The sequence below is a fragment of the Centruroides vittatus genome, unplaced genomic scaffold (assembly GCF_030686945.1).
Source record: "Centruroides vittatus isolate TY-2023 unplaced genomic scaffold, ASM3068694v2 scaffold_769, whole genome shotgun sequence".
Taxonomy (NCBI): domain Eukaryota; kingdom Metazoa; phylum Arthropoda; class Arachnida; order Scorpiones; family Buthidae; genus Centruroides; species Centruroides vittatus.
This window is the reverse complement of record NW_027122717.1, coordinates 2,387,950-2,527,554: the sequence shown is the minus strand read 5'-3', so window position 1 is coordinate 2,527,554 and position 139,605 is coordinate 2,387,950. Positions and strand designations below refer to the sequence as shown.

The 139,605-nt window shown below is 29.9% G+C and overlaps 3 protein-coding genes across 6 annotated transcripts; 2 read left to right on the top strand and 1 right to left on the bottom strand.

Annotated features, from left to right (window-relative positions):
• The first annotated feature begins 20,937 nt into the window (after window positions 1-20,937).
• On the top strand, window positions 20,938-44,710 carry LOC136989827 (putative protein kinase C delta type homolog). 2 transcript variants are annotated; one of them, XM_067288112.1, is made up of 18 exons: window positions 20,938-21,360; window positions 23,004-23,136; window positions 27,488-27,568; window positions 27,681-27,796; window positions 27,861-27,921; window positions 30,865-31,018; window positions 31,113-31,144; window positions 31,224-31,309; window positions 31,380-31,509; window positions 33,456-33,557; window positions 33,639-33,859; window positions 35,474-35,647; window positions 35,713-35,804; window positions 35,871-35,933; window positions 36,588-36,726; window positions 40,797-40,985; window positions 41,064-41,204; window positions 44,175-44,710. In XM_067288112.1, the coding sequence occupies exons 2-18, from the start codon at window positions 23,007-23,009 to the stop codon at window positions 44,319-44,321; spliced, it is 2,058 nt and encodes a 685-aa protein (XP_067144213.1). In that variant the 5' UTR covers window positions 20,938-21,360; window positions 23,004-23,006; the 3' UTR covers window positions 44,322-44,710. The 2 variants fall into 2 exon arrangements, with proteins under 2 accessions (XP_067144213.1, XP_067144212.1); XM_067288111.1 differs by lacking the exon at window positions 36,588-36,726 and adding an exon at window positions 36,305-36,446.
• An 11-nt stretch (window positions 44,711-44,721) lies between these two features.
• LOC136989828 (F-actin-capping protein subunit alpha-like) lies at window positions 44,722-92,963 on the bottom strand. The gene is made up of 9 exons (XM_067288113.1): window positions 92,702-92,963; window positions 87,233-87,296; window positions 74,720-74,771; window positions 74,582-74,645; window positions 74,226-74,512; window positions 74,074-74,158; window positions 51,733-51,804; window positions 47,182-47,244; window positions 44,722-47,042 (listed from the first exon to the last, which is right to left on the bottom strand). Exons 1-9 carry the CDS (start codon window positions 92,747-92,749, stop codon window positions 46,902-46,904), a joined length of 876 nt encoding a protein of 291 aa, XP_067144214.1. The 5' UTR covers window positions 92,750-92,963; the 3' UTR covers window positions 44,722-46,901.
• A 9,658-nt stretch (window positions 92,964-102,621) lies between these two features.
• Window positions 102,622-134,870, top strand: LOC136989775 (uncharacterized). Of its 3 annotated transcripts, XM_067288039.1 has the most exons (3): window positions 102,622-102,643; window positions 109,494-109,603; window positions 134,201-134,870. In XM_067288039.1, the coding sequence occupies exons 1-3, from the start codon at window positions 102,637-102,639 to the stop codon at window positions 134,858-134,860; spliced, it is 777 nt and encodes a 258-aa protein (XP_067144140.1). In that variant the 5' UTR covers window positions 102,622-102,636; the 3' UTR covers window positions 134,861-134,870. The 3 variants fall into 3 exon arrangements, 1 of the variants encoding a protein (XP_067144140.1); XR_010882956.1 differs by lacking the exons at window positions 102,622-102,643; window positions 109,494-109,603 and adding an exon at window positions 116,350-116,581 and having other exon boundaries at window positions 134,201-134,747; XR_010882957.1 differs by lacking the exons at window positions 102,622-102,643; window positions 109,494-109,603 and adding an exon at window positions 127,194-127,708 and having other exon boundaries at window positions 134,201-134,747.
• The last annotated feature ends 4,735 nt before the right edge of the window (window positions 134,871-139,605 follow it).

Sequence of the window (139,605 nt, the reverse complement as noted above, 5' to 3'; positions counted from 1 at the left end):
ACTTCTCCTGCTTGGATTTCTGATAATATTTATTTTATATTATACCTATAAAACATTACAGCTCGCTTCAACCCCTTTTAAGAGACGGAATGATGTAGTTTCCAACCTCGTTGAGTGTATTGAAATACGAACATTAAACATATAGCTCACGACCTACAGGTTGGAAAACAACTTTTAAATGTCTTATTCTTAAATTATATTAAATTCTGTACTAAATTAATCGTAATCCATCATTTAATTACGCAATACTGTTATGGGGTACCCCGCAGTGGGTACCCCATAATAGTAGATTGCCACTTTAACCACTCGGCCATTTGGTTTCACATTTATGGGGGCCTCTTTTGCATGGCTCTTTCCGTTTAATGAATACTAAGAAGACTTTTTTCATACCCATAGTGATTTCGGTCAGGCCCACAATGGGAAACGACCGGTGGTGAGGGATATTTGACGGGCCGTCAGTGGAAAATTTCTGGAAAATTCCGATCGTTGGACGGAAGTAATTATAATTATATAATTTAATTATATTAATTATATAATTCCGATTGTTGGAGCGGAAGTAATTATAATTATATAATTTAAAAATTAAGTACGCGTTGCCAAAGGAGTAGCTTAAAAAAGGTAAAACTGATTTTACATATCTTTGAACAACGGCCATTTTTTGTTTCCGTCGTATTGGCGATGTTTGATAGTTTTTTTTCGTATGCATTCTTATTTAAAAAGAGAAAGCTTTATGAGAAAATGGCCGCTGCGAGATAACCCTGTAATGGGATTATTTCGTGCGCGTTTTTGTTCAAAAAATAAAAAGAAATGTGAGAAAAAGGCCGTTGTTTGGAGGTAACTTGTACACAAAATAAATTTTAATTTATTGTTTATTAAAAAGTGTTAGAAAAGATTAACGCCATCGATTTTTTTAGATTTAATATATTAATATTTTGAATTCATAGTTCAAACAACGCATTGAGACAGAACTAAACAGTTTCTCCAGAGACTTGAACTTTGCATTATCGCTTCTTTTGTCAAGATTTATTGAACGAGTTCAAGATTTTCTTGAATTATCCTTTTTCTAAAAAAAAAATACTACAACTTATAGAAATTTTTGAAATTTACAAAATGAATAAAGTGTACTGTACGTATTTATATAACTTAATTGACAAAAATAAATGCTCATAAAATGTAATTCTGTATTTAAGAGTAATAAAGTTAATTTAAATTATAGGATGGTGCGTAAGTCAGTCAACCACGATATAAGAAAGTCGGTTAGTTCAGTTAACTAACTTTTGATCCGTCCTTAAATTTATGGACTGATTTATTAGAATACGAACGTGCATGTTACGATTTATCAGAATATGAACGTGGTAGTTGCAATAAAAATAAAATATATACTACGTATAATTTCATCGTTCAATGGGATAATAATAATAAATAAAATATTAGACCTTCGTTCTTTCTCTGTCAATTGTACAAATTTATAGCAAAAGATGCCGATGAGTCTTAAGGGCTCCTCAAAAAAAAATCTTCCTTGCTCAAGGGCTCCACTTTACCGAGAAGTTTGGGAAACGATAGTGTAAACTAGTGTGTAAAGCAACGCATGTTTTTTTAATTATTTATTTCTATTTTTTTAAGAAAAACTAAGACTTTTATTAGTCTCCGCTCTAAATTCAAATTAATTAAATTATTTCTCTGTTATAATGCACTAATTATTGCATTCCTCAAAGCGGAAGCGATACGCAATGACGGTACTTTGAATGAGTAATCAGATTATTACACACATCAAATCAATTAATCTCTGAAAGTGAATATCGAAAAATAAGTAAACAGACACGAGAGAAAAGCTAAGTAATTCCAGACTTGTTAGTTATACAGAATAATAGATATTTGCAAAATTAATTAACAAATTTCACAGATTGATTTAGGAACTTACAACAATAAGAAACAATAAGCTCTGATTGGTAATAACGAAAAATATTACTGTCGAACTTGCAATAACATCATCTCCCAACAACAACCAGCTGTAAATAGCGGCCACTCTTTGTTCCAATCAGTGGCCATTGTTCAGAGGTCTGACTGTAGTTAGTTTAATTAAGGGAAACAAAAGTAAGTTTGATTTGGTTCGAAGGGATAATGCAACACATTGATGATCTAATAAGGGATCCACCTTATCTATCACCATCCCACTATTCCTATCTACATAATAGAAATATAGTTTATGGATTGTTCGATTAAGGCTAACCATTATAAAAATATTCTATATTAACCCCAACTAAACAATCCATATTTATATTGTAATCGTCATCCTCCAACACACTATTTCTTCAACTCCATCTAAACTCCTTCCCAAAGCCTCTTGAACTTCCTTTATCATGTTTCGATCTAGGAAACCCTACGTCAAAAAAGGGGAAAAAGCTAAATTTAAATAGAAGAATTTAACTAGATAGCGATGAATTTAAATTATAGAATAAAATTACTGAGCTATAGTAAATAACAGAAACTATTAATAAAGGCTGCTGCTGCGCGATCAATCAATAAATTACTCGAGACATTTTCTAACACGCATCTAATATAATGAGTTTGCAAGACAGATGTTTACGATATTTGAATTTTCTCCCTATTCATTTTAATAAATATTCGTTGATAAAACAAAAATTAAATATTTAATTATTGAATCTTTCTTCCTTATTATAATTAGCAATTTTAGACGTTGGCAACCTAAACTTTTGTCTAGGTCCTCTCGTTTTTTGATTCTCCTCGGTGTATCACTTCTAATCCAGTATCATTTGGAATCGGGCATTATCACAGGAGGATCGTAGAGCCATTTGTAACAGGCCTTACATTTACGAAGGCCTCTTTCGTTTGGCTGTTTTCGGCCCGACACTGAAAGAAGGTAAGTTGACCAGACGGGACAGACCACTTAAAAGCGGTGGTCTGTCCTATCGTTCCGCTTTTTACTTTTAACATCTGGTCGCTTTATAAGACAGTATTTTAAGGAAACTCATTATGGATTCGGCAAGGCCCATAACGGAGCGGCCGGATGGTAAGGCCGACATAACCGAAAACACCCCTCAAGAACTTCCTGGGGTTTTTCGATTCGATCCTGGGTGCCCCATAACAGTAGATTGCCACTTTAACCACTCGGCCATTCGGTTTCACATTTATGGGGGCCTCTTTTGCGTGGCTCTTTCCGTTTCATGAATACTAAGAGGACTTTTTTCATACCCATAGTGATTTCGGCCAGGCCCACAATGGGAAACGACCGGTGGTGAGGGATATTTGACGGGCCGTCAGTGGAAAATTTCTGGAAAATTCCGATCGTTGGACTCCGATCCTCCAGGGCGTTAGGCAGAGCGTCTTATGAGATCTCAAAAACATGTAAATAATTCATTTCGTTGAATTTCTTATATACAGTACTAAGAAAAACCTTATATCTTTCTGTCAAATTTTATTATTTAAAAACTAATACAATTTTTTAAATACTGCTTTGTTTCGAATATACAGGAAGCCCAAAAAAGTAAGTGGTCCGAGACTCTTTTGATTTCTGAGGCTCTCGATTAAGATTTTAGATCGTATTCAATATCAAGTATTGTAGGACACTGGCTTTACATTATACATTATAAACTTCTATAAAAGGGGCCTCACAAGTTCAAACTGCTAGGGCCTTACACAATATAAAACCAATATAATGTAATAAACACAATATAAAAGAAGTTTTTGGAAATGATCCGTCTCCGATATGTCAAGCTCTGCCTATTAACATCAGGCACCCCTCAACGGGCCTACGGGGCAAAAAGAATAAAAAGTTATCGTACGTTTAAGTTATTATAATTTTAGAAACATATAGTCATATAATTTAATATTTAAATTACTTATATTATTTTAACTTTATTATATTATTTTAACTTACTTATTCGGAAATCTGTTACTGTTTCGTTGACACAAACGATTAAATTTTATCGTAGGAGCAAATATTTGTATAATATTCAGTAAATTAGGAGAATTATATTAGGATTATCCTTGCCTTATTAGCGTTTTAATGCACGAAATTATGTAATTGTACGAATTAATTGCATATAATTGTTAAAATGAATGAATGAATCCAGTGGATAGAACCAGTAAACAGTGATAGTCGCGGGTTCGCGCCTCACCAACGAACCGCGTGAAATCTCCCGGGTTTTCTTCGCGTATCTAACACTTAAATGGGGGCCAGTTTCCCATAAAAAGTCCTCCTGAGAAGCATCCCTACTTTGCAGATCGTCGTTGCCATATAATATATAATTTATTCAATATATGCAGCTCGACAACCCGACGTACTCCTTCGTAACTGCCTTTATTGTACCCTTCAAAAGTAATGAATAATATAAGAGAAATATCGACAGATATAATCCCAAATATACATAACAATTAGAATATAACTTCCATGAAGATGATATAATTATTCATTTATTTTAATATGAATAATTATAATAATTTATTGAATATTTCGGATGATCAATTTATAACTTAATTCACTAAAATATTATTAAAGTGTAAGAATTTATTAATTCTAATTAAGAAACTTATTAAAGTTTCAAATTTATAGTGTCATGCAGTAATGAATAAAGCAGAATATATATATTCTGCTAGTTAAATTGTCTCTCCTCTCTAGTGAATTTAATTTTGAAATGTTAATTATTAATTTGTATAATGTTTAGTTGTTAAATATAGATTAAATGCAGGTTAATAATGAACATTTTAATTATTATAATTTTTGGGTACTGGAAACTGTTGTAAAGTGAACCGTCCTAATACAGGCTGATCGTAATTTAAAGAATACTCTATGTTTTTAGAAAAACTATTGGCCAAATCTCAACCAAATTTGGTATAAATACTGCGCTAGGTATAGGGTTTCGATTTTAGGAAAAAAATTTACTTCAAAATTCGCCCGCAAGGGCAAAATTGGCGCCGCTGTTTCCTTAGTATGCATAATATGTACATTTTCTAACGAATTTCGGGTATAAAAGAAATCGCGAAACGTTCTTCACAATTCTGCCACGTGGTGCTCACTTTGATATTTATTACTTGTTAAACTATTCTATCAAGGAAACAATGATGCAAACCCGGTACGTAAGGAAATTCGGACGTTTTGAGACTCCTCTCCTAACCGAAATTTGTTAGAAAACATATGTAATATGCACATTAAGTAAAAACAGCGTCCAAGCAGCTAAAACTTGAAGTAAAATTTATTCCCAAAAATCGAAACCTCATAATCGGGACAATATTTATACCAAATTTGGTTGAGATTTGCCCAATAGTTTTTTTCCCTACAGTGAGCTCTAAACACCTCTTTAATTATGATCAGCATATACAATAAGCTCATATCAAAAACAGAGATTATGTTTATGCACATTTTGAGTGTATAAAGGTAAACAGAAGTTGACAATAATACGGTGTAACAGGGACAGTAGGGATATGGAAGTGTAATAGGGCTTCCAAAATCAAGTCTTTTGTGTAAAAACCATGAGAGTTTACACTGCCACTTTTATTAAATTCATTCATACATTTTAATGATTTTCGTAGAGGGATAAAGCCCATCCATATTTGTGGTCGTTTCAGTCTCCTGAAACAATCCCAGCTAAGGCCTGAAGGGGCCTCAAATTATCCCAAATATGTTTCAACATTTACGATAAATCGAAGATCGTAAAATTCTCGATTTATCACGAATCTGCTGTATTTTTAAAAGAAAAATAATGAGACTAAATTTTCAGTTTCAATCAATAAAATAGCAAAAATATAATAATTTATTTAATTTCTCTATTAAACAAACAAACAAACAGAGTGAACAAAATGTGGCACGATTTTGTTCACTCTGTTTGAAGCTTAATAACTCCCGTGCTTTTTGTCGAAAACTTCTGAAATTTTGCAGGAAGGTTTATTTATTAGGGGGATTGATGCTATTATATTTTATTGATTAAAGGTCGAGGGGGTGGGGAGATAATATGGTCGTGTGTATCTCTAGTAGGACCGGTTTTAATGACGATTTTACTCATTAGCATTTACAATTTTTTTATAAAACCCATCTCTACTCTAAAAGTATTTTGCTATTTTATAATAATTAAAAATATAAAAAAGTTTTTAATAATAAAATATCATAAGAGATGGCGCCACACGCAGTTTTACTTATTGCCGGGAAAGTTAAGCAACTCGTTACTGGATTTTTTTTATTACATTTCTCGACGTTTCAAGTTTCCCTAAGGCAAAAAATGCAAAAATTACGAGGAAGTATTGTTTGACCGATCGCCATGGTTTATATATGACAGCCGGGAAAGTAATAGCTAATTATTATTTTTGACTTTTTTTTCATAAGTATTTTTAATCGTATTTTCTGAATAATAACGATTAATAATTTAAATATTTAAATGAAATAATTATTAACACAATTAAATATTATTGTTAAAAGAATTTAATTGTATCTTATTAACTCAACAAACATAATAAAGAATATCCCATTAAAACAATATATAAATGATGATAATCTCTAAAATAACTTTGTAAAAACAAGTTAATAATTAATTACGTGTTCAGCAGTATTATTTTTTGAATGATGTATTTAAATTTTAATAATTCTTATATGAAAATTCACAATGATGAAGACGGTAATAAACTTCAGAAAGGCTACTATATTAATTTTTAATTAATACAATTTAATTGTAACTATTTTAAATGTAAATTTGTGATGATAACGATGAACTGCACGTGTAAAATCAATAAAAATTAAAGGTTATACTGTACTAAAAATTGATCAGAATCGTTCGATTAAATTTTTACATACGTCTTAATTTGTATCAATTAAAAATATAAAATCGAATCGGCTAAACTTTGAAGCTAATGTAAATGAATTAAATGTAATTAAATCGATATCTGAAACAAATCGTATTCTTTATTTTCCTAATTAACCTTAAACAATATGAGAATTTAATGCTTTAAAATTCTCTTCTGTATATTTACCTTGAAACTAATTAAGTAGAATAAGCATCTTCAAGTGATTTTTAACATTCTTGTTAAAATAAATAATTAATAATGATAAAAATATAAATAGTCGAATTTCTAAACAATGAACAATGGCCGCTCTAAACGGTAGCCATATTTTTGTTTTTTTTCGGGAATGATTGTTTTTAAATGCATACAAAATTACCTCCAAACAGTGACCACCTTCAAATGACAGCCATTTTTATGTTTCAGTCAGTGGCCGTTGTTTACAGGTTTTAATATATCGAGTAAATAAACGTGTTTATTATTAATTTAATAAGAAATTTATATCACATGAAGCTATAAATATTACAAAAGTACAGTGGAACCTGGTTAATTCGAACCGGGATAACTGGAAGTCATTTTCTTTTACCGATTGTTTAACTTAGGGATTTACACGTTAAATCAAACAGGTTAATTCGAATTTGTCGAACCGTTTAACTCGAATGGGGTTTTGATACAGTATTTCCGTAAACTCTCCGGAATTTTAATTTAAATAAAATAATTAACGTTCATCTATGGAATAAACTAATCAGAAACTTTCTATAATCGCAGGAATCACGTACGACTAAAAATAAACACCGTATCATGTGATGGAGGTGGGTGGCGGCTTCCAGACAGCGTGTGTGACCTGGATACCATAACTGCCATTCGAACCTCTCTTTTTTTTTAAACATTTTTTTGTTGTTGTTTTCTTTGATTGCCGATAAATTCCTCCGACTAGCTAACGTAATAAGTAAATGGGCTTTCATTGACATGACGATTCTACGTAATAAGACACAGAGAAATATTGTGTGGATAGTTTATTATGGGTCACCGATGAGCCGATGCACAAAATCTTGATATTCAGCCGAACCTCCGTAACTTGAAACTCTTTAACGCGAAGTCCGAATTTTTTTTTCCTCCGACCGATTCGAGTTAACCAGTTCCACTGTACTTTATTTAATTTAATTTATTTTTTCTAATGCGTATAACACGCAATACAAGCCTTATTATAGTATATTTGTGTCTAGGTTCTTACTGCCTGTAAGCATAGATGTGAATGGATAGTCCGAATATATCAATAGACAAGATTATCCATAAACATCGCGGCATCCATCTATGGCTTACAATTTCATGTCATGATGCCATATGTAGATTGATATAGGTGTAGATGAATGAATATGAATGCTAGGATGGCGTAGGCATTTTGATATTCATCTAAAATGGCTAATAATCTTAATAAATAGCAGCTATGGTATGTTATCCAAATGGCGGACAGCAGGCCTCACGGATCGAGATTTTGAGACTCGCAAATGAATAATAAAGCAAATTACATTTTTGAATTCATTTCTTTATTTTGTTATTTATAGAAGGCCTCTTAATCTGGGTACACGTATCTCAGGAGTGCGAGACGTCTTTTCTATGCAAGACACTTTTTGTAGAGGATAAAATTATTTTCTTATTTTTATTAAACATTTTTAGATCGTTTTCAAACTTTTTCATTTGCATAGGTTAATGCTGTCCAATTTTATAAAAGTTGGATAGAACTAACCTGGGCCTTGTCGAACCCGCGATGGGAATAGGAAAAAAAAACAAAAAAACATCTTAGAAAGCCTCTAATAGTTAGGAAAGACAACGCGACACACGGACGATCTGCCAAAGGGATGCCTTCCGGGAGGACTTTTCACGAAACTAGCCCCTAGGTGTTAGGTACTAAACTTAGGTGTTACATAATGTGAGCTACTTAGTGAATAAAACTCCACATGGCCAACCCCTGTTGGCCACGCCGGCTGACTAGGACCAGCAAGTAGGCTGGCCAGTATTCAACTAAGCCAGCGAAGCCAGCATCTAAACACTAGTAGTTGGTCGCAAACCAACGATCAATTACTAGTATTCAAGAGCTCTCGACCATTGGTTGCCTCCAACAGGACAGAAAAAGCAAAAAAAAAATGAAAAATTTAGCATTTAAAAAAATCTTCAATAGCTTTTTAGACATTAAAGAGACAGAACCCACCCCGAAGCATGATCTAAACTTGGATTCAGATTTCATTTTTATCAGAAATATCCTGAAATATTAACAGTAATTATTAAAAATTACCCTATATTCTGCAATATTAAAGATATCCTATAATAAAATGAATATACTGTAAATAGAAGTCGAAACAGATCATTATAATGATATAAAATAACATTACTGTCTAGTAGACAAGTTAACTAGGCCTATTATGCTTAGGAAAAAATATTTAATTAAACTAACTTCAATTAAAAAGAAACATTTTAAATTCAAGTTCATAAAAGAAATTCTCGTTTGTAAATTTAAAATTTAATTAACCTCATATTATATTTAATGTGGCAAGTTCACAATTTTAATATAAAGAAGAGCCATAGAAAAAGAAAAAGGTTTGGCTCGAAATGGTTTTTATGTTTAAAGAAAGATTAGAAACTATAATTAGTGGTAAAATTAATGTATGAAAGTAAGATATAATAGGAATTAGAAAAGTATGTAATAAAAATAGAGTTGTTTCTTGGGCCTACGTAAAGTTTAAGACAAGTTCTGGAAACTATTCAAGTTCAAGTTGTCACTCGAATGATAAATGCACTCATTTTAATTTTCTCTTTTTGCTTTATAAGCTATATTGTGTTACTGAATATTGTGATATAATTTATTTTATATGTTAGAGTGATACTGTGTAAAATGTAGGCAGTTTACAATGATTAGCGGTTCTAGATCATGAAGGGTCCTAAGCACAAATTATTTTTTAATAGGAATTTCGCTATTAGAAACATTTAAGATCGTCGCTTTCGTTTTTTACAATAGGCCCACCTACCAATTACCGGGTAGATAAAACTACTGAATACTAGATTCATTCTATACCAACGGGCTGGCTAAGTAGAGTTTCTCGGGTTTCCTTCGCGTATCTAACACTTAAATAGAGTTTCCTATAGTTTGTTTGTTTCTTTTTTTTTGTTTAGGTACGGCAACGCAACACTTCGGCGATCTGCCTAGGGGATGCCCTTCCGTGAGGTCTTTTTAAGGGTAACTGACCCCTATTCAGGCGTTACAGACGTGGAGAAAACCCGGAAAACTCCACGTCCTGGCGAGGTGCGAACCCACGACCAAACTCCGTGTTCAGGAGCCGCTTGGCCACTGGTGGGCCCACTTTCTTATAGAAAGTTCTCCCTCTTGGCAGCTCCTCCATATGTTGCATTGCCTTATTCCATCAACAAAATCTAATCATTTCACTATAGTCATTATTGACTAGGAAAAATTTATTCCTTCATTAAATAATAGAATAATCATTGCCCACTAAACACATAAGGCATCATGCCTGGGAGGCCCTGGATCTCGGGGAACCCCAAAGATTGGAAAAAATAAAGTAATTTTATCGTACAATTATATATTAATTTATAAAAAACAGTCTTATGGCTACAGTTAAATGTTTTTAGTTTATGGTGTAAAATTACGTAGAGGACTCTCGATCTTCTGAGCCTAGGGACCGCGGAAAGTCTTAAATCCACCACTAATGATAACATAATTTATGTATTGTATAAAGTTATAAAAATTATGTATAGTGAACAGGAAATGTAAATATTTGGCTGTCGTAAAAATCCTAAAATTAACTGATCCATAACAGGAAAGAGTTTATTTATTCTTGTGAAATAACTGTGTGATGTTCTGATAATGAACAAACATTATTTGGCTATACAAAGAAAGCAAGAAATAATCACCTCTACTGCCAAAATACAATTTTTCAGTATGAGTTCATCAAAAAATAGAAAAATTGCATTTTGGCAATGGGTTAGTCCCATCCGGGTTCAATAACACTTTTATCCTTTGCTTGTTAAATTCTTGCATTATGTACATTAAACAAAGACATTGAACAGATATTAAAATTGTGTCAGTAAAAATAAAGTTATTTGGATACTCCACAAATATATTTAAGCAAAAATGAAGAAATTAAGCAGGATTAAGTATGATTTAATCCTGTTTGTCTTGATTTCTTTCTTAAGAAACACTAGTTTATGTACTACGCGGCCCATCAATGACCAAGTGGATAACACCATTGAACATTTGTAGTCGCCTACTGACGGGTAACCTCGTGGAGTTTTTCTGTTTTTTTTTTTTTTTTTTTTTTTTTTCGTGTTTATAACACCTAAATAGGGGCCAATTTCTGAAAGAAAGCCTCTCGGAAGGCATCATGTTGACAGATCGTCCATGTGTTGCGTTGCCATATCCCACCAAACTAAGACAATCATTTTGAATATGACTAATTTATTATCAAAGTTTTCATAAATATTATAAGGAATTTTCACCGTAATTCACGGAAATATAGTGAAATTTTTCTACTATATTTCTGTTTTCATAAAAATAGCACATAGACAGTTTAGCGATGCAGTGTTCCCATACGTCTAGAAAAAACCGGAACATTTATCTCTTTAAGGTCCTTAGGTATTTGAAGTCTGACTGTAACAAATATGTTTGATGCCGTATAAACGTGAGGCTTGATCTAAAGGAATATAAGGCAACACAAGACATGGGAGATCTGCCTCTCGGGAGACTTTCTATGGAAAACTGACTGCTATTTAAGTGTTAGAAACGTGAAGAAAATCCAGAAAACTCCACGTGACTAACTCATTGGTAAGGGCAAACTCGATCTATTCAGTGTTCAGTGTTTTATCTATTTAGCCATTGGGAGTTATCCCCCCAAAAAATACGTGAATAAAACAACAAAACAAACCAAAAAACAATTTTTATCATTTATCTAATTAAAGAAACTTGAATTTATATAGACTTTTGTATCATGTTGTTTTTTTAATAAATAAGACTAAACTTTGGAGCCTCTCTGTGCGCGGGACTTGAGCCAAACTGCTTTGCTGGCCCTTCTATTTACACCTGTATGTTCGTGTACATAAATAATTAAAAATCCTGGATTTTTAACATTTTCATACACGCGTTATTAAAATAATTAAAGGATTAAATTATCGTTTAAAACAAAATAACTCTAAAAGTGAAACTTAAATTTTAATCCAATTAGTCATCTCTTCTAAGTTTATTTTTATAAATTGTAATTTATCTGATGAAAACAATCATCTTAAAATAGTTCTAGTTAACAGAAAGAAAGCAAGAGCAGTCTCTTTCACCTGCATAAATTCACATGCAAGCTAATTAAATTTTTAATAATTTAATATAGAATTAGGAGCTTAAAAAATATATTTTTGCAATTTGTTTTAAATTATAAATTTAAATTGATATAATAAATCATTATGATCATCAGATTAGATTAGGTTCATAATCATGATCATCATCAAACAGGGATACATTGGAAGCTTATAAGTGTCAAGCAGGGCCATCCAGAGGGGGAAGCTATAGAATTTTCCTTGTGCTTAAAGAATACTTAATAGTTCCTACACCCTATAAATTAATGTTATTTTTACTAACAGAAAATAAAATCTTTAAGACTGTTTTTTATTAATAAAAAACATTCCATGTATTTCATTTGTTTAAAAATAATAACAAAAGGGATCTATCTATCTACTCTACCCCAAGCCCCATAAAATCTCTCGGCGGCCTGATGACAATCAGCTAACTAAGCAACCAATTTTTGAACTTATTGGAGATATTTTTAAAAATAAAGAATTGTTTAGTATAAGTTTAAAATAGGAATGTTACTCGTTAGTGCTGTAGGAGAAAAATGCTATAGTAGAAGTTCGTTAATCCGACACTTGACGGATCACAGTATTGCCGGATTATCGAAAATGCCGGTCTTATTTTAAGAAATTAGTCATTTTTAAATCATAAATGCTTTTATTTGTGTTCTCTTTCCGCCTATGAGCATTGAGAGGGCCTTTTCTCAAGTCTGCGTAGGTTTGGCCAGGCCCACGGTGGATGATGACTCGACAGGAGATTGTAGAAATCCATCACTCCGTCCAATCATACCGGTACAATTCTCCTTTTATCTAGGGCCTCGCGTTTTTAGGGGCCTCAAATATGAACAAATATACGCTTAGTGTTCTATATCTTGTACTGTACATTAAGTATTGTGTGATATGAATGTTATATATGGTGAACCAAAAGTAGGTGGACAGTAAGTGGAATAGGGTTTGTGTTAGAGTTATTCTATAACAATGGTGTATATTTAACTTGGTTATGGTTATGATTGAAAAATTACATCAAAGATGCATTTCAAGAAATTAATACAGAAAGATACTTGTACAATAAAATTGATAAAATTGTATTGTATTGTATTAGTATATATAATTGTATATGTAATCTCAATAAATGTTATCATTTACTGTCAACCTACTTTTGATTCACCCTGTATTATACAAACTTGTCCAAAATAGAGCGGATAAGTTCGTACATACTTAGGGTCTTGCGCTTTCAGGGATCTCAGACACTACAAATTCAGTACCACCTTGCAATAGCGGATTCATAAATGTTTAAAGGGGTTTAGAAATGCTCAGAAGGAAATGCAGCTGATAGAGTGAGACGAGAAAGACCATTTGGATACAAAAGGACTCTTAAAATTTAATATTTTATGTAAAAGAGCATAATACGAGAGTCTTACTCCTTTATATACAATAATATGGATAGATCCAGATTTTCAGACATGAAACCTCAATTTAGATTGGACGATGAAAGAGGGCAACGCAACACTTGGGAAATCTGTCAGAGAGGAACGCCTCCTGGGACTTTCTATGAGAAACTGTTTCCTATTTAGTTGTTGGATACGTGAAGAAAACTCCACAAGGTTAGCCCGTTGGACGGACTGACCGTGTGGAGTTTAATGGTATTATCCACACTTATGGTGGATAATACCATTAAACTCCAAACCTTTGCGAAATCAAATAGCGACTTATGATTTTATCATTTATTCTACTTGAAATTTTGTTGAACTGCAATTTGAAAAAATTGAAGACCTATAAATTTCCACTGTAGTCTGTCTGTAGAATCTCGAGAACGGAGTTAGTAGATACACGAAAGACGAGACAAAATATAAAAACTTACGGAGCAGGAGGCCCCAATTAACTGATACAAATTTCCTATATAAAACGAGAGTCACGTGATTTCAATTCAAAGATTTTCCTTTGAAAAATGTTAGATAGAAGACCCGTTTTTTAAACAATAGACACGACTCTACTGTTAAAAGAAAAGTATGATGTACAGGAGCAAGCCACTAATAATTTGAGATGAAAAGCATATATTTTAAGTTAAATTAAATAAATTAAAAATATAATGAAAAATTGCAACCTGGCATTGTGACTATGTCATAATAAATAATTGCTCGTGTTTTATTCTTAATTAAATTAGATTACTATGTTACTTTAAAGTAAAACCTGTCTAAAACGGACTCCGCATAAAACTTAAATCTACCTAAATGAAAAATAAATCTTGAAATGAAACAACTGGCTATGAAAAATACCCATCTGAAACGGAACCAAATGCATAGTATAACAGGCAAGAGAACGGCTGTCAGTGACCCCACCCTTTGCCTATGGTCACCGTTTAGTACCCTGCCGCCCCCTAGATTTACCGCTCACGGGGGCGGCAGCACCCACTTTGAAAACCACTGTTCTAAGTCATAATTAATGCTGTAACATTTTGGCTCGGATTATTACCGATTTGTCAGTGATAACAATTGCAATCTATTTTTTTTTTTTTTCTGTTAAGATAACGCTACCATTGTCTGGAAAGTCATTTCGACAACACAATACAGTTGTTTCTTTCCAGCTCTTCTAGAGAGTAAGTTAACATCCTTACAAATATAATCTTCTACAAAAACGATGGAATCATCTGCCAAAACTGAAAATTCTGGCCGTAGCGTCGTGTTCTGTTTTAAACAGGTTACTGTATTTTATTTAATAGAAGCACAGACAAACGGTGTCGTTCCAGTCACGAATATAAAGCACTATCGCTCTGAAAACCATAAAAATGCAAAAAAAAAAAGCACGAATAAAATCAATATAATAAATAAAAGCAAGTTTTAAATCATTTTTCTTAAATAAAAAAAAAACTTTAATTTTTATTTGTTTGTATAGGTCTACTGCAATAACTTAGGTTACCTGAAGAAATCTCGGAATACGTTACATGGCGAGATGCGAACCCATGACCAACTACTAGTGTTCAATGGTTTTATCTACTTGATCGCTGATGAATCTTTTAATTTAGATTACTTTTATATCATGTTTTTATATAAATGGCTACATTTTGGGACACTGTTGTCTGGGGCCCACGCCAAATTAATCATGTAGCTCCTTCTATCTTCGTTTAACTGTAGGAGATACAAAAAAATCTGAAAAATATTTTTGGTATTGAATTGTTCAACTTTAAATATACATTAGTTAATAACAGACATGCTGCAGATGATTCTTCAAAATTTACTAAAATTGTATATAGAACACGGATAAACGTGTATATAAATCAAAATTTCGACATAAATTTTTCACAAAAAGTAATACCTCTTCATTAATATTATATATTATAGCCAATAAGAAGAATTAAATCTCCCACCACCCAGCATTTTTATGTTGTGCATCATATAAATAGAGTAAAAAATATGAATTTTTAAATTCACATAAATAAATAAAATATAATCAAAACTCTGAACAACGGCCACTGACAGCAGCATAAAAATGGCCATTGTTCGGAGGTGTCCTTTGGCAGAGGTTATACTGTAATGATTAATCGCATTACATTATTGCGATAATCTGGAATTTAAGTAAAACCTGTCTAAAGCAGAACGCGATGGCATGAGACAGAACTTTTCGTTCTGAAAGATCTCAGTTTTTTTAGAAGATCCTTTTTAGACAGATTTTATAAGCATAACCTGCATAAAACTTGTTTAATTTTAATTAAAATGATTTATTTCAAAGACAAAAATCACTTAAAAACTTATAAAAACAATAAAATTAATTAATGAAAACGTTTTTAAATTTATTAAAATTCAAATTCATTTCATAAAAATATTACTGAATTTTCTAATTTTATTATGCAAATAACTTTATTTTCTTAGATAAATAATAATAATTACTAATTATCATAATAACTAATTACATTATAATAATATCCAAAATAATTAATCTTTAACATTTTGTCCAGATCTCCCTTACTAGGATTCTACACGAATCTTTATATTATATTATACGAAAGTAGACATTAAGACTATCTATAATGGCGTACAAAATATGATGAGATATCGAAAAAGCTACAGATTATTTTCGCTTTTCAAACGATTTAATTTTTAAAAAAAGGCCTAGAAATTTACTTAGAAATGCCATCAAATCAAAATCTATTAAGAGCTATACCAGACTGCTTGTCTGAAGCTCTTAATAGATAATTTGGAACTCAATATTAGCCAAGATACTAGATCTTGTATAATCAGGCCTTTACGTTATATAAACTTATATAAAAGGGCCCTCGCACAATCAAAAATCCACACTAGTTAAGGGACAAATCATTCTATACGCCTGTCTCTGGATTTTGAAGAATAATGAATGAAGTTTATGGGCTTACAAAAGGTTAAAAGAAAAGAACCGTTACTACGTCCATTATTAATTGCTAGAGACACTGCCCGACTTTGACGTAAGGCGATAGAACTGAAGTGGAGCGTTGAGTTTTTGTAATTAAATTTTTTAAAATTAACAATATAGTCCGCGCAGCGAAAAAGTAGACATGAGTCAGCCTGAGCTGGAAGAGTCTATGACAAATAAAAGGGATGGAAGCAGACATGTGGCCACCTCCTTGAGAGTTTACACATCTCTTTCAGCTGTTTTGTTTTTTTTTATTTTTTACATATCTAAAACGTTTTTATATAATTTTTATCATAAATAATTCTATTGTTTTATTTTTTTTACAAATTTTATTACTTTTTCTTAATTCTAAAGTTACTCTCTCTTCAAATTCAGACTGATTCGTGTCTACTCTTTCGCTGCGCAAACTATAGTACATATAAATCATCTTTCATTCCATCTAATCCAAGTATCAACTGACACATGCTTGAATGTGTACGTAAGAGCGTGCGTGTGTTCATAGATGTGTATGCGAGAGTAAGAGAAAAAGAGAGAGTGTATATAGGTGATCAGAAGAAAACGGTTGCTAGACACACGAGAAGATAATCCACTTGCTACAATTCTGATTCCTTATCAGAATCAGTAAACGAATGCGCGAATTTCCTTATCATTTTATGATTCATTAACAATGACTATCGATGCAATCAATTTAATCATAAAAGGAAGGGCTGAAATTATTCATATATTTCTTAAGAATTTAACTTATTTGTTAGATTAAAAAAAAGCATATGTATATAAAGCAGAGTCCCGATTATCCGGTCTTCGAATATCCGTCTTCTAAGTTCCCTTTTAGGCTTAATAATAGTAGTAAACAGTAGATACAAGTATAAGATATATTTCTAAAATTAATTTCATTTTTAGCATACAGTATTTAATTATTAAGTTAAACACGTAAAATGCGGTTTAAAAGTAAATTAACCGTGTCTTTTTTTAAAGAAATGAGTAATTTGTGAGTGTGTTAAAGTGTTATTAATTTGGGCATTAAACAAAAAAACGAACAATTCTGTACAATTTTTGCAGAGAAATAAAGCAGTTAAATAAATAGGCTAACCGCGTGCAGTTTTCCGGGTTTTCTTCACGTGTCTAACCTAAATTGAGACCCGTTTCTCGTAGACAGCCCTCCCGGGAGGTAGCCCTTGGCACAGTCCATCTGTCGCATTGCCTCATTCCATCAAACCGAACTAAATCAATGCTTCGATCCCTCTCTCCTCATCGTGTATAATGATGTATTTTTTGTCTCCCCTTTAAACCGTATACGTATTTATGCAATTTATTAATAAATTGTATATTGTTGTCTTAGAGGCATCATCATTAACAGGTATACAGATTTAACATCATTTATTAAATAAACAATCGTTATTTACATCTTTTACTTGTCCGTAACTTGTTATAATTTACTGTATTTCCTATACATGGATACAGGATACATACGCAACATTACGCAATGTAAAATTCTTTTATTATCATGTTACAGTATATATACAGAATTAATGAATTAAAAATGCATTATTTGTGGCTTAACTCGATATAAGAATTCATTTTATTTAAAACATTTTATAGATTATAGTAAATATTTTATATTGTCTTTATGAAATATTTCGTTGAACATCATACTTATTAATTTTTTAACGTTTTATTCAACATGATACACGTTAGAAGTTATATCGTAAGCGAAAGTGATATGTTACTTTCGCTTACGATAATGTACTGTACGTGATGCATATCCCTGCAATCTAAGCATTTCTTTGATTCTTCTCTCTAATTTCTGAAGTATTTCTTTTATGTTTTTATAAATTCCTTAATTAAGTTTTAAATTAGACACATTGTAAATCTCGTGAATTGTTTCCATAACTCAATTTTAAGTTAAATGATATAAGAATTTAATCTTAAAACCTTAGAAATAGAAATAAAATCAATATTAGAATTTAATTTCTATTTTCATAAAGTTTCATTTTTATAATAAAATAATATATAATATATAAAACTTTGTATATTATAACTACACAGTGGACTGCACATAATGCTATTAATTGATGCAAACTCGAGCAACATTACACGAAATGTATTGATATTTTCTATGTAAATTGGATAATCGATGTTAAAAGTTCACATATTTAAGCAATAAAAACAATTAAAAAAATAATAATACGAGATTTATAAATAAGTCTCTAATTGAAATATAAATTACCCCCAGAAAAAATTCTGTTTAGGAATTCTTAGCCCCTAAAACCCTAAATTTAGGATAAAAATTCATAACTTGTGTGTAATCGCGTAAAGCATTATGTTACACAAACCAATATTTTCTTATTTAGGAATAACGTTACGCGAAAATAACGAAAGTGTCGCGTTACGCAGAAGTCCATTGTATTATTTTAGAGATTTAAATTAATAAATAAATAAGTAGAAATTATGTTAAAGTTTAGATTTATGTTTAGTCAAAAAAATATATATATAAACCCTCAAGATAATGGGACCTGAAGCAAAATACATATTAGGGCCTTATAGCAGATTAAATTATTATATTAAAATAAGGGAAGCAGACAATAAAACATTAAGTAAGGCCCCTAATTCCGCGCACTCCAGGACAATTAGCGCCTTTAGCCCCTCTGAGTTTCCTGAAAACCCTTAATAATAAATTTTAAAAAAATGATAAATAATTTATAGTGAAATTTGAAGAAATTATTCTTTAGCAATTCGTGAAGAATAACCAATCGCATATAATTTATTATTAGAAAAATATAGTAACAAGAAGTAAGAAAGGAAATGAATCAATGTGCATTTAATGTAATTGACCTGAATTTCATCTCTAGATATTTTTATTAATTATAAAAATAAATACGGGTTGCATTTACTATTATAATAACTTTCTAGAAAATTTAACAAGCATTTTTCTAATTAGAATCGTTATAGTTCACATACAGGGAATAAACCAGTCACAAATGAACTGGGCTTCACTCCTCTCTGAACACCATAAAAATTATATGAATAAAATCAATACAAACTGTTATTTTCGCCATTTATAAATAGAAGTTTTAATTTATATTACAGTCAAACTTCCAATAACGATCGTCTCCCAACAACGGCTACTTTTCCAGAAGCGTTTGTTTTTGAATTCCTTACTAAATATCTTCCGAACAACAGCCATTTTTTAATGTTCTTGTCAATGACCGTAATTCAGAGGTTTGACTGTACGTTTGTATAATTTTTTTACGTAAAATGGACGTTGAGGATCCACCTCAACATCTAGAGGTTGGAGCAGGCATAAATATGATGCCGACTTTTCTCAAAGGCCATCAAAATATATACATAAAATCAATAAAAACAGATGTTTTTCATCAAAACAAACTAATTTATATCATTTTTATGGGGTTTTTTTTTGTCATAAAAGACTAAATTTTGAGGCCTCTACGTGTCTAAAGTATCTCGAGCCTGAATATGCATACAAACCTCTGAGCAAGGCCACTGACAAGAATGTAAAAAAAATGGACGTTGTTCGGAAGTGACTGTTATTGAAGATTTGACTGTATATAGGCTACACGTTACAGGTATATAATTAAACAATTTAAAATATTATAAATACAATCAAATCTCTATCAACGGCCCCTCTAAACGGCGGCCATTTTTCCAGGACATTGAACAAAAATGCATACAAAATAACCTCCAAACATTAGCCACTCCCAACAATGGCCATATTTTATGTTTCCGTCGGTGGCCGTCGTTTGCAGGTTTGACGACATCATTTTAAATAGGTAAAATTTAAATTTTGGAGTAATTTTTGTTCGATTTTTATGTCTAAATCCAAAAATATTCGACCTCTTAACTGAAAAATAAATTATTAAGAAACATTTTCTAATAAATTATTTTATAAAATATTTAAATTATATTTTATTTTAATTGCAGGGACTTAAAACTGAGAAGAAAATTGAAGATAATCCGTTAATTCGAAGGTACTGTACGAGTTTCAAATCGAGATTGGCGCGTGGTATTCTTCCATTGTCTTAATTCGAAAAGAATGAAAATCAGAAAATGTATTATGCATTTATTTATTAGTGTTATTATAAATTATTTATTTATTTTAAATAAAAACCCATTTAAAATTCAGTAAAATTAAATTATTACAAAGATTATTGTTTAAAATTCACTTTATTCTTATTTTCTTTTAAGTTTTAAATAAGCCCTCTGGTGAAGAAATCGATTTAAATTTAATTGTTAATTAGAAGTTTTACACAATTATTTTAAATACGATTCGTGATTTAGAGATAAAATTATTAATTAAAAATTATTTAATTAAGTTTATCAAATTTAAAAATTTTCAGATGATTTATTTTTGAAATATAAAACGAAATTTCATTGGTCAATTTAAAATGAGAATAACGGTAATTCGACATTTATTTATTCAAGAAAAAACTAAGTTAATTTTTAAAAATTCATCGAATTTAATACATTTGAATATGTCGTAAGAAATAAATAAATTTCTAATTTTTCATTTCAACGAGCCGCTAAAGCGAAATCTCCGAGAATTATCGATATCAAAAAGCAGCAGACGATTATCTCGGAAAATTGAAAAGATCGAAAAAAGCGACCAATCGGACGCTAACAAAGCATCACGTGACGCGAGGCGAAGGTCTTCTTCCGGTAAAAGGTTGGCGTATACGAGTTACAACAAGCGGCTGCTTTACAGGTGAATTATACAGATGGATAGAAGAGTCATTTTATAATCTATCGATAAGCAAAAGTTTTTAAAAATAAATCTTAACAGTTTTATAATCGAAATCAGTAAAAAGGAAACGGAAACAAGTAACCAATGAGGTGAGTATTCAGATGTAAAAATCCGTGTTGTTGTTGACTATGAGTGCATTTATCATAAAAGAACTTATTCATTAATAACTAAATTATCAGTAAATATTGATGATCAGTAAATACAGAATGTATTTTATATTTTCTCCTTATCTTTATATACAAAATAAAATGGAATCTTTCTATTCTATTTTGTATAAATACTTGAAGATGTCATACCGACATCATCATACGAAATTTTGTTTTGATGATGATGATGATGATGAGAAGTAGGAGGAGGAGGGATCGTCTATATACAATATCATCATTAATACTTTGTAAAATATCAATTTTTCTGCATTTTAAATATATAAAACTGAATTGTTCTCCTAAAATATTGCAACAATATTTTTTAAATTACGACATCGACATTAAAATGTTATTTTGATGATGACGATCGGTGCGGGATTATGCACGTGAAGCACATGGTTAAGCAATCCGGAATTCGGAGGCCCAAAAACTGAAAAAATTAAACAATTTTACCGCTGCAATTGCCAATTATAATTTATAAATATTTGTAGTTTATGAGGGTAGCCAATCTTCTAAGTCTTAATCCAAGATGATGTAATGTCGATCCCGCTTCTCATTAAACTTGATTATAGGCCTATATAAGATTATGTGAATATAAAAAACATTTATATGAATAATCTATAATAATTATTTAATATATAAAATAGAAGTATTATTCTAAAATAACTCGATAATAATTTTAATTACCGATGAGAATATTTTGTAGATTTTTCGAGTTATAATTAATGAGAAAGATTAATGAGAACATTCATTAAGTGAATTTAATAAATTGGTGAAAGATCCGATTTAAATGGGTGTAGAATTGTGATTCTTATAGGCCGGCGTGTGTGATACTCTTATAAATTTTAACTAAATTTTTATTCTGATATTAAATAATTCCATAAAAATAATAGGATTACGTAAAATTCTGCATTTTTTAAATTATATTTCTGTAAGTTTATGTAACAGATAGATGTGTGATTACTGTATATATACTCACACACCGATCTGACATATTTAAATTTCATATAAAACAATAAAGGTTATATTTATGTAACCTATATTGCTGTATATAAAAGTATATGTGCATATATATATATGTATGTGCAAAACATTGAAATATAAACAGACAGATAAATTTATTTTTGCATCAAATTTGTTATATGTTATATAATAAGACTACTGTAAACTATAAAATACGTATATATTTTTTGCTGTTGCGTTAAAGTAAGTTGCCAAATATCTGTATTTTGAAATTATAAATAATATCACAAGCAGAATTGCTTTCAAAAGTTAAACTGATTAAATTTCTACGAAGATGAAATCAATGAAATTTGATTGTTAATACTTTTTCATTATAAAAATAAGCGGGCTTGGTTTTCCTATATACAGTTGTGCAAACAAAAGCAGATGCAGTGGATATCTTCCATATGGAGGAGATTGCTTTCCTTTTTCTACAAATGTATTTTAATGTATATTTCTCTGTTCAGCCCTTCTTATACGTTGACTTTAGTCATGGAAGCTGTATAAACATTGTCAACCTATGCGTGCTTAATCTCTGGGGATTTTAGTCTTGTATTATATTGACTCAGTTTCATTTTGTTCAGGATATGTCGAAGGGATTCGTAAGAATCAAGTTCTGTCGGTTGGAGTTAGGAAATGAAGTAGCAAATGGCAGATTGGCTGAAGTGATCGAACCTTACTGTGTAGTCAGATTGAAAGAAGCAATCGATGTACCAGGTAAGTTTCATTTAAGTCTACAAATTATATGAAAATTGACTTTGGCGTTCCCACTTCTTACTTACGTTTCACGACAATGATTTAGCACTAAATTTTACAACTGTAAGGCAACACTTTCCTCGAAAGTAAATTTAAAATCCTATCCGCTTAATCTCCAGCAAAATAATGGTATCATGTAAATTTGAAACATTATAGGTTTAGTTTATGAATGTATGATTCATACCTAGAAAAAACTTACGTAGAGATTCTCGGAGGCTTTACTTCAAATCTTATTAATTAAGTTATATATTTTAACTAAATGATATCTAGTGAAACTAATAAAGATTAATAATTGCAAAGTTAAGTGGTTCAAATTATTTGAATTAGCAGGTATATGCATACCCATAATTCTATCGTTCTATACCTTACAATAGAGAAAACTACTATTACTTATAATTACTTTCTATTATCAATATAAAATTAAACTACTAGTAACTTATAATATCTTAATGAGTAAACTTATTCGTATATTGCACATTATCAGACAAACATAATTTAAGAATGAGTATATATTATTGGCATTTTATGGCACTTAAAAGAATTTAGTTCGAACTTATGATTTTTAATAGGCCGGCATGTATGATACCCTTATAAATTTTAATTAAAGTTTTGTTCTGACATTAAATTACCCCATAAAAATAATAGGATAACGTAAAATTCTGCATTTTCTATTGTATTTCTGTAAGCTTATGTAACAGAAAGATGTGAGAATACTGTATATACATTCATACACCGCATAATCCCAAATTATACTACAGAATTTAACTTAATGAAGACATAGCTAACCATATTATACTTATATTATACCTATTTGAAATAATCAATTTAAATTAATATAAGATTATATAAATGTAACGCATAATAAGTAATAAATTTCTATCTTGAGGAAACCGTGTTTTGTATTTTCGTTTCTTTTCTTTTCTTTCGAAGACACAATGTAGTGACGTAAACTTAAACACTGGGCGAATTTTTCATCCTTTTTATTCGGTTGGAACGCTTTTTTATTACATAACGCGTTTCGGGCCGATGCCCCTCTTCAGCCAACTAAACATTAAAAAGTGAGAGATGACTTCTAAATCCTGGTAAGAGCTTGTATACCGTTAAAAGCTGGTCCGTACCTCATTCGGTAGTTTAGACGGATGTAATAGTCCAAGGGTACGAATCTGAGATTCGTCTTCCGGTGTGTTGTCTAACACTGAAAAATTCGCCCAGTGTTTAAGTTTACGTCACTACATTGTGTCTTCGAAAGAAAAGAAAAGAAGTAATAAATTTATTTTAAGTGTAAAAATAATGTGCTTATCACAGAAACCGTTTTTACTATATTTTGTTTTTTAGATTAATTTATTGAAAATTACTTTATAATCTTAATTTTATTTTTATTTTAAAACATTTTTAAAAAAATATGCTTTAAATATAAATGCCCTCAATAAAATGATTTAAGGTAGAAAAATTATTAATTTATTTTAGTAAATAAAATATTACTACTTTTAGTGAGTCGGACTTTCTGGAAGTTCGCTACTGTAAAAAAATTAATTAATTAATTATATATTTGGCAACAATATCAAGGTGTCTAAACAAAATAATTTATAAAATAATACTTTACAAAGGGATGTAAAGTTGAGATTTTTTAGTCTTGTCTTCTTTCAGCCTAGTTTTTATTAAAAGGATTATTATAATTTTTATTTTATTCCCTAAATTTTAATAAGAAACTTTATTATATTTTGAAAATAAATAAAAGTTAGATATAATTAAGTTTTATTTTTTTTAAATCATTTATATTCTATGTCTCAACAGTCAATTGGAATTTGAACTGTGCATTGAAAGTTATACTTCTAGGAGAAGCAATTCTTTTTATTTATTTTTGTGTTGTTTACTCGAGAAGATTGCGGATTTATGAACCGGAATTGATTCAAATCTTAAAATTTTTCTTTAGTTTTTATTAATAATTTAATTTTTTTTAAATATAAATAAATTTAAATAACAATGCTGCTCTCTCGCCAAAATTATTTTATGTTCTAATACGACCGGGAGGCCTTTTTCTTAAAGAATTTCAAATATATTCTGTTAAAAATCGAAAAAAAAATAATTTTTGTGAATTATAAAAATATGAAAAGTATAGAACATAGAATATAGATTAAATAAACACATTAATTAATTAATTAACACATTAATTTATAGCTTAAATATCAACTTTAAAACTAATTAATCATCATTTTTGTAGACTTAATAACTAATCTTTTTTAGTTTTAAGTAAAACATTTCCTTAAAATTATTTTTAAAAAAAATTTTAAACTGCATTTTTAACATTTTCCATTATCTTTTTTAGTAGCTTGCATTTATTCAGTTGTTTATTTTTAATTTTTAAGTAAATAATCAAAAATATATGCGAATTAAAATGTTAATTGTTATATTTCATTACTGTAGTTTTGAATGTTTATATAAATACACTTCCTAAATAAAAATAAATATTTTTATCCGAACAATACCGTATTTAAAACGCACTTTATTGGAGATAAAGCGTTTTTTTTAATAACGAAAAAATTAAATTATAAACTATATACAAATACGTAAACAACTGATAAACGTTTAAAATGTCATATAAACATACTTTTCTTATATAGCCTAATATTACGACAAAACGATAGCAAATTTAATAACTTTGAATTAGATTTAAGCGATTAATTATTCAAATTTAAAGTTTCATAAATAATTTGTATTTAATTCGTAACAAGGAGGATTATAACTTACACAATAATTAATATTTTTACATTACAATTACTTGTTAACACGTAATAACTTATAAATAAGTGATGATAAGTGTTTCTGATGCAATGATTTTACAAATTCTCTCCAACAAAATACTGAATTTTTAACATTTAAAATCAGTTTATTTTTTAAATAATACCCTTTTTAACGTCAGCAATATTTCTGTATTGCTATATACAGCGTTTATTAAAGTAAATTACCCATTACAAAAGCCTCATATTTAATGTCAATCATTTTACTTTATCTTAAATTTAGTTTTTTATGTCAAGGTTGGCCATTAATATGGGAAAATAGAATCAGAAAATTGCTGCAGTCTTCCTAATAGAATATGTAGAACAAAACACTTCTTGTTTTTTTTTTATTAAATAATCAAATTTATTTTAACAATTTAAGCCATTCTGCAAACATCAATTGACATAAAATTGCAATAACAAATGCTATTAAATATCTTTAAATCACATTTATGGATTATTTTCTTACAGAAAATACTTTAAAATTATTTGACTTTCGCCAACGTTTCCAAAACTGTGTTAAGGTATAAATTATTTATATTTTAATGTAAATGAGTGTCCTTTCCACCTAATTATCTCGTTTTAACGAACCCAAAGGAACACATAATAAAATGGTTGCTAATTTTAGACAGGTAATTCTATGCAGAAATAAAAATATTCTTGCAATTTTTTTCAAAGGACTGCTGAACATATAATGAGACTTTTACGTCACGTATTTGGTCATTGGCCTTTACGGTCCTGTGATCAGCGTAATGATATAACAAGAATTATAAAACAACCCACTTCCAAAAGTTACACAAACAATTTGTAAATTTTTTTAAAACAGTATATTTGAGTATTTAATTAGCCTTCAATTAAACTACATTATACTTAATAATAATGTAATCTGTTGCCGCATATTTACAGGTAATCAGAATTATTTACTTATACGTCCTTATTTACCATTGTCTGAAGAAGATTAAACAGATTCGATTTGGTCAGCGTTACATACATTACTAGTTAATACGATTAATGACGATGACATAAAATGTGTCACTCTTAATGTTTTCCCTTTCTTCTCATTTATACCGTTTAATGTTACAAATAATAAAATCGCGATGTATATCCATCGATGCATAATGAAAACTTGAGAATAATGCTGTAACAGTTGCTAGGTTGAGTCACGTTTCTGACAGAAGATCGATAGTTTCTGCACTGTCGACCATCTTAAACAACAGGAGCTTCACCCGAACAATTTCCAATGATAGAAGGATGTTTCTCCACATTATCATTCGTTTAATTATTTATACAAATATTTTGTCTCACGTGAATCGTTTCCCATAAAAATTATCATCGATACGATCAGAGAAAATTAAGTTTTTTCGGTACAAAATTTAATTCTGAAGACTTTCATTAGAAGAAAACAATACATTCTTTCTTTCATGTGCGCTTTATTAAAAGAACGCGTAATAAAGCACTGTTTTAATCACTCGTATTCAAAATAAATATTCTTATTAGAAAATTATAAAAATTCACATATTCTCGATTGGTTTCAGGTAAAGGAGTGGAGATTGTGCAAAGGAAACGAAGTCAATATTTGGAATGGGATTCTTGCTTCGACGTCCAGATCTCAAGAGGTTTGTGAGAAAAGCTTTCTTAATAAGGAACGTCTTTTCCATTATAGCACTTCTTCAAAGAAGTAAAGGCTATTTTTTCCCCAGCATATTATTTTTAAAATTAACTTTCCAGGTTATTTGCTGCACGTAGTAGTAATGGACAGACCCGACCGTCTCTTAGCCGATTTGCTAATTAGCGCTCAAGTTTTGGCAGATAAGTGTGCAGACGAAGAGAATAGACCTATTTGGGTGAGTTAAAATTCGATAATCCTTCGTTACGATTCTGCAAATAATTATATTCTTTTCTTTTCAGCTTAAACTCAGGCCGAGTGGGAGGATTCTCACTCAAGTCAAACATTTCAAGGATGGTGAAGGTCAGTAAAATAATATAAACTAACGACACGAATCGTACGATGGCTTTAAAAGGAAAGGAATATAAAAGAATTCATAATAAAACGATTAATATTTATCGAATAAATATTAACATAAAATAAATTGAATTTTTAAAAGTTTAAATAGCATTTACCGATAAAACGATTATCGATTATTTTAAGAAATAATTAAATTATATAAAAATTTCTAATCAAAATTTAATCATTTTTTAATGAATACATAAGGGACCGTCCATTAGTTACGTGTACAGTTTTTGAGCTACTTCTACTTTTAACCCCCTTTAATTACGGGTACAATTACTCATGGACCCCTAACTTAAAAGAAATGACTTTAAAAAGTTTTTCAAATATTTTCTTATTGATAATTTATTCACATGACTAGTAAGTGGGCTTATAAGAACAAATTCATAGGTCATTAATAGCCAGTTGTGTAACCAAAGGTTAAAATTTAATATGAATTACTACATATTTTCATACTATATAATGAATTATAAAGTACATTATATAAATTACTAGGTTAGTAGTTAATTCTACAGTTAAATTATTTTTCCTACAGTTAACATTTTTATTAACTTTCTCATATTGCGAAGAAAGGCTCGCTCGGGTCTCTCCCTGGTTATGCCAGTGCTAATACTACTAAAGAAGTCCACTTAGACAATGCCTAGATCTACTCCCTCCCATAGTATACACTGATGCACTTTTTGCTACCCCTTCTTTCTTAAACTGAACACGTAATTAATAGTCGGCTCCTAATGTAATATTTTTATTTTTAATAGTTAATATCAGATAACGTTTCGGGTTGATATGAATTAACAAATTCATTATCAACAAAAATTACGTTTCAATATTATAAGTTAATTACATTATTTTAATTATTTTTATACAATTTTTAAACACAGTATAAATAAAATATACAAGCCAATAACTTTTATTAGATTTACATTATTACTAATAGATAAAATTCCGTAAGAAAAAAAATAACCTGAATTTATCACTGTTAAAAATGAATTTACGCAAAAATGTTTAAATTTTATACTTATGTGAATTGAAATATTTATTACAGAACCTATTAAATGTGTAACAAAATTGATAGCAAAAACGTAAAATATTTTATGCGTGATATATAAAGTTAATACATAAAGTGCCTTTGTTTTCGTACATCATTTATGAAAATTTACATATACGATGCTTATTATAAAAAGACTAATAATCTAATTCTTGTAAGCGAACTTTCGATAATTGCTAAAATAATTAGAATAGATCTATAAATAAGTACGTATCTTCGTACTTCCTTTACTAAGATCTAGTTTAATACAATTAAATACACTGTCAGACCTAGGTCAGGTTGACAGATTTCTATGATTGGATTAAAGGACACTTAAAAAATGATTAATGCTACCATCCCTAACTTTCACTCCACCCCATTCCATCCCAAAATAAACCAGCAATGAGTTACTCAACTTTCCCGGCAACATTTAAAATTTTTGTGGCGCCATTGTTATCATATTTTCTTTTTTAAAACTTTTTTATATTTTTACTATTATAAAATGACAAAAAGCTTAATTTTCAGGAGAGGGGTGGGTTTTACAAATAAAAAAAATTGTAAATATTGATAACGAGTAAAATCGTCATTAAGTCCGACCCTACTGGAGATACACATGACCCTCATTATCAACCCACCCCTTCGATCTTTAATCACCAAAATTTAATAGCATCGATCCATCTAATACACAAACTTCCCTGCAAAATTTCAGAAATTTTCGACAAAAAGCACAGGCGTTATTAAGCTTCAAACAGGGTGAACAAAATCGTGCCCCCCCACACACTCACTAACATCCATATGAATAGAAATTACCCCGAATTTTTTGCATTTCTCGACGTTTCAAGGTGTCCTAAGTCCAAAAATGTAAAAAAATTTTTGGGGGGTCATTTTTTGACCGATCGCCATACTTTTCCTCTTACATAAATAACAGCCGGGAAAGTAAAATTCTGACATTTTTACATTTATAATTTAATTTAAAAATTATAGTTTTTATATTGCTTGTAAATATTTGCAAATTTAAAATATTTAATGGTAAACTATAGCTTTTATGGGGAATGATATGGCTTGATACATAAAGATAGACAATACATCCCTGCCAATAAATCCGCCACTGCACGAAACACAGACATTAAAGAACGAAAATAAAGGCCTCTTGCGTCCTTTCTTGTTTGAATAAAGGGCAAGAACAGTTTAGCTAAAATAAAGGATTGTCCTTTGAAATAAATGACTTCTGACAACCATAGACTTAGCACCCTTCTTCGATAAATACAATCAGTCAAGTAGGAATCAAACTCTCGAACTATGAACGCGCAAGAAACAACGTGTTTAACATGCTTAAGTGTGATTATTTTCAAAATAAAATTAAGACAAATTTCGAAATTAATATAACAATATTTTTATAACAATCTTATTAAATGTTTAAAAACTAGTATCATAAGTAATCCAGTGCTATGAAATGTAATAGTGCCCTTCGAATAGTTTCATCCATTTAGCTAGAATTCATGTAGTTTATTTGGATTTAATATAGTGTTTATTAATTTTTTAAAACTTTAAACACGTTTTGAAGCTGTTGGGTCAAAATAATTGATTGCCAAAATATTGCGATATTAATTATAGACTTCTGTAATAAATAAATAATACTAGAATAGAACTATATATATTTTACTTAATTGTATTACAATTGGTATTTAAAGGAATTTAGATGACCGAAAAAGAGAAGCCAACTTAACAGGCCTATTGAAAGAAGTGCAATTATTTTCTTTACCCCAATAACAGGAATTAGAACAAATTACACTAAAAAAATCAAATTAGTATCAAATTTCATTTTATTTAGCATTATATAAGGACTGAAACTGAGAGAATTCTTATTGTTTTTGCTTCAGCAACGCCCTGGTTTGACGAACACAATGGTTTGGGAAAAATTGGCAGAAGAGGAGCAATAAAACATCAACGAGTACACGAAATTAAAGGACATAAATTCATTGCAAAATTTTTTCGTCAACCTACTTTCTGTGCATTTTGTAAAGACTTTCTCTGGTGATGATCGTAAAATTTATTACAAAAGAATACAATTTAAGTTTTAATACTGCTTTTACATACAAGCTTAACAGCCAATCTCATTTCATTATAGGGGATTTGGTAAGCAAGGTTATCAATGTCAACGTGAGTATATACGGCATTTTCTGATATAGATTTGACAACTTTATGTAAAAGAGTGAAATGAAACCTCGACAATTTTCAGTATGTCAAGTAGCTGTTCACAAGAAATGTCATGATAAAATCCTCGGAAAATGTCCAGAATCAGGGAAAGAATCTCAAGTTACTCTGGTTAGAATCTTTTACATTTATTTATTTTCAAATAATTTGATGAATATTCTCAATTTTCTATATTCTTTAGTATCTTCGTGAGCGATTCAAAATCGACGTACCTCACAGATTCCGAATCCACAATTACATGAGTCCAACTTTTTGTGATCATTGTGGATCTCTTCTGTACGGGATTTTTCGACAGGGCCTTCGATGCGAACGTAAGTATTGACTTTTTCTAATTATGTTATAAACTACGCAGTCATTAAGGTCTCAGTTGAAAATTGATATGCATAAAACAAAAATCACACATTCTTGAAAGTGGCTCCACCTGTTAGCAATATTTCATGACTTATCTCGGTTTATTGCCCATTAACGTCACTCAGTATGTAATGCTATATCACTTACAGTACGTGGTATTACCTTTTAAATATGACGTGTGCTTCTTATTTAAGCGTTTTATTAAACTAAATACTGGAAAATTGACAAAGTAGGCTACATTATAAATTTAGATAAGGTCTTCTTATCATTAATTTTTTAGAAAAATTTATAACTACAGTTTTAAAAAAGTCTCTTATAAATCTCTTAGTTTATTTTGAGAATTTGTTTTTGTAAAATTCGCCGAATTGAATTCAGCTTTTAAAATGCTTACATATGAAACACAATATTATTTCAACATATTACTCTTCGGTGGATCGTTGCCTAGCTAAGATTTTTTGCATTCTTCGACTAGAAATATTTTTACTATTTTTTTTTTTTTTTTTTTTTACCCGACTTTATTTTCATCACAATGACGAACTTTTCTGATAAACGGATAAATAGAACGATAATTAAATGAGTACTAGTATAATTGGATCCGATCCTAATGACGTTAAAATGTCCTCACAAATTATTATTTCCAGAGTATAATTATATACTCAATTCTAATTAAACTTCTAATTAAAAAATGGATAATTTCTAAACGTTTATTATAAGAGTATTAAAACAATATAACGCATTTTATGCTCTTTCTAAATCAATTTTTTTCATCTATACTTTTGTTTCCCACGGAAATCATATTTCTAAATTGATACATGTGAGTTAGTTCTTGTGTCTAAATTTATAACTATAGATTTACTAATGTAAGTAAAGAAAAATTTAAAAAACAAACTGGCAGTGGATTAGATAGAGAGAGAGAGAGACATATTGGCTCCGTTTGTTTTTATCTCTCTTTGTATCTGTGTCTTATCACATTCGTGACACGTAAGAAGCTAACTTAAACTATTTTTGCCTTCACCTGATTTGCCACATGCTTCTTCCACGCGCAACGTGCGGTCTGTTTTTAGAAGTGATCGACTCTCCCGTTTTGTATTTGTTGATAAAAATATGAATCCCTCCGTCACCTTCTAAACATAAAATCACGTGATAAACTGCATACAACGCAAGTGCGGTGACATCGAGGTATAAATGGAGGAAATTCGCAGTACCACCATAGCAAATACGCATCTCATTGTGAAAACATGTATCGAAGGAGAGCACCTATTTACTTAGATGAAGGTAACTTTTACACGAGACCACCAAGTAAACCAATGGTTATCCCGTTTCTTGCTAAACTTAGAGACACTCCTTGTTATCGTTCGGATCCCGGTGGTCTTCATCTGTTGTCTTCGCCGCAACCATTCTCGATTTTTGATCATCAAAGCTTTATCAGTCCTTCTTCCTCGCCAAGGAATCATAGCTATAGGTTTGGTTCACCACACAGAAGTCCTCTAACCACTTCGCCTGTATCCAAAAGACCACCTTGTACGACATTTGAATATCGTCGACCAATTATAAGAGAAAGACCTATCTTAACTACGTTTCGACCTCGACCTAAGAATCTAATTCCTGTAGATTTAGGTATCCATAGAAATCGTCAAGTGATCAAGTTTCGTGAGCAACCTATCACTAGGCAGACAAAACCAATAAATTGGAAAATATCTAATTGTACTAGCCCGGCAATAAGACGCCGAAATGTTAATTTAGATCAATATAATTCAGATTCACTGAGATCTTTAGATTCTGGAATAGAATCTCCTCGATCACCATCTTTACCACCACAGACACAGAAATTACAAGGCATGTTTTTATTCTCCTTCTCCTGCTTCTATTTATTATTTTGCTTATGATAATTGTGCTTTATCTTTAGAGTGTAAAGTGAATTGCCACAAAAAATGCGAAAGCTTGATGCCAAATTTATGTGGAGTAAACCAAAAATTACTATCGGAAGTGCTAGAAACAGTCAAGAAAGGTGAGAAATTTTGTTAATTAATATTTTGTTAAAGGCATATTATATAGTAACATTCTTCTAATATTAACATTGTTCAATTAGAAAAAGGATCTTTGACGTCTAAATCCCCTAACTCTTCTGTGAGACCCTCAATATCAAGTAGCAGTTTGAGTAGTAGCGATTCCGATGATAGTTCTGAACTCAACACTGATAATAACGAAGAATCTTCTAATAAAGACACAACTACTCGTCTTCGTTTCAAGAAATATACTATAGATGATTTTAATTTCATAAAAATGCTAGGAAAAGGGAGTTTTGGAAAGGTAATGCTATTTTATTACTAATACATTCTTTTAGTCAGGATGTAAAAAAGAAATTTTACTATACACTCGCTATATATGCTTGTAACGAAAGTCCTTGGCACAAGAACAATGAAGGAAAGAAAGTACGAAAAAAATACAGATAAAATGACGTAAATTAGCATACATAAAAAAATTTTTAAGTGAAAAAAGTTGAACTTGATGCGCAAGCATGTTATTTATACAGGGTGCTTCAAAAATATTAACACTAATATGGAAGTAACTTATTATGCTGGATTTGTATTTTTAGTGTCCTCTGTGTGGTTCTCATGAATCGTCGTGTGCAAAAAGTTTTGTGGTTGTTTAAAAAAACAATAAGTAAATAAAAAATACGGGCCCACTAGTGCACCTTCTCCATTTAACTATTGACATTTTTTGAAGTACCCTGTATATAAGACATGCTGTAAAAACATAAACATCATTAAATATTTAAAGCAATAAGACAACATTTTAATCTCGTATCATCATGATATGGAAAGAAAATCAGAAATAAGAAATCTTGCTTTTTAAAATATTATTTACTTTACAATAGTAGTAGAAATAGTTCGCTTATTTCACACAAATTATTGTAAACTTCATTTTTTATGTTTAATATATTCAGTCTATAACTTAGTTTATAATAAAGACATTTTTCTTCTTAACACGTACTTTGATTCATACAATAAATGTGTTTTCTGTTTCATTTATGTTATGAAAATGCAATTAGAAAATAATAATGTTCGATTTTTATTTTGTTAACTTTATATTAATGACATTATATCCATCTTGATTGCGTTTTACGGACTTTTTAGTTTCGAATTTCTTAGAATGTTGACTTGATTTTTGTTTGTATAACTTCATAACTACGATCATATCTGAATCGATAAGCGCACAAAATTTACAGTATATAAATTTAAAATGGAAAACAGACGTAAACAGTTTTCTCTATTAGACTGAATTAACGATTATTTCCTTAATTGAAAGAATCTAATTTAAATGACCGAATCATTTACATTAGGAATTATTAAAATACACATTAATTAACTATTTGATATGACAATTTAATATTTGAAATATGACAGACGACAGTTCCTTCGCTACTCTGTTTTTCTTATTAAAATGTATAAGATTTTATTAATATTTTTCCAAACATAAGGTTTAATACTAATTATTCAACGTAAAACATTAATAAATTTACAATAGATACACCTAATGTTCGATTAAAAAATCCTTTAAAAACTATGACGTTAGTTATTTGCTTATTTAAATATAAACATTAAAAATTATCTAGAATAAACGTTTATGAACCATCCCACTTACGTAGGTTATATGTCATGTTTTAATTAATATCTCATTAAATAGGATTGTCGTGACCTTGACATTTCTGGACTGTTTTTTTCTTACTTTTTTGTTTGGTTCGCTCACCGACTTTATTCTAGTCCTCTAATCTATTTCTGTGCTACTCGACATCTTAATCGAGTGTTGGCATCTTAAGCTAAGCCACTAAATCTGTGCCGTCCTCTATTTTTAGAAATAATAATGGTTCTCCTGTTCCCTTATTTCCTCTTTTGTTGTGATATTTTAAACTTTATTTGATAGGTGATGTTGGCCGAAATGAAAGGACAAAATCGCTACTTTGCTGTTAAATGTTTAAAGAAAGATGTAGTTTTGGAAGATAATGATATCGAATGCACAATGATCGAGAGGAAAGTATTAGCCTTAGGTAGTAATCATCCTTATTTATGCAAACTTTACTGCACCTTTCAGAATGAGGTAAGCACCAAATATCATTTAATATATTTTACATATTTCTAATGATTTTTTAAAAAATTTATTAGAGTCATTTATTCTTCGTTATGGAATATTTAAGCGGAGGAGATCTAATGTTTCATATTCAACAAATTGGCAGATTTGATCAAGATAGAGCAAGGTATTTCTTTACATTTTACCTTTGTGTTGTAATATTTCTATTGCTTAACATTATTAATTTTCTTAGATTCTACAGTGCAGAAATCGTGTGCGCACTCAAATTCCTCCATCGTAAAGGAATTGTTTACAGGTAAGCGTATACAGGTATAAATAATCAGACTATCTCAGATTTCAGAATCCTTCAAAAGTGACAAAACTCTGGCGAGCATGACTCCTTAAAGATGTCAAGCTTACTGCCTTGACATCAAACGTTGACAGGAGCGCCAACTAGCACGTAATGCTCATGAAATATTCGTGCTAGTTTCCCACCAATAATTTTGGCAAGAAAATTTAATGGTCCAATTATCCTTAAAGAGATTAATGAAGACCTAAAATAAGACTCAAACTGGGTTAACTTAAAACTGTTTAATCCCACATTAGATAAATAAATTTACCTACATGAAAATATTTTTATAAAAAGATGAATCTGTTGACGAGAATTTTTGTTTTTATTTGGACCAGAGACCTGAAATTGGATAATTTGGTCCTAGATATAGAAGGACACGTTCGATTAGTCGACTTCGGCATGTGCCAAATGAGGATTTATCGTGAAGAATGTCTTCCATCTAATTTCTGCGGCACACCACACTATATTGCACCAGAAGTACGTTTTTTAATGCACTTTCAGATTCACTAACACACCCGAAATACTCACAGCATGTTAACATTGATTGTTTACCCAAGAGGAATTAATAATATTATAGTAATCCGTAGTTTCTACTAATAAGCTTGCATGAATTTGCAGAGATCTAAAACTGGATAACATTTTACTGGATAACAGCGGTCATGTCAAAATATCCGATTTTGGCATGTGTAAAACAGGTATAAAGAACGATAGAAGAGCTAATACCTTTTGTGGTACGCCCGAGTATATAGCTCCCGAGGTAGGTGAAAGTTCACGTTTGTTCTAACAAAAAATATTAATTTTGTTATTAATTTAAACTAAATTCAAAGTATTTGAGTCTAGATATAATCGAAACTTGAGCAAAATTCTTTTAACGTTATGTCATTTTCGTATGATTACAAAATGAAAAACATTATTGATTAATGAATGATTAATTCATTAATCAATAATGTTTTTCGTGTTAAGCACATTTGCTAGTTGAAAGCCACATATAAATGAAACGACCCGTTTTAAACATTAAAAATCCTTAGGAAAAAACGATATAATTGCACATCACTGCTTTCCCAAGCCTTGACGATTGGAAGGCAAAAATAAAAGAGAATGAATCACAATAGACTTTAAAAGAGATCATCCTAAATTACAGTCGTATCCAGATCCTTGACATTGACTAGCTTTGATTCGGTTTGATACGGCAATGCAATACTTGGGAGCTATGCCAAGGAGGTGTGCCTCCCGGGAAGGCTTTCTATTAGAAACTGGTTCCTATTTAGATGCTAGAAACGTGAAGAAAACCCGGAAAACTCCACGTGGCCAGCCCGTTGGTGTGGCATGAACCGACGACCCAGAGATCAATAGTTTTATCTACTCGGCCAGTGGTAGTGACATTGTCTAGCGTACCCAAAAAAGAAAAAGTGAATTCAACATTAAAACAGATTCACGGTCTAGGATTATTTCTAGATTAAAAGTTTACAGTATTTTTCCCTATATTTTCTGTTAAATCAGCATCGTATCATCTAACTAGCAAACTAATCTGAATTGTAACTAGTGAAACTAATCTGAATTTTAAGACACCAAAACTTCCAGACGTTACAGTTTACAGAGTGATTGGCTAATACTTTAAAACTTAATAATTATTTCAATCGTTTCTTCTAACTTACTGCTGATTTTGTACTTTAATTATTATTTTTCCTAGCATTATCAAATTAGGCAGGGTATATAAGTAATTCACACTCAAAGTCCTGATGCGCAGAACTAAATTTATTTTGCTTCAGCTTCATTTCTATTTTTAAAAACTAAAGTTTTCTATCATCATCTGGTTCCGAGATGTAAACAGTACCTTTTTTAATGATGATTCGACGCATAATTGTTACGTGTAATTATTAAAAATTGCAAAAGAACATAATTAGTTAGAGTCGAAACTTCTATAACGGTCACTTCTAAACTTTTTTCCCAGAAACTTTTTTTAACCAAAATGATACAAAATAATCTCCAAACAACCGCATAACAATGCGCTTACGAGTCAGGAAAGCAACAAGAACTACTACCTTCCAAAATTCAGGTAAAGCAAGAACCAAAAGAAAGGAAAAAAACAGACATGGCAAAAAAGTTAACAAATTATCAGTAATAGCAAATTAAAAATTGCACTTGTGTTTTTATTTGTCCGATTTACTTTCGGAAAAAATCAACTCCTCTGCCCCTTCAACTAAAATGTTTCCTTACGCTCGTGCGTGCATAATGGCCATTGTTTTTTTTGTTCCCATCAGTCACCGTTATTCAGAGCAATGTGGTCTACCAGTGTAAGCAACTTGTAAATAACCATAAAAACAGTTTACACTGCAAAATCAGATAACCGTTAAAAATAAATGATACCAAATAACTCAGCAAGTAATATGCAAAATGTAATATATATTTACCATAGTAACAGTTTCAATTATCTTTTATCATCGTTACAAAATAGATAGTGATTAACATCTAAAACACACTTTCTAACGGTAACATGGCTAAATTATAATAAAAAAAATCGATAAATGAAGCATATATAAACATAAAATTAGTGTTTAGATTAAGAAAATTTGCAGCATACTTTAGAAAAAGTAAACACATGCGACAAAATAGACTAATTAGATCTATTAACAAACATCTAGTAACAAGATAAACATGTATACACAACATCTTTTGGCTGTCTGCCGGTAGCATCCTTTTGACAAGAATTTATGTAATTTAATCCTTAAGGATCGAGGATTATATACATTATGATTTAATGTTTCTCGAGTAAAATAATATTTCCTTTGGATAATTTGGGAAGCGGTTCTTACACACAGCATATTATATTTTTTGAGATTGCATAAGATGTATTTACAGATGTATTTACAGAAATCTCAAAATTTCATCATTTTATCATCTAAAATTTCTATTTTAGCTGAGGTCTTTCCTCCTCCACCAATTAATAATGGATAATACATACGAGTATTGGGTCTAATTTTCTTTTTAATGAAGCGCGGTCCTAAGTTATATCTTGCTTAGCTTAAGTATAAATTCCTATATCCTGTGTTTATAAAAATTGCTGTCTTTCGGAAAATTTTATGGAAAAATTCGCAAATACCTAGGAAAATAATATAATTTAATAATTACTTACGCCCTATCTTTAAAACTTCTTAAAGATCGCATCCTTTTGAAAATAATCCAATACTATATATAGAAGTATCCCTATTTAACGCTATCTAGAGAATGATTTAGCAGTTGAAATGCAACAAAATCTGATTTGGTGACATTTCAGGAGATAAAGAAGATATTTCCATAAAAAGAATTAGTACCTTACTAAAACTCACCACTATGGCACTTTTGGCGCTAAAAGCAATAAACATTTTAGTCGTATTAAACAGTGTTGAATAAAGGCATTTTAATTAAGTACCAGATATTTAATTTTAATTAAATATCTGGTACAGAAAACTCTCGATTTCACGACTATGTCATTTCATAAAAGTACATCAGTCGTAAAAGCGAGGGTTGCAAAACAAACGTAAACGGTCGTAAAGCGCGGTTTTATGATATTTCATACAAAATTTAAAAACTATCGAGAGAAAAATATACTGTACACTGTTTTAAATATAGAATTAAGTCTAGAACTTAAATTTGATATCTTAGTCGAATTTAAATTCAAGTCGTTTTTTTTATTTAGTTATAGTAATCTTTCCAGAGTACACAACTCATTTAAGAAGCTAATTATTCATTATTCGTGAGTAAATTGTAGATCCCTTGCTATAATTGAACGGAAACAAATATGTAAAATCCTCTAGACCTGGTCTGAAACTACAACATGGACAATTTGATTTCCCCCGTTTTATTTCTACCAAATACATTTTTGTTATTTCGTAATCTGCAAGTTATTTCTTATTCAACATGTTGCGAAATCCTTAGTCATGTCTTGTGACTGACATTCAACTTTAGTTCGCTACTTCTCCATATTGGCTAGATATTAGTTTCCATTTTGATCTTAATCCTTACTTTATCTACGCTCTCATTTCTCAGATAAAATTAAATCTATGTGATAAATAAACCTTATCCGAAGACCATTTCATTTGCGCTTGTATTATTAGGAAGATACTCTCGTTCTGTACGGAAATTCATAAAAATTCAAGGATTTTTTCCTTAAATTTTTAATCCGAAACGTTCATAAATGTGAGGTCTCGTCACCTTCCGTGATGAAAAATCCATATATATCCTCCTTGTCCGAAAACGGACAGAATCGTAAAGTTGATCTTACATATAAAGATCAACTTTACGATTTAGTTCTCTTTATTCGAGACCATCTCCGAACATAAAAGCCTCCTCTCTTCGAGCGTACAAAAGTCTTATTTCGCTTTTAATTCCATAAAATCTAAACGTAACGGTGCTAAGTTGATATCATAATAAGCATTTTAGAGTAATTTGTTAGAGATTCACACGATTCAAAATTTATGCACTTGTAAATAATAAACGACTTGCAGAGTTAATTGTTGTACAAGTGTACAACAATTAATTGTCGTTTTATTCGCGTGCAGCTGCGCTTCCGACATTTATATTTTACTTGGCTACGAGAAACAATTCAGTCTCGCGTGATTAGTCCGGTTTTAAAATAACGAAACTTTGAAAAAATTTATCTAGACTCAAACTTTTCAAATGACTCAGAAACTAATCAGTTCAATGTTGTTATCATAGCAATTTTAAGAATAAAATTCTTACTATTACTTTCCCCCTCGACTTTCTTTTTTTTAAACTAAACAATGGTTCTAAATTAAGCAATTCTAGAATATATTATGACGTAATAAAATTTCTTTTTATCTGATACAGATCATTAAAGGCCAGACCTACAATCAGTCAGTAGATTGGTGGTCTTTCGGTGTTTTACTGTACGAAATGCTAATTGGTCAATCGCCATTTAATGGTACGGACGAAGACGAGTTATTTTGGTCCGTTTGTAATGAAGAAGCTTCTTTCCCGCGTTTTATAAGCAAAGAAGCAAAACATATTATATCGTTGGTAAGTTTATAGCATCCGCTTACGCAAACGATAAAGAATTACGCTAATTATATTAGTAATATAATTATATATTTCTAGTTTCTGATTAAAAATCCGGAAAGGAGATTAGGAATGCCGGAATGTGCTGCTGGAGATGTATGCAGTCAACCGTTTTTCCAAGTGATTAATTGGGACAGATTAGAGAGGAAAGAAATTTTACCTCCTTTCAGGCCTCGTGTGGTAAGTATAAATTTAAATCAGTATGGTCTAACCGAAGATTTACAGGCTTCGTGTAACTCGTCTTTTTTTGGCACTCTTTAGTCAAATTTTGCCAATGGAGCATTGTTTTTAGAAGATTAAATATTGATACTGAAAAAATTGAGATAAGGAGCCATTCCATTAATTACGTGCACAGTATTTGGGCCACTTTTGATCCTTTCTCTCCCTGTAAATATTTTCTAATATTTACACTAGTAAGTAGGTTTATAAGAACATATTCTTACGCCACTAATACTATAAAAAATGTCCACGTAGACATTGCTTCAACCTCCTCCTCCCATCCGTATACCATATACTGTACTAAGGGTCACATAACTATGTACAGGTGTGAGACTTTTAAACTGTACGTGTTTAAGGGTCAATCGTCTGGTTAATCAATATAATTACACCAATTTATGACAGATTCCCCAAATTTTTGTGATGGAATTTATGCCCACGAATGACCTAGTGAATAAAACCACTGAGCATTGGTCGCAGGTTCGCACTCGACCAATGGGCTGGGCGCGTATTTTTAAGGTTTTCTTCACGTGTCTAATTGTTCTAAGGTCAGTTTATCATAGGAGACAGGATCCTATCCTCTAGGACAGGGGTGGCCAACAAGTCGATCGCGATGCCAATTTTGGTCGATCGCTCGCGATGTCGTGACTTAATGTGTTAGGCCAGGAACACATATGCGTAAAATTCGGCGTAAAATCTAGCATAAAACAGAAAGCGTAAAAATTTTTCTGAAATTTTGGCTGAAACAGAACTGAAAAAAGAGTAGAGCATGTCTCTACTTTTTACGCCGTAAAATTTTTACGCCAAAATTCCTCCAATAAAGAGAAGTCTTTTCTGTGACGTCAAAGTAGACACGTGCTTTTTATTCTAACAATGGCGGCAATGAGGGTTAAGCCTACAATTGTGAAGATCTCGAAAAAACAAAAAATAAATGAAATAGAAGTTATGTAATCCGTTCGACCACATCAGTGTCATATATAAACACACTGTATTTAAACAACGTTTATGGATGGCTATAGGTGCAAAATTTCAAATAACAGGTAGGTCTAGTAGAATCGATATATAGGGCTAGTATTTGGATCACACGTTCTTTATTTGAATTCGGAATATAAGTCTATTAATTTAAATTTTCTATATTATAGCAGAGGCAGCGGAGAAAAAATGGAAGGTACAAAAGGATAGATATATGAGAGGAAAAAATTAATAAAATGTAGCAGTGTTAGTGGCAGTGGTGTTTCCTATTCGGCCAGAATTTTTACGTGTCTGTGTTCTGGCATAAAAGCATAAGACAGAAACTGAACTGAAAGCTGATTTCTGATTCAGTTTTCTGCCAAACAATTTTACGCATATGTGTTCCAGGCCTTACACTTGTAACTGAACGCAACGCGTGAACGTAACGCGCAAAAGCAACAATACGCATGCAGTTATGACTGGACTCGTAGAAAACACAGCCATTTAGCTTGAATATTTGATACTGTCATGCGGTAGCTTCTTTTCTTTAGTATTAACATTATTATTATTATTAATCAATATTATTTATCCACGGTGACAACGTTGAGTTTCAATTTTTCATTTGTTTAAAATGTAAGTACCTGTTCTTTATGTTTTAAATTAAATTATGGCTTTTCTTACCTATCTATTTACTTGATAAGTGAGCGTTTTCGGCAACAGACCTCTATATTTTTGGATTTTTGGAAATACGTCAATTGAGAAAAATATCCCAGTATCACCAAATGTAGCGAATATATTTATTCCTGTTTCGGAACTACATACCTGTGTGAATCGGCATTTTCATACGTAAAGTTAACGAAGACTAAACAACATTCTGTCCTGACTGATTCCCATACTGAAGAATCATTATCATTATCTTTGTCAGGATATACACCTAATTATGTTTTCTTGGTAAGAGACGTAAACTCAGCCCTCCCATTAATGTAACGTAATAAAATAAATTCTAAATCTGTCTTTATCAGTAGCTAATTTGAATTAATAAATATTGTTAATAATTACTCATGTTGTTTTAATTCCCCCGGACGTGAGTATTTTGGCCCGTTAAATAATTACGTTGTTTTTTACGTAGGTAGATATACAAGGTGTTTTAGTACAAAGAGCACTCCCGCGAGCTATTGATAGATTAGCAAAAAATAAGTCTAAAAATCTTATATCATTCTTCCGTGATAAATTTTCCTCGCCAAAAAAAAAAAAAAAAAATTGCGAAAGTAAAATCTTATAATCAAATTATCAGCCGTACTGTGCAGTTTTATAACAACTTTTTCAAGTTTACGAACAAATAGTACCATAATTTATACATTGTAATTGATTCAAAAATTATATTATATTTTAAGGTAATAAAAATCTATCTCGAAAGTGTCGAAAAATCGAATTTTTTTAAGGTGCCGCCTGTACGGAATGAACTCGTAACTGCAAATATCAAAAGTTGGGTCTGGAAATTTATTTTCTTTATGAGCCTATATCTTGAAAACTTATTGACTTAAAAAATAAAAAATAGTTTTGAACATATATTTTCCTTATCTACCCATAGCTCGCGGGAGTGCACCTCGTACTGAAGCACAGTGTATAAATATAGTATGTATTTCACACCCCCCTCGAGACTTAGACTATGCCTACGACAACAAGTCGATCGCGACACATTTTTACGATAAAAAGTAGATCTTATGTACACAAAAGTTGGCCACCCCTGCTCTAGGACACCTCCCAGGAGACACTCTCTTTCAGAGCTCCCATACGTTACGTTGCCTTATTCCATCAATCCAATCCAATCCACAATAAAATTTCATTTAAGTAGCCCAAAACAGTCATTACATCAAGATACGAACGGCACTATAAGCCATAGAATGTTAGACCATCCTGAAACCAAATAATTACGAAAATTTTAATTGTATTTAACCATAATTAAATTAAAATTTATTTCAGAAAGGACCATATGACGTCAGTAACTTTGACTGTAATTTTACTTTGGAGAAGCCCGTTCTTTCCCCAATCGATCAAGAGATCCTGGACTCCATGGATCAAGAACAGTTTCGAGGATTTAGTTACACAAACCCTAAAATGATTCCTTGAAAAGTTCGCCCGTTAATCAAAAAAATAAGAAAAAATACCGGTTTCAAGTAGAAGTTAGAATTTAATTTTGCTTCATTCCATTTTGCAATGTGGTTTGCACAAGTTGTGATATAAGATGGTAGAATATGGACAAAATTGGGTAACAGACTTGTATATGGAAGACGGTTTTGTGCAATTTTAAGAAAACACGCAACACGTCCCAGTTTGGTTTATATATATATAATTTGATGTAACATATATTTGTTAATGTATATTATATATATATAGAATATTGTTTTCAAAGCGGTAATATTTATATTATAAATGGTATATTCAATGTATTTGGTAGAGGGCCATTAAGGGCCCTGTAATTGTTTCAAAGCTTCCAGGCAATTTCTACTTATATCAATGTAAAAATTAATTAAAAAAACGACAGAACTTTAATTAACAATGAAGTAAATGCATTCTTTCAATTACAAAAGTTTTGAACAATTGGCAGAAACAGATTTATTATTAACAAATACTTTTCAACACACAAGATTCTCTAATTAATTAAAAAATAAAAAAATGAAAATCTGCAATAAAAAATTAACAAATTGAAAATACAAATTTTCCGTTTTCTTTTTTTAAATTTTAAGTTCTTTAGAATCACAACAAATGAATGGAATGTACATTTGGGTTATTATATACAGCAGATAAATACTATGAATATTTTTAAAATACATATAGAATATTAACATTTCTAATTTTTCTTTTTTCATGTTGGAATATGTAGGAATGAACACATACATAGTTTTTTTTCTTTTTTTGCATTGGAGGTTAGGTTTGGTGTCACACCATCTATAAAATCATTGCTCTGCAAAAGCGTCTCTCCCAGAAATTTCAAAAGTTTGAGACAAGATTCTCTCTCTTTTGGATGTCATTGGTGCAACAACAGTTTTGTAGGCTTTTTTTTTTATTCTGCTCAAAACTGAGAATGAAAGCCTATGAAAAAACTCTTTGAAAGATGTTCCGTTCTGAAATTTTCATTACAACTCTTCTTATTTGGTCAGATACATTCTAAATAAGCTTTTTTCCCCGCCACTTCTTTTTTAAAGGTATCTCTCAACTATTCACTAGGAGAAACTTTCAAATCTATATATTGTATATATTTGAAGGATTTGGATGTAAAAAGTAGTGACCCATGTAAACATAGTGAGTTGGGAAAAAAACAAATATAGATTCTTTTATTGTTTCTACTTTAAAAAGCAAGATTGGGACCTCTGACTTCACCTTCCCTCAGCATAAATTGACACTTCCGATCATTTCACCAGATGGACATTATATAAAGCAACCTATTGGTATGGATAATTTAAAAATTTTGTGGATTACTGCCATTTACATCCGAATCCTTCATTTAGTGAAAAATCCTTTAATTTTGTTATGGTGTAGCATATGGAGTTGACTAAATATATATCAGCAAATCATCTCGTAAAGAGGAAAACACTTGTTTTAAACTCTATTTTAGGATATGCTCTGAACTTTATTTCAAATTGTTCGACATTGCAAGAAGTGTGTTTTGATAGACCACCTTTCGTAAAAAGTCATTTGCAGATCTACAATTCTTCTCAGTTCTTTGCTTGTACAGTATAAAGCCTACAATACTAGGAGAGCACCACATGGTATCTGAGAGAGAGAAAATCTTACCAAATTTACATTTGTTGGTCTAAAAACAATTATTAGTTTATTTCAAAAATGACAGTTAAAAGTGAATAATAATTTTTCTGGAAATGTTTCTTGAGTTCTTACATATAAAGTGGAATTCTGTCACTAAATTAAATTTATAAAAAATATTTTACTTATATTTACAAAAAACAGAATAAAAAAATTAATTATAAATTTCAGATGGAAAAGAATGGTTGTTTTGTTTTATTTATTAAAAACTACCAAACTTTTAGTAGTTTAGTCAATTTTTTAACTGTTATAAATAATAAGATTTTTGCAAGAATTTCATGTCTTAGTATTGTTTTCTCTTTAATTTCAATAGTTAAAAGCCAATCATCATCATCAATTTGCTAACAACTCAACAGATTCTATTGAATCGCAGTCTATTAAAGTTTTAGAATTCCTTCTATATTAAGCAAGTCTTTATAACTCCTAATTGTAATCTTTCCTTATGAAGAATGTAAATTGACGGTAACAATTTTTCTAATTAAAAAATTTACTTTTTCCTGTTTTTCAAATGTTTCATTTGATTGTGTACAGTAATTTATTCTAATGTATCTTTACTTGATAATTATTAGAATTAATAAAGCATGAAGATAAACATACTGAATTTAAAAACTAGAATCGGATTCTAAAGAATGACTTGAACCAATTGTTATTTTATAACAAACGACAATAATATAGAAGCATTTTCAGTTATTGTTCTCGATAAATCAATTACAGTATATGAAGATGAAACTATGTAAATTATGAATAATTAAATATTTTGAATAATAACTTATACGAAGAATATTTTCTTATTATGTAACACGACTGCCGTTTTGTGGAATGACAATATTTGGGAAATGTGACAGTGAATATTTGACGGCAAAAATAAATGAGGCACGGCGTGAACATTTAATGATGTTTCAGTTCTGATCCGATCCGATAACTTAGCATTTTGTTCCAGTCGATTTTAGCGTGAGTGACCGGTAGCTGTCGACGGAGGGCTTTGAAAGTGGCGTCCGACATGGTCTGGTAGTTTTCAGAAACAGATATCTGAATTTCAAAACGAAATGAACATATATTTAGCATTTGTCACTTTTGTTTCAAAAGATGAAACAATTAAGTGAATATTTAAATTACATGCTAAACCAAAGCAATTAAGACATTAAATATTTCCATTATTTATAATTACCTGATATTCATTTTCTGCATCTTTTACAAATTGTACAAATTCTTTGGCCATTTGTATTTCGTTCTGTTAAAATAAAAAAATTCACACATTAATTTTCATTTGAAATTTATTTAGGAAAAAAAAGTTGTATTTAAGAAATATTGTTATCTACTAAAAGTTATTAAACAATTTTCTATTATAAAATTTTATAGAATTTTTCTATTGACTTTTGATTTAATACTGATATGTTGTTGATTAAATTGTATGTAAAGCTAGGTTCACATTGGTATACGAATTGCTATGAAGTAGATATAAACTGTTAGTTTGTCACTTTTCTGCAACTGTTTCACCAATTAACTTTTTCCATAAAACTGATGACTGTAAAAGAAAAATGAAACCCTTTCAAATATCAGATGAATAGCAGGATTCCTTTATTGGATTATTAAGGCTAAATAATTACTAAGTAATCTGACAGGAGGCAAGTGCCAGACTGCCATCTCATGCCAAACTGCTTAGTAATTATTTAGCTTTAATTGCCCAATAAAGGAATCTGGCTATTTGTTTGATAATTCAAACCTTTTCCACCAATTATGATGTTCTAATGCAGTCTGTATCATAATACAATGAGATCATCATCTTGCTTTGGTTAATGTTTGTTTCATTTATAGTGATTCGTAAGACAGTGAACCTAGCATTACATTTAAATGCCTTGTACAGTACATCAAAAAAGTTAATTGGATAAGCCTCACAAATTATAGCAATTATCTGGCTTCCAGAAATCTGGAATTACCAGAAAACATCTAGTTTTGAATTTAGTGGGTTGTAGCATAGCTATAGTTTGCCAGGCAGCCTGCTTTGCTTTGGTTTTCATGGCATATGCGTCACTGTTCCGTTATATACTTTACACTTCTCCATTTAATTTTCATTCTAAATATTACACTATACATAGAGTATTTATTAATTTTATCTATTAATTATTAATAATTATATAACAATATTAAATTTATATAATCTATATATATAATTTTACTACTCAGACACCTTATACCTTTGAGAAATTATTAATTTAATAATGCAATTAATAATTTCTCAGAGGTATAAGGTGTCTGAGTAGTAAAATTTTAAAACTCTGAGCATTTATTCAACTATATATATAATTGAGATGAGTTGATAATGATAATAATAATCAGTGCAGAGCCCAAACGGTAAGGAGTTGAAAGTTGAAATTTGGTACACAGTTAGGGTACGTCACGAGGACGCACGCTAAAAGGGATTTTTCGAAATTCCTCTCCACGAGGGAGAGGGACAGGATTAAGTCTTAACACTTCCATTGTTCATGGAAGTGTTACGTAACAATGGAAGTGTTAAGAGAAAGCGACGTGCAAGACGCAGATGCAGTTTTCTTTTTTTCGTTTTTGCGGGAAATCGAACATATTTTTAGACCTATCTAAAAATTCTGTAATCAGTCTGGAAACAGGGAGGACCCAATTCTTGCATTCTGTGAAAACGGGTAAGGTTGACTATAACGTAATAATCTTAATATTCGCTAAAACGGTTAGGAGTTGAAAGTTGAAATTTGGTACACAGTTAGGGTACCAGATTTAAGTACCAAAGTGTTAAGTAACAATGAGAGTGTTAAGTAACAATGGAAGTGTCAAGTAATAATGGAAGTGTGAATTAACAATGAAATTGTTAAGAGAAAGCAACGTGCAAGACGCAGATGCAGTTTTTTTAGTTTTTGCAAGAAATCGAACATATTTTTAGACCCATCTAACAATTCTCTAATTAGTCTAGAAACAGGGGGGACCCAATTCTTGCATTCTGTGAAAATGGGTAAGGTTAACTATAATGTAATAATCTTAATCTTTGCTATCGTTACTTTTGCCCGAGCAACATCGGGCCTACCTGCTAGTTATCTATAATTTAAGAGGATTAATAATAATCAAACAGACCCTGTTTTAGAAGTATATTAATTTATATCTGCTAATTACAGTTTCCATTGTTTATTTTATAATTTGAGTATAATTTTGAGAATTTTGAGTATTTAGCTCATGTTCCAAAAAACTGTAGAGTTCAGAAATCTGCTTCCAAAAAATTGTTCCTTTACTGTAGAGTCTAATGGATTCTAATGAAGATACTAAACAAGAAAATATCACAATTTTTAATACGAAATTAGATGAACTATCAGTTGAAGTTTAGAAAATAAGTTTTTATACTCTTTTTTATTAGCAATAAATGCACTTTTGCGATCTCATTTATATTACAAATGTTTTTGGTAAAATAAATCAATACCTCAATTTTCTGACAATTTGTTTTTTTTTAATAAATGAACCAACATTTTTGGTGCCATTCTTGGACTCTCTTTGAATAGAATGCCACATTTTGGAATGAAAAACGACTGAATGTTTAGACTAAGGGTTCTTTTTTTTGTTCTAAATAGAAGCTTCTATTCAGAGATTGTCTAAGGATGGGCACTGAAAATGTTCAAAAACGTTAGTATGCATTTTACTAAAAAGAATTATGTTAAATAATTAAGTGTTGATATATTTTGAAGCAAAATCCAGTTTGACACTCACTTAATTTTTGATAAATATTACATTTCATTCTTCACTAGAATTATATAACTATCTATTACATTTACTATTATTTATCAATTTTCATTGATAATAGTTAATTATTTGCATATTAATAATACTCTGATAAAAACAATTATAATTCAGCAAAAATATTGTAACATTAATAAAACTAATAAATAGCCAAGGTGATATTGCATTTAAAATTTACAAGAAAATTTTGAAAAAAAAAAAATAAATAAATAAATATTCACATAAAGTTAACAGAAGTAAACACAGGTTTCTTCATCTTTTTTCACCTTTCTTCATCCTACATCCTTTTCACACTTCAGGAACAAACAGTACATGTTTTAGATATTAAGATGGATAAGAGCCTACATAAAAAGTTTGACTCCACTGTAAAACTGTTCCTGAGATATGAAAAGGATGAGGAAAAATGACAAAGCCCTGTGTTTTCTTCTGTTAACTTCATGTAAAAGATTTTTTAAAGAATTTTCTCATAAATTTTAAAAATATTGTAGTAGGGCAAGACTGTAGAGCAATGTAGTGCTGTTACCTTGTGACAAGAGCTAGAATCCATCACAAAATGTGTATTTTAATTTATGACTAGCATATAAAACAATTTATAAGAATTTATATTATCCTCCAGTATGTTTCTTCAATAGTAAAAAAAGTTTGAAATACATCTCTAAATTGAAAGCTTACCTTTTCCTCTATTCTCCTTCACAAAAATATATTACTGTAATATGGCTACTACTTTTTGCTACCTTATTGTCATTTTTATCTAAAGGAAAAATCTAGCTTGATCCTATGAATTAAATGATCAGTCCTTGTATAATACAATTTTATGTTTAACACACAATATATAAATCAGAATCTGTGGACTAATTTAAATACATCATATTTATATTTGCAATGTACCATACATATAATAAATGGCAATGCATTTTAAAGAGATTTACTAATCTGTGATAAAAATCAAGCACAAAAAAAATGCAGTCATAATGTACAAAATACCAATTAATTTATGTAATAATATAACCAATGTGTCAAATCTCAAAAATGAATGGGAGCATAAATGAAGAAAGATATCAAGATCTATTCATGATGACGTTAATGTTTGTTAACTAATCATAAAGATAGCCAAAATGGCTGAGTTAGTAAAGGCATCGACCTGCTGCTCACATTGGTGAGGTTTAAGTTTAGATCTGACTCTCAGAAATCTAGATCGCTATATTCGTCTTATTAACTGTCCTTAAATTACATATTGCAAATATGTATGGGTGGGTATGAGGGTAATTATTACAATGCATTACAGGAGGGTAAGGCATTTACAAAAATGTTAAGTAATGCTAGGGTCTCAACCCTTGTGTAACAAAATGATTCATTTTTGTTACTGAAGTTGTTGCATAGAAAATCATACCATTTATGTCACACCTTAGTATGTTATATGTTTAATCAAAGAAGACACAGTCTGTCCAAAATGTTTTTGAAACCCGCTTTATTAAAATATTTTGGACGGACTGTGTCTTCTTTGATTAAATAAAAATTTCCTAAAGACGAAACTCAACAATTATGTTATATGTGTAATTAATAATGTAATGTTTGGTACTCTCTCTGCCATTTGTTATCCCTTAGTACAATTAGAGAATCAATCAAGGATACGCATTACATACCGTATTTTACGACTATAAGACGCACCTAAATTTTGGAGGCAATTTTTCGAAGAAAAAAGTGCGCCTTTTAGTCCGTAAAACACGATAATTTTGAGGAAAAAGGTATGTGTGATGGCACTACAGAGCATGTGGCAGTGGGAAGGTAGTGGAAAAATACAAAAATAGCATATGCAATTTATGAATGAACTCTAATAAAAACCAAGCAATTAATCCAATTCCAAAACAGGCAGAAAACTACCATGAAAAAAATCAGAAATATTATCAACATAATTATATTTAATTTAATCTGGATATACTTTTACATATTTACTATTAATACTTACAGATATTGTTATTGTATCCTTAATTTCTTTGGAACTCACCAACTGTACATTTCCGTCTTCATAATAATGTACCTATTAAAAAAATAATATAAATTAAAACATTTTTATTTAAAAATTTAATAGGTAAAAGCTTCTCTTTATTTACAGGGATTAACTGGAAAATCATCACAAAAATTCAATATAAACATTTTACATAATTCTAATCTATTAAATAAGTTGAGAATGGTCAGATATTTGATTGAAAACATTTAAAGTACTAGTTTTATGTAATGTTAAAAAGCTCAAATTTTTATGTTCTTGAACATTTCCAAAACAAAGATGCACATTTAAAATTTTGCTAACAGTTTACCCAAACACAAAGCAAGCAACTTAGGAAGAAAACTGACAATCTGGAGATAAGCTGATGAGGATGATGTATCTAGACATGAAAATTCCCTTAAAGACTTGTAAAAATCTTTATTAATTATTATTTTACTAGCAGGTAGGCCCGGCGTTGCTCGGGCAAAAGTAACGATAGCGAAGATTAAGATTATTACGTTATAGTCACAAAAGAAAGAGTAATTTCATCAACAAACTAAGTATTTCTAAAGAAAGATTGAATTTGAAAATCGAATATTGTAATATTGTTCGATTTTCACGACGTGTTCTCATTATATCGTTCGATTTTCATCGAATGTTCTAAAGAAGAAAAGTCGAGAAAAACCGAACTAATCTGTTTAAATTTGAAAATAGAATATGTTCTAACATATTACTCTTTTTCTTTTTTTTTCTCCATCTGCGTCTTGCACGTCGCTTTCTCTTAACACTTTTATTGTTACGTAACACTTTCATTGTTGATGGAAGTGTTAAGCATTAATCCTGACTCTCTCCCCGTGGGGAGGAATTTCGAAAAATCTCTTCGTAGTGTGCGTTCTCGTGACGTAACCTAACTATGTACCAAATTTCAACTTTCAACTCTTAACCGTTTGGGCTCTTAAAATTTCCATTGTTACGTAACACCTCAATTGTTGACACTTCCATTGTTGCTTCACACTTCCATTGTTACTTAACACTTCCATTGTTGATGGAAGTGTTAAGACTTAATCCTGTCCCTCTCCCCGTGCGGAGGAATTTCGAAAAATCCCTTCTTAGTGTGCATTTTCGTGACGTACCCTAACTGTGTACCAAATTTCAACTTTCAACTCCTAACCGTTTGGGCTCTGCGCTGATTATTATTATTATTATTATGTTGGGTTAAGTGAGATATACTCGGTTAACACCAGTGGCTGTGTACTATGCCGGACCAAAGTCAAGGCATAGTAACCAAAACAGAAATTAAAGAAGTGTATCAGTGTGTGTGTCTGTATTCAAGAATTTTCTCACAATGTGACATGTATTCAATATAGTGGCCTTCTGTAGTGTGATGTATGTGTTTCTATTCAATTGTAATGTGCCCAGGCTTTTGTGTAGTGTGTGTGATATGACACCTGTAGCAGAGAGAACAACAGGTACAATAAGCACCCTATCCATCCTCCACAGATGCCTTATTTCCTGGGCGAGTTCTGTGTACTTGCTAATTTTTTCAGCACATGCGTTTTGTATATTGTGAGTGTTTGGAATGGATATGTCTATAATGTATGTGATTTTATTGTGTTTGTCAATGAGTGTGATGTCTGGTCTGTTGTGGTAAATTGTTTTATCTGTGATTATGGCTCTGTCGTAGTACATTTTGTGCGTGTTGTTTTCCAATACTGTCTGTGGAATGTATTTGTAGTATGGCTTCGTGGATGTCTACTAATTTGTGTTTCTTTACAAGCTCTTGGTGTATTATATTTGCTACTTGATTATGTCTGTGTAGATAATCTGTCTGTGCCAAGAGCTTGCAACCAGAAGTGATGTGTTGTATAGTTTCTGGCATGACATGACATTTTCTGCATGTGTCATTTGTGAGTGTTGTATCTTTGAGTATGTGTTTTCTGTAGTTTTTAGTATTTATGACCTGATCCTGTATGGCGATCATGAATCCTTCTGTCTCCCCAAAGAGGCATCCCCGTGTTAACCAGCTGTTTGACGCAGTTTTGTCAACAAAATCCTGGGCCAGGTCGTAAGGATGCCTGCCATGGAGTGCCTTTTGAGCCCACGATTGCTTAATGGTGTCTGTGCTTTTTATATGTTGCGTTGTGTCCATATGATGTGAGTGTAAGTTTAATGGTGTGTTATTTGAGTCTGCTAGAGTTACTGCTTTATGTAATTGTGATGTTTCTTGTTTTTTGTAGAAAAACTCTCGCAGTGACTGTATTTGTTTGTAGTGAAGGTTAACTATGTCAATCAGGCCACGTCCGCCATCTTTACGTGGAAGGGTTAATCTTTCTGTGGCGGATTTAGGATGATGTTGTTTATGCTTAGTAAGTGTAGTTCTTGTTTTCCTTTGGAGTTGCTCAAGATCTGTGTGAGTCCAATGTATAACTCCAAAAGAATATGTAAGTACTGGAATGACATATGTGTTTATTGCTTTGACTGTATGTTTTGCATTTAACTGTGTTCTGAGAATAGCATTTAACCTACTTTGGTATTCTTTAATTAATCTTTGCTTTATTTGTGCATGTTCTGTTAGTTTGGCCTGTTGGAATCCTAAATACTTGTAGAACTTGCCCTCTTCCATGGATTCAATAATGTCTCCATTTCCGAGCGCAAAATCTTCTTTCTTCAGGATTCCTTTTTCTATGTGAAGTGTTTTGCATTTATCTAGGCCAAATTCCATTTGTATGTCCTTGGTGTATGAATGTGTGATTTGTAGGAGTTGATAAAGTTGTTTTTGTGTGGATGCATAAAGTTTTATGTCATCCATGTACATGAGATGTGACAGTGTAAACTGTGTTGTTTTTTCATGTCTGATATTGTAACCATATTGCGTGTTGTTTAACATCTTGGATAATGGGTTCAGGGCTAAGCAGAACCAGAGAGGACTCAAGGAATCTCCTTGAAAAATTCCTCGCCTAATAAAAATTTGGTTTGTTTGTATGGAAGTGTTACTAACCCTGAGATGTAGTGTTGTTCTCCAGTGCTGCATAGTGTTTTGAAAGAATGTAATGAGTGATGGATGTATTTTGTACATGTGTAGAATATGTAGCAGCCAACTGTGTGGAACGCTGTCGAATGCTTTTCTGTAGTCTATATATACCATGTATATGTTTCTGTGTTGTTTGTGTGCTTGCCGTAGAATGACTGAATCTATGAGTAACTGTTCTTTGCATCCCCTGTGATTTCTACGGCAACCTTTTTGCTGTTCCGTTAGAATGTCGTGTTCTTCAATATGTTTGTATATTTTGTTTGCGATACAGGATGTCAATAATTTGTAGAGTGTTGGAAGACATGTAATTGGTCTGTATTGTGTGGGGTCTGTGGTATTGTTGTTTTTAGGTTTCATGTAGGTGATGCCCTGAGTAAGAAAATTTGGCATGTCTTGTGGATTGATGATGGTGTGTGTTAGATGTTTAGCTAGTTCCTGGTGCAGTGATGTAAACTTTTTGTACCAGAAATTGTGAATGTTGTCTACACCAGGTGTCTTCCAGTTGTGTGCTCTGTTAACAGTGTATTGGAAATCATGTATGTTTATTTCAGCACAGGGCATAGTTTGTATGTTGTGCAAGTTTCTGTTCTCCTCCTCGATCCAGCCTGCATCAGCATTGTGCGTGACAGCACTGGACCAAAGAGAAGACCAATATGTTGTGAGTTCTTCTTCTGTTGGTGTGCCACTGTGCTGTGTATCAGTGTTTGCTTTGTTATTAATTTGTCTGTAAAAGAGTTTTTCATTGTTTGTAAATAATTTATTTTGTTGTTTTCGTAGTGTACATGTTTTGTATCGTTTGAGTCTACGTGCTTTGGCAGCAAGTTTTTGTTTTAGTGTATCAATGTATTCTGTAATGTGTGTGTTGTGATGTTCATGTTTTGTGTGTGTTTTTATTTTCTTGAAAATGTTTTTGAGCTGTTTCCTTAATTTGGGTGTTATGTTGCTTTTAGCATATTGTGTCAGCCTGCCTAATTGCTGTCTAATGTCATTTATTTGTATTTGTATTCTTCTCTGCCAGGCAGGCTTGTGATAGAATTTTGTTTTCTGTGTGTTTGTCTGTGATTGTACTTTCAGTCCATGGTGTGTCACTACTGTGACTGCCCCAGCGTAAACTAATGTATGAATGTCTGCGAGTGTAGAAATTGAATTAATGTAGTGTGGTATTAAGTGAGTGTTTACGTAATTTAGTGTTTTTCCTACTTCCTTTGACGTGTTGATTTTTGGTATTTGTGGTCGTTGTGTGGGATCTGTGCCTGTATATTTAGTGAGTGTTTCCTGAAATATATGTGAGAGCGTATTAACTAAATCCATGTCTATGTTATCAGTGATTGACGAGGAAGTGTCTGTAGTATCATTAGTGGTAATTGTTGTATGTGTGTTATTATCAATGCTTGTTGCTGGATTATCCTGACAGGTTACGTAATTTTCATTAATGTTAGATGTTTCTGTCTGTTGATGTATTTGATCAGCAACCTGTTGTTTGATAAGTTCAAGTGTTGTTTGTGGAATAAGGTTGTTGTGTATAATTGTTCTTTTTTGATCAACAACCCTTTGTTCGGTGACAGTGAGATGAGGATACTGTTGTGTGAATCTATGGTGTAGTTGTTGTCTGTATGCTGTCATGTTTGTTTCGAGTTTTGTGATTGTGTAGTAAGTACGGATGATAAACTCGTTCATTTCTACTGTCCATTTCATCCGTTGGCGTGGTTTTCCAGCCTTTGTGGTCTGCGGATGCATTGCCACAGAAACACCAAGGCTGGGTTGGTTCCTCACATCTGTTGAGGGCATTGCAGTAGCCATGCTTGGGCCGGTGCTGCTTTTGCCACCGGTAACCAAGGGAGACTGTGGCCTATTTTTCGAACGTGAGCCTCTGCCTAACCCACGAACGCGGACCTTGATAACCCGGGCAACGTCCGAGCCGGAATCACATTTAGATCTAGTTATTACCATAATAAATATCTCCACAGAATGTGGGTGTGGTCACTCTTAGCTTCATTCCTCTCCATAGACCTTACTGGCATGGGTGTCCCTACCAGGAGCTTGTGCTCCAGCCTGCATTGCCCTGTGGATCAGAAAAATTACTGGGCTCTCCCACCACGACCAGGTGGTGACCATGGGAGAGTTTATTATTATTATGTTGGGTTAAGTGAGATATACTCGGTTAACACCGGTGGCTGTGTACTATGCCGGACCAAAGTCAAGGCATAGTAACCAAAACAGAAATTAAAGAAGTGTATCAGTGTGTGTGTCTGTATTCAGGAATTTTCTCACAATATGACATGTATTCAATATAGTGGCCTTCTGTAGTGTGATATATGTGTTTCTATTCAATTCTAATATGCCCAGGCTTTTGTGTAGTGTGTGTGGTATGACACCTGTAGAAGAGAGAACAACAGGTACAATAAGCACCCTATCCATCCTCCACAGATGCCCGGTGTTGCTTGGGCAAAAGTAACGATAGCAAAGACTAAGATTATTACGTTATAGTCACAGAAGAAAAAGAGTAATTTTATCAACAAACTAAATATTTTTAAATAAAGGTCGAATTTGAAAATCAAATATTCTAATATTGTTCGATTTTCACGACGTGTTCTGATTATATCGTTCGATTTTCATCGAATGTTCTAAAGAAGAAAAGTCGAGAAAAACCGAATTAATCTGTTTAAATTTGAAAATCGAATATGTTCTAATATATTACTTTTTTTTTTCCCCTCCAGCGCCCGTAAATCTTGCACGTCACCTTCTCTTGTTCTCCATTGTTACTTAACACTTCTATTGATACTTAACACTTCCATTGTTGATGGAAGTGTTAAGCCTTAATCCTGTCCCTCTCCCCGTGGGGAGAAATTTCGAAAAATCCCTTCTTAGTGTGCGTTTTTGTGACGTACCGTAACTGCGTACCAAATTTCAACTTTCTACTCTTAACCGTTTAGGCTCTTAACATTTCCATTGTTACGTAACACTTCCATTGTTGACACTTCCATTATTACTTCATACTTCCATTGTTGCTTCACACTTCCATTGTTACTTAACACTTCCATTGTTGATGGAAGTGTTCAGACTTAATCCTGTCCCTCTCCCCCGTGGGAGGAATTTTGAAAAATCCCTTCTTAGTGTGCGTTTTTGTGACGTACCGTAACTGCGTACCAAATTTCAACTTTCAACTCCTAACCGTTTAGGCACGTCTCGATAATGTATATAGAAGCTTTAATCCTGTCCCTCTCCCCCGTGGAGAAGAATTTCGAAAAATCCCTTCTTAGTGTGCGTTTTTGTGATGTACCCTAACTGTGTACCAAATTTCAACTTTCAACTCCTAACCGTTTGGGCTCTGCGCTGATTATTATTATTATTATTATTATTATTATTATTATCAACTCGTCTCGATTATATATATAGATTAAGCTTAAATGTTCTTATGATCAGTACCAACATGTAATAAAATGAGAAAAAAGTTTCTAGAGTATATTGACTCGTAACATCAGAAGAAACACATACACACACACACTGGGAAGATTATAGGAGCCAGTAATTTTTAATTTATTTGGTTTTTTTTTAGCACTTCTCCCCACCTTCACAGATCCTCAAAGTTTGAATCTTAACTTCAAATAAAAACATCTATATATTTACATTAAGCACTCTGAAAAAAATTAGAGATCTTGATGTAAACATATGAATGTTCTTATTAAAACTTAATATTTGAACTTTGTGAGGGGGGCGTGTTCTTCCGTCGAGGCTGCTGGCGTTTTTTCTTGTGCTCCTGTTCGCTCATACTAAGCCTAAGAAACAAACGTTTTTGACTTTTTATTTCGTTAAAAGTTTAAATTTGTGGTTTACTAACATAAAGTACTTCAATAATAACATTATTAATAAATATGCAACGTTCTCCACCTAAGAGAGGAAGACCTCCACTAAATCGTGCCAAATCGGATACCAAGAAGAACCAACCTCATTTGTCAAACCCTAGGACGATAATGGACTTTAATTTCAATTCTGGAAAAAACCTTCATGAAGAACTTAGTGATGAAACGAATCCCAACTTAAATCCATCGCAGATAAGTGCAAACAGCATTTCAGGTGAGTCAACTAAGTCTGACCAACATTTTCCTACTAAATCTGACAACCTTCCAGACACCTCTACTTCAGAGTTATGGAATAAAATCTCGGACTTGATTAATACTGCTAATGACAAACTTTTTAGACAAATGGTTACGATAAAACAAGATCTAGAAATTATTCACGAAAACATCCGGGAAACGAGGGATCACCAGGTAAAAATGGAGGAACAAATAATTGACTTAAAACAACAAGTAGAAAAGTTACAAACTGACAAGGATTGCATTCAATTCAAATTGGACTCGTTAATTAATGAACATCGCTATAATAATATTATCATGTATAATTATCCAAATCAAAAAACCACCTCAAGAGCAGAAATACATAATTTTGTTACTTCTCTTTTAAATCTACAAAATATAGCTCAAGAGGATATACTAGAGATAGTACAACTGTCTAAAACGCCTAATATAACAATAAGAATCACTCTCAGTAATAAACAAATTAGAGATCGAATTTTTACTACTATTATACGGAAAAAACAACAAAATTTGTTAGAAGAATGGAATAATTTACAAATTTCTCCGGATTTAACTACCAATTCAAGAGCTAGACGGAAATTCTTACTACCAACTTTTTACGAACTACGTAAACAATATCCTCAGGTTAAACTGCGTAACGATATCTTAATAATCAACCACGAAAAGCTAACCTATAGTTTAACCACTGGAAAACTGGTACAAGCAGACACCTTTCTTCCTTCGTCAAGAACAGATATAACTAAATGACAAACTAACAAACATGACGATTTTCAAGTCCGTAAATCTTTTTCTAATAACCAATGCCTTATTGTTATTAATTGGAATAGTCAGGGCCTCAAATATAAAATTCCTCAACTTGATGTCTTTACTAAATATGAACCAGATATCTTGGCTATCACTGAAACCTGGATAACTTCAGAACTGGTTTACAAGTCGAATTTTTTCGAGAAATTTATAATCGAATCAGTAATGGCAAACAAACAAACTGGCCCAGGCCGTCCAAGTGGAGGCCTTTGCTTATTATTAAAAAAAGGTGTCGGTAAAATACTACAAACAAAAAAATCTAAGAATTTCATTTTGCTTCTCATCCAAATCAATAAACCTATTCTTGCAAATATCAAAAATAATCTAATAACTTTAATACTTGCTTATATTCCACCAGATGATATATCAACTTTGAATGAAATATCTAAACACATCGAGACTTGGCATTATATGACTCCTTACTCCATAATACTGGGCGACTTTAATGCAAGAATAGCCAATAGAATGGACTCCAAATATAAAGGTACTAACCCTTTAATACAAAATATTCGCTACTCGAAAGATAAATGCCTAAACAAACTGGGGCAAAAATTAATAGAAATAATAACGAATCTTAAAATGTATATAATCAACGGTCGCATTGAAACTGATACACCAGCAGAATTCACCTGTTTAACACACACAGGAAAATCAACTATTGACCTCACGATCTGTTCTGAATTATTACTAGATTGCTGCATGGACTTTAACGTTATCGACTTTGATATTTCTGATCATTTCCCCACAATGGTAAAATTTCTATTATTCTCGACAAAAAACTCTGACAAATTAACAGTCAAAAAACAACGAGCACAATATAAATCTCACAGATATTCCAAAGAAATTGAAAACCGTTTTGGCGACATCCCGATTGCAAAAGAGAACAATAGCGAAGAAATATACAGGTTAATGATTGATATAATGAATGATTATATTGTTCTAAATAATGGTAAAAGAAAATCTAATAACGGATTTGGACAAGGCTGGTTCGACTTTGACTGCTATAAAAAGAAAATGGAAAAAAAGACTAAATTAAAAATATTCAGATTAAACTCTAATGACATCAACTTCAACAACTATAAAGACGTTAAACGAACTTATAATAACTTAATTAAGACAAAAAAGAAAAATTACTTCAAGAAGCTTGAATTAAACTTAATTAAATATAATAAGGACAACAAATTATTTTGGAATACAGTAAGAAGATACCGATTCAAACCTAGCATAAGCGAAAATTCACTAATCATCGACTTCGATACTTGGAAAAACTTCTACCAACGCTTCTCAATAATTCATCTGGACTCACCAACAATATTAAATACACAGGCATACAACGAACACCTGGATGTTGACTTTTCACTTGATGATCTAAATGAAGCAATTCAAAAAATAAAAATCAATTCAACCCCAGGTCATGATAACATTCCCAATAAATTCCTAAAAATGCTACCTAATAGTTCCAGATTAAAACTACTTAATATCTTTAATATTATGTATAAAGCAACCTCCTTTCCTGACTCTTGGAACACTGTTATTCTCACTATGATATACAAAAGGGGCGACAAGTCTTCCCCTAACAACTATAGACCTATAGCACTGCTATCTACAATAAGAAAATGCTTTACTTCAATGTTAACAACCAAATTTCAACAATGGACCAAAGTCAACGACTTAGAAGCCAAATTCCAATACGCCTTCTCTAAAAATAAAGGTACTGAATCTGCTATTTTCATTCTACTAATGATAATTCAGCTTTATCTTACAAAAAAACACAGGAAAGTTTATGCTGCATTCATCGATATAAAAAAGGCCTTCGACTCAGTCTATACTCCATTACTAATAAATAACTTAAAAGCTTGTGGTGCTAGCAATAAATTTACAGCTACCATAAATAAGCTTTACTCAAATTACTCTGTTAAAATTAAACAAGGCAATACGATTTCTCCTCCATTGATTCTTTCCCGTGGAGTGCTCCAGGGTGACCCCTTGTCACCCTACCTATTCAATTTTTATTTATTGGGCATTGACCATCTTTTTAATAATTCTTCCGAAGGCATTGATATAAATAATCGAATATTTCATTATATCCTCTTCGCCGACGATCTAGTCATATTAGCCCCAAATAAAATATCACTTCAACGCAAGATTAATCAACTCAACTGTTATCTTAACTCAATCTACTTGGAAATAAACCCAACTAAAACTAATATAGTAATTTTTCGTAAGAACAATAAATTATCTAATAAAGAGACACAAATTTATCATGAAAATACTCCACTGCAAATAGTCAACGAAGTTACTTACCTAGGAGTCGTATTTAACTGGAACCTGACTTTCAAAACTCAAATTTCAAAATTAAGCATCAAAGTTAAACATGCAATTGATAATCTATTATTTCTATGTGCAACAATGAAAACATCAAATTTGAATATCCATCTCAAACTCTACAACACCATTGTAAATCCTATCATTTATTACGCAAGCCCAATATGGGGACTGGATTATCTATATAACCTTGAAACTCTACATATCTACTTCCTTCGAAAGTTATTTCATCTTGAAAACACAATACCTGGATATGCCATCCGACACGAGACTAGTCGTACTTGGGTTTTTCCCCATATATTAAAACGAATTATAAAATTTTACTACAGACTTAAATACAAAAGTGATGACAATACCGATTTTTTATATCAAGAAATGATAAAGCAGAGCAATAACGAGAAAAACAACCACCTTTGGCAGTATAAATTTCGAAGATTATTAAACTCTTTTGGTATATCAGAATTACTGTTCACCGACACGATTCAAGACTGGAAATTCGCCTATACTCTCCTACTAAATTCGGCTGTATCCCAATCAATTAATAAAGACCAGCTCTCCTTAAATCAAAGCAACTACCATCCTTGGTATATTAACATACTCAATATTCCCTCTTTTCAACCCTATATGTGGCAACCAATTGACCTAAACGTAAAACGTCTAATAATGCAGCTACGTCTCAATAAATACTCTCTTTTTGTTAATAGAACATATATAAATTTTTCGACCAATTACTGCCAATTATGCCAATCTGATGGCTTTTCTATGATCCACCTACTCCAAAACTGTAAAGCACTAACTAAATTGCGTGAACAATATGACATAATAAGAATATGCAACGTTGGATCACTTCTTGACTTTAAAATTAACCTAAACTTCATCAGCAGAAATGACGCCTATAAAATTTATAACTACTTTGCAAAAATCACTGAAAAAATTCCCGATAATAACTAATTATTTGTTGTTGTTTATTTAGGCAAATTCTTTATAACAATACAACCCAAAGGTAAAAACAGTGCCTTGTAATAAATTATGTTAATTAATAATTGTTACAAAAGTATGTTTTATGTAATTTTATCATGTAAATTAATTCTTTGTGTAATACTTGTATTTGTACCACCCCCTTAGAGGGAAATTTTCCCTTTGCAAATAAATGATGATGATATTTGAACTTTGTTGGTCTATTGATGGGACAGAAAAGTCCTGAAAAAACTAACTTAGTAAAAAGCACTGACTCTTATAATCTTAGTGTTTGTGTTTCTCCTTAGGGAAAAAACCATGTTGAAACTTTCTCATTTTTAGGCATTTGTTAAGTTAAAGTAACCATAGCTCTTAGTTTTCATAGTAAGATACAGTTTCTTGCAAGTTTCTACTAACACTCATAGTAACTCAAAGTTTCTACAGAAAAACACATTCCTCATATTGTATTAATTAAAATTTGATAAAGAATGAACTTCACACTTTTTAATTATTCACATAAATATTGAGTTATAACAACACACTTTGAAACTGAATCCTATTCGGTTATTTGAATAAATGTACAAAATTAAACAAAATACTTTGTAAATATTAATCTAGATAGAAAATATAAGACAAATTAACAAATGCATAACAACAATATTCAAATACTAAAATTTACACCTTCCTCTCACTTTCCAGCATTCATTGATTAAAAATGAATGTTTTAGACTACCTTTAGTGGCCTGCATCAGGTTAAACAGAATTCTATAGCAAAATCTATAGCGGGTTCAAAGTTTAGAATAATTCTGTTTTTATTTGACATAATTGTCTTTCAACAGTATTCATCACTAACTTTAGTTTTATATCATTCAATATACAGTCAAACCTGTTTTTATGCGCTCTTTTTATGTGCGATTTTTATTTGTGCGATTTTTTTAATGCAAATTTTTAATTTGTGCGGTATAGTTGGCGACTAGTCTCATGCGATTCGTCGTGTCTCACGTTGACTTATTATAGCTAAATAAACTTATTATAGCATAAATGCACTTATTATAGTAATATTATTGCATGAATATGCGAAAAATGAAATAATTTACTTTTTAAGTCAACAAAACTCCACCTGGACAAAAATATGTAAAACAGACGATAGACGAGACGATGCAGTCAAGTGCTGACATCTGTTGTCAATAAATTCTATTTCGTACGGTTTTGAGTTATTTTCTATGTGAGACTTTTTTTTATGCGGTCCCTGTTGACCGCATAAAAAAATATTTTTTTAATTGTGTTGCGAAAACTATTATTTACAGCCATTCGTGAAGTTTCGTGAGATTTTTTTTAATGCGTTTTTTTTAATGCGGTCCCTATCCCCCGCATAAAAACAGGTTTGACTGTAATTTTATTTCATATGCAAAAACATGAAAAAAACTTAACATTCTCCTCACAAGCTTCTCACATTTACAGCATGTTTCTTTTTGAAAACACAAGTGTGAGAATTTTTGGATCATTATTCATGCATGTGACATGTTATCTCATTAAAAAATAAAATTTTGATTGATTTTGTTCTTATTTTTTAATGAGATAACATGTCACATGCATGAATAATGATCCAAAATTCTCATACTTGTGTGATGAAAAAAGTTTTTATTTATCTTTATATATATATATATATATATATATAATATTTTTTAAAGAGAGATAACTGTATGATACATAATTGATAATTATAATTATTTCAATGTATACTACTTGAAAAATCATATCTTCAAAGATTGAAAGGTTTTATTTTATATTTGTACCTACAGTAGGTGAAAGTACTGAAAACAAAATAATTTAGATTGAAGGTTTTAGAATTAAATTATTAAATTTCTATTAAATTCTAATATCTTAATATTTTAAAATTAATATAATAATTAATAATATACAATTAGACTGCCATCATATACTATCTTTAGTCTAAATTTCATTGTTTTCAATGGTTAAAGTCTTGCATAATAACAGCCCAAAAGAAATCCAGCATCTAGATATTGGTTTCAGTAGATCTAATACACCTTTATACTACTACTAACCAATTCAAATTCCTTTTGACAATTTAAAGTGATTTAATTAACAGTCCATTGAAGATTTAAGCATCTTTTTGGAATCAAATTGCATTTTACAGTTGAATGTAAATTTAAATATACAGTTTGTATACTTGAAACTAAGAGGGGCATTCAAACAAACAAAAAAAAAAAATAATAAGTTTTTCTTCGATGCATGCAACAGTCAGGAAAACTGCTTCAACAGTTATAAACCTCAAGATATGTGAAACTAATTCTGGTCAACTGGTACCATGCATACCATGCAACAATTAGTAATCAGGATGGAGGAAACAATAGTTCATTAAAGTGTAAATCAATGTATAGTTTATTTATAGCTTTTGAAAATAATGCTCTCAAGCAAAAAAATGTAAATATGTTTTCATGTAAAAAGAATCTGAAGATGTAATAGTTTGAAACTAGCAGTTTTCAATGAAAAAGTGACTAGAAGTTGACGATAACAAAACTGTAGACTAGAAGCTCTCAACAAACATACTCATTGGCTTGTCTTCTTCAAAACTTCAGGTCTAGTTTGTAGTGAAAAACTATCTATGGGTACGTTCCAGTATGCATCTGTCTCAGCCAAAACCAACGCACCAGTGAACAGTTTAATAAGCTTTTATTGGAATGTCTGGCAATCTAACAAACAAGATGGCAGAAGCAGACAGTACAATATTGTTATATGCAGACTTATTTTGTCAAAATAACTTCCAGTTATTACAGATGAGTAGTAAAAATAGTGTTAATAATATATAACCTCAGAGGTGGGAGGTAGCCAAATTGATTCATCAGAGCTCACCATATCCACAGCCTAATGAGTGCAATGTGCATCATTTGCTATACAGGTACTCCTCACTTTACGACCTATCTGCTTAACGACCACTCGCACTTACAACCAATCAAATTTTGACCTGCAATTCAGGGAATCTCCTTTCTCAGCTTGAGCTTAAGCATACTACAATAGGCTTGCGTGTACTATAATAGGCTAATAGCATACTACAGTAGTCTTTTTATGAATAAATTTTAAGTTTGTTGCATAATTTGTATAATTTTACAACAATCCTATATTCCCGGCACAAGCTCCTCGCTTATTGACCAATTCGCTTAACGACGTAGTCATCGGAACGGAACTCAGTGTAAAGTGAGTAGTACCTGTACTGATGAACTCATGAATTCATTGGTGAATATTAGAACATATTTTAGTACATCATGGTTCATTGATGCACAGTTTGATGCATACTGGAATGTACCCTATGTAGGAATGTGATCTGAATGGACAACTGAGCCGAGTCAAACTGGTCAGAAAAACATATTCTGCATCCCTATTTTTTCAGAAATATTGTAATTCAGAGACTGATACACTTCTTTAATCAAAAACTTCTGTAGTTGTATTTCCTTCTACTAATGGTAGCAATATCAAGGAGCATCTTACAGATGTAGAAGAAGATGCAGTCCAGTCAGTTTTTGGGTAAATCTGACCTGAACAAAATACATAAATATACTGTATAATATTCACGCTCTAATATTTACAGAATTTTCAATCTAAGAAAAATATGTTGAAGGTATACATACTACATAAAGAATTACTGTTAAAGCTTACAATCAAATTAGCATTTAATTAGAGATGTCAATGATTTTATTTTTCTTAAGACAATGTTACAAAATATACTATTACTACATTTAAAATATTTAAATTGCATATAAATTTTTTTTACTTTCCCAATTCTGTTATATACAAGAGAGAAGATATGGCAATTGGTCAAAAAATAACCCCCAAAGATTTTTACATTTTTGGACCTTGAAACATCGAGAAATGCAAAAATATTTGGAGTTTCTTTCTGTATTATGGATGTTAGTGTGTGAGTGTGGGGCATGATTTTGTTCACCCTGTTTGTAGCTTAATAAATCCTGTGCTTTTGTTGAAATTTTCTGAAATTTTGCAGGGAAATTTGTGTATTAGGAGGATTGACACTATTAAATTTTGGCAGTTAAAGATCAGTGGGATGGGAGATAAAGGGGGTCATGTGTCACATCTCAAGTAGGGTTGGACTTAATGACAATTTCAGTCGTTATTAGCATTTACAATTTTTTATAACATTCATCTCTACTCTCAAAATTAACATATTTTTGCCATTTTATAATAATTAAAAATATAAAAATGTTTAATAATAAAATATCATAACAGATAATGCCATACATGCAGTTTTAAATGCTGCCAAGAAAGTTAAGCAATTCATTGTTGGATTTTTAATATACAGAGTGATTACAAAAGAATACACCTACTTTGAAAGACTATATCTCTGCAACCAAAGAACTTACATTGCCATTCCACAAATCATTGTGTAGGAAATGTTCTAATATCTCATTTGTTTGTGGAGAGATGTCACTATAAGTGCCCTTAATCAATCTACGAGTGTGTTGTCAGTTTGCACCAAAATGGCAACCACACAACAGAAGGCATTTTGTTATTAATTTTGCTAAAAGTGAATTGGTTATGACTGCTCAACATGAGTTTCGTCATAAATACGGAATTAAATCTCCTGATATGTAGAGTATCCTACCTGGTTTTGTCAGTGAAAAAGGATGCATTTGCAAAAGCAAAAATTTGGACAGCTGACTGTGTCTGAAGAGAATATGCAATGGATTCAGCAAGCATTTGCTCGCAATCCAAGAAAATCAACTCTACGAGCTAGCCGGAAACTGCAAATTCCTCAAACAATGGTGTTGAAAGTGTTGAGAAAGTAATTGCGTTTCAAACCATACAGATTACAGCTGTTACAGGCTCTTATTGAAGGTGATAAAGAAAAGAGAATTGCTTTTTGTGAGTTTGTTCTTAATCAGATTGAGGAAGATAATTTCTTTTTGTCTATTCTTGTTTTTAGCAATGAAGCAACTTCTCATACCAACATTCAAGTTAACTGTCACAATGGATTTGAGTCTAGAGAATTCTTTTGAAATCATCAAATATGAGCATGATTCTCCCAAGGTTAATGTGTTTTGTGCTGTATCCAAAGACAAAGTTTTTGCCCATTCTTTTTTCATGAGGCTAGTGAAATTTCTCACATGAGTATGCTCATCAATTGGTTGTTCCTACAGCTATAAAAAACTGCGGATTTCATTTTTCAACATGACAAGGCATCACCCCATTGGCATTTACCTCTTCACAGATACTTGAATGAAACATTACTGCAATGATGGATTAGTCACAGAGCAGTTTGTGACCAGGCTTTTCATCACTGGGTCCCAAGAAGCCCTGATGTAACCCCTAATTTTTTTTATTAAGTTACATAAAGAATCAAGTGTTTGTTCCTCCACTGCCGGCTAACATTGGTAAACTCAACAAGAATAACTGCAGCCATCCAAACCATAACACCAAACATACTGCAAACAGTGTAGAATAAGTTTCATTACTGATTAGATATTGTTCATGTTTCTAAAGTGGCCACATTGAACATTTATGAAGTTATGGTAACTAAATAAAACTTTACAATGTGATGTTTGAAGTGATTGGTCAACCAAATGTGTAAGTTTTGTCAGTTTGTAAATATAGACTTTCAGAGTTGGGGTATTCTTTTGTAATCATCCTGTATATTTGAGAAGTTTAGATAAGTAGAATTAGTGATAAACAAATTAGTATTGTTTAGAAATTATGAATATACATGATTTTATGTTATATTCCAAACTGAATAACCTACTTATTTTCTTATGCTTTAAATTAGAAATTTTTGGAAAAACTACAATTAACGAAAACTGTATATGTCCATTAAATTAATGTGATTAAGTTTTGTTCTTATATTAACATTCCAGACTTACATAAATTATCATTATTGGCAAAGATTATATTGTATATTTTTAGCTTTAAAAATTCTTTTATTCCAAATTACCAATTAGTGACTGTAAGTTTCCAAAAAAAAATGAATGTATTCCCTGACTTTACACCAATTATGAGTTTTGAATCACATATGGTGATGTAGATTTCCTCACTTGTGGTTAAATTATGCAGGAGTACTACCATGGTTTTATAATTATTTACCATTTGGCAGTAATTCTCCATGTCCTTGAAATAAATTTATTAAAAATTCTTTCAATATCTATCCAGTTATGATATGTAATTGTGTAATCATATATATATGTATAGTACATATACAGTAAAGCCTCATTTATGTAGCCATCTTCAGCATATACAATTTCTGGCCAGATAAGCAAGATCACCTAGGTGGAAGTATGAAAAAATTGACATATAGAACTGCAATTAGAGAACTGTACCAAATCCTGCTATAAGTTTGATGCAATTATAAAAGCAAAAATAAATAATTCCCATATTATTATAAGATTCGAAACATTATCCAACAATCATCTTGAATACCCTCCTCTAATAACAACATCATAAAGTATTTCCTTTTATCCAATTTGTTTACCTTTGGAATTTTGAATAACTTTGAAATAATTATTGTCAAGAAGAGGTATACAGTGTCAAATTCATAACAATAGGGTCCCAAGATCAACAAACATCTCTGATTAGGATCAAATTCAGCATTTAATTCTTAATTCAATGTTAAACCTTTCTTGTGATTGAGACAATCTCTAATTACACTTAGAACAAGTGAAGGTTCAATCGGATCAGGAAGAAGATTAATCAAGATCAACTAGAATGTTCAATCAAAAGACCAAATCTATAAAAATCTGTGTTTAAGGACACAGGGTGCTTTTTTCATCACTGTTAATGAAAGCTGTGTGTGTTTCTGAGCAGTTCTACCTGACTTGCTGTGTGTCTGTGTATTTTCCATTCTATTGTGTTCATTACAACTACCTACTCCTTTTGCAACTACCAACTTCTATCATGAATGATAAATCAGCCTTCAACCTGAGCTCATGCACCCACATTCATGACCTTTCTGCTCATGCCATCCAGCTACAGCTTCTTACAGCCTGAAATTTAAATTAAATATATTTTGTTTCAATATCAGGCTGTGATCAGAAGTCTCATGACCTCACATTCTTTGCAAATCAGAAATACAAACTCTCAAATAGCATAATGTGTTAACATTAAATAAAAGAGTATTGAAATACATGATACATGTACAGTATAGTGAAATCAGGCAACAAGATTCATTTAAGTGCAGTTTAGTATCCATAGACAGAATCAATGTTTACAAAATGGTAGTAAATGTTTTGATTTAAATACTACCTCTGTGATCAAAAAGTATCAGAAATGGTTCAATAAAATCCAAGATTTGAATTTATTCATCAAAATTTATTTCATCCCAATCAAAGTAATCTCCTCCCACTGCAATGCACTTACACCAACATTTTCTGATCCTCGAAACATGCTTTAATGATGTTTTTGTGAAAACCCTTCATTACTTGCAGCAAATTTTGTTTTATGGCATCAATCAACTCAAAACAGTGAACACAAAGAGGAAATTTTAGTCGATTAGTGACCACATGGTGCTATATCAGGTGAATACGAAGCTTGCAGAGCTGTATTTTTTGGTCAAAATTTCACAAACAACAAGAGCATTGTAATCAGGTGCATTATTGTGGTGTAAAATCCACAAATTTTCTCACCACAAATCAAATCATTTTCTACAAATTCCTTCAAACAAATGACACAAAATGCTCAAATAATAATGTTTCTTGATAGTTTAGTCAGATGGAAGGAATTCATCATGCACAATACTATGACAATCGAAAACAATCAACATGATCTTGATGTTTGACTGACTTTGAGTGATCTTTTTGGTCTTGTTTAACCTTTTGAGTGCCATTCACTTGATTGTTGAGCTGTTTTGACATGAAAAGCGTAGATCCATGTTTCATTATTCTTAATGTATTTTAAGAATGATTTTCCTTGAGAAAGCATTTAAACAACAATCATTGAGTACCAAATTTCTGACTTGAGTAGCATGTTGTTCATCAGTTGAAGTGGCTAGTCTACCAGAGCATGGTTAATATTCAACATGTTCTCTGCCTTCCTTGAACACCTTGTACCACTTGAAAACTCTTGTTTTTTATACTCTATCACATCAAAGGCTTTTCTCAACATTTCCAACAATATTTTTGTAGCAGTAATTCCATTGCAAAAACAAAATTTAATATATGTTCTTTGCTCAATTACATTTGACATTTTGAAAAATCACCAGCACAAAAATTTTTTACTCACAAAACAAATGTTTATTTGCAAACAAAAACAACAAACAACGACATATGGATTGCTGTTAGATGTCAATGAAAGTCATATCAAAACCATGAAAAAGCAATGACGATGCCGTTTTGCACATGCATAGTGTGCAAAAGGGTGTTGCACAAAATGCATGTGGCATAGTTTGCACATAGTGTTAGTGAATAGCAATTAGCTATTAGTAAGTTAATTTTGAGTCTGTAAACACTCAAAAATTTTTCCAATATAAATTAATGATAATCACTTCTTTACTTTATGCCAATTTGGCTTACAAAAGGTTTTACAGGAACAGTCTTTAGAACTTAAAAGGTTTCACATCTATTTATGTGATTATGTGAGTATGTACTGTACATATCCTAGTTCTATTGACAATTAAAAACATTTGTTCTGAAAGAAAATCCAAGAATTTAAGATACAATGCTGTTCTAACTTAGCAAAAGTTAAAAGATGTTTTAATTTTCTAAGTTTATGTTTTGATATTAACAGTTATATTATAAGTGCAATCCTAGAAATGACTGTGATCTTAAATTATTATTACAAGGACAGATAATTAGAAAATAGAGTGGTACCTCATACTTAAAACAACTCTAACTTCGAATGCTAAATTCAATAAAAATTTGTCTCAGTTTGAACTGCATAGGCAGTGGGAAAATGAGCTTGAAGCATAAACACAATCTGTTATACACTCAGTTGTCTCTTGCTCTCACTCTTACATTACACTTGTAAGTTTTCAGTGCTTGATTACTGTGTGTTGTTAATTGATTTTTAACAATTTCTTCCTCTTCTTTTTCTCCTCCAATTTCTTTGTTGACAGCTTTTGAGCACCTCCTATGTTTTGCATTTTTTAGTTCAAAATTTCTCATATTTAGTTCAGAACGGAACTTTTTAAAACACATTTGACATGTTCAAAGTCTAGAAGCATGTTTCCCATATACATTACAATTTTTGTTTTATTACTGTTTGTATAGCATTATATCATTTCTAAAACTCAGAAAGCATATGTCTGATATGCTTTTTATCCCACAAGATTACAACTTAATTTTATTCAAACAAAATGTGAAAAAAAACTTTAAAATAAGCTTCTAAACAAAGAATACAATCTCACATTAGCAATAATGTCTTAAATTTCACATCTATATTAAGTAATCAGCTGTCAAAAATATGCAGAAACTGCCTGTTCAACCCAATATAACCTTTATTTATTAACCATGGCATTGTGAAATTGTGTGGAGGCAACAAAGTCAAAGAGGAAGATTGTAATATTGATAATTGAGGTGATAAAAGTTGTACACTTGTGGCAGATCTGGCAACTATTTTAAGATGCTGAAGTTAACACCGTGCGACCAGTTAATGCAATTTTCATTTTATTATACAGTATTTAAATATATTATTTATTGTTTTCATGTTTTAACTTAGTATTAGGGCATTTGATTGTGTGTTTGCAGTTTTAAGTTTATTGAAATGGGTATTGTTTAGAGTGTAGTAATGGATTAATTAGCTTTCTATTATTTCTAATAGAAAAAATTGATTTGGACTTCAAATTATTTGGAGTTCGAATGGCCTCCTGGAATGAATTAAATTTGAAGTATGAGGTATTTTTCAAATCTCGGCCAAATAGTTGATAATCAATATACATTATAAAAGTAAGTGTACAATGTGCGTGCCGCTAAAACTCAAAAACGAGTCCCAGTACGATCAAGGGTTATATGGTGGTACCCCTCTATCCCCCATCCATGAAGAAGGTTCCCGTTTTTACCTGAAGGGTGTGCTGTTGAAGATATAAGGGCTAGAAATTTTGCCCTCTAGAAATTTCTGAAGGGCGAAACTTCCAGCAGATGGTGCCACATACAATTTCATTTATAATCTTATAATATAATCGAGATGGGTTGATGATGATGATGACGATGATAATAATAATAATAAGCGCAGAGCACAAACGGTTAGAAGTAAGAAGTTGAAATTTGGTACACAATTAGGGTACATACACTAAGAAAGGGTTTTCCGAAATTACCCTTGCGGAAGAGAGGGACAGGATTTAGGCTTACCGTGAAGAACTCAGCTTCCTATTATACTATTTTAGATGCAATTTTTTATTTTTAACTGCGGTTTAGTAGGGTACCACATTTTTTGATTCCTATACAAGGAGATGGTAATTGCCTGTTTTTGAGCATAGTGTACGTTGAATACAGTCTCAGATCATATAAGAGTAAGGAATAGGATCGTTTCGTATGTGACTGATGAGTGGCAGGAATTTGGAACATTTACAGCAGCATCTAACAAGTAATCCTTACAAAACTGTGGAGGAGTATAAAAATGAGATGGGACGATTGAACACTTATGGTCCACTGTTGAATTATATGCACGTCGGAATTATTTGTGTGTAAATTTGAAATTTACATAGTACATAAATTAGATAGCTGTTTTGGAAAGGAAACTTCAAAGGTGGTCAGACTAAGATTTAATGGATATAATGGTCATTTTGAAGTATTACTACCTGAACAGGAAGTGGATGTGGGGATGAAATAAGTGTATTCCTTAACAATGAAAGTGTTACCAATGGGACTGTTAAGAGAAAGTGACATGCAAGATTTACAGGTGCAGATGCGGTTTATTGTGTTTTTGTGGGAAATCAAACATATTTTTAGATCCACCTAAAATTCTCTAATTAGTCTGGAAACAGGTGGAACCTAATTCTTGCATTCTGTAAAAATGGGTAAGATTGGCTATAATGTAATAATCTTCGCTATTGTTACTTTTTGCCCGAGCAACGCTGGGCTTATCTGCTAGTTCAAAATAACTTCTGAAAATTTAAATTTTACTATAATTTGATAATATATAACTATAAATATAACAAACCTGCACTCTTACTAATCCATTAATATCTGCTACTCCTAATCCAGAAGGAATTGTTATAGTCCAAATGGATCGCCAACGTCCATTCCTGTAATTTGACAGAAATGAAATAAAACAAACAAAACATTTATATTTTAAAATAGTAATTCATTTACCAAAAATTCTTTGGTTGAAACTGATGATCTTCAATACATGCAATGAGAACAATATCTCCGTGTTGAATGGTACCAAACACAGAACAAGTGCCATGTTTATAATGATCTTGGGTATATGTTATCCATAAAGATTCTAATGCTGAACGCCATGGTTCTATATACATATCACTCTCCATAGGATGGACATCAGACACTTCTTTTCGCAAATGATCATATTTAAATGCTTTTCCACTCCTTGGATCATAAAAATAACCTTTATCTAATTCATTATATTCAGTAAGCAATACCTATACAATACACAGAAATTTTAAATAAAAAATTTACAAATGTAATATTTAATTTGAATTTATAAATACTTTGTGTTGTAGGCCTTCGATTCTAATAGGAATTAGTTGCTCTTTGTTATATTTTCCACAGGCTCTACAAGAGAAAATTTAACATTAGATTTGTTTAAGACATCAATTAGCAGAAAAGGTATATTATAGTACACTTACTCAATAGCTTCTTCCTTTAATAACATATCATTATTGAGCAGGACCCGAATATCTAAATATAAGAAACAATTTTTGTACACATTTTACCAAAAATCAATATATAGTAATGCTTGTATTTTACATAAAGACAAATCCATCTCAAGTCAAGTGATTTTCTATATGAAAATCAATAGCTTTAGAATAAGATATTACTTTTAACATAAGTTTAGTATATCAGTTCTACACAAAAAATTTTAAACAAATGGACAAGCATAGTCTAAAAGAAGTAAAATAGTCAGAGGTAAATGCTTTAATATAAATAAGTTTAAAAAAATTTTTTAATTTAGTAAATAAAATTATTAATATAGAAATTTTAATTATAAATATCTTTGGTTTGAAAATTGTTTTTATATGTTGAAATTGCATCCTGTCACATATTATTAAAAATGTAATCAATAGAGGAAAAGATTGAAATTCCTGACCTAAATCTCAAAGCAAATATGCACTGTTCATAAATTCTCAGTACATCTGAAAATCAATAACTTCAGAGATTTTTTTTTATAGAAAAGTTCAACATAAATGATAATGCAATAGTTATTTATAAACTAGCTCTCTACATAATAGAATCTGTGTGAATTTCAGAAGATTCAAAAATTAACATCTTGATAAATTAAACTTGCAATATATATATATATATATATATATTTTGCAAGTTTAATTTATCAAGATGTTAATTTTTGAATATATATATTAAAATATTTTAATATAATATGTATACATTCAGGATTATACCAAGAACTCTGATTCTGTTTCATCACTTTTAACCTGCAAGGCATGATAAATCTATACAATTAGCAGTTATGAAATTTAACACATTATTGCTAATATGAGATTGTATTCTTTGTTTAGATGTTTATTTTAAATTTTTTTCTTCATATTTGTTTGAATAAAATCAAGATGAAATGTTTTCAATAATGAAGGAAATAATTATCTTCTCATACCAAATTCTTATTAGATAAAATTTTAGCAGCACCGTCTATTGGAATTAATAAAGTTTTAATGAGTAAAACACAAAAATAAATATAACATATCTTGCTAGTGCAATTATTCTTCAGGCAAAATGAAAACAAATTTTAGAACATTGATATAAGTTTTAACATTAACATTAATATGTTCTAATTAGAATGAATGTGTTTGATTTAAATAGTGTACTATCAAATTATTATTTAATCAATAGTCAAAACTAAAATTTAAAAATATTGATGGCTAAGATTTAATTTTTTAAATTATTAAATAGTGAAACCTATATTTCTGGAAGCTCTAGAGTGGGCCTATAATACTGCTCCAATAAAAAAAGGATTAAATATGTAAAAATTGTCAAAATAAATACATTATGATTCTGAAATTTTTTTTATTCATTTTTATACCAAGAACATTAGGTATGGCTCCTGATACTTTCAGGTAGGTAACTAGGGCTCTTATAGAAAACAGTCTGAGCACCCTTGCTCTATTATATGGCTTTGCAATTTTCTAGTTGTGGCCTAATATCATTTTATCATCATTGTTTTGGTGTTGTAAGGAAATTAAGTAAATGCCTGATTTTTCTATCATAGTAAATTTGTCTGTTGTTACATAGTATTCTGTGTAAAGTCGGCTGTGGTTTTATTGGAAGATTAAATCTTAATTTTTGAAATCTTTCGGTGATGTGCGAGGACACAGTCTCAAGATATGGGATGAAAAGGCTTATATAAATATGATCCTTTTTTTTTATTATGCATGAATAGAACCTGTCTTACACATTTTTGTCAAATTTAGCATGTGAAACTGTGAAGTGCTTGACATTAGAGTCATTCAAAGTATAAGGTATCATTGTATTTAGCCCCTTTGTTTTTTCTTCACTGTTTTTACCATCTTTTTGAATCAAACAGTCTATTGCAATTGATTCGTTGACCAGACCAGCTAAAAGTAAAAAAAAAAAAAAAAATAGAAATTTTGGTCCCATACATGCACTTTCACATTTTATTTTGCCTTTCATTTAAAAAGATTGGATTACTCCTGGTCTATACCCATGATAGTCAAAGTGCAGTTCTTACAAATCATTATTATAACGCCTGCATACTTACACAATTTCTTTTTATAAACTTGGTACATACTACTTATACATATGTAATATTTTTCGAAGTTTTCTTACTGGTTATAAAGTACAAGTAAAGTAACAGTGATAATTAGAGTATTTTAGTATATATTAGATTGGGGAAAAAGAAATCCATTATTTTGTTGCTAGATGGCTGTAGTGATATATATCTTGTAAAGTATTGATCAAACAAGTTCAAACTTGTGCTCATTGGAAAAGTGACATTCCGTAATAAAAAAAATTCTGTTACAGTTTTTTGATTGGTCGATTTAGTTGTTAGTTATAGGGTGTAAAAGATAGAAGTTACCAAAGAGAAAATTTGGTATGTTTCACAATTTTGCTTTGATAAAGGTGAAAATGCAAGCCAGGCGGCTGAAATTGTGAATGATGTTTATGGTCCTGATACTGTCACAGCCAATTATGCACAATTTTGGTTTCGTCAATTCTATTCTGGTAATTTCAATGTTAAAGATGCACCTCGTATAGGTAGGCCCATCATCAAAAATGTCGATAAAATCATGGAAATGATTGAAATGGGCCAGCATGTTAGCAGTTGTAGCATCGCCCAGGAGCTAAAGATTGACCACAAAACAGTTTTAAACTATCTGCATAAAGCTGGATTCAAAAAGAAGCTTGATGTTTGGTTGCCACATGAATTGACACAAAAAACATGATGGATCGAATTTCCATCTGCGAAGCCTTGGCCAAATGGAACGAAATCGACCCATTTCTTAAATGGATGGTGACTGGGGATGAGAAATGGGTCACATATGACAATATTGTGCGAAAACGAGCATGGTCAAAGCACAGTGAAGCGGCTCAAATGGTGGCCAAACCAGGAATAATGGCCAGGAAGGTTTTGTTGTGCATTTGGTGGGACTGTAAAGGAATCATCTACTATGAGCTGCTTCCATATGGTCAAACATTAAATTCGGACCTCTACTGTCAACAATTAAACCTTTGGAAGCTAGCGATTAACCAGAAGTGGCCAGAATTGGCCAACAGGAGAGGTGTTGTTTTACATCAGGACAACACCAGGCCACACACGTCTATAGTGACTCGCCAGAAACTCCGGGAGTTTGGTAGGGAAGTTTTGATGCATCCACCTTATAGTCTGGACCTGGCACCAAGCAATTACCATGTTTTTTATCATTGCAAAACTTCCTTAGTGATAAAAAATTGGCATCAAGAGAAGATTGTAAAAATCGCCTAGTTGAGTTTTTTGCCAATAGGGACCAGGGCTTCTATGAGAGGGGCATTCTGAAGTTACCTTTAAAATGGCAACAAATTATAAAACAAAACAGTGCATATTTGACCTAAATCGGACAATCCAAACCACATTAAATAAAGTCTTGAAATAAATGTAAAAATAATGGATTTCTTTTTCCCCAACCCAATATATATATATATATAATATAAATAACTGTTCTAAAAGAATAAGGGCTCTTGCATAATTTTGATTTTGTGACAAGGTTTGACCATACCTGGTATAAAGTGAAAACCTCTGAAGTCATTGATTTTTGGTCTTTTCCATAATAATTTTGGGTTTAAACCCAAACTATTTTATTGTTCTTTTTTTCTTTCCTTGAAATATTATAAATTTGGCATTGCAAGTTTTTAAGCCAAACAATCACTGGATTACATTGGGTTATTTTCCTGCAATTATAATTAATTAATTACTAAGTAATTTATTACTACAAGAAGGTATTAGGAACCATCTCTTATTAAATTTAATAATTAAAATTAAATTAATATTTATTAAATAAATAAGTAATCTGGTGGTTGTTTGGCTTTACAAATTTATCGGGTTTTGTGATGTTTGTTTATGCAGGTTTTTAGGTCTAGACCATTTGTTATTTAAAATTATTGAAGCATTGTTTGTTTCAAAGTGCAGACAATAAACAGCAACATATAAAACTATAGCAAATGCACTGTACAGTATACACCAGGGCTGGCTAAACCTTGTCATGACAGAAGTCATATATCACGTATCAAAAATATAAGGGCCTCATTCTTTATCACATTCTGTATTTTATATAAGTTATATACATACTGCATATAACTTATACAGGAGTTGTAATAAACGTCTAGAACTGCATGCAGCTTGTGTGCTGTAAATTGGTCACTGTAGCTACATACTGAAAATCTTTTGTAAAAAGTTTTGTATTCTTACTTGTCTACAGGGACTGACCTATCATCTTGGGCAAGGCAGTTACTTGCTGTCTCTTAAATATAGGCATGGTGTAATTTTAATCGAAAGATCTGATTTACTCTGTATATGAAGTAACATCATCCAAAAAACACAAACACAATAAATTTAAAAAAATTATTTATTTAGTAAAATAAACAATTGCTTATCAAAAATGTAAAAATAAAAAAAATGCAAACAATATAAAATACAGGTATCCCTTGTATAACATGGTAGTTATGTTCCAAAAAAGTGCCATGTTATGTGAATCTGTGCTATACGAACAAAGGACTAATGCAAAACGTAGGATTACATTCCAGATGTTAGCAAACGTATAACATATAAACATCTTCCGAAACCCAATTCATAGCAAAAGTATACTATTCTTTTTTGTAACTAAGAGGAAATATGTGTATTAAATTTAAAAGCAATCAATAATTAATTAACAATCATAATTAAAAGTACAGTATTATACATTAATATTAATTTTAGTTAAAAAAGGACATTGTCTTTTTACAAAATATTGTTGTCATTTCAGCTTTTTTGTTAATCTTGATCAGAAGTATCACCAACATTTTCATAGTTTCCATTTTTATCATAAAATATTTTTACGGATGATAAAATAAAAATAAAATGTTATTCATCGAAAATTTGTTCTATCGTGTCGCACTTGTTTGGTTGAGTACCAAGTGACTTTTTTCTTGAATTTGTGTTCAAATACCGAATTGTTCGAGTATCAAGATACTGCCGTATCTTGTTTGTCATTTTATGAATAATTGCTTACCTGTAGTTAAAAAACAAATTTGATAAACTTACTTAAAAATGTTTGAATAAACTTTACTAAATATGAAGATTAACCTATGAAAATAAAACACAGTGATAGTTTTAAGGGCTAAAGTTTGAAAGCAATGACAATGACACCAGGTTGATAGAAAGGTTAGTACAATTTTTTCTTCCTTGTCCTATTAGTTTTCATTAAAGTAAACCTGAGGAAAAGGTTTAATAACTTGAAAATTTCAATATTTTAAAATCCATGGGCAAATTTGAGACAAAAGCATGTGCTTACTTGAATAAAAAATATCAAATAACAAAGTTCACATTTAAAATTATGAAATTTTGTACGGAAGATTTCCAAAATCATGTTAGAATATACAACACAACTTCTAGTTACAAGATAAATTATAATTTTATATAATATGATAAATCTATAATAAACTTACAAAAATCCAAAACTGGAAGTCAAGTCGTATGAGGAATTTCCCCAATTTTCAAATTGGATTGGAATGAAACCATGTTGTAGAAGTACTGTGTTGTACGAGGGATACCTGTAGTTGTAATTTACTGTTGTAATTCTAAAATCATTATTTTCATAACAAAAATATTTTGGAATCTCGTAAATGAATTATGGATGTATATGCAAAAAAACAAAAATCAAATATTTTATTTATTTATTCATGTTGTTACTTTTATTACTGTGAATAAACTTAAATTTTTAAAAAATCTTTTCCTTTTATTGATAAAACATATGTATTAACATCAGCCATTCATTACATTTAAAAAAATAAAAGATTTGTACAAAATATTTACAATCTGTAACACTTCTTATCTTACTGAATCACAAAATTCACAGCTGTTTTTATCAAATTGTATATTTTTGTCTTCCTGATTGCAATGTTGACTACATATAATTGATTACGTAGCCAAATGTATTTTCAACTTCAATGTGCATATGCATACAAGGTTTATCTTGATCTCAAAAGCCATTAAGACACTTACAACGTGCCAAGATCAAATTAGATAAACCAAGTAAATGAAACATTGTTTTGTTCTAATGCTAAAACAGTTGACACTTTATTTAAGAAGATATTTTTCAATCTAATAACAACGGATATTTGTTAATTGTTTAAAATAAAAAAAAAATATACATGATAAATTAAGAGACAAAACATTGTTTATATATATATTTTTGATATGTAAATTAATAATATTCTACATATCATTTGTTTTATTTTTGTATTTTCAGATTTAAAAAAAAAATTAATATAAAAACAATTTTAAGTACAAAGTATAACAATTATTTTTATAAACTATATTCAAAATTATAATGCTTGTTGTTGCAAGTATTGTAAAAAATATAATTCATAATTGTCATTAGGGTAGATGTACCAGTTTTGGCCAGTGTACCAGTTCTGGCCAGAAAACAAATTTAACTTAAAAATATAATCACCACATATTCAAATCTGTCCAATGAAACAAACTTTTATTGTTAACTGTTCACACAGTTAACAATAAAAGTTTGTTTCATTTGTGATTATATTTTTAAGTTAAATTTGTTTTCTGGCCAGAACTGGTACTACACTGGCCAAAACTGGTACATCTACCCTATTACATAGTACAATTAAATTTTACATCAAAATCAATACTATTACATCAAGATAATCACATTAGCAAAATAATTTTAATGGAAAAAATTGTTGTAAAAAAACAATGTATACATGAATGAAAACAGCAAAAAAATGCTATATTTAATATTAAAAATCCTGTATAATAATTGGATAAAAATAACAAATTGGATATTGTTTTATGTTATTCCTTCCAGTTTATTTCATTCTCTTTATCTTTTTTTAGGTACATAATTAATATATAGCATATAATAGTAACCATAATAATATGAATAAATGTCAAGTAATATAAAAACTGCTCTTTGCTTTAGGCAAAAATCTGTTATCATCATCAGTAGAAGGAAGTTGTTTTGTAAGGTGTTAAAAATTATCAAATACATTACTAATTCCAGAATTGTTTTAATTATCCACTGAAATAATAGTGAATTTGTGCATTGGTATTTTTCTATTATACTTACTAGTTTATAAGTAGTAAGCATAACAGTATTAACATAACAGCTTGTATTTGCATAAAAACTTTACATTTTAAAAATGAAGCTATTGGCAGCTGATGGTCATAACTTGAAAGGAAGAAAGTAACAAAATAAAACTGTTGACTAACAAATATTATAATGATCAATATGAATGTCATACAAATTTTGGATATCTTTCATCCAGAAGAATTGGAAAATTGTTTTCTGTATAAATCTATGCAGAAGGTCTGCTAAGAAACAGCAATGTTTATATTAAACTCAAACTAACAATATGCACTAATGCCAAAGGCTTTTTTCACACATATATATATGCATGCATGTACTGTACATATTTATATAGGCACAGGTACAAGTATACTTTCATACATAATTTGCTATAAGTATGTTTATGGTAAATGTATTACATACTTAAGTGTGTATCACATATACAGTCAAACCTGTTTTTATGCGCTCTTTTTATGTGCGATTTTTATTTGTGCGATTTTTTTAATGCAAATTTTTAATTTGTGCGGTATAGTTGGCGACTAGTCTCGTGCGATTCGTCATGTCTTACGTTGACTTATTATAGCTAAATAAACTTATTATAGCATAAATGCACTTATTATAGTAATATTATTGCATGAATATGCGAAAAATGAAATAATTTACTTTTTAAGTCAACAAAACACCACCTGGACAAAAATATGTAAAACAGACGATAGACCAGACGATGCAGTCAAGTGCTGACATCTGTTGTCAATAAATTCTATTTCGTATGGTTTTGAGTTATTTTCTATGTGAGACTTTTTTTATGCGGTCCCTGTTGACCGCATAAAAAAATGTTTTTTAATTGTGTCGCGAAAACTATTATTTACAGCCATTCGTGAAGTTTCGTGAGATTTTTTTTTAATGCGTTTTTTTTAATGCGGTCCCTATCCCCCGCATAAAAACAGGTTTGACTGTACAGTTGAACCTGTCTATCTCATACATGTTTATTTCAAAATTTTCCCTACATTTTCAGTATAAATTGAATAATTTTCCATGTTTACCTCATATAATTTTCTCTCAAAACCTCTATAACTCAAATTATGGACTGAAGTGTCAATTACAATTTCAAAGCTCAGCAACTACATTTTAATAGTATAAATTGAGTTGAGAAACATCTCTTGCAGTATAATATAGTTGCAATTACCATTGCTTTTCTCTGATTGGCTACATGTTTGGCTTGCATCTTGTTGGTTTAACAAAGTCAGTCATAAGAAAATTATTGACAATATATTTCTGTTATAGTATGTCAAAAACATTTAATTTATACCTAATCCAGGTATGTACTTGTTATTATATTAATAAAATACCACACCTCTAATCAAACCAACTACTGTCTGTTATGTAAAAACCTTTATCTCTGAACACACAATATATGTTTTCAGATGTTATTGATGTTTGGCACATTGCTGACTTTTTGCCTGTTTGTCTTGTTTGGCAAAGAATTTGATTCTTCTCATGCTGATTCAGTTCACATGATTCATGGGCACTCTTTTTCAAGCGTTACTATGCCAAGGCTTGATTACAATAGAAAAGTAACTGTGTGGAACATATCATTACATTTTGAAACAAGAGATTTAGGGCTTGACAACACATGCTTGAATTATACTGTTATTGCATTTGGATGCAAATAACTCAAAAATTATTTCTTTTTTGACTGTGTCCCTATGTAGACTTTTGATCAGATCCACTAGAACAAAATATCAAAGATTAAGCTAAATCAACCAGGACCCACTTCCCATAAGGTTGGCATGGAATCCTTTATATAATTATTTTGAAAGAAGAGCTAAATTTCAATTTTCTGTAAAATAATTATACAGTGTGTCCCAAAAGTTTCCATACATATAAAGTTGAAATGTAACTTTATTCACAAAACATTAAAATGTCAGCATTAAGACTTGTGTCAGTGGATTGATGGAGTAAGGCAACTGAACACATGGGTGATCTGCCAATGGGGTAACTTCGAGCAGGACTTCCTATGTAAAAACTGGATTCTGTTTAGGTGTTAGACACATGAAGAAAACCCAGAACACTGCATGGTGGTCAGCCCATTGGTCAGGTATTGAACCAATGACCAACTACCAGTGTTCAATGGTTTTATTTATTCAGCACTGGTAAGCTTGATTTGCATCACTGTATGGAGACTTTGGGACACCCTGTATATTTAACTATTCCTTAAAATAAAGCTATTATTAGACAAGAGGTATTTCAACACAAATGGTACAAAAACAAATTAAAAACTATATTTAAAATATTTTATGTAATTTATTGAATATTTCTGTAAAATGTTATGTTAAAACAAATATATATATGCATTTTTTATACATACATATCATGCATATATATATAAAATAATTGTAAAGTTAAAGTTTGTGTATGAAAGATATGATTTACATTTTGCCAAATAATAACTCTTCTCTAGCTGCACTTAAAATTCAACAAACAACAAAAACCATTTAAGATGCAGTTTTTTTTATTTAAACATAAAGAAGTTTAAAATAAAATCCATTTAAGATGCATCTTAAAGAATTTTTGTTATTTGTCAAATAATAATTGTAATTAAATGAAAGTCAGAATGCATGAGAAAATTAAACAATTTATTAAAACTTAAGAATTTAAGTTTTAATAAATAGTTTGATCTGTATCTATTGCTCTCATTCTCTCTCAAAGCATAAATGACATTTTACTGTATATCTCGGCAAATAAGATGATAGTTGAATCATAAAGACTCCCAAAATCCGAGGTCGTCTTATAGGACAGATACAAAATAAATTAGACTGAAATTTATATAAATTAAAACCATTATAAAAAACAGACAACTGTAATTATTTACTAGTAGAGAGTAGGGTATGTGCATAAAATAGGATAGCCCATACGATGTTTTTGTGAATAGTCACGGTCATTACCCGAATACCGAATCAGTGTGAATGTTGGCAACAATCACAAGGCAGTGCTGCCAGATGCAAGAAAATAAAATTTGTTCATTCAAAAAATTACAAATAGGACATAATTCCGTATACACTATACAGTATTATAATTCAGATGATGATCGCTGATCTAAACTACATTCATAGGCCATTGATAGTTTGGGGGTCGTCTTATAGGACAGATATATGCTAAAACTATAAAACTTTGACGAAAATTTATACCTTGTCTTATCTGAAGGTCATCTTATATGCCGAGATATACGGTAGTTACTTTCTATATTAAAAAGCTCATGCTGTATGTAATAAAATTTATAAATTCAACCTTCTTCCAAAATACCATGAATTATTAATAATATTGATATATTCATATAAGGATATGGGATCACATATATAATACAGATTCCAAAAGATTATAATGGCACTGAAAAATTTGTAGCTGATTGTATCTTTCCTATGTTTATATACATAAGTACTCATTATTATTTTATAAAGACTAATTTTTGGCTGGAACAAACTGGCAGATAGCATTAAAACATGTCAGTAGCCAGTAAAGCAGTTGATCAGTAAAAATAATTCTATAAGTCCAGTCACAATATAGGTGTTACAACAGTAATTTTTCTTAGAAAAAAAGCACTGCATATGATTTTATGTCTCCTATGAGACATAAAACCACATAGTTTTCTCTATGTACACTCTATGACATTCATTTGATAATCAATGTACAGTATTTCTCAGAATGTATCCTTGTCATTATGCAGCATACACCTGTATTAATAACATAATACTATATATTGGGTTGTTCGAAAAGTTCGTAGCGATTTTTAAGAGAAATAAAAGAAATTGTTTTAATACTAAAAATATACTTTTATTCCATTATGTATGCACCATTGTTTTTAATGACGTGTTGCCATCTATGGGGCAGCTTCATGATACCCTCTTCGTAGAACTTTCCAGTTTTTTCCGCGAAAAACTGATCCACGTGGTTTTTGCAAGCTTCCAAAGTATCAAAGTTTTTATCATAAAGGGAATTTTGTAGAGAACGGAACAAATGGTAGTTCGACAGGGCAAGGTCGGGTGAGTAAGGGGGGTGGGGTAAAACATCCCAGCCTAGTTCCAATAATTTTTGGCATATTCGTAAAGACATGTGAGGTCTGGCATTATCTTGGTGAAACACAATGCCTTTTCTATTGGCCAGTTCCGGACGTTTTTCTTTAATTGCCATGTTCAGCTTATCCAATTGGGAACAATACTTATCAGAATCAATTGTTTGATTCTGTGGAAGCAGCTCATAGTACAGGATTCCTTTCCAATCCCACCAGACAGTGAGCATGACCTTCTTTGGATGAAGACCGGCCTTTGGAGTTTTTAATGGTGATTCATTTTTCTTACCCCACGATCGTTTTCGGCTGATGTTGTTATAAATGATCCACTTTTCATCACCTGTCACTAAACGCTTCAGAAAAGGGTCATTTTCATTTCGTCTTTCAAGAGAATCACAAATGGAGATGCGATCCAGTAAGTTTTTTTCCGTTAAGTCGTGAGGTATCCAAATGTCATAACGATTCACGTATCCGAGCTTCTTTAGATGTTGAAATACAGTACTGTTTGATGACTTCACTATGTCTGCAATCTCTCGACTTGTGTAATGAGGGTTTTCATCCAATAATGCTTTGATCTGGTCCTCTTCAATAACAGGTCTTCCTGAGCGAGGAGCATCTTCAAGGCTGAAATTACCCGTTTTAAATTTTGCAAACCACTTTCGAACAGTTGATTCTGATACAGCACTCCCACCATAAACATCACATATCTTTTTTGCTGTTTGTACAGCATTTTTGCGTTTACGAAAAAAGAAAAGAAACAAGTGTCGATAATGCACGTTGTTCGCATCCATTTTTGCAATGAGCCAAATTAAACGCTATTTGAATAATCTTAACGGTTTTTTTGTAACGGACGCGTCTCAAGGTCATTTATCGTAATATTCATTGGTTTGTACAATTCTAATCATTTTTGCGTCAATCGGTGTCTCAACTGTCGGCAATCAAAAATCGCTACGAACTTTCCGAACAACCCAATAAAATGATTTAATAATATTTTAATTATTTCATAAGATTTTATTTTTAAATAAACAATTTATTTTGTATTAATATTTCATTTATATTTTCATTAAATAAATGTTGTTTAATGAAAATATAAATGAAATATTAATACAAAATAAATTGTTTATTTTACTGCAAGATAGATTTTTTTTTGTATGTACAGTACACACATACACACACACACACACAGAAAATTTATTATAGACAGACATTTTAAAAATTATAAGTAAAAAAAAGTAATAATAAATTTAGATAAATTAAAAATATTTAAATTCACCATCTATCCATACCATTAAACACTTCATTGAATTCTCCTGGTGGAGCCCGCAACATAAATTCCGTTACTATTCGTATCTAATGAAAGTTTTAAAATATAATATCAGTATCTTTAAAATTCAAAGAATTATAACAAAATTCATTCACATCATAGAGAACACATTAAATTTAAATTATGAACTAAATTAAGAATAATTTTTAAAAATTTTATTTTACTTCTTCAAAGTGTTCATTCTAATTAATGTAAATTTTAAGCTTGTTTTTTTTTTATACAAATATTTTTATGATAATTAAAATATTCATGATTAAACTTTCATAGCAAGATCAATACAATATTTGAAGCATGCAATGCCATAATGTTATAAATGCCAAAAAACAAACTTTTCAGGAGAGGTAAAAAAAATTTTTTAGTGAATGAATTCATTTCAATTCTACAATATAGTAAAAAAACTCACCAGATTACAAATTCTCCGGAATATTAAAATGATGTAAATAGATACTGTAAAGTTTTAAGTGACAAAAGTCACATGACTTGCACTTTGGCACTTTAAAAACATTAAGACTTCATATAAATTCAACTTCAAAATACAGCCACTTACAGTGTCAATATCACCACAATATTTTTTTGCATCAGAAAACATTGTTTAGAATTCAATTCTTCAATAAAACATATTTAGAGAAAAATGGAATTTATAACATTATGGCATTGCATGTTTCATTTATCATTAAAATGCCATAAACTGTATATGAATTCTTACGTATTTCAGTTCTAGGTTTAAAATGTCATTTCTTAACCTAAAAAACTAGATTAAATTTTTTCAGAATAGTTCAGTTAAAAATTCAGGTTACATTAATGCTGATTTACTAGTTTTATCAAAAATTCTTGCAGGTCAAACCTGTAATTAATGTAAAATTTTTCTCTAAAGAATAATTTTTTATCATCATGCATCTTTTAAACAATTATCACTTTTAAACCATTTTATAAATATCTGAATTATATTAATATATTAATCAAACTAAAACATGATAGATTTATAAATAAAATATATTTACATAACAATTATTTTTTAACAATGTAGTTATATAAGACAAAATTATAGTAAATCATCCAATGACAACTGTTATTAAGCTTTTATATGCAATTTTACTTACGTACAACTGCTGCAATTTATCTTGTTATTACTGACATAACTTGTATTTTCTACAATTTTGATAACATATTATTATTCGTTACATGCAGAACATACTGAATTTCATCACCAAAAATAGAAAACTGATGAAAGGAAACTTTGGTTGGAATAAGCGAGAACTCTAAAAAAATTTTTGTTATGTATCTAAAAATGCTTTATATTATATACTATATATTATTTTTAATATATTCTTTTTTGAAAATAAAAAACATTTTCAAAGTCAAACAAACAAAAAAAGAAAAAATGATTTACATTTCACAAATGTCTTTTAATCAAAGGATAACATCAAAATAAAAATAACTTTTTCAAGCATAAGTAATTGACACATCATGTTTATATAATAGAAATTTTATCTGATAAAGTATTGTTTTCAGATGTTAAAGATAATTAATCAAAAAAAAAAAAAAGATTCATCTAAAAAGACATTATTTTGTACACTCATTCCTTACCGACATCCTCAAAAATTTTGTTCAAATTAAACTTCTTTCTAACATAAGTTATTAAAAATAAAATTAATAAAAGAGTTAAAATAAAATGCCTTTTGAAAAAAAATGTTTACTCTAAATCAACTTTTAAATGCTAAAAACTGGTAATGTAAACCTTCTATTAGATAACATCAAAATACAGTCTTTATAATCTCAATAAAATAAGACAAGATGACATTTGCTTTGCCACATTTTATATGTATCCTATCATTTATAATACATACAACACAAAAGTTTGCCACATAATGCATTAAAACACAGTTAATAAAAAGTAATAGGAGAAAACCTAACCTTGTGCTACTACAAATGTACTACTGATAGTATGTCTGCATGCTCTGAATTAATATAAAACTAGTTTAAGTTGTTCTGATCACTAGAAATTCAAATTACTAAAGCTGTTCTGCAGCTATTGCTGAATTCTTAATGAATCTAATTTTTATATAAAAACTTAATTTTGCTAGAATTTTTATTTTTTGTAAATTCAAGAAAAGACAATTTTCAAAAATTGCTTTAACAGATTTAGTTTTATTTAAATAAGATAATGCAATAATTTTCATATCACAATAATGCATTGTTTATATATCATTTAATATAATTATTTATCAAATATGCATTTGTCATATATATTAATATTTAAAAAATCATTTTAAAGAATATATGATACTAATAAATGCAGAAAAATGCTTTAAGTTTGAAAGCAGTTACCATATTATATATTTTCTTTGCTTATTTTACGTAACTGTCAATTTGATTACAATTAAACTTATTTTTAATATATATTTTAATTCAAACTAAATATTGGAATTTTATAATTATAATACTACTGAATGGTATAAAAAAAATTCTTATTTTTACAAAATATTTATAGTATTGATTTAAACTTATAATTGTAATCTAGTGCTAGATTTATATGAATAGCAAACAGCATTAATCAATATAACAAAATGTAATATACCATAATGACTAACAAAATGACTAACAAATGTGTACCATAATGACTAACGAAAATACCATTTAAGTGAAGATTTCACACTTAATCATAACAATAAAATTTATTTAATTCCAATTAATTTATTTATATCATAAGGTCTCTTTCCTTTTTATCAATGACACAACTTTTTCCCTTCTGATCTCATTTATCTTGATTAGATTAGATGAACTTCTATCAGCAGTAATTTATGAGTCTATTATCACAAGTGACCAGTGCATTCTCTTACATGTTAAAAGGACCAGAAGCACTTCTCACAGACTTTTGTTGAATATCATTAGGTTCTTATACACTAATCTATATAAAATAATTCAAAATATCCTTTAAATATTTTAAAATTATATATATATATATATATATATATATATATAAAATGTAAGAATCTGACAATATTTTTAAAAAGCCAAATGTACTTGTTATTATGAGTTTTGTGCTGGCTAACATTTGTATATTAAATTAGCATTGTTATGCAATTAATTTTATGCAAAAGTTTTGTGAGGAGGAAACTACTTTGTTTCTGTTTATTCATTTATTATTTTGTTTGTTTTTTTAATTTTAAGAAGCAAAGTAGAATTCCTCATCATACTCTAGGCTGATTTTAATTTTATAAATCACAGTATTGCATATTTTATAAAAATATTCTATTTAATATTTTTAATTTAAAATATAAAATTTAGAAAAAATTAACTTATTAGAGGATAAACAAATATAAAATACACATTGTCTGATATATATAAAATTTTATCAGCATATTTAATTATTTTCATGTTCTATTTTATGGTAACTGAGGAAGATCGGTTAAAAATGATCAAAAAGGTTTTTATTTTAATAAATTTTATTTGCCAGATTGTTAAAGGTGTGTTTTTTATCCTATTAATCCAGTAAGTACAATATATGAGTATGAATATATACAATAATACAAAATTCCTTATTTAGATAGATTGTAACATTTATTAATCAGATTAAATACTAAAACTGCTTTATGGTTAAATACTATATTTAATTGATTGTTTCTTTTATTTAAAGAAATTTCATTATAGCAACTGTTAATATAAAGTTAATAACCATTCATTTTCTCTAAAGATTAGAATCTTACATTGAAAGAATTTGTAATTAAAATTAAATATGTTCCTGTTTTCAAGAGCTATTATAATTTATATTTAAACATGTTATTTTTAAAATTTGACATAAAATTGTCAATATTTCATAAATTTTCTTCAAAATGACAAAAGTTACAAAATCAAATATTTGAGATTTTATTTATGTTTTAGATTCATAATAAAATTTTTCTAGTATGCATTTCTAATACTCTCTTTCCTCACATAAATTTTAAATACTTTACACAATATATAAGAAGTAGCTTAAATATATTATTTGTTTTATATTTAATCCAGAATGTTTTAAAAGTTTATGAATTTTCTATGTACAATGTTAATTTTTCCAAATAAACCCCTTAAATTAAATGTTTAATTCTGAATTTTATAAATATCACATTCTGTATATATTGAGTGATCCAGAAGTCCTTTTGTCATAGCAGCCATTTGCAGTGCCAAGAACAAAATTTTCTTAATTTTTTTTAATACAACATCAAACTAGGTTTTACACGTTAATTTAGTAAGAAACTTTTTAAAATTTTGGTCTTTGCTTAAGCATGAATGTACCAATATTTATTACTAATATGCATTTATTTACAAACACTTGCTACATCGAAAGACTTTAAGATCACCCACTACACATTATATAAAACACTTACAATTTACCACTATATTGCTCTCTACAATCAATAAGTAATAACAAATCTAAGTCAAACCAATAGCTAAAGAAGGAATAATTTGTGTAAATTAAATATTAATTAATTATAACTAATCTTACCAAGAGTTGAATTTAACAACACACTTGGAACCAATTATGGTGTGGTAATGAAACAACAAAAAAATAAATGTTCGTTTTTTCATTACCACACTGTAATTGGTTTCAAGTGCGGCATTATCATTAATCCAGCGTGGTGAGTGTTATTTACTCTTTAGCAATGCTGGCTAAAATATAAGTTGAATTTATTTAATAGAAACAAACCATGCTCTATTTTCTTGCAGATGATATCTATAATCTTCTTAAAATTACTACTCAATTTTTTATAAATCAAATAGAGAACATTATTACAAATATAATTTTTTGGAAGCTATATAAATCTACTATTCGTCTAAACATTAATCAAATGTAAATTATATCGCCGAGCACACGGTACAATCGGGTCGCCACGGCGGTCAAGAGGGGAAAGTCGGAAAATTTTTCCCACACCGTAGTACTTCCTACCCCCACCCATATACATTAATGTTATTTTTACTAATAAAATCCTTAAGACTGCATTTTATTAATAAACAGACATTTTGCATGTTTCATTTATTCAAGGAAAAAAAAGCAAAAGGAGCATATTAAGGAGCAAAAAAGACCTCAAGCTCCCCACAAGTTTTTGACAGCCACACAGTTCACCAGTCTTTTATTAAATGAATTATATGATTAAATTCATTTAAAAATTTACTCATTTTCAAATACATATTGCTTTAATGTCTTAAAATATATAGAATATTGTATGCATATGTATATAGAGAATATTTGGTAGGAGTTACCTTTAGGTCATTCATTAATGTATTTATATATGTACACATGCACTTAAAGTACTTAAAGTTAATTCCAACCAATGTTTAGAGTGATATAAATAATTGAATCAATACTTTTAGATGTAATAAAAGGATAAATGTAATTACTTTTATTTTTTAATTAAATACATAATTAAGGAAATTAAATATAAGTAGCATTTACCTTTTCCTTATTACTAATAGGCTCCACAAACTCATCTTCTGTAGCCATCTTATATATATTCTTTCCCTGAGCAATACTTGGGGAAATAATGATAAGATTAAACAATTCAGCGTCACATAAAAATAATTAATAATTTGAGAAAAATCCTTTCGATAAATACAAATTATTTATTATTTTTCTTTTATTTAATTGACAGAACTGATTTCAACAGGAACACAACTATACAGATAAGCATAAGCACCACTGTAACTTACCGTCCTCTAGCGACGAACGACAAAACTAAAACGGATACATTTAAAAAAACAATTACAGAAAATAATCTTATAATCAAAGTTTTATATTACAAATATATTATTTTTTATTTTGATTTCTGAATTATTTATAAGTTTACATTTTCTAAAAAGGGTTACGATCGATTTGTATTTATAGTGACTTTTCTCATCGACATCGATTTAAAATGTCTCGAATGAGCTATATTGTGTAATTAATGTTTTTAAGACAAAAATTAATACATAAATACTTATAACTTTGATAAATATATATTAAAATAACTTTCGAATCGACACTATAAATACCCGAAATTTTCATATTCTTTTGGATTAAATCACTAAAATTGTTTTAATACAGTCAAATCTCTGAACAACAGACACTGACGGAAACAATAAAATAATGGCCGATGTTCGGAGATTATTTTGTATGATTTTTAAAAAGAAACGTTCCTGAAAAAAAGATCGCCGTTTAGAGGTGGCAGTTTGTTCGGTCGTTATTGGAGGATCGACTGTATTATCATTTATTAAAGTCAAAATTATGATTTTTAACACTCGTCCATTTTATATTGCGGAATTTAATGAAATGATGATATACATATATACGACAAACACGAAAAATACCCGAAAATTTCATATAAAGCGACATTCGACAGAACCAAAACAACCCAAATTTTCATTTAAATAAGCTTAATTATTTAAAAAACTTTAGATTATTTAGTTTTAAGTTATTACTATATTTTAATATACAACTATCTTATCTTCTTTATTACAGAAATTCGAAGTAAAAAAGGTCTATATCAGAACATTCCGAGATATTTGTTATGGCACTAAGTTATAACCTATAATAGACCTTTCTTTTACACCAGATAATGACACATATAAAAAAAAAATATGATTCCTTAGCTGCAGCTTATTGATCCATTTGACTCGTTGAATCCAAGGCACTAGTTTATATCAATTATTCTTTATATCTCAAAAAATTTGAGTTTTTCGCAAGTTTACTGATATACAAAACTCCTAAAAAACGTTTTTGGGGTTTTAAACATCAAGAATTGTAGGCCAATGTTAAGAATAATTGTGTTAAAAAGTGTTGTTTTATTGTATTAATAGTTATTTGGATCAAAAAGTAATAAATTAAGAGCTATTTGGATACATGTAAAGTAGGTTAATTACTTCGTTGTTTATGTTTTAATTTTTTTTTAAATTGTACTTTAGGTTATAGGTAACTAACCTAATAAAACATACACTATCAAACTTTTAACTGAATTTTTTTATGCTTTCAATTATTTAATTGATGGATACTTAAATTTAAAAATACTCCAAATATCTTTGTATGACCGGATTTAGATTTGTTGTAGCCTTAAGCTTTCCTTTCCACTAAATAATAATGAACTTAAAAACACGAGGCCCTAAGCCGATACAATAGCTTGTTTAATTTACATGTAGATCCCCTCTCTATCTTTGCAATAACCAATTTAATTAAGACCGAAAACAGATTTTAGAAATTTGCATGGCAAGTTGTGTTTCTTAGAAGTTTTCCAAATTTTAAATATTATTATTTATAAAATATACCTTAGATTATCTGTTAAAATATTAAAGAAATAATTTATGATTTGCACGTAAGCTAAACATGGATCTTGCGTTATGAGACTATAACTTAGAGCCTCACATTTTTACTTGTTTGGTAGAGGAAAAGGGTCTGTTATATGTTGTAGTCTATGGTCACAGTCACAATCAATCATTAATTAAAAAAAAAAAAATTGAGGAAAAATTATCTTATCATTCCTCGAATCCAAAAAATGTTTATATTTATCTGGAAAATCCTTTCGATAATTATATATAAAAATATTCTACAAAAAATTAAAATATCTAAAATAAAATGGAGAAAATTAAAATTAAAATACATTCAATTAATTTAAAATATATAAATGCCATGTAAATATAAACATGCTGAGAAGAATGAAGGTAACAAGATTGATGACTTCATTCCTTATTTTTATATAAATTTCGTAACATTTTCGTTCGGAAATTAAGTTTTGGTATTGAGAAATCCATATTAAATTATAATTAAAAACATAAAATATCAATAACGATTATACATTTAACTATTAGAGTGTTTTGCTTTCTATAATGGTAATGTGTATAACTCAGCTACAGTTTCTATAATGTAAATAAAAGTTTTTCTAGATGTTGAGGAAGTGTCTATGTAAACTAAAACACTTCTACATTTTTATGCATGAAAGAAATTGCAAAACAGTGTAGATCTATTCATGAAAGTTATTGCAACTTTAATGTGATAAACAATACATTCGTACTATACCAAACAACTATAAATTTCGACGAACGTGTATACTTTTAAAAATGGTGCCCCTTATTACTAATAAATTAAATTATAACTGTTCTTTTAATATTCTTTGATAAACAAGGTATTGTTCGAGCGATGTACATGGTTAACTGACTTTTGGCCACCAGATATGTATATAATTTTGAACTAAAACAGTGCATAAAATATATAAAATAAATTTACGACTATAAAAGTACACAAAGAAAAACAATTCCAAGACGAAATAGATATATTTCCAAAATTTTTCTGACATGAAAACATGAATATAAAGGTAAATATAATTTTAAATTATTAAAATATTGGATCAGATTTATAATATAAAAAGTATAGCAGTGAAATTATCATCTAACACATTCAGTTATAAGAGCAACGTCATACTTGAAATAGTTTTTACCATATCACGCAAAAGAATAAAGGAATGGATCCATTCGACTGTATTTCCTCCCTGTTTTGAAAGTCATGAATGACATTTCTCATCCGTACAAATTACATAATTATGACTTCGCCTACCATTCGTGAATATGGCAAAGAATTTTGTAATTTTGTTTTTAAAAAATTAAATCATATATACATATATATAATCGAGTTTTGCATTAAATATAGAAGATTTACAGTTTCTGTTTACGAATGATAATCAGTGTGGAACGATCCATGCAATGGAAGTTAGCCAAGTGTATATCCCTTCTACGCTCTTTAAGCAGCCTTCATCAAGAAGAAATGTGTAAAAATTCACAAAGGCAGTTTACGAAAATGAGAATTAATCATCCGTTGGAAGAATTTGTTGATGGAACTATTTCCTTCAGGACAATTTCCTTTTTTTTGAAGTCGAATCAGAGCAGTTCATTCGAGATGGATGATCAAGTAGGTTATGTCTCCTCTTGTTGCTCGACACTATCACAATTTTTGTCGTAAAATAAAAACACAAAAATGTGCCAGTGCCAAAGAACGGAGAAGTTTTCTTGTTTCTTTTTTTTTTATGTTGGCTTCAGGAAATAAAAGAATAAATAAAACAAAAGCTTCGCAGAACGATAAAAATCTACAAGAAAGGGAATGGTCGGCGTGCGACGCATTAACTTAATCACTGAAGTGTCCACATCACAGGATGAATAGCATATGCAGGAGATATGCTCCAATGATGTCTACAAATTCGTCAAAAAGTTCTAAGTTGCTCTTAGTCCCTCTTCCTCTACAGCACTAGAGAAATCACGGCATCAAGTATTACTCGCCGTGAATTCTTCCAGTGCCATTGAGAATTAAAGACCCTATGTTGAAATTCTTCAACTTCTCTATTCGAGTTTTGATATTATTTTTAAATGTCGCAATTCTAACGAAAAATCACTCATCCGATTCGTGGCATTCGTCCAATACATATGCCAGCCGTGACGTAAAAATTGCAGCATGCCTCTGTCTGTCTTGTTTCGTATAGTACAGAATTATGTTCGAAATAATTATTTTCTTTTATAACTAAATTTAAAATATAAGCATCGTATCATAAAAATTTATTTAATAGAAGGTAGATTTTAATAATTACTTATTATACTATAGAGTCTGACTTACCATCGTTTAGTTTGGAATGATTAATTGGCTAGACCCACGCTTTGGTCAACACCCGTCTTTTTATCCATTTATTTCTCTTCTCTAGAATATTCTCGGGTTATTTGTCACGGTTATAGATCAGTATCCTACGTTACCACTTGAAAAAGAGCTTGAATGGATACCTGACTATTTTTTTCTTGGTTTTTTTTTGGGGCACTCATCAATAGAACCGGAGTGGTAAGCTATGAATTCGGAGCTTTAATTATACCGAATACAATTATTTTCAATTAAAGAATCGAGGAAACTAATTCAGCAACATCTAAGAAATTATTAATAATAACTTCCTTCGTCTGTTTGTTTTATTTTTAATTATTTCAGAAGCTAATTTCAAATCAAGTCTTGAAATAAATTAATAAAATCTCATTAATTATTTATATTGTTTCTAGTCATTGATCACAGAAAATTACGTTCGCATGTTCAACATTTCTTAGACGTCACACACGAATAATTTCAGTTTTTTTCTAATATTTTACAAAATAAAGTTAAAAAAGAAGGCATAATACTTTATCATTTATAATGGTAGCGGGGTTTACTTTACATCAAACTATCAATTAACTTCCCCAGAATGCATTGCGTCTCTCATTCAAACAACTAGACACTATCAAGGTTACACCTTCCGTTAATCGACACAGATTAATCATCAATATCTTTATAATTTTTAATGGAAAAAGCAGGATATGCCCTTCGTATTCATACGAATCAAAGGGCGTTTTATATGCATGACGGATTGACGACCCGAATGCTAAAGATGGAAAGTGATTAAGAATTTAATCTAGTTTGCCTAATATTGGAATTTTGGACCTGGTGTGTCAGGATAGACCGGATCAAACAATGTCGCTATTGTCTCCAGATACGAATACATCCTCTCTGCTTGAACAACCTCTAATAATAGGAAGTTAATGCCAGATAATGACACATGCCGTGACACTAGAAACTGGTTGGACAACTTCTATGCAACATACGACCGACTTCTAAAAGTAACTTTGGTACAATACAACATTGCATTGACATTCTTTTTCCTCGATCAAAACAGGATTTGAAGTTCGATAATATTATTCTCTTTCGGTATTTGTGTAAATCCATTTCTTTTAAAAGAAAAAAAAATGAAGGAAGAAGAATTCCCGAAGTGCAACGCGAAAGAATTCCGTTGCTAAATTTTCGCGCGCTTTAATTAAACTAACAACTCGAATGAAGTTGAATGGGGGTTCGTTGTGGTGACATAATCGCTAGAGGATTGCGTGGCAGTCGTCATCACGTAACAGTCTTGACAGACGATGCGGAACGAGGCCCCGGATGAAGTTAGTTCCCACAGCGAAGACTCCCGAAGGGTGATTGCGTAGATACCTTATTTAACATACAATGACATACAATAGACCCTATTGCGTCAATAATCTTAAGAGTTGTTTGTTTTCAATACAAACTTAATTAAGTTCGGAGAACTGATTGGCTCTAGAGTAATTAAACATGTATCTACGAAGAGTGGAACCACGTATAAGGATATTTTTAAATAATTCGCTGAATCGAGTGGTAACGAATAAATAATTCAAAACAATTATTAGTTTCTTAAACTATTATATAAAAACAGTGTAAAAAATGACTTACATCTGACTGATTTTGTCGGCAATTAACGGAGTTACGACGAATTCGGATGATGAACGTTACTTAAAATGGTCTCTAATTTTAATAGATTGAAGATGAAAATGCTTTTTGTAATAAAAAATTGAAACGTTGTACAGAGCTTAAACTCCACAAAATTTTTTTTAAGTTTAAATTTGATATTCAAAAATAAATATTCATTATTTAAGTTAACTCGTAAATTTACTAAATTATTTGAAAAATTTCCCACAGAGAAGGATGAATGTTGGAAATTTTTCAACTAATTATAAATGCGAGTTAGATTGAGTGTTCTACTTTAAATTCGAAATGCATAATTCTTAGTGGGGAAGTGTGAATTTTAGAGGTGTAAGAACCTCTTTTCTCAGTCACTTCAGTTGTTTATGCGAATGGGCAATTGTTTTTTCTCGTGACACTATAGGGGCAAATAGAGGTTTAGAAGATCATTGGCCTCAGAAAAGACGCTCGTTTGGGGGCGAAAGGGGCGGAGGATATCCGTTCAGTGTTCATCTGGGAACGTAGCGAGTCCGTCATGGTGACTGCATCTCGTGTACCTAATCTTTGCTGTCGATGCTCTTCGACTAAAACGAACAAAGACTTAACGTTTTTCCCACAAATAATGACTTTTATTGTTCTTAAAACCTTTCAATATAATTCGCTTGTCTCGTGTTAACAAGACGAAAATCAATCTAGGACGTACCTAGAACTAAAAGTCAATAGTTATCAACAGAGAAGTTGATGAAGAAGGGTTACTTTTTTCCTCCATAAAAATCTAACAACTCGAAATGACTTATTCATGATATCACCTGTTAATCGTGTTCAAAGGGCATTAAATGTTCAATAAAAAAACTGTAGACATATATATGTATTCTGTTCATTAAAAAGTCTACTTAAATTTATTCAGCATATCCTAAGTTGCAAAACAATACGAAAAAGGAAAAACAATACTAACGAGTTTATTATTTACCCAAAATACCTGACACGAAACTTCCTTGAAGTATAAAAATTAAATAAACTCATTCCAGTCTAGAAAACAAGAATCGTAGCAACAGATTTAACAAGCAAGTAAATTTGTCTGTACATTGGAAATTTAAAAATAATTTTAAAATATACATGTTCATACATATATATGCATTTAAGCTAATATATAAATTATTATGAGAAAAAGAGGTCAACCTTATCGAAAGTTATCTACAAAAACACAATGACATCATTTAAATAATATTTTTAAAACTTATACCTGTCATTTGTCCTTGATAGTAATCGAATGTGAAAATCTAGTAATTTCTCGTCCAAAATTTCCGGTAAACACGTAAAAAAAGCCCATCCTAAAGTAAAAATTTATATGTTAAAAACATATATAAGTCGAAAACAGAAAAAAATAAGAAAAAACTTACACGAACTTACCATTCAAAATCTGTTCACGTGACTGTTCGAACCACGTGTCAGGTGAAATGACGTCAACAGGAGCAAACATAGAAGAGAAAGTCGAAATGATTTACCTTTTTAATCCCAAGTAAGTTGTTGTAGTTTCATGAAATATCGGTTTTTGATGGTTTGTTCGAAATGGAAAGGTGGCGTTTTCGGGATGCGATGAGACACCTGTCGCTTGGGACTGTTAAACAACTACTGGATAGATCGAGCCGGTGATAGACCTTCACGGGAGTGAGAAACTTCGTGTGATTGGCTGTCTGCATTGTAATGACTCACGCAACTGTGTCTGTAAAAGCAAGCACTTGTTGCTCTTTTTTTTGTATGCCGTGAATTCTTTTGTCTCCAGTTTAATATCGATATGACGAAAGAGTTTTAAAGCGCAACGACACTTTTTATCTACGTACATTTTTTGATAATTTAGATTCTTACCAGATTGTTTCTATTCTTATCTCGTGACCAATGATAAAAGTTTTCCTTTCGAATTGAAGTGACGTAATAAGCTACGACCAATCGGATAGTTCAACAGAAAGGCACTGCGCGTTTGTCTCTTCATTCTGGAATTCCAAAAAATTTGTTTTTTATTTATAAATATAAATAATTAATAATAATCATCGTAATTTAATTTTATAGATTTATATTAAAGTATATTAAACTCCACCTATTTTTGGGATATTTGAAAGAGAGTCGACAGGGCGTATAAATAAGAGCGAACGGATATTAACTGCCCTTTTTTGGGTGTAGCCCTTCACCTCGGTTCGTGATCTGCAATGTGAAAGGAGTACGATCGTTTTGTCTGATGATAAGTTTGTTTTGGCATCATATTCGGCTTTGAATCCACTTAAAACCTTTAATACAAATCTTTGTACATTGGCTACTTGAAGAGCGTAAGCTGAGGAACGAGCCTTAGCCTACAGAAAATGATGATTTTCTGCAGCTTAAATTACTGTAAACTACATTTTTCTGTTTTTAAAGTACTGTAAAGCATATTTTCTGTATTTAAAGTACTGTAAACAATACATTTTTTCACTTAAAATACTGAAAGGCGGATTTTTACGTTTTAAAGCATATTTTTCTGAAAAGAAATAATTTTTGTATTGTCAAGAACACGAGCATTTGAAGCTATTTCTTTTTGTACTTTATACTGTAATAACTTGTCCTAACTCATTAAGTTAATTCTAATTTATATACCTTTCCAATAAATACTCTTACTTTGAATTTATACTTGGATATCAAAATGTAAATATAAATTAATTATAATATAAAGATGAAAAAAAAAATTCAAAACAGGTGGCTCAAATAATAGGGACAATATAAAGACAGTCTAGAAGAATTAAAAAAGGAAAGCATCAACGAGAATTATAGACTTGATAGGATCTATAGATTAAAACTGATATGTTTAAATCTTAAATTAATGAGTTAAGATAATAGTAAAAAAACTTTCAAATAGAATTATATACTAGTGTAAGGATTTTAGTAAAGAACAGTCAAAAGTCTTTTTTACCTTTCTTCTGTTTTTGTGTGTGTGTGTTTTAAAATATTTCGAACTTAAGCCATGAAAGTGGAGGAACCAGTTAGGAAGAATCTGAAAATATAAAACATGCATTAAAACTGGTGAAATGGTTTAAAATAGCTTTTTCTTAATAGTTTAAATTTGAAATATATATATTGAATATTGAATATTAATATCAATATTGAATATATATATTCATATATTGATATATGAATATATATATTTATAATATATATATTATAAAATACAAATTGAGAAGGCCTAACTCCAGATTGGACAGGGCAAACTGGAAGAAGAAATTGGTTAGTTCAAGAGAAATCCGAAGCTTAAAAAATAATAACGATTAAAAAAAGCACTGAAATCACATGGAGCAAAACGAAATATCAGACAAAAAAACAAAAACAAAAATAAGAGAAATGACCAGTTTAAATAATTATCTATAATTGATTTCCGTTCTACCAAGATCAGATGTGTCTGTAAATCTTTGACTTTTGAAACTTTCTTTAAATCGCAGAAGTCAACATCCTTTCAAAATAGTGAAGTTTAATGCACGTTTAAATTCTTTTCAGGCTTTTTCGAGTATAAAATGTGATAAAACAGTATAAATGTACAATAATATACTCTCATAACTGAGCAAATTAATATAATATTTAGTTCAATTTTTGTCATTTATGCATTAAAATTTTGATATTAAACATAATAACGTTATTGAAGTATATATAATGATATTAAATTAATACTAATTTTCAAATAATTATTTCTAATGTTTCTCGTAGATACTTAAGAAGCATTTAAAGAGGCCTGTATGTTAGTACCTTAATGGAGAATATTCTTAACATAACAGTCATCCATCTGATTATAAATATCAGATTAATACTAATTAACGGGTACAAAATGTTGTTTGCTTATTTATTTCTATATTTATCGCTTGATTAAACACACGCAAATATGGCTGACGTTGATAAAAACATCAAGGAAAACTTAATAAAAATCCAACTTTTTAAATATAAAGCTTATATTACGGTTTATTTGAAAATTTTTAAAGTTTTTTTCATAATTAAAATATTAATATTGATAGAAGAATAAAGATTTTAAGTTATTTTTACATCTTTTTAAGGGAATTTTGTAAACGATCTGTTATAAACCGTAATATTCTATTGACAATGTGATGAAAGGTAAAAGTTTGCTTGTATTTAAAGTTATTTTTTGTATAGTTTTTAAAATACTTTATTTAAAAATTTAAATTATACAGATACACTTTTTATTGTATTTATATAATATTCTGTATTAAGGAAAGGGTTTAAGACGAGAGTTTACTTACTTTTGAGGCTAAATTCTATGCAGTTTGTATTTAAACAATTGTATATACATGAATTGGGGCTCTCTACTGTAGGATAGATATATAATTTATTAACCAAAAATTAAATAAATGAATAAAATTAATGTATAGTTTGATATAATCGAGTATAAATATTCTATAATAAAGTAAATGAAAGTAAAGTGTATGCTTGGTTTCTTTCTACATAACTTTGCCATTATAACAATGAAAGTATATTATTGTTTTAAGAAAAGTGGAACTAAATTAGAATTTTTTCATTCTACATGTTAATTAAATATCATTAAATATTCATATTGTCGTATAAAACCTTTTATCTAAAGTTTAAAAAATAATAATTTAAGACCATTGTAAATATAGTGTAGCACGTGTCGCCATCTATTGCAAACTTTAAACTTTTTACTTAAATAAAAATATAATGTTTTAATTTAAAATAATATAATTAAATGTTTAATTATAATTGTTATTAAATTTTAACTTTCTAATAATATTCAGTAATATTCCATATTAATATAAATAAATGCGTATATTTTTAGTAAAAATAATAATTGTTAAACATATAAACATATAAATACATATAATAATTATAAATTTATTATAAATTTATTCAGAACGCATCTTACATGTAAATTCGGTTTAAATTTTTTATAAGTAATAATTTCTTATTTAAAATGAATTCAATTAATAGTTAGACATTTAAAAAATATCAACTTGAATATTTTTAATTTGTGTTACTTAACAGAGATGGCGCTCTAAGAAATGCAGAAGCCGAACCATGGATTCATAACGTAGATTTATTCGGAGCGGGTCAGAGTTCGGTCGTCTGTTGTTTTTTTTAATAATAATAAGAAACGATAAAGAAAAACCAGTTTCCTGACGTATATGAATGACAATTTGTTCTATTTTTCAATATATTTTATACAATATAATTACAAAGTTCTGGAATTCGCTTCCGATTTGAAACGGGTTAATGCGAAATTCTTCTAAAATGAATAATAAAAAAATATAGATTTATTTTTCTACATTTATTTGCATAATGACGGCTTTTGTTTAATACTTTGAGCAACATTTTACCTGTATTTTATTTATTGTGTTTCTTAACCATTATTCTGTAATTATTATAAAATACACTACAATATACACTACTTCGGTTAATGATAATTATAAAATACTCTGTTTAAATGCAACTATTTAGTTAGTTAATTAGTAAGACCACTTATTATAGTCGTGCTTCACATTTACGAGGACTTCAAAAATACACGTTACAAATCGTCATTTATTCTAAGCATTTCTTATGTATAATTTTTGAAATTTTATTATTTATAGAATATGATACAACTCTTAAACTTATTTTAATTTATTGAGGCCTCAAAAAGATAAGTGACTAAGGGCCTCTCGCGACCCTTAATCACTTATCTTTAATAATACTGTTTGATTAGTAGTTTTTAGCATAGAAATCACTGATTTAATATTCGATTTTAATGCAATAGGCAGAAAATTTAATTAAAGCTTATAAAGAGTGAGATAAGCCAATCATCCAGACTCTGCCACTTTTTCACGCTTCTCAAAATGCTCTTAATTTTCTCGAGCTTTATCCTAAAGGGCAGTGGCATAACTAAGAATTTTGCTCTGGGGTGATCTGGAAGGATGATCTAAAGAGTAAAACCAGAATGAAGAATGAGTAAGTGTCCCTTATCCTTCGCTGCCGACAGATGACCGTCCCTTATATACCCGCCATACAAATGTTCTGAAAGGAAACTCCGTAAACAAATTCGATATTCGAATTATGATCTTTCTTTTAGAACAATCCTCATTCATATTAAAGTATATAGTAAGCGATTGCCAATCGAGCATTCATTTTTTTAATATAATGAGAAATGAAGTAATTGACTGATATTGAATTATTCATTAATAAAACGTGTTACTGTTGTTTAAGACTATTTTTGTTTTACTTTAAAAATAAACTTTAAAGTAAAACAAAAATAGTCTTAAACAAAAATAACATAATTCGGTGATGTGAGTGTTGGATCCCAACACTCACATCACCGAATATTACAAAAATAGGGAGCCCTCTCTTCGATTGCCATACAAATAGAATTAGGGAAAAGTGGGGAATGAGACCTAGCGGATAATGGGACCCACTTATTTTTTGCTAAACGGTTCAGACCACATTTTGCTACTATCTAAGTTGTTTTATGTACACTCTTGGAGGTTTGTCGTATGGCTTTTGAATTTTCTGAAAAGAATAACATTGCAAACAATTTTAATATAGATAGTCGTTTAGCAGGAAAAGATTGGCTGTATGGTTTTTAAAACGAAATCCAAAGCTAAGCCTGAGAAAACGAGAGGCAACTAGAATTAATAGAATCACTGCATTCAACTGAGAGGAAATTAATCGCTTTTTGGTAACCTGGAAAGTGTTATGAGAAAATACAGTGTTGAACCTAGTAGAATATTCAACTTTGATGAAACTGGCATATTTACAGTTCCTCATCTGGGGTATACTTATGCTAAAAAAGGTCAAAAACAAGTAGGTGCAGTCTCCAGCTAGGAAAGAGAAAAGAATGTCACCATGAGATGTTGTTTCAGTGCTACATGAGTTCCACCAGTTTTTATTTTTTCAAGATAAAAAATGACGCCACATCTTTAAAAATGTGGCCCTACAGATGCCATTTATGCTCGCTCAAAGTCAGGTTGGATTAATGAAGACGTTTTTGTAACATGGCTGGAACATTTTATGAAATTCACCAATTGCAGTTTAGAAAATCCTGTGATTTTGATACTTGATAATCATTGTAGTCACACATCTCTGGCTGCTTATGAATTTTGTAGAAGCAATGGTGTGCACATGGTGTTTATACCACCTCACACCTTTCATAAAATACAGCCACTGGATGTCACTTTCTTTGGTCCCTTGTAGATTGAGTTCAATCAAGAATGCAATCTCTATATGAAGTCACATATTCATGAGAAAATTACGCCGTATGAACTAGCAATGTTGTTCAACAAAGCTTTCAGTTTCATTGCTATAATTGATAAAGCAACTAAGGGTTTTCTGGCTACTGACATATTCCCATTGACTCCAAGTGTTTTTCCGAAGAAGATTTGCATCTGTTCATGAAAGAAATGAAGTTAAACAACGAGAATCAAATGAATCAGAAAAAACTGTGCCTGTCACTTACTATAAAAGATAAAGAACAAACACAAAATACAAATTCCAGCACGATACCAGTGTTCCAATTGAGGATATTTCTCCAGTTCCTGGCCCATCAAAGAAGAAAAAAATAGAAAGAAGAACAGTCTGAAGTTCTTACAGGAACACCCATGAAATGTTTGTATAGGAAGAAGGAAAAGAAGAAAGGCAAGAAAAATTCAAAACTCCTTGTAAGAAGAACCGAATTGAAAAAGGAAAAGCATAAAAGGAGCTGGAATTTAATAAGGAATCAGAAGATGAGGAGGATTATGATGAGAAAGATATTTGTGATGATAATGAAGACGATGACATAGATGCAAGCAATGGTAATAATACCTGCATCGTCTGTGGAGAATTTGGTAGAAACAAGGAATTGTGTACAGATTTACTGTTTGTGTTGCTTGGACACATTTTGAATGTAGTGGGCTTGATTCTCCAGATGATTACATCTGTGATTATTGTATTATGATTAAAGTTTTTAATTTAAAGTGTTTGAACATATCATTAAGCACAGAAACTATAATGAAAACAATACATACTGTATATAAAAAATTAATAATTCGTATGCAAAAACTTAAATTTTCTAGTTTTTAAACAGTTTTTGAACAGTCTTTTTCAATGTTTTATGATGCTTTCCATTACACCACATGGCTGGGTAATGGGGCTCAGTGTAATGTTTTGTTCTTATTTTTATTTTTTTATCATTAAGACAATATGGAGAGGAATACTCAAGTTTTGGCACATGCACTTTATTTCTTAGAGTACACTGTTTGAATCTTTAAAATACCTTCTCACAATATTGTTAAGTTTTCTTAATAATATGTAAAATACCTTAGATGGGCCCCATTTTCCTAAAACTAGGCTTACCATCATTTATCAAAACGAACTTTAGTTTATAACATTTCCATATTTTATTTTATATATATATTTTTTTTACATTAATGACTAAAATTTTAATGATCTTTCTGTATACGAAAATAACTCTGCGATACCCAAAGGACTAATTGAACTTGAATTTTTAATTTTAATTTAAATTCTAATTACATTTAGGTTCATTTAATGATTATATTTCAAGTTTTTTTTCTCTGTATTAAGTTAGAGTTTGATTTAAGACGATTTTGGTTCTAAGGAAACAAATTAGATTGTGCCTAATTTAGAACCAGATCGTCGTAAATCGAACCTTACTTTCCTATACTTTTGGGTATGCTCTGTATTCGTATTGAGCCTAAAATTAATTTTTAAATGATCTAAAGTAATTAAGGTTAGCATTATAAGCAATTATTTATTTCTAATAGGTCTCATACACGAAAAACAAAGAAGGGTAAAAGAATTTCTCATGAAAACACAAATAAATTACTTTTACAAGTATAAATTATTTTTGACTCACCATTGACCGAGTGGATAAAACCACTGATGAACACTGATTATGGATTCGCACCTTACTATCAGGCTGGCCACGTGGAGTTTACCGAATTTTCTTCACTTGTCTAACACTTAAATAATGGGCAAATTTCCATTGAAAGCCCTCTCGGGAGGCTCCTTCCTTTCGCTGATTGTCCATGTGTTGTGTTGCCTTATCTTTAATCTAATCTTCAATTCTGAGTATGGATCTTATATTTTAGTAGCATTTTAAAAATTTGAGTTATACAAATTGTATAAAATTAATAAAATTCTTTTCAGAACAACATTGTTAATCTCTCTGAAGACTCGATTCTTAAGAAATATAAGATAGGCCTACAACATTTCTTAGCGACCAAAACCTGCTTTTAATAAAAGACAGCATTCAATGTGTAATAGCTTTAAGGTACAAAAATCAATATACATAATGAAATCATCATATCTTTTAGAATAACATAAATAAATTACATAAATTTTTTATAATTCAAGGAAAGCGGATGTTTATGAAAGCAAACAGTGCCCTGAGCAACCGGAAAGATTTTGAAAGAATAGAACATAGTTCCTGGATCCTACATGTTTATATATTAGGAATTATAAGTTATTTATCAGCAAAATCAGCCACTTTATACGTTAATATATATTTATATTTCATTAATACAATCGAACGTTCAATAACAGCCTCCCAACAACGATTACCTCTAAAGAGCGGCCATTTTTTCCAGGAACTTTTTTGAACAAAAATACAAAATAACCTCAAAATAATGGCCATTTTTTGTTTTTGCCAGTGGCCATTGTTCGGAGGTTTGACTGTAAACGATATTTTAAATACGTTCAATCATTGTAACTGTAATTTTATTTATTTTTTAAAATGGAAATTCTATTATAATATTTTTACCTTTAGCATGTGAACACATGACGAAGTGAAGAGTGAGAATTTATCTCACATAAATTTTAAAAAATATAACAAAGTATCATAAAATAATACTTGAAATACTACTTGTAATACAAAGAACAGTTTGTCTGTAGTGTCAACCTATCTGATAACATCTACAAATATCTTGAAACACTTGAATAGAGAAGTGAATTGGAGTCCAGGCCAATCGCAAATATAAGGCCTATCCAAAATCCATAAAAATATTTGAGTAAAATCAGTAAAACAAATAAAAACCGAATTTTTCATCACTTATGCATTTTCTTACATATAAAAAATTAGATTTTAAGGCTTATCTGTCATGGACCGAGAATCTTATTGAGATCATCTATCTAAACCTGTTTAAATATATATATAATTTCCTGCAGGTTTTATGTCTAGAGCAATAATATTTTAAGTTTATAAATTAAATGCAGCTTTATTTATACGCTTAATTTTAAGTATAAATTATTAAAATAAAAATAGTGCCCACCAAGTGGATAAAACCACTGAACACTAGTAATTAGTCGTGGGTTCGCGTCTAACTAACGGGCTAGCCACATGGTGTTTTCCGGGTTTTCTCGCGTGTCTAACTCTAAATAGGAACCGGCCCATCCCCCTTGGCAGATCGCACATGTGTTGCGTTGCCTCAACCCATCACTCCAATCTAATCCAAATTTATTGTTGTGTCGGTTCAGTAAATACTGAGAGCATACGAACCAATAGAACCTAGTCCATTTGGTCAACATAAATTAAAAATAGAATTATTACATCAAAGCTAATTATCTTTGATATAATAATTCTATTTTTAATTTACCGATCATCCGCGACCGCCATCTTTACACTCCTCCGCCACCCCTCAAACGCGGAGCGTTCTAATCTCGATTCGATACACCACAATTATCATAAAAATTAATTCCTGAAAAGTATAAACTTATTTTCAAAATATGTACTTAAATTTTAAACAATTTAATAAACAAGAAACATACCTAAAAGGTTTAAATTCCATAACCTAGTTTCGTTGTATCAGATGTAGACAATGCTTAGCTAAAGAAATTATAAATAATAATCTCTTATTTTGATTTCTAAAAAAAGTAACATAAAACTAAAATAAACTGCATAAATACATTGTTTATTTTTAAAACCAGAACTTTTATTATTGTTGTTATTATTATTTCTTTTTTTAAGGAAAGGAAAAGAAAAAGAAAAATCCCGAATGCATCGTTTACATTGAATTCTCCCCAGAAGCAAAATGCTACCAGTTTAGAATAATAAACCAAGGTTTTGTTAATGACCAGGTAAGTTTAAAAAAATATCTAAAAATATATTTATTCTAAAAAATAATACTGGTTTGACATTGTTTGAAGTTGACTCGTCTTTCACGTTCATGCATGCCCCAGCAAGATTTTTATGTTATAAATAAAATAAAATAAATTTGCTGATTTAAAAGTTATGGATCAATTTTAAACAAGGTTAAAATGAATAAACATTAATTATATTATAATTTAAGTAATGCAATACACTAGTAGTGTAGCCAGAGTGTCCCGGGGTCCATTACCCTTGTGAATAAATAAATAAATAAAATAAAAATCAAGTAAGTACAGGAGAAATGTCTGAACGCACTTATACACATGTATATCCAATAAGCAGGACCGTCGACATTTTATATAGAGAATTTTGTCATCTTTTTTAAAAAATGAAATACATAGGATGTTTCTTTATGAACGAAAAGCAGTCTTAAGGATTTTATTTTTTTGTTTAGTAAAAATGGCATTGATTTATAAGAGTAGGAACCATATGGGTTTCTAAGTTTTCTTCGGGCCCTGGGGAAAATTTTCCAGCTTTCCTTCTCGACAGCTCTGATAATAAACAAGAGTTTACTCTTTATCCAAAGCGCTAGTGGCTACATTCAGAGTAATAAAGGGGTGAATGTACAATTCGGTAGCCCTTAATATCAGTTCTATGTACATACTGTACCTGTATAGTAAAATTCTCGCTTTACGAATGGTATAAATTTTCTATTATGATTGTAAAGAATGGCCTTTTTCTTGTTTGCCATCTCTGATGTTATGCAACTGTTTCGAAGAACATAATCTCAATCATAACACTGATCTTATGGGAAATTAGAGCTCGATTTACGACGACTCGCTTAACGACGGCTTTCCAGAAACCAGTTAGGTCGCAGAAGCGGAATATATTGAATTTTTTGCTTACTTTCTCCATTTGTATTATATTGTTCTTGGTATCAGCATGGCCTCTCAAAGATCAAGAGAGGTTCTGTGTGTTGTGTGTGTGTCACTTATCTCGTTATGAGACTCACAGTATTTATAAATTTTGTATAAAAAGAAAAGTTTTTCTTTAATGTACAATAAAATGAATAATTTGTAGTAAATTGTTTTGCGACCCTCGTAAATGTGAAGCTTATGCTAAATGGTTCTGACTTACAGTATTTGATAGCCAGAATAGAACCTGGTTATCAAGAAATGTCCCCTCAGGCAGTGGCGAGTGACGGATTAAGACCTTCCGGCACAGGAATTCGCCCCTCTCTACATAATTTTACACCATGAACTAATAATGTTTAACTGTAACTATAAAATTATTTATAAATTACGATAAACCATACAATTGCTTTAATTTTTGTAATTTCGGAGTCCGAGACTTAGGCATGTGCTTAACGTGCCTAATGGGTAATCCGGCACTACTTATGGGGCCTAATTATCCTCAGGGTTTTATAATTTGGCCCTACTGAAGAAGGCCAAACTATCAATCCATTGCATGAAATATTGTATATGCTGATTATATAAAAACAAATAAATGGCGTTATCATTGATATTAACAATGCAATAAGATATTGAACATTTTTCAACTTTTTGAATAATTTTGTTAATTTAATTATGTTAAATAGTGTTAACATAAATTTAATACTATTTACTTAAAATTCTAGTTACAAAATTATGCAAAAAAAAAAAAATCAAAAATTCCAATCAAGTCCATAACTTTGTTTAAGGTTAATTAATTTTCTGCTAATGAATTCAGAAATGTCAATTTAAATAAACATAAAATATTCTGATTTTATGATTAATTGTATTTTAAAGCACGTGCCTCATTAAATTCAAATTAAACGTGACATTTTATTAGCACGTGATTTTTATTTTATTGTATTTTACAACAAAAACTAAAAACAAAAAAAAAAAACAAAAATTCACGTCTACAACTTCGGAAAATGATTGACCTGTCGGACATTCAGCCAAATTTTGGTAGGTCGATGACCTAATGATTTCGTGTTTATTAATGAAATTTTAAATTCTTAGAATTAAAAATAATAATCAGTTTAATAATTATAAAAATTACTGAATCAAAAAGATGTAAAAATTATTAATAATTATTTTAATGATTTAACTTGTATTAATGTGGAGGTCCAAATAGAGAAGGAAACCAGTTTGGTCAAATGGCTCTACTAGTTAATTCTAATTGGACCTATACATAAATATTAAGTTAGAGAAGGTAAATTTCAAAGATAAATCAGTATGTTAAAGTGATTCTAATTCAGAGCTGTAAGCCTGAAAGGCCCCAGAGGAGGCCTCAAAAGCATAAAAGCATGAAAATAATTATGATATTAAAGTGTTATAAATTAAAATTTTAGTAGATGATAATATAACTTGGTTTTATTGATTTTATTTTCAGTTTTTAGGCCTTTTGTAAAGGGCTAGGACCTTATATTTGTGGATAACCAAAATATCATCTCATTTCTTCCTTCCTGTTTATGTCTAAAAATAATTTATTTACTCATAAACTTAGAGTAATTTTACATATATATATTTTTTATTATTTCAGTAAGGTTTTATTAAGTTAATGTCACCAAACAATGAAGAATAAAGAGAAGTATTTTTAACCTTTTATTAAGTTGTCATTGTCATTGTCCTAGATTTTATATGACATATAATAATTACATAAAATAAATTATAATTTAAAGAATGAAGAATTATGAGAAAAATTATTATTAAAATTTAATCTCAATTATTTTATAAAAAGAGTTTTAAAAAATGAAATGAAATAGTAATTTTCTCTATTTAAATATTTTTAAATTTTAATAAAAAAATATCAATCTTATACTTAAATATAAATCAAATATTAATATTTGTTTAATAATTTGAAATAATTTCTTTTTTAAATTAAATAATTTTATATGATCAAAGTGATGAAAATAATAATAAATTTTTGTTTCTTATTTCATTCAAATTAAACAATTTTTATTTATTTAACAATTTTTATAATTAAATAAATTATATTTAGCACATAAAAAATGTAACATTTATTTTATTTTTAATAATTTTATATTTAAAAATTATTGTCATAATTGCTGACATTCAAAGAAATAATTTTTAAATTATTTGTATAATTTAACAATGAAATAAATTATTTCATTTACTTCATTATAAAATTATGCATTTAAAAAAAATAAATTCAAATCAGTTGCAAATTTGTTGAAAATTAATAACTTTTTTCTACGTTAACACAAGGATTATCTGTCCAGGGAGACTCTTTATGGGAAATCGAACCCTATTTAGATATCAGACACGTGAAAAGTACGAAAAATGTCACGTTAGTGAGGTGCCAACCCGTGAGTAGTGTTCAGGGGTTTTATCCACTTGAACATTGATGGACTGGGTGCAAAGAGGAAGGCCTAACATAACCTGGAGAGACCACTCCGAAAAATTCCTGATTATTATTATTATTTTTTAATCGCCGTATTTGATTCCGGATCCCTCAGAATCGCCCTAACCTCCGCTGACGCCTTAACGGCCTCGGTCATACTACTGGCACATTAATATTTTATACAAATATTTAAAACATTTTTTTTCTTTAATAATTTAATGTAAAGGTTTACATTAAATTATTTGCTTGAGGAAAATCGTGCAAAGAATAAACACGGAAATATTATTTTTGATTTAAAATCCTTACGAAAGTTATAATTTTAATGGTATATAATGTAACGTAAAATAAAAAGTAATTTTTCTTTTGTCTTATTAAATAAAATTTTGTCATTTAATATTGCCCAATAAAATTTATTGTTTTTAATATACAGTACATTTTTCGTGATTTTTAATGGTTTTCTTTCACATTAATTTTCAGAAGAATGTTGACTCTAGCCAGAAAGCTCAATAATTTTAAGTATATTTTAAAATTTTTCAACAATAATCTTTAGTTTTGAATCATTAATATTAAATTCCAGTAATTTGAAACAGATAAGTTAAAAGTATTGTTATAATATTATAGTAATGAAGTATATATTGTTATATTGTACATATGTAAACACATTTTAACAATATATCAATATTTAACTATATTTTAAAAATTTCTAAGAAGAAAAATGAATCTTTAGCCTTAAATCTCAATAATTTTAAGCATGCTTTTCTTTACTTTTACAAGAACAAAAATTAATCGTTAACACTAAACTTAAATAATTTTAAGTGCATTTTTGAATATTTTGACTAGAAAGATGATTTTTACTGTATCATCTCACTAATTTTTTCTAAAATATTTTTATCCTTATTGACACTACGAAGGTTCATTTTTCATACCTATCGTTAATTCTATTAGGCACACAATGTGGCAATCAGGTCGCGAAGGAAAGACCGTTCATAAAAGATTTTTTTGTTTTTTGACATCCGGATTCCTCCGCTGATGCCTGAACTGCCTCGGTCTGTAAATATAACAATTTAAGTAGTTTTGAATTTTTAACAAGAGAAATGAATATTTAGCTATAAAATTCGATAATTTTATTACAATCATGCGCCGCTTAACGTTCATTTGTGCAACGTCCGATCTGTTATACGCCTGTGGTCCCACAATATTTTAATGTAATAGAGAGGCTATCTATTATAGTAAGGCTATGATATTAAAGAGCGTGAAATTTTGACCATTGTGAAAATCATTGGAAACATTGATCTAATCTGGAAGAGGATTTTTTCACTCTCTCTGCCCCGTGAATACTACAGGTCCTTATTTTATCAAGCCCAGTATGGGTTCGGCCAGGTCCATAATGATATGCGGCTGGCTGGTGAGAGACGGAACCTGGACGGACCGCCCCCGGAAAATTCCTGGTATTTTTCAATCCTGACTAGCGGTAGATCTTCCTTCAGTTCGAAAAAAAATATGGCTAATACAGGAGAAAAGCTTATTGTGGACTTGGCAACACTGATCTTTTGTGTACAAAGTGTCCGCTTTGCCAAGCGTAAACATGACTGTGAATAAGTGTTGCCAGTTCGTAAAACATTTCGTAAAATCTAATAGTTTCTATAAAATACTGCATTTTTTAGATTTCTAAATATAAAATAATTGCTATATAAGTAATTAAAAAATTTATGACACAGAAATAATTACATAATATGCGTTTTAATTAATACTGCATGTATACAGCATCTTACAGCATCCCGTATTTGTTCGACATATATATATATATTTCCATTCCTTAAAATATTTAATTTTTAATATTTATTATTATAATTTGAATAAAATCTAAAAATAAGATTAATTTATTAAATTATATCTAATAATTTATTCAGAGCTCCTAACTGCAATTATTGACATTCAAAAATTTAATCGATTTTAAAAATATAAAATAATAAGTAAATAAAAATATAGTTTTAAATCGTAGGAAACTTCCGAATTTATTATTTTTCACGGTATCTCGAAATTTCACATGTCCTTGAATACTGAAATAGTCACTTTTATATTTAATGCACAAAAATAACATTAAAACGAAGGTCATTTAACGAAATATTTCAGTAAAATTCGTAAGCCGATGATGATGATGATGATAAATTGTTAAAGATTATTATTTAAAAAGTACTTATATTTTATAAGTATTTTAAAATATTAAAATGTCAGATTATTAACTAAACTTTTAAAATCATCGACATCATCATCATCGTTGTCATTGTTATAATACTTTGATATTTAATCATTATTATATTTTCTATACTTATTTTAATAACAAACTAAGTATATAAAATACACTAGTATTTTTTAAAAATATTTTGTAAAATTTAAAAATATATACAGTACTAATTAAGTAATTTTTTTTAAATCATCGATATCATAATCAATCGATATATTAATTCTTCTAACGCTTGGATAATAATTATTTTATTATTATTTTTGTATATTTACCGATATAAATTTAATTAGCTAAATATTTTTAATAACTGGTTTTAAACTTTATTTTATTACATTTATAATTTATTCCAGTTTTAAGTTATAAATAATATTACATTTTTAAAATTATTTATGTAGAATTTTACGTTTTACGTTTTAAATAAGCTTTGATTTGTTAGGAAATTATAAAAGAGAAGCTTTTATACTTATGTTTTAATTTTATCTAACAGATGGCGCTTTGCGTAAAAATGTTTATTAATAAATTATAATTGTAAAAAAGATGAAATAATATGTAATTATTTTAATTTTATATTAAAATAAAATTTGATATTTAATTAATATACGGTTTTAAAATATTTATAATAAAAATTTACTTTTAATATATAGAAAAATACATAAATATAATTTATTCTCGACCACAGTTAAAAAAACAACAAATAATTATGAAAAATGTATCTGTATTTTGAAATTCTATAAAATATTGATAAAAATCTTTAAAATTATTTATATCAGATGCAAAAAATAACTAAAAAAATAAAAAATAAACAAGATTTAAGAAGAAAACAAGACTTTTCGAATTTCCTTGATTGACTCTTATAAAATATTTTAATAAAATAAATCTTATCAATTACAAAATTTATAAGTAATTTTAACGTAAATAATATTAGGAAAAGATTATTTTATAATTCTAAATGACTCACTTATTATTTATTTATTCATTTTTTAAAAATTTGTATTATTTTCAATATAAAAAGCGAAAGTAGCGATTCTAGCGCCAAATGCGGAACATTTAAGCAACATCATCCATACAAGAAAACTTTAGCTTTTATCTATATTATATTATTTATTACTTAATGAAAGTACGTTTAAAATATAAAATAAATTAATAAAGATTTACTTAAAAATATAAAACCCAATAAGAATTAAAAATGTATAAGAGAAAGTATTATAATTTCTCTCTTTATCTCTCGCGAAAGCTTTTTATAAACATAAGAAATGACCTACAAAACTTTCGCATGTAGTCAGCAGCCCTTGTGTGCTATTTAAAAATTTGAGGTCATCCTAACAACAACCATCGAGTAGGAGAGTGGTTGATTTACGCCAATGGATCCTAAACTGTGAGTATAGTTATTTCCTTCTCTTACCTTAAATCAATCCATTTTATATAGCCCGCAGCGATATATGTATATATTACATCTATCGGATAGATCTTCGCTCCAAAATATTTGCTAATAATTTAAATTTCTATAGATTAAAGTTTAAACCGATCGAACAATATGATTTATCGTTAAGTTATAGAGTTTAATAGATTGTATCGGGTGTTAAATAGCGGTATATTTGAGTATAAATGTGAAATTTCGGCTGTCACGTGACATGCCACACGTGTAGGAGAGGAAATATCATCGCTGCACATCATACGCATATTAAACCAGTTTCTGTGGGGATAATTTTTGCCACGTGTTGCATTGCACTGCTAAACAACATTAATAAATTCAGTTTTAAAGTTATGAGTCGCGCGTACTTACTTGCTACGAAGAACTCTAACAGATGAGAAGAATCTTTAAAGTTTTTGTTGCTTACCCTGAAAATTTTTTTTTTTATTGTTACGTTTCATTACTCTAGAACTGGTTGGATGCAACAGGTTTCTTTTTTCCCCATTTCTCCTGGATTTTTATGTGAGAATTATTAAGAATTTCTATTATCAGCTTTATATGGAACGTTTTGTAAAGTATGTATATTGTTTAATTATCTTATAATACATCTAGAAAGAATTATTTTATGTAAATATCAATCTTTCTCATTTAAATTTGGGTGATCCACATTAGATTACACATTGTTTAGTTATGGCAGTCACGGAGTTATTTTAAATTTAAACTTTAAATGATGCGTTAAATTATTGGTTTATGCGTGCGGGTATATAAAATATTTATAATTGTTATAATTACATAAACATAATGAATCTGAACTCGATTAATCGGGTACAAAGATTTTATATTTCGATAAATAACAGTATAAAAAAAATTAAAACAGAAAAAAATGTTCTCACTCGATAAAAGTATGTCATTAATATGAAAACAATAACATGGAGATGGAAAAGATTGTGAAAGTGATTTCTCCAACAAACTATGGCCTAAATAGTAACCTGTTAAATGTAGGACTACTTTAACAACTAGAAATAAAACAGGAAGTGGGACTGGCCTTATATCGGTCAGAAATTGGAGGCCATGCAATAGGGAAGTTGTTTAGCCACAAGATGCCATTTAGGCCATCACACGAAAGAGAAAGTGATGGCGAGTTTCGTCAAGATGCGGAAGTTAAAGAATTCCTTTTTCATATACAACTAAATCTAAGATTAAATCTTTTCGTTCTTATATAAATATACATCTATTTGAAATTTGCCGGGTTCAACAAGGTTCGTTCACAGGAAAACTTTATGAAATCTTCTTTTCATTAAAAGAAAAGAGTTTTAAATTAATGAAATAATTCCTTAATTTTTTTTTTTTCGAATTTCTGCAAAGTTTTCTATACTAGATAATATATAATACCAGGGCCTGATTTGTTATGCTTAGGGCCTTACACTTTTACAGGTTTCATTATTTGTTGGAAGGGAAGAGCCTGTCAAAAGTCACAGTTCTAACTCCAGTTCTTCATAATGCAATGTTTATTCTTGCATTTATAATATAAATCTCTGTCAAATCGAAGCCTCGGGTTATACAGTTCGCCCTATATTTTTCAGTTTAGTAATAATAAAATATATAACAAAAACAGTAAAAGATTTTAGTAGAATAAAGAAAAATGTGATCTATATAATTTTTTATCGTTAAGTTTCTGAATAGATAACAATATAAGTAGGTTGATTTCTTATATAACTAATAAATATATTTTAAAGTTTAAAAAAATGTATATATTTTTTAATGTTAAAGCGTATAATTTTCTGTCTTTAGACAAAGATTTTTACTCCTAAATATATATTCTATGCCATTGGATTTTTATAAAACTATAATTTTATTTTATTTTTTAAATTGTATAATTTAAACTATATAATATATATAATTAACATATTTTAATCTTTTACATAAATTTTTTAAACTTTAAAATATGTAATTCTTCTCTTAAAGGTTTTTCTCCCTAAAGCTATTTTTTATGCTGTTGGATTTTTATAAAATTGTATAATTTGTAGTTTAAAGAATTAATTTAAATACAATTTTTTAAAAATTCAAGGAGATTATAATTTTAAAAAATATTGATTAGATTTAAAGCATGTTTATTATTATTTATTTCAAAAATTTTATATAATTTAATATTTTTGAAATTTAATATATTTGTTTTTCATTTAATATAGATAAATATAGCAAAATTCAATAATATTTTAATTATATTCATTAATTAATTTATAATGGTGCTCCTCAGAATCCTCAGTTCCTCAATGTTGTATTGAATGTATTAGTGTTCAGTTCTCCTCCGCTTTTTAATGCCATATTAATTATATCAGTCCCCAATTTGTTTAGTTCCCCAGTGTTGTATTAATTATATCAGTATTCAATTCTCAGTTTTTCAGCTCTCCTCAGCTTCTTAGTTCCTCAATAATATTCTAATTATGTTCATTTAATAAATAGCATTTATATAGGAGCTCCTCGGTCATTAGATGAATCATTGATAAAAGAATTACTAAATATACTGTTTACATTACTTGAAAATGATGACATTTCTTTAAAATATTTAAAAAAAAAAATAAAATAATTCTAATTATTTTGTAAGGACTGAATTTAAAAATGGCTGCTGCTTCTACATGAATTTTTTAAAGTACTTTTTTTTTTGTTGTTTATATTCATTACTCGTGATGAATATAATAAAATATTCTATGAATGTATATTTAAATATAGAATTTGTGTAAAATTATTACGTAGAAAAATGAAATCATCGGAAGTAGCTACTGTATCCTGCTTCCTGTTTGGGCCTTATGTTTAGGATGTTTAAATATGATTACATTCCCCCTGATACTAGTAAACAATTATAAATAAAATTAGGTAAGTGTAATGAATTATCATTTAAAATACATTTTACATTATTAAATGCGTAAATTTAGTCATTTTTAAAAAAAAATATTTAACATGAAATCCTATTTTGAAGTGATTCTAGCAATGTACAGTACTTTTATGAATTAAAGTTCATACTGTATATAAATTGATAAATACAATAGTTAAAGCAAACGAAAAATATTATTTAAAGTTGGGTTTAGACTTGTTATGGTCCTAGATGTTTAAGAGGCCTTTTCCTCACTATTAAATAGCAATAAATTTAAATTGTAGCTATTGATGAGAGGCTCTAAGCTGTGGCTTGTTTTGGTTGTGTATATCCTGGACTATTATATTATAATCTTGTATAACCAGGGCATGTCAGAGGTCGAAGACAACCAGGCTACCTATCTGTTTTTTCAAATACTAAGGCTTTTTGAAGTCTCGTAAATATAAGACTGTGATAAAGTGTTATAGTAAGTTATATATTATTTGTATACAGTTATACATAACATGGTGTTATCTGCTACTTAATTGTATAAAATGGCTTAATACGTTGATTTGAAATGTGTAAATACAGTCATATGTAAATTACACTCTTAAATATAAGTTGTCATTGGACTGTATGAGACGAAAAGAAAGTTTACACAAAGTTTTCGTATTTGATTTGATGTTATTCAATAAAACCTATAATTAGGGGATTTATTTATTCAGTTTTAGTTATTTTAATGAATAAAAATCGAAGAAATTGGTTAGAATAATTAAAAATAAGACCTATATACTGTATTTTTCCACAAGTGCTTATGATAACGAATACCTGAAATGGATATATAGACCTAGTTATTTGATAAAAGCTCTCATATAGGCAATTATTTCGTGTACTCGATTACTGTACAAAAATAGGCTTTTGTTTTATTCAGCTGTATACACTTTATCTATTATATTTTGTACAAATGAAGGCGTAACAATGAATAGTGTACTTGATGTGCTACTGTCATAGTTCTCATAGTGTTCTACTTCATTCGTTTTCAAATCCACTTTCTCAATTAATGAACGAAAGAAAATTAATAAAAATATTCGAGAGAATATACAGCATAAACGATAATTTTATTCAATTTTAATCCCCTTTTTAAAAATAATTTATTCGTGAATTTTCATCGGTTTGTAGGTTTTTAAAGGTAATTTTTTTTTTATCTTACTTTTTATTTTAAAACAAGTAAATTTTGGTATAAATTTGTTAAAAATTTAAATATTTATTTAGTTTTTCAGTTAATGAGTATTTAATAGATTAATTCTTAATTAAAAATATTATAACGTTAGCAAAAAGAGCGAAGTTTTTAAAAATAAAACAACACAAATTGCTACATTTAAGATATGTTTTAAGCAATTTATTCTTAATATAATTAAATTTTATGCATAAAAATGTAAATAAATATACTTTTTATAAATAAAAAGTAAATAAAACAAATCTGTAAACAGCTGCCACTGACGGAAACATTAGAAATGCTTGTTGTTTGGAGGTTTTGAATGCATTTTAAAAAAAAGTTCCTGAAAAATGGTCGCCGTTTACAAGTGGCCGTTATTGGGAGTTCTACTCTATTTACATTAGATGTAACGGGAAATTATTACGTTAGAATATATTACAGATGATATTATAACTGAAGATTGATTGATGATAATGATGGCATTTACTTGAGGTGAAGGATTTTGGTGTTACTCTTAAGATGATAAATAGTTTTATGTTGAAATTTGCCAGTGTTTCTTATTTTTATATGATTTTTTGTAAGATTATTCCATAAGATTTTGAAGAATATATGATTTTTAAATAAAATAATAAAGGGTTAACAGTTAAATTAATAAAAATAATTATATTATTATTTAAAAAAACTTATGCGTTATTTATTAAATTCTGTTAATTAATTTATATTTGTTTCATTATAAAGCTAATACAGTCGAACTTCTAACAGTGGCCACCTGCCAACAACGACCACCTCTGACATGCGTTGTGGAAAATTATATTCTGGTTACATAGGTTTATTATAATGTTAAATTTGAAATAAAACTGTAATTATGAAAACAATAAATTTTAACATGCAAACTTATAAACTGCCACTGACGAAAATGTAAAAAATGGCCGTTAAAATGTGTACAAAATAACCTCAAAACAAAGGCCACTTTTTATGTTTCCATTAGTGCCCGTTGTACAGAGGTTTTACTGCATTTAGATTATATAAAATAATATTTCCACGCGTTAGTGTTGTAGCTGTATCACGACATACAGGTACAGTCTGTAAGGGATGAAGATGAAAGTAATATTCATCTACGTTAATCTTTATGTTTTTCACTCTCTTTTCTCCTATATCATGTCTTTTAAATCGCTTATAAAATTATTCCCGTTACTTAATCTTACACTTAAGTTATATGAGTTACAACTTGGTGCCTCGTGCTTCTTTTATTATTATTTTGAGAGGAGACGAAGATCTCTTATGTTTTATATCTTAAGGTCAAAACAAATTTAAATTGATTGAAATTCGTAAAGATTAAATTTTTAAATTTCTATCTAAAATTTTTATTAAGTTACTCGTATATTTATTGTGATTAAATTTTATCTACAGATCTGTTATTAATTTTTTTTAAATGCCAAATCGTAAGAATAAACGTATGATAGCGTCGGGGTCGAGTTTACAAGTCATTTTACTCTTTCGCAATTCCTGAAGTCAGAAACATCCCTTATCTATTTTGTTGAATTTGATTAAAAAATTATCTAAGTTTTACTGTACTCTATTACTGTAATTTCTCAGTAAAATCAAACCTCGATATAACGCCCTTCAAAATATCGCCATTCTCGCAAAGTTCCAATGACTTTTGCTTTGAAGAATTTTTAAAATCGAATTCGTTAATTTTCTACAAATTTTCTTCGACTTTAGAAATTCGTATTAAAAATTTAGAGAATTCTTTATAAAATTCAATTAGAAACGAAGAATGGACCGTGCTTCGTTTCATGTGTTTCAGAAAGAATCGTAAACTGAGTTTAGAATGTGTTTGAAAAGCAGAAAATTCAGTCTTTACGATGGTTTACTCGTTTTTGGTCACCCTGAACATTATAACCAAATATATTTTGAAAATGAAACTCTTGAATAACTCTCAATGTCATAGTAGACTGAATCATCTGCCACTTTAGGACCTATTAATTTCAGGATTTTTTTTTTTCATTTGGAAATGTTCAAAGACTTGTTCTTGAAATTTGTTTGTACAAAAAACAATAGGGGAAAAAACATCACAATATACAACGAGTTCTATGCTAATTTAACGTTGAGATTGCGTGATGCAAATGACGAAGAAAACTAAATTATAGGAGTTTTTACTCCATCCAAACTCTCATATATACAAAGAGTTTATGCTATTATCAATAATTAAGCCATCCAACTGGAACTTAGCACCTATTGTGTAAGGAAGTTGAGAAAGTTAAAAAGAAAACAACACCCGCAAATTCCCAATTGGGATTCAATTCTACAGCCTGCAACACTGGAGCCCGATGTAGTAAAAACTAGGCTACTGCAGCTGCATATTGGGGACAGATAAGTATTTATAGGTCTAGTTAGCTCCTTCAGGTTAAAAAAAATAAACTTCTTTAATAACAATTCGTAGAAACGAAAAAAGAAACATAAAATATCTAATCTGCTCTGTAAATACTTGTAAGCAAGTGTTATGTTAACAACGTGGCATTCTACGAAAGAATAATTATACAATAGTTAATTAACGCTATAAAATATCTAGAATTTACCATCAAAAATACAATAAAAGACCTAGAATTTCTCTTTAATGGTTTGAAATTTAGTTATTAAGGCTTTAAATGCAGTCAAACATCGATTTAGCGCCAGTTTTAGAGGTGGCGTTAAATTAAAGTAAGACGTCTTACACACGAGTGTGGATGAAAGTCGCGTGATTTCGTGATAAAAATGTTTGATCCGCGTGATCCGTGCGTTAGCAGAAGAATTAAATAGGATTATAAATCCTATATCAATGCGTTTCTATCTACTTCCGTTTACGAGAATTTTTGGAAAAGGACTTACCATAAAAAAGCATTACACTTTTAAATTCCATCTGCTAGAAACCGCGTGCACAACTACAGAGGTTACAATCAGCCTTAATGGCAATGAAAATAATTGCGAAATTATCTATTTTAAATGGCTAAATATATATATATATTTAAAGGATATAATTTGTTAAATATATTTCTGTACGTGATATCAAACGTATCCCACGACAATAAAGCATCCCAAACAAATATGATGGATCGCTTCGTTGCTCATTGAAGTAATCCAGAAAAAACAAAAGATGTGATTATAGAGAAATTGTTTTCGATCTCTTCTTTATATTTTTTGTTTCCATTTATCGCATATTCGATCATTTGTTTCGTTCTTTGTTTCCATTCAGTCTACTTTAACATATGAGTGAATTCGACGCGTTTTGTTCCATTCGATCACTGTTCTATTTGCTGTTCCCTCTTCAGCTCGATCTTCTGCTTTTAATCGCTTTAAAAACAGGAAAAAGGAGATGATCAATAGAAAACTTTTATTTTATTATTTAATATTTTTGTGTATATGTAAAGAAAATTATATACTGAATATACACAAGGAAAAAAAGATTTCTTACAAAATAAAAATATTTACTAGATTACTAATTTAAATATTTTCTCAAAGTATAACTTCAAAGGTGGGTTGGCGAGTTGTGGCAACTCCCTAAATTTCAACACTGGATAGAAAAATCCTGTTTGTGAATAAATTTTAAAAAATCAACTTTTTGTTAACGTCAAAAAGTTATGTTTGAGAAAATAATAATAATAATCTGCTAAATAATTCTATAGTAATTAATTTAATTAAATATGTATATTTGTTAACTGATTCTTGGGCCATCCTGTATATTCTGTTAAACAGTAAAGATAGCATTGAGTAGTATTAGAAAACACAATGAATTCGAATTTTTCCTACCATGACGATGATCAGAAAATTGTTTTTACAAAATTACATTTCTACAGTTGAGTAACTTTATTCTTATTAAAAATAATAAGAAACATTTAAATAAGATCACGAAATAGTTTTAAAAGTACAAAGTGATCATTATTAAAGAGCAGGTGGCCAGATCCCTGCACAAAACTCTGTCAAATTTCAATCAAATTTGGTATAAACATGCGGTTTCAATTTCAGGAAAAAATTTTACTTCAAAATGTTGTCACTGGGGCGAAATGTGGCGCTGTCACTATTTTACTTGCGTGTTGTTTACGTTTTCTAATAAATTTTGGGAGTTAAGAAACAAAGTGCAATAATTCTATTTCAATTACAGATGTGGAATGTGAAACTGCGATCGCATCAATGATTTCTATGTTCCATGCAGTCATGTGCTCACTTTGTATGGGACTGTTTTGACTCCTTTTATACTGAAAATTTGTTATAAAACGTACATAATATGCATATTAAGGAAAAACAGCACCAAATTTCTCCGTAGCGACTGAATTTTGAAGTAAACGTTTTTCCGGAAATCGAAACCGCATACTAAAAACAGTGTGTGTACTAAATGTGATTGACTCTTGCTCAACAATTCTTTCTACAAACAGCTCTGAACACCTACTCTTTAATTATGATCATCCTATATCCCCGCTTTACGACTCTAATTTCCGTATATTTAGTATCATAAATAGCGATTACGTTATTGGAAAGAAAATTGTTATTCCGTACAGTTGCTGAAAAAATATTTTGCACAACAGTTAATAAGTTATAATTAAAATACACATTTAATTTAATATCACCATATTAATTATTTTATCATAATTAATTTTTAATAAAATCCAAAGAAGACATTTGATATCCAGATGAATACAGATAAGTGAATTTCTCTATTAATACTTTAAAAAACTATAGTTTATAGTTTAGAAAACTCATCTTGATGATTAATCTTTAGCGATAAACTATGCAATGTGCTACATGATAAATTATTCAGCACATTGATAGGTTACGTGAGGAGAATTGTATAACAAAGCAAGTCTTCTTCGGTGATCAGTTGGTTGTCAGCGAGCAATTTATCAAGCAGGATGATCTTCCAATGATTTGTAATTACTTTAAAATGTTTTCCAACTAATGATGTTAAAGTTAACATAAATACAAGTATCTTAAAATGTAAACATTCCTTATTCACTGTGTTTATGTGTTAAATAATATTTCGAAACAAAAATTTCATGTTCCCAACTCCGTTCTTTGTTTTTTCAATGTGAAAAATATTAAAACAGCAATAACAATCAAACCTATAAACAACGGCCATTGTTAGTGGCCGTTGTTTACAGGTGTGATTGTTATAGGATTATTAACGATGGGAATGTAAAAAAGACCAATTGGAGGTATATTTATGTTTAAGATCAAGTTCCTGAAAAGTGGCCGCTGTTTAGAGTTGGCCGTTATTGGAGGTTCGACTGTAATGGACTGTAACCACAGAATAGCATTATAATAAAATTATTCCATTTTAGGATCTGTAGTGTCTCTCACAATAAAAATGGAGCCAATGTGTTAGATTTTGATACCATTAGACGCCACCATAGATAAGAACTGATTAAAAACTTAAAAAATTTAAGTATGACGTGGTGCGACTTTTGTGTGCGTGTTTTACATTCTCAGATTTCTTGAAAAAGTATTGAAAATTTCAAATATATTGTAAAAGTTCAACATATTAATTTCTAATAGGTCTATATATTATGTTCTACTTTGTAATGAACATTGATCTACTGTATTTTCCTTCGTGTATGTAGACTAACAAATATCGGCTCTATTCTTATTTTCTACTCTACAGTTAGTGATCGTAAATCGGATTCTAATTTCTCATAGGCTCAATGTTGTAAATTGAGGTTATGTTCCTAGAAATAAAACTATTAGGCTATTTCCTAAATATATTAGCATTTTAGAAATGATATAAATAAATAATAAATTAATTAATAACATATTATATAGTAGCTGTATACATGCTGTCTTTAAGCGATACAATTACAATACTGTATATTATTGTTTATTCTTTTAGTGTAGTCTATGAAAGGTGCCCCTCACCTTCTCCGAAAGCTATAAAAATGTATAAATAAAATAAATGAAAACAGATTTTTTACATCCTTTTTTTCCCACAAAAAATTAAATTTTATGAAAAAAATTATGTGAAAAATCATATAAAAAAATTAAATTTTGGGGCATCTGTGTCTAGGGCCTGATCCAAATTTTCCTACTGACATTCTCCCTCTATATGGACATATATGCAACCCGTTTTGGATAATTTCCCACAACATTATGTTTTTAGTATTTGTTATTTTTATCGCATAAAATCAAATCAAAATATTTCAAAATACTTAATTACTTAAAAATAATAATGTAAATTCATTATACACAGTTAAACATCTGAACAACGGCCACTAACGTAAACACAAAAATGGCCGTTGTTTAGAGGTTACTTTGTGTACTGTCTTAAAGAAACATTCCTGAAAAAATGGCCATTGTTTAGAAGTGGCTTCGTTTCAGGCTCGACTGTATTTTGAATAATTTTTCAAGTAATTCCTTGTTAAATGCTTTCTGTCTCGTATTTTTCATCTTGAGTTCCAATTAATGACGAGAAAAAGCATCACTTCTCCCAAAATTTGTCTTAAAAATTAATAATAACAGTATTAAAATATTAAACACAAATTACAAAATAATATAATTAAAATATAATGGGGGGTTTTTATATATGAAATTTTCACGCGTATAAAATCAGGTATAATAAATGTACCCACACAAGAGAAAAAATAATAATAATAATTATGTTTTTCGTGAGAAATTATAAAAATTTCTATAGTATAGTATTTTAAACCATAAAATGTACATCATTCGACCATTAAGATCATGCGTTGCAGAATATTTTATTAAACTTTACATTAGTTACACACTTCTGACCTTGGTTTTAAATCCCTTTTCTTCCCTCACGTATATAAACTACCCATAGAAATCAAAAGCCGTGTCTATTGGCACCTTAATGTAGGTTTGTATAGCGGAAGGCCTCACTTCCAAACAAAGACGTTACGCTAGGTTACAGACGCATGCGTGGTTACCATCCGAGTTACAGTGTGTTTTTTTTAAACATGATTATGAATGAAAATCATCAGGTCATAAAAGAAAGGCAACAGAATTCTCTCGCTGTTAACCAAATATTTCATGTTCTCGAATGGTAAGTGATGTTTATTTTAATTGTAACTTTGTCTAATTAGTGTAAAAGTAGAGCTGATATCAGACAGGTTGTTCCCAATTTTAGTTACTCCGTGACTTCACTCGCTTGTCATGTGGCCTTGACAAGTTGCTGTTGTGTTATGTTCGTGAACTTGCTTTTTATTTTATTTTCACCAACTCAGAAATGTAAAGTTAAATCAATGTATTTATGCGTTATTTACTTAGTTCCTGAATGGTTTAATTGTTTATCAAGTAAGTAATATTGTAAAATTATAAGTAAATGAGGCATTTAGCAGTAACACTTTAAAAAAAAGAAACGTTAAGGAGTTTGCTATGAGATAAACTTTACAAGTGATTGTTTTTGTTTGTAATTTAATTCGTTGACTCGTTAATAACCATTAAAACATGTAAATAATCAATGTTATTTACACTGCTACACATTAATTACTATACTATTTTTAATTCTCGTGAAATATTTTCATAATTTATTGACTAATTTTATGATTTCTAAAAGATGTCTAAACGCACTTTGATTCTAAGAATAGCTTCAAACGTAACCAATTCATGGAAACATACAAAATTCTTCACGAATTTTAATTATCTTTTATTTATCTTCCAGAATTGATAAAGAATTAAGTTTATTATAAAATTATCCATAAATATAACCCCAAAAATTGGGTATTTTGATCAAACAACAGAAAATTATGAAATATATATGTATGGGCGTATCTGAGGATTGCCCATCCGGGCAGGTGCCCCTCTAAAATTACGTGATAACCGATAGCAACACGTAAACATCAAAAAAATTTTTTATTTCTTCTTCTACAGTAAAAACCGGTTAAATATTTTCTCAATACATATTATTGAAGAAATTATAATACAGTCGAACCGCCAATAACGGTCACCTCTAAATAGCGGACAGACAATATTTTTGGAAGTTTATTTTTAGACAACGGCCACTTTTCCATGTTTCAGTCAGTGGCCCCTGTTTAGAGGTTTGGCAGCATTATATATAAATACAAAAATAAATTATACAGAATACCTCCAAATAAAATTCTTTTTAAAGTAGTTTTTGTACAGAATTTAATTGCTGTATGTGTGTGTGTGTGTGTGTGTGTGAATTTTATTATATTTTTCTCATAATAATTTTAAATTAGATAACATTAAAGATTAATTTTGTTTCAAATTTATTAGTAATTATGAGTATATACAGAGCCAGATTTGCACATAAGCTAAACAAGCTGTAACTGAGTGTCTCGCGTTATGAGACTATAGCTTGGGTTTCACATTTTTACATGTGCCATTATTTAGTGGAGAGGAAGGACCAAAAGAAAAAAAGAAAGAAGTCTTAAGTCCATCGCTGTGTTTTTCTAAATTATTATTCAAAGAATGAAGCCTTCTAAAAGGAAAACTTACATTGTACTGTACATTACATAAACATGTAAATTTTAGTCTCATTCTTGAATATTTTAAAGCATTATTTCATTAGCATATTTACGGTTTGTTATAAAATTTACTATTTTATGAATATGCCAAATTTTATACTTAATATTAACCACCTGTAATGCGATGAAGATGTTAGAATTTGCAAATTATAAATTTGCTTTAGCAAGCTTGTAACTTATAAAATTAATTAATATTTGTTATATTTGATTTAATTGCAAAAAAATTGCTAATGAGTTGCAGATGTACGTAAACAAAATTAATCATATTTTTAATTAGAATAAACCAAAAAAAAAAAAAAAATTATCTTTCATCTTGAATCTGTGACACAGTTTTCTTGCATAAGTTCTATCAGTTAATCATGATTAAAATAAAAAACAGTTTTATATAAATTTTATCAGTAATATTAAACAAAAACATATGCAAAAATATTTTATTGTTAATTTTAAAATATTTATTTTATAAAATTTAAGTAAAATATGCCATAATTTTACTTTTAAATTCCTTCTAAAGACGTTCATTTCAATTAGAAGAATATCATCTCTTGCTTTTAATTACATTGTTTTTCTTCTAAATTAGTATACCTATACGTATATATTATTAATTTATAAAGCTAATTAAATTAGAATTATTTAAGTGTAAAAAAACTTTCTGAATTCATTTTTTAAAATTATTACTTGAAAAAATGGTGGAAGTAGTGATAAATTTCTGTGAAAGTGGCATAAATAGTGGAATAAAAAGTAAAAGCGGAAAGACGAAAGTAAAGCAGGTCAGTTAAAAGATAGAGGTATAAATGTGCCTTTGAAGAAAATTGAAAATAGGAAGAAGAAAATTAGAGTATTTAAAAAAAAAGGAATATTAAGCGAATAGTCTCTACAAAATACGAACAGTGTAATAGATGTTGAAGGGTGATTAAGGTCAAATTATTGCTTTTGTGGCCTCAACACAACAAACAAAAAAGGGGGGGGGAAATGTGTAGTTTTATTTATTGAAATAAATTTTGTATAAATATTAATTAAACTTTTTTAGAGATAATCATTGCTCCAATGGATAAATATTCCGCATCAAAGATTATGCAGTAGAGCCATAAATTTAATTACTTTTTTTCAGTTTTATTTAACCTTTCTTGATTATAATAATAACAGCAATTAATTAAAAAAGAAATATTATTTCAAAAATTAATTTTAATTTTTTCTTCTTGCCTCGAAAATTTGGTAGGGGGTTTGATTGGAGCTTGAGATCGAAAATGTGCATACATTAATAGCTTAAAGACTTTGCAAATGAATAGTTTGAAGTGAATTGTAAATGAAGTAACGAGGAAAACAATCGAATCCTTTAAATCTGCAATCACTTTTTGAGGATTGGAGCCATTCTCTAACTGATCTTTGCTGTTTTCGTGATTAAACCATAGACGAATTTAATCAATTATCAGCAAGAAAGATTCGATTATCTATGCAATGATGGAATTCTTTCAGTCAATAGGCCTACAAGACAAAACTTCCGTGACGCTATGCTTTCAGCATGTTAAATAGGTTGATAATCTCTTGATATATCAGCAAATATTTAATTTTTGGGTTATGTAAGCTCTCTAGTCTTGAGCACGATATCACTTTCCATGCATTATTATTCTGTTAGAAATTTTAGCTTTAACTGACGTTGTAAGTAATAACATTGGGGCTCAGAAAGGAAGGTTAGATTTTAAATTCTGTTAATCTAAATTTGATCCTTGAGCCATAAATAGGCTTATGGGATAAAATAATGTAGTAAACACCTGGAATGTGAAATATGAAACTGGCAACGACGTAAGGATTATTATTATTATTTTTTTATACTTCTTTCTTGTCTTAGATTATAGTTCTGTCCAATATGTGTGTGGCCTTAACTGTCTTAGTTCATGCTTAAAATAAACTATTTTGAATAAATTAAGAACAATGCTGTGTCTTTAAATTAGAAAAAAGTGAAACAATTTTACTGTTGCATTTGTACATCGTAATTTATAAATAATTCTATAGCCACAATTAGATTATGTAGAGGGCCCCAATCTTCTGTGACTAGCGACAGGATTGTCGAAATCTTGTAAGGGGCCCGGAGTAGAACGTGCTTCTGTTATCATTTTTTCTGAACAAGTGAAATACATAGGATGTTTGTTTCATGTTAATACATTAATTTACAGGGGATGAGAACAATTATAAGGTCCTAAATTTTCTCCAGGTCAGGGAGCTTATAATGGGAAGGTCTTAACCCTCTACTGAATTTGAAGTATCGCATCCTAAATAACTTAAAATTGATTAATAATTTACTATCTTATTAAAATAAGAGTATTCATAAATCTTGAATTGAGGCAAAGTGGATATCCGTACACAATTTAATATATATTTTATTAATTAAGGCTTGTTTTAATATCAATTGTTGCCACATACATATATAAATCCTACTCTTTAATTGGATTATAAATAAAGAAATAAATTAATACAGTGTCCCAAAGTCAGGTAACCGTGTTTTTCTAACAATTCAGTGAAAGTATGTCAAAGCATTATACTTTGAACAAGTAAGTAATGAAGTATTTGAATAGGACGTTAATTTAGTCTTTACAATACTTAAGTGACTTTTCGGCCACACTGTATTTTTATTTTATTAAATTGATATAACGAAAACAGGTATGTATTTGTACGAAAGTTTACGGTTAGTTTCTGAGAAAATTTAAAAAAAAAGATGGAAAAAAAGCATAATTTAAAGTTCTGTATAATATCATTGTAAAAACGTTAGTAAGTTTCACGCAGTTTATAAGAAATAAATAATATACTTGATATTGATTTGATCAAGTTTCAAAGTTGCCAAGGATAGACAATACTGTATAACCTTCTTATTCAGTATACTGAATTAACATTTAAATGATACTGAAATGATTATTTTATAATAGAAGTTAGAGTCATTAACTTAGTTACTTGCATACTTCTGTTATACATTCCATTATAAATACAATTAATATTTATTTTTGGCTTATTATAAAGCAAGAAGGAAGAAAAATATATACTGTATATATTATAATGATAATTTGTTACTGCCTACAGGGTGGTCCAAAAGACAGTTAACCTAGTGACACTCGTGAATGCAAATCGTAAATCAAATCCGTTAAAGCGATAAAACAGCAATTTAATCCTTACAATAGTTTACTCACTTTTGGGTTCCTAGACATTGCGATAACAATAAGGTTGGATGCAGATGTTTAAATATTCTCATTTAAATTAACTGATAAAAATTTAAGCCTAAAATCTTAAAAATTTTAAATAATTAATTCGATTCAATGCAATTTAAATTTTAATGTATTGAATATTTGTTGAATTGAAATTTAGTTGAAATATGAAAGTTTAAAACTTAACAATTAATCAGTATATATATTTTTCATTGTGTGACTAGAGGGAAATAAAGCAACGTTTTAACCTAAATTAGGTCAATTAATAATCATTTTTAAGTAATAATTTAATTTGTTACAGTATAATTGTGCTGTTAAAATCAAATAAAATGGAATCTGTCATTTATATAATTTATTTAATTAGAAAAAAAATGCATTTTAGAACAGAAATTTGAAAAGGTTATTATAAAATTTACCTAGAAAAGTTTGAATTATATTAAAATATTTAGTACATTTTGCTAAATTTGTAAAGTTATTTCATAAAAAAAATCTACCTATTTTATGAAAATGTATGAAACTTGTTACGTTTGTGTAATATTTAAAAGATCAAATTTCTAAGTTCAGGAAACTAAAATTAATTTAATATTCCTAAACAGCAAATTATTTTTTAAAGTTATATTTGTGAATAAGTTTCATATATTTTCATAAGAATGCTGAAGTGTTTTTAATCTTTAATGACTCTTAAACCAATCAAAAATTATATTTTATAACCCTTAAATCTTGAAGACTAACAGAAAATTCACTTATTTTATCATAAAATTATATTGTCAAGATAAAATAATTTAATCTCCCTTCAGAAAAAATTTAATAAATGATCAATTTTATTTATTTATTTACAAGTAATTGGAAAAGTCCCAGGACAATTAATTTCCGCCCAGGAAATAATCTCATTTTTAAAACTGAATTTCACTCATTTTTAATCCATTAAATTTCATACACATCTATGCAACCCATCGACAAGTGTTAAGATTTATCGAATTTTTTAGGAATAAATTTGAATTCATTATCATATTAGAAGAGTTATCCCAAGTTAGATATTAGCATGCTATTTATATTTAAGCCAAAAACATCAACAATTGATGATCAGGAAGTTCTAAAAAAAAACTCTATTTATGTGTTACAGGAAAATTTAACTTCTAGAATTTAAAATTATTTAGGTTAAAAACTATTCCTGCTGAGTATTAAAAGATCATTTTTGAAATTAACTTTCTCATTTTGGACTTTTTAAAAATAGAATTTATTAAATTATTTAATTAATTTTCAGTTCATTTGGTTCAATTTTTTTCAGTTATATAAACTGAAAAGTCTAAATAAATTTAAACCTGATAACATCTTGAGAGTGATTAATAAGCCGAAATTTAATTTATTGAAGTTGTTTTTGTTTGTTTTATTTAATTTACTTGCAGTTTTTCAGTTTCAGTTTAAAATAAATAAATTGTTCAGTTCATTTATAAGAACTGAACAGTTTCTATTTATTAATGAACTGACATTGAAAATAAACTGAATTTCAGTTCAAGAGACTGAACTCTAGCAGATTCGTGTGTATTATTCAGTTCAGTGTGCTGAACTGAACAGTTTCAGTTTATTAAATGAAAAAAGAAACTAAAACCGAATAAACCTTAGATTCAGTTTTCTGTTAAACTAGATTAACTGAAAACTTGAATAAATTTTATTTTTAAAAAGAGTAGTTAAAATCAAACATGTATTAGTATATTTCTTCGTAAAGGTTATGAAATTTCTGGATTGTGAGACTTTGTCCATTAATCATGTAGTTTAATTCAGGTTTTGCTACATGATATGAGTTGTAACGAAGGAAACTGTAACAGAGTTCATTAATTTTTCTACTTTCTATTCCAGTTAACGTCGATTATGATAGACATTCCAGTCCAGAGCAGATATGACCTGGAGGAGCCAATTGATTTAAGGAAGAAGCCTGCAATAGAAAGAGAACGCATCCGCCTATCTCCAGACCCTTGGGAAAAGTGGAAAAGAGTATTTTTAGCGCCATTCCTCGCGCCGAATTTGTTAGTGGATAAACCTATAGAAGCGCATCGATCTTCGATCGATCCATTCTCCGATAGATTAAAGACATTTGGCCAAACAGATTCGATCGATCAAGAGAAATTAATCGATTTATCGTGTCATTTAAATCGATCGTTCAGTTGTTCTCAGATACCGAATTTCAATTTCGATTTACACCATCGAAGAAACAGGCATCGATCTGCTGATGACGTCGAAGTGACGAAATTTGAAATGTCAAACTGTGATTCGAACGATTTTAAATTAGAAGCGATTGGTACGGGTGTCAAAAATCGAAAAAGAACCCCGCGTGCATTAATTGGTAAGCATGTCAAATATGGAACTGGTGCGAGTATTAAAACGCTATTGACTCTCAGACAGACGATCGTTGCCAGGAAAAAGGCAAAAGAAATGATTCCTCAAGGTGTCGCCACCTGCCAACAGAAGCAGAAAACTCAGAAATTAAAATCAAGAAAGAAAATTGTTAATTCTCAATGAAATTTTGAGAAACAATTTTGTATAATAAATTTTATTACATATATAATAATAATATTAATATTAAATTTTTATCAATTTTTTTTAGAATTGATATGTATATTTTGTTAGAATTTATATTCCGCTGAATTCCATTATTATTATTATTATTATTATTATTATTGTCATCAACTTTATATTTTAAGCTTAATTTCTATTTCTATGTTAATTATTAATTGTTAATTTTTATATAAAGGTTTTTATATTTATTTTTAAAAACAAAGTTTTTTCACTGACAAATGCCCTCTACAGGCTATCACTTGAAGCGATCTTGTAAATAAAAAATATATAATAATTTTCTAATATTACATTTGTATAATAAATATTCGTAGTTATGTAAAAGTAGTTAAATTTTATGTTTTGTATTTTTCATATATTTATAATGCATTTTAATAAAATTTTGTTATAAATTAATTTTTGATGAATTTTATATATATGTACTGTACTTATTATTATTACTCTATATGTATGTTAATCATGAGTAAGGTTAGGATATTGTTTCTCATTGCTCATCATACTGGTTGCCCCTAATACGCGTAATGAGCATAATTATGGTAACCATGCTAGCAATGTGCTGGTATGTTATATTAAATTAAATTAATCAATCATACATGTGAAAATATACAAAATACTCTGTGTAGATAATGTAGAGAGTGATTCAAATTAAAGTACTGTAGTTCTATTCAGAACAATCTGCAAAAACAATCAGTGGACATAACGTCTCATTCTTGGTGTGTTGGAATTACATATTATCAGTCAGAAAAATATTTTGATAATAAAAAATAGTTCAAGTATTCATCAACAGGGAGAAAACAGGGAGAGCAGATAATAGTAATTTTAATTGGTTGAGTGATTGGAAATTATTAACCTACTCGATGGCATGCGAAGTTCAGTCCATGTTTCGTTCATGTTTTGTTCAGTCTATGGATTTTATTATGTTCATATCATGCATTAATGCAGTACCTAAAATTGGTTAGATATAAAATATGACCAGGTGCAATGTCAACACCTTAAAAACGACTCCCGTGCCTATAAGCAAAATGTTACTAATATAAATAAGATTTTCCTTTTAAAATTCATTCTTATCAAAGTAATTGAAAATTGATCCACTCACCATATCGCACAAAGTACGATTCCACTTAACTCAGATAGTGATGAATCAGCAAACTCATTTGTCCCAGGGCCTTTACCAGAGAACTTTAAAAAAATCCATTAACGAGTTGCTTAACTCTCCCAGCAACATTTAGAACTGCCCGTCTGTTAAGACGATTTTTATTAAAAACTTTATATTTTTAATTATTATAAAATGGCAACAAGCTTAATTTTCAGGGTAGGTATGTGTTTTATAAAAAAATGTAAATGCTAATAACGAGTAAAATCGTCATTAAGTACGACTCCACTCGAGATACGACACACGACCTCCTTTACACCACTCGATGTGGGTTCCTGTCCGTGGTGAGGGGACCTCCGAGAGATGGTTTAGTAACTCTTCTTTAACATCCCTGGGATCTGAACGCTCACCCACGTGTTTGCCTTGCGTGGAGGCCCATATGCCGGAAAGAGGGATCCTGGTAGTTGAGGGGCAACGTAACGTCCCCAACCCACTGCTTTGGTCCCTGCTTCGGATAAATGGGAGGCTCAAATCAGGCTCCATTTGAGTCAATCGGTTGGTCGTTGAGTCCTTCTTGACCTTGGCCTGGAGTCAACTGATCGATGCAGACCGGGCGGACACATCCGACAAGATGTGCTTTTCTTGAGTGCATTGTGAGGGTATAGCTCCTGGAAAACCTGGTGTAACAGTCTATGGGAGTCTCCCATGTGACAGCATTCCCTTGTTGGGCCCCATGGTGGGAGCAGAAACATTATTTCTAAATATGGATTCCAAAAATACAAAGCATCTGAACACAGATAAGTTACCTCCAGTAACAACCAACATTTCCAGTGCTGCAACCTACTTGATAGTACATGCGACTGGAGATAAACTACTATCAAAATGTTCTCCATTCTTATCCAAAAAATATTCGAATCAACTATTGAACACCTAAAAAAAATACAGAAATTGGAGTCAGGGGACCTACTGATAGAAACAGCCTCACCTCAAGAATCAGTAAAACTTTTGGCAACAAAAACACTGGGAGACATGGAAGTCACTGTCATCCCAGATAGAAGTCTAAACTCATCACGTGGGGTGATATCCGGGATCGATCTGATGTCTGAAGATAAATCAGATATTTAGATCGGCCTGTCAAACCAAGATGTCACTGCTGTCTGACGCATTTCCATTTGTCGAGATGGCAAGTTGATACCTACAAAACATCTTATATTGATGTTTAACAAACCGAAATTACATTACATTCTACATTACATTCTACATTACATTTAGTGGAGCACTCCCCCAACCTACAGCATTAAATGCTACGACATTGCCATCTTCTGTTTTGGCAGGATATCTCCATTGCCCAGTTTGCCCATACATTCCAAATCCGCTGCGTTTCTTTAAATGTCAGCGGTTCGAACACTCACAAATGTCATGCAGAGGAAAAAAGCATGCACAGAGTGTGCCATGAGAGTACTGAATGTACAAGTACTCCATGCTGTGTAAACTGCAAAGATGCCCAACCTGCATACTCCCGAAAATGTGCTGCATGGCAGAGAGAAAAAGAAATTCAGAGGGTGAAAACTATTAATAATATACCTTCCCCGAGGCACGTCGAATGGTCAGTTCAAGTGCAATTGGTCAGTTCAAGTGAAACAGAAGACATTTGCTGCCGTTTTGAAATTCACGAAGACATGTGGGGTTCAAACAGATATCTCTGTTTCACCAAATGAATCTTTAACCCGCTATGCAAAATGTTTGCTGATACCATGCACTCAAACAGCACAAAATGAGATTAAGAAAACAAAAACACCTATACTCAAAACAAGGTTAATAACGAGAAACGTGGGCTCTAAAAAGGCCAGTAAGAACCCACTAAACAAACAAAAAAAGTGAAATTAGCTCTCTCTAAATCTTCTAAAAAATCAGACACTCAGTCTACGAGTGAGTTTTTCTGTCTTCTCTGATGAAGAAAATAATAAGGAGATGACACCACCAACATCACCTCCAAAAGAAAACCTCCTGTGAGATTAAAGAGGGATACTTTCACAAAGAATGCTGCCTCAAACACATAATGGATTATAAAATAATTCAATGGAACTGTCATGGTTTCCACAACAACTCCTCTGACATTAAACACTTGACATCATCTACCTCATCTCTCTGTGTGACACTCCAAGAACACATTTAAAATCTGAAGAAAGAATTTTTTTTAAAAGAATTCGATCTCTACCACAAGGATGATGATAGCCACAACTGTACCAGTGGAAGTGTGGCTGTACTAGTTTCAAATCGCATTCCATCCTTACCAGTACAAATAATTCAACACTGATTTGCAAGCTGTGGCAGTCAGAATTTCTATTGGAGTAACTGTCACAGTTTGTTCTATATACTTGCCACCAGATGTCAGAGTCAATGAGGATGAATTGGATGCCTTGGTTGAACAGCTGCCAACATCATTCCTTTTGCTCGGTGATTTCAATGGTCACAATCTAATTTGGGGCAGTCCCGACATCAATCGTCGAGGCAGAGTCATTGAGAGATTAATAGGCAATCACCAACTACATTTATTTAATACTGGAGAAGTGACATACTTCCATGCCCCATCAAGAACATTCACTACCATTGATTTGTCATTAGCAACTCTGAATTTGTTTTCAGCATTTACATTGGGGGATTGGATCTAATCCACTCTCCAGTGACCACTTCCTAATATTTCTAAAATACCGAGGCAGAGAAAGCTGTGAAACAGTCTGTCCACCATGCTAGAAACTTGAAACAGCCAATTGGCCTGCATTTTCTTTTATGGCCACCATCTCTGAGGAAATGGTGAATATTGCCGATATCAATGGTGCAGTTGAAGCTGTCACTTCTAATATTATTCAGGCAGCTAAAAAAATAATGGGGAAAACATCAACCAGATATCCCAGTGTGAAACACTCTCTGTATGTGAATGACTTTCAGATCTCCTGCCAGTCTAGTAATATGAATTTTATTGAGAGACAACTGCAAACCTCCCTAAATCGCATAGACAATTGGTCGAAGACCAATGGTTTTAGTTTCAGCATAGAGAAGACCTCGTGCATCCACTTTTGCCGAAGGTGTGGTTTGCACCTGGATCCTGAAATTTACCTAAATGGGATTAAAATCCCAATGGTCAATGAGGCTAAGTTTTTGGGTGTTTTGTTTAACCAAAAATTGACGTTCTTGCCACACCTGCGCAATTTGAAGAGTACATGTCTAAAATATCTGAACCTTTTAAAGGTACTATGCTGCTCATCCTGGGGAGCAGACAAATGTTCTATGCTCAGGATTTATAGGACCTTGTCCGCTCTAAGCTAGATTACGGATGCATTGTGTATGGCTCTGCGCGAGAATCTACTCTTTGTATGCTGGATCCAATCCACTATCAAGCATTGCGTTTGTGCAGTGGTGCATTTCGAACCTCTCCTGTCCAAAGTTTGTATGTTGATGCATATAAGCCCCCACTATCCATCAGGAGAGAACGATTGTCTTTATTTTATTATATTAAGCAGAAATCCCAGATTAAATCTTCAGTTGATTGTACAGTATCAGATACTCAGCTGAAAAAATTATTTGCAGCTCGCCCTAG

Bases quoted from the DNA above. Each gene is read 5' to 3' on its own strand.
- LOC136989828 (XM_067288113.1), bottom strand. From the start codon at position 92,749: ATGGCTACAGAAGATGAGTTTGTGGAGCCTATTAGTAATAAGGAAAAG. The intron at 74,513-74,581 runs GTATTTATAAAT...TGTATTGTATAG, and splicing joins TCGAAGGCCTACAACACAAA to GTATTGCTTACTGAATATAA. The intron at 47,245-51,732 runs GTAAGTATTAAT...TTATTTTAACAG, and splicing joins AGGATACAATAACAATATCT to AACGAAATACAAATGGCCAA.
- LOC136989827 (XM_067288111.1), top strand. From the start codon at position 23,007: ATGTCGAAGGGATTCGTAAGAATCAAGTTCTGTCGGTTGGAGTTAGGA. The intron at 35,648-35,712 runs GTAAGCACCAAA...AAAATTTATTAG, and splicing joins ACTGCACCTTTCAGAATGAG to AGTCATTTATTCTTCGTTAT. The intron at 40,986-41,063 runs GTAAGTTTATAG...ATATATTTCTAG, and splicing joins CAAAACATATTATATCGTTG to TTTCTGATTAAAAATCCGGA.
- LOC136989775 (XM_067288039.1), top strand. The intron at 109,604-134,200 runs GTAAGTTTAAAA...TTTCTATTCCAG, and splicing joins AAGGTTTTGTTAATGACCAG to TTAACGTCGATTATGATAGA.